This window comes from Symphodus melops (genome assembly GCF_947650265.1).
Source record: "Symphodus melops genome assembly, chromosome: 8".
In the NCBI taxonomy this organism is placed as follows: Eukaryota; Metazoa; Chordata; class Actinopteri; order Labriformes; family Labridae; genus Symphodus; species Symphodus melops.
Genome location: NC_136698.1, coordinates 9,008,508 through 9,152,018, shown reverse-complemented (window position 1 = coordinate 9,152,018; position 143,511 = coordinate 9,008,508). Strand labels below are relative to the sequence as shown.

General features: G+C 40.6%; 7 protein-coding genes across 10 annotated transcripts in view; 1 reads left to right on the top strand and 6 right to left on the bottom strand.

Annotated features, from left to right (window-relative positions):
- Window positions 1-51,578: 51,578 nt before the first annotated feature.
- On the bottom strand, window positions 51,579-94,248 carry kdm4b (lysine (K)-specific demethylase 4B). 2 transcript variants are annotated; one of them, XM_079349987.1, is made up of 22 exons: window positions 93,980-94,248; window positions 90,735-91,166; window positions 89,889-90,064; window positions 89,264-89,378; window positions 88,839-89,032; window positions 82,769-82,818; window positions 78,102-78,205; window positions 76,051-76,188; window positions 70,689-70,885; window positions 70,319-70,566; window positions 68,656-68,891; window positions 68,304-68,424; window positions 66,704-66,864; window positions 66,304-66,508; window positions 63,926-64,002; window positions 63,629-63,684; window positions 62,545-62,653; window positions 58,373-58,561; window positions 57,307-57,483; window positions 56,960-57,079; window positions 55,034-55,126; window positions 51,579-53,719 (listed from the first exon to the last, which is right to left on the bottom strand). In XM_079349987.1, exons 1-22 carry the CDS (start codon window positions 93,989-93,991, stop codon window positions 53,189-53,191), a joined length of 3,741 nt encoding a protein of 1,246 aa, XP_079206113.1. In that variant the 5' UTR covers window positions 93,992-94,248; the 3' UTR covers window positions 51,579-53,188. The 2 variants fall into 2 exon arrangements, with proteins under 2 accessions (XP_079206113.1, XP_079206114.1); XM_079349988.1 differs by lacking the exon at window positions 93,980-94,248 and adding an exon at window positions 93,508-93,880.
- A 496-nt stretch (window positions 94,249-94,744) lies between these two features.
- On the bottom strand, window positions 94,745-104,098 carry uhrf1 (ubiquitin-like with PHD and ring finger domains 1). The gene is made up of 17 exons (XM_079349989.1): window positions 103,940-104,098; window positions 102,047-102,209; window positions 101,673-101,939; window positions 100,798-100,946; window positions 100,208-100,423; window positions 99,604-99,719; window positions 99,249-99,435; window positions 98,993-99,116; window positions 98,760-98,867; window positions 98,529-98,633; window positions 98,149-98,255; window positions 97,876-98,038; window positions 97,590-97,727; window positions 97,322-97,442; window positions 96,899-97,047; window positions 96,331-96,429; window positions 94,745-96,224 (listed from the first exon to the last, which is right to left on the bottom strand). The coding sequence occupies exons 2-17, from the start codon at window positions 102,197-102,199 to the stop codon at window positions 96,078-96,080; spliced, it is 2,349 nt and encodes a 782-aa protein (XP_079206115.1). The 5' UTR covers window positions 102,200-102,209; window positions 103,940-104,098; the 3' UTR covers window positions 94,745-96,077.
- Window positions 104,099-105,967: 1,869 nt separating this feature from the next.
- On the bottom strand, window positions 105,968-111,085 carry kcnn1b (potassium intermediate/small conductance calcium-activated channel, subfamily N, member 1b). The gene is made up of 9 exons (XM_079350505.1): window positions 109,860-111,085; window positions 109,044-109,478; window positions 108,859-108,954; window positions 108,353-108,771; window positions 108,020-108,161; window positions 107,283-107,393; window positions 107,009-107,136; window positions 106,774-106,843; window positions 105,968-106,279 (listed from the first exon to the last, which is right to left on the bottom strand). Exons 1-9 carry the CDS (start codon window positions 111,021-111,023, stop codon window positions 105,992-105,994), a joined length of 2,853 nt encoding a protein of 950 aa, XP_079206631.1. The 5' UTR covers window positions 111,024-111,085; the 3' UTR covers window positions 105,968-105,991.
- A 3,021-nt stretch (window positions 111,086-114,106) lies between these two features.
- ccdc124 (coiled-coil domain containing 124) lies at window positions 114,107-116,710 on the bottom strand. The gene is made up of 5 exons (XM_079349509.1): window positions 116,582-116,710; window positions 115,829-116,006; window positions 114,988-115,186; window positions 114,730-114,835; window positions 114,107-114,649 (listed from the first exon to the last, which is right to left on the bottom strand). Exons 2-5 carry the CDS (start codon window positions 115,985-115,987, stop codon window positions 114,445-114,447), a joined length of 669 nt encoding a protein of 222 aa, XP_079205635.1. The 5' UTR covers window positions 115,988-116,006; window positions 116,582-116,710; the 3' UTR covers window positions 114,107-114,444.
- A 507-nt stretch (window positions 116,711-117,217) lies between these two features.
- Window positions 117,218-121,845, bottom strand: cluap1 (clusterin associated protein 1). 3 transcript variants are annotated; one of them, XM_079351364.1, is made up of 13 exons: window positions 121,739-121,845; window positions 121,211-121,276; window positions 120,991-121,102; window positions 120,674-120,758; window positions 120,407-120,586; window positions 120,067-120,162; window positions 119,618-119,701; window positions 119,378-119,511; window positions 119,057-119,198; window positions 118,727-118,799; window positions 118,511-118,621; window positions 118,298-118,347; window positions 117,218-117,541 (listed from the first exon to the last, which is right to left on the bottom strand). In XM_079351364.1, exons 2-13 carry the CDS (start codon window positions 121,230-121,232, stop codon window positions 117,371-117,373), a joined length of 1,260 nt encoding a protein of 419 aa, XP_079207490.1. In that variant the 5' UTR covers window positions 121,233-121,276; window positions 121,739-121,845; the 3' UTR covers window positions 117,218-117,370. The 3 variants fall into 3 exon arrangements, with proteins under 3 accessions (XP_079207490.1, XP_079207488.1, XP_079207489.1); XM_079351362.1 differs by having other exon boundaries at window positions 121,211-121,273; window positions 121,739-121,825; XM_079351363.1 differs by lacking the exon at window positions 121,739-121,845 and having other exon boundaries at window positions 121,211-121,716.
- Window positions 121,846-124,694: 2,849 nt separating this feature from the next.
- Window positions 124,695-138,658, bottom strand: slc5a5 (solute carrier family 5 member 5). Its single transcript, XM_079350676.1, has 17 exons — window positions 138,468-138,658; window positions 137,221-137,652; window positions 136,843-136,908; window positions 136,328-136,379; window positions 133,648-133,715; window positions 133,269-133,423; window positions 130,917-131,057; window positions 129,674-129,803; window positions 129,356-129,444; window positions 128,341-128,453; window positions 127,648-127,718; window positions 127,251-127,337; window positions 126,695-126,891; window positions 126,285-126,382; window positions 126,040-126,122; window positions 125,780-125,863; window positions 124,695-125,682 (listed from the first exon to the last, which is right to left on the bottom strand). Exons 2-17 carry the CDS (start codon window positions 137,584-137,586, stop codon window positions 125,566-125,568), a joined length of 1,917 nt encoding a protein of 638 aa, XP_079206802.1. The 5' UTR covers window positions 137,587-137,652; window positions 138,468-138,658; the 3' UTR covers window positions 124,695-125,565.
- Window positions 138,659-142,720: 4,062 nt separating this feature from the next.
- jak3 (Janus kinase 3 (a protein tyrosine kinase, leukocyte)) overlaps window positions 142,721-143,511 on the top strand; it is a 13,284-nt gene continuing 12,493 nt past the window's right edge. Inside the window, exon 1 of the mRNA XM_079350245.1 lies at window positions 142,721-142,811. The gene's annotated coding sequence lies outside the window, so the exon portion shown is untranslated. The remainder of the gene's footprint in view (window positions 142,812-143,511) is intronic.

Genomic DNA, 143,511 nt, shown 5'->3' with positions numbered 1-143,511 from the left:
GCACTCTGTCAGAGTTTGAGGAAAAAGGCAGTTGTTCCCCCAAATCCTGGACAGTCTGTTCTGTGTGCTGGACTCTTTATGCGGTTAATGCTCGAACAATTCCTCTTTCTCCTCTTCTTCCTCACACTCAGTCCATTGATTCCACTTGCTGACAACTGGGATTTATTCTCCCTGCTCTGTGCATCTGCCTTACCTTGCTAAAAGTCTGGAAACAAACTGGATCCCACCTAGGTTTAAGCTCTGGGTATTCAATTGAAATGTTATTTTTGGTATGATAATGTGGTCAATGTTGGTTCATGTTTATGATGGAATAAAGCTGGGGTGTAAATGTTAAAAGGCCATGTGTCTATAAGCATTACATACTTACATTTAAAGTTTTTTTCTGAAAATATTTGTCGCATCCTGAGTTATCAGCAAAAATTAAACTGTTTGGCTAATGATCCAACCAGAAGTACTAAACGTTTAGTAAATTAATCGTTGAAAGCATCAAAGCAGCACAGTCACTGTGGGTCAGCTTTTAACAATAGCTCATTTTAGCTTTCTAAAAAACACAACACAAAAACTGAACATACACAGCTGATGTTAAAACATGGAGCAACCAGCCATTAAATATGTGAGAAGTATCAAACCTTACATGGCTTTGTTGATGCCCAATAAAACAATTCAAACATCAAACTGTTAGATTCCCTCTTTCCCCAACAATCTGCATTACTAAGTACAATAAGTCTTAGCCAAGGGTGAGGCTCAAATGTTTCAGCATAAGCAGACACAAATAGAAGTTGTTGCAAAGCTCCCAAATCCAGATAAGATTAAACAAATACATGGCCTTCCTGTTGCCTGGATGATAAAAATCCTATATTGTGCACTGTTGGTGTTATATTCAGGTGTCAGCATGGTGCAGTGGTTTATTTATAGCTACTGTGAAGCAGATATTCTCCACAGCAGCTCTATGGAACGAGAAACAATTCGACCTTTGCTAGTTGAATGAATTTTAAATACCATCTGTCAATGTTCACATTCTTACCATAATTTTAATAAATAGAATTCTTGTGTGAATGTTTTACATTCATGTTGTTAAGAAGAACATTTTTAAATGGGTAGAATCCATTATGTATGCGTGAACCAGTTCACATGCCCACTTCCATTGCTGCAACACCTGTTAGTTAGTTGTTTGCCAGGGGAGGGTCATTGTAAAGGGCCGTGTAGAGGTGCCCAAAAACTGCCCACCTTACCTGTTCAAAACAAATACAAACCGTTCTCGGAATATAAGCTTAGAATGAGGACACAGACCGACTGGCAGTTGCTTTATTGTCAGAGATTGTATGAAGTCAAGAAAAAGGTGTACATACAAAACCTCAATCACGTTTTCATGTTTTGTGTCAATTTTCTAAGGCGCTCTCAAGGCCTGTGGGGGGTGTGACACCTTTGCTTTATCCCGTAATAATCCCATTCTATGACCTTTCTCCTTGCTCTGTTGCTACAAATTTCAACGCCCACGGTCCCTTGCAGGAGTCAATAACCTTTGACCATTATCTCTTTCGACGAATGGGATGTCTTGCAGTGAGTAGGCAGTAAGAGTCCCAAAGCGAAGGATTGTTGATTATTCTGATCCACAAATCATTTCAGAATTAAGCAGGAGGCAGTGATTATATCCCAGCAAGAAGAGTCGGTGTAGAGCTGCAGGTTTGACTTCTTTTGCAGAGCAATGGCTCCCCGATCAACTAATGCAAGGGTGTGGATAAGTAAAACCTATTCCTGTGCAATTCAATAGCCACCGGAATGTAAGGTGTTACTGGAAACCTACCATATATTGACTTGTGTTCATGAATTAGGAGTGTGGTTTCCATTAGGGAAATCACTCAGGCTGAGAATGTAGCTCTCCCTCCGGCCACACAGCCCACAAGGGCCCTGTTAATATAACCTCCAATATTCCTGCAATTTCCTTAAGCTCATTAAGAGCGGGTCAGAGTATGCATCCATGTATTTAACACCTTTGGATTGTAGCACTTTCATCTGTTGCGTACTGAAAACTCTTACAGGCCTAATCCAGGTCATAAACTGGGCACTGTGTTTGTGCAGTCCAGGACATTAGTTTGAATTACTATTGACTGATGAGTTTTATTTACACTGCTAAAATAAAAAATACCATCTCACACTTTTTGAAGACTTTTTTTTTATGTTTGCTGCTGTCGTCTTTAATAATAAAATTATCCTTTTAAGAACATTACACTCTCAGAATACAGGCCTGCTCGTGGTACCTACAGTACGGCCTCTAAATGTATTATGAGCTTTCATTTATCAGGCCCCTCCACTTTGGAATCATTTACTGTCAGGGTCTGGGTGGAAGACACATTCTGTACTTTTAACACTTGGCTAAAAACTTTCCTTTTTGAGAAATCTCACAGTAAGGGACTGGCTCAGGTTTAGACCAGCTCCTCGTGATGCTGCTGTGGGCTTACTCCCCCTATTGATGAGGAAACTGGTACCTTGAGCTTTTATCTTTCCCTCTCTCATTCACTCTGAGCGTTCACATCATATTACTAAACACGTTTTCCTTGGAACTCGTGAGCTCTCTTAGGTTCTTGGGGATCTTTGGTGGACAACCTGTTCTCTGTCCCTCTTCCTGCATCTTATCCCTTCTCCCCTATCCCACTTTGAGCCCCCCGTCATGATCCGGGATTTTACCAAGATTTCTGCCTCTTAAAAGAACATTTTTTCTTGCCACTCTAATTCCTGCCAAAGTGCCCATGAAGGATTAATGCTGTGCCTCATTGTATGATGAAGTCATTATTTTCATTGTTTCCCCTTGAGGATCCAGTCAATCTATTAAAATAAATAATGACGCAAACAGTTTTCTTATTGAATCTGATGTATTAAATAAGGGTACAACCATCAACTGTTGATTTGTTTTTAATCTTGTCAACCAATAGAGTCTTACATCAGGTCACAGACTGACTAAAAATGTGACCCCAGAGCTACATGTACCTTATCTGCTCATTGTTAGTTGTCATTTTTAGTAAATGGCTATCTTCAGCTTTACAAAACTTTGCAACGTTATGAACACAATCCTTTCTTTACTAATCGATGGCCATTATAACTTGTTGTAAGTGCAAAACAGCTCTTTACAACAATGCAGTTTTAGCATTGAAGGCAGATTCAGACATGACTGACTACAGCTCTTAGCAAATCAAGAAACAGCCTTGATTTGGCTTCTTTGGATAGCTGTATTAAGCTTGCACCGTAGCATATTGAAATTTGAATGTAATTCCGCGGCCCACAGTATATAAGTTTATTTATCAAAGCTGTGAAGGTGTCATATATATGAGCAGCAACTGCCTGTGCTCACAGTCTACCATGCATAACTATACAAAGTGTCTCAAAGATTGATTTAAAAAGTTCATGACACTTAGTGGATTGTATGTGTGGCATGTTAGACAGTATTTCAAGCATGGTTCAGTTTTTGCACCTACATTTGTCCTCACCATCTACACAAGGTTGATTTAATGCTTGTGCTCGTCTCTCAATGCCCCCACTACACGCACGTGCATGCACACACACACACACACCTTTCTCTCACACTAACACACACAGAACACACCTGTCTCTATAATGTACACACCTCTCACTTTCACATTCTTATTTTTACCCCTGTTATTTTGTTTGATAGAGATGCCCACACAGTTTCCATGGAAACACGTTTTAAAAAAAGGATATCTGACTGGGTGTTGCCTTATAGGAACCAAGACAGTGAGATGGGAGAAAAGGAACACAGCACAAACAACTTCTTCAAAACTAAGTCAGCATGCGATCATCCGTGTACCCGGATATTTTAAAACATTAATAAAATATTAACTTGAGGAGCTGTTGCGTGGTGAAAGAACATTATGTTTCAGCACTTAAGTGTTGGTGAAGCCAAAGATAACTGGAGTTCTATTTTAAACCGTAGCAGGTAGCAGATGGATTGCCCCAAACTGCCAAATAATATACCTAATTTAATGTATTTGTTATCTATTATGAACATGAAATCTGAAAAAAAAAAAAAAAAGAATTATACACGAGCAAAATAAATTATCTGTGCCTCAAGACTGTATTTTAATATTATTTGTATGTACTTTCTTTCCCTCTTTTAGAAACCTCTGTTTGCTCTGTTTTTGACCATTTTAACCAATCAAAGGAGGATGTGATGGTGATGTTTATCAGGCTGGATAAGTTTATGATCTCTGTGAGGCAGGTAAATAAGAAAGTCTTATAAAATGATGATGACTCAGACTGATCCAGAAATAATACCCATGTGATTATACTGTCATAATTCTTCCTATGTTTTTCTGAGAAGGACCCCCTTGTTCTGAATCTCAATAAGCCCCCACTAGGACTGTGGCTTGCATGACATCCCCTTTCTGCAATGTAGTTGCTTTTAGGGTCATCAAACAAAGGGAACAAGTATTGTTGCATGTGAAGGGTTCTAACTATAACCTTTACTGTCCTTCTCTGAGTGCACAATCATGTTGGTTTGTGTGTGTGTGTGTGTGTGTGTGTGTGCGTGTGTGTCTGTGTGTGTATTCAAGAGATCAACAGTGGTTGTGCATGTAGGTCTACCTGTTGGGCGCAGGAAGGGGAGGCATTAAAAGATTGCATCTGACCCCACTGAGTAATGACTTCTCAGTGGCTGAAAGTGTGAGTCAGGGAGAAGGACTAGTTTAATCTTTGCCTGACAGTCTTTCTTTCATCCCTCGCACTCTTTTTTTCCTTCCACTTCTTCCTTGCTTCCCTTTGTGTTGTCAACAGTTAACCCTTTATCAGGCAAGTGACTAGTTTTGGTAATTTCGGTACACATTACATATGGCCACCCTTCTGCTCCTCAGTACGGCCGAGAAGTGTGATCCTCACTCAGCCAATCAGAAGACATCACCGGAGGTCACTGATTCTACTATTGTTGGGTTTTTTTAACAGTAATAAAGTTCTGTTATGTCCCCCAATAACACTGTGAGGTTGAATTTTTGAATGTCAAAGTACCCGAGTGCCCTATCAAGGGTTAAAGAAGAACTACATTTCCCCCACAACCTCACCTTATGTCATATTGTTGATGGAGCCCAATTCTTTCAGCTTTGTTTGCCCACTCTTAATTTCTTTCTGCATTGGTATTGTCAATACGTTGGACATGTAGTTACATATTTAACATACTTAAAACTATGATTGCTTATACAAAATAGTGGAGATAATTGTCAGGATTGAATTAAAGTTTTTCAAGTATCATGTAATTCTGTACTATCTTAATTAGATAGTTCAGTAGGCCTATACAATAAAGACAGTTTCTCAATGCTATTTTTATTAGAATGGAAAAAGTGACATTAGCTTTATAGCACTTTTTTCGTTGAGCTAGAGTAGAACACTTTGTGATTTTAGGAACTTTTTTTTACCATTTTATACACCTTAGAATTTTTTTTCCAAATGTCTAAAGTGCAAAAGTTATGTCATGTAATGTATATAATGTAAACTGAAATGTCATCTGTATAGTTGACGATTTTTGAATATAGAAACTGCAAAGCATTATTGCCTTGTCACACCTTTACATTGTGTGACCTTTTGGCCAGAGACCAACTTTAAATGTTCATCTTTAAAAAGATTAATGCGTTTTATTTGGCTATCACAAAACGTTTTATGAATACTGAGGGGTTTTTTGCAATAACTTTTTACGCTCACTTAAAAACAAATGTATGAGCTAAAAGAGGTATGTCTGGGAACACACACAGTGAGGTAGCTGCTTGTGTGCGTGTCTGTTTTCCCCTTACACCTTCATTAGGATAAATGAATAGAAGCACAGATCCGCCTAAGGGGAAAGTACTGGAGGAAATTCTTCAGTACAGCAAGGTGTATGCCGTTGTGGCATGACAGTGCGTCTGTAATGATGTTTTGTTCTTTTGGAGAGCAGTGTTATTTAGCTTTCTGTTTATAATGTGTTGAAGATTTTTGGCACTTTCCATCCTGCCGTGACACACACACACACACACATACACACTTGTTGGGCAGTCACAGTGAGGATAATAGGAGCCATTTTGTCCTGTTGTGAAAGCTTCAGCTGTGTTCTCCCCCACTGTTTTACACACACACACAAGCTGTAGACACATCTGCAGATACACAAGGACACAACTTTCTGGATAACAGTTATTCATTCAACAATGCCATGGCAGCTGTAAGGTTGGTTGACTTAAAACACAATTAAAACTTCTGTACAGGTACAAAGCATTTGATGCATCTATCCTGAGTAAAGAATGTGCAGACACAGTTTCCCAGAGCACCTTTGCCTGTAACATGTGATGTAATGCAATTTAAATTCAAATGTTAATGAGGATCGTGCCTATTTTCCCAGAGTCTTATTGTATGTAGCCTTTATTAGACTTTCGTTTCAAGGTGCAGTATGTACACCCCTGGGACGTTTTGCCTTCAATCTGAGTATGGCAGCAGCATCATGGTGGGACAAAGTGATCCTCTTGTGTTGGTGCATGCCTTACTGTGTATGTGGAGCACTGTGCAGTGATTCTGCAATACCAAAATGTGAATTAACAGACAAACTTTAAGCAGCAACTCTGATTGGATTTATTTTGGATCAAGTCTGTGCATTGGATGAACTGGTTCCGTGGTAAAAAATGAGAAGATTATGGAGGACAAACCTGACAAACCTTTGGCCACTTCAAGGAGTATCTAAATGTGCTATGGAAGTCAGTGTGTGTTACTCAACGCAGTAAGAGTTATGCTGGTAATGCATATACGCAGTGTTGAATAGCTGTGCATCCTGCAGACTTCGGGGCGTCAGTGACACATGGTTGGGAATCATTGCACCATGACATCCTGCTGCACCTGGATAAATAACAGTTTATGTTCCCGTACTTGTCAGCCCACACCAGCTGATATGTAAGGGTTGCACAGGTCACTCCCTAGCTGCCATCGGCACCACATCAGCAATATTAAACAGGCAGACACTTGGCCAGCCCTTCTTTTATTTATCACCTGAGCCTTATCATCCATGAAAAGCGCTGAAAATGTTGGGATCTTGGGAGACCCCATCGAGGAAAACCCATCCATCCATCAACTACGCCCACTCTTGAACCTGTCTTCTCCTATCTCCTGCTGTTCTTTTCTGAACCTTCTACTGGATCTTAATAATGGTGAAAACACTTTCACCAGGGAGGAGGCAGCAGCTTCTCTACCCGAACTCAGTTGATAAATGGAAGATGCTAAGGATATCATATTGTGTGGAATGGGGATACTTGGGGGTGTATTTTTATGGATGCGGTACTACAGGTATGTGCCTGCATGCCAAACAATTGTATGGACACTTACCATGTACATCATTGTATTGTCATTTAAAAAAAAAAAAAAAAGTGCTTTCTTTTGCTCATTGTTTCATGATTTTAATGTTACCAGACTTACATTTTGTTAATCCTTCACATCCCACTCTGCTTTTTGGGGAATATTGAATTGTATTTTTTTTCTAAATAGTTTCTGTCTTGGTCACCTTGTCTGGTCAAGGCAGAAGGCATACAATATGCAGTAAAGGAGGTACAGTAGAAGTATCTCTACTGAGGTTTAGATTGTGAGCGTATAGTCATTCTGTATTGTAGCAAAGTGTTTTTGTATTGCTGTTTTTGTTCAGAAGTCACAATGTAACACTGTTACAGCAGGGACGCCAGTTTGAAGGCTGTCATGCAACGTCTGCAAATGCTGTAAGACCTTTGTGGTAGTGTGGCGAGTGTCCTTACTCTTTCTCTGCCTGCTTTGTGGTACTGAGTGATGATTCAAGTACTGTGATTGCCTGGTCTTCTGAGACCAATTGGATAAGTGGGCAAGGGATGATAGGTGGGAGGTAAAGAGAGATATTGACCTAACAATTTAAGACGTTGCTTTAATATCTGCATCAATATAAACAGGCAATATTGTAGAACTCAGTGTCTTGGGAAATATAATGTATTGTAATTAAATATATAATGTCAAGTCCGTTAAGTCAAAGTGCCAAGCCAACCAAGCTTCGGAATTATTTAATGATCTCTCCCCACAGCATTAAAAAACCAAGTGAGTGTGTGAACAATGACTTTAGGAGGTTTGGTCGATAGATATTGAAGAGTAACCACTTGTCTTCAAAATAGCCATCGACAGATTGTCCATGTCATTGTAAGAAATCGACAGGAAGTCTGATGGTACTTTGGCAGTACATTTTTTCATCAGTTTAGGTTATGTGACAGGTTATTGGTTAGGATGTAAGTGTCTATTGATCTGAACACAAAACCAGGGTAACAGCTTGTAATGAACAAATGGACCAAAAGTCATATGTGTCGAATTCAGTTATTATCATTTACAATTCAACCACACAATTCCAATTGACATCGCTAACCAACCATTGACCAGCTTTTAAAACATCAACATTCCTTTCAGCATTGAGCATTTAACCCTTGTGTGGTGTTCGGGTCTGTGGGACCCGTTTTCATTTTTTATTAAAAGAAAAATGATACAATTAATAAATTTTTCAAACTGAGACTCACTGACTTTGGCTCATTTTCTGTATATATATCAGAACACATATTTAATGACCACACACCATACACCACCCCTACACATTTCTATTACATATAAGATGTCCGGGTCCACTGGACCCGGGGCTAATAGAAGTGTGGAAATTGATGTTCTGTGTACCACACACAGAACATCAGAGGGTCAAATGTGCGAGAAAATTAGAACAAACAGTGTTGACAAACAATGTTGCAACTTTGTGTGGGAACCGCAGGTGCAGAAACACAAAAGAAGCAGACCTGCAAAACTGCAAAGTATGGTATAAAGATCTGGGCTGCCTGTGATGCCACTTCCTCATATGCTTGGAACTTGCAAGTCTACACAGGGAAACCTGATGGAGGAGCCCCCGAGAAAAACCAAGGAATGAGAGTTGTCCTCGACATGTCTCAGGGACTCAGTGGACACAACATCACATGCGACAATTATTTTACCTCGCATTAAAAGCCACAAAATGCAACAGGCCCATCAAACACTGGCTGAGTAACAACAATATGAACATTACACAAGGGTTAAACAATGTGTGAGGGTAGCCCTAGAGGTTGCCCATCTGCAATTTCTCTCATGGGGTACGCAGAACTTTTTGGTCAGAAATTTCAGCAGATCACATTTAAGGGCTCTCTATGTTAGCTTCTGTACTACTAGAGACTTACTGGTGTGGTTGTATGTTGAAGCCTCATTAGCTTGTCTCTTTTAAAGAGAATGCACTGCTTACTTCAAATAGCTGGATAAAATCTATGCTCCTCCTTCAAGATATTCCACCTTTAAAAAATACTTCAGTATTTTATAAAAGACATTACACCAACCAGGAGCCAGGAGTATAGTAAGTTATGCCCAAACTGGAACTATCTCAGCTAGTGCTAGTGCAATCAGAAATTATTTTCAAACTAGGCAACGACTGAGGTCAGCCTCAGTGTCTGCCAACCCTAAATACCTTTGAATAAAGAACAGTTGTGAACTTTGTGTTGTGATCACTGCTGTCATATTAAAATGAAATCTTCATATACAAAGTAGTTGTAAGCTTGTGAAGGTTTGCTCACACTACCTGCAACCATGTGTGAGAAACACAAACTGAGACTAGAACCAGTGCTCTGATATTTATTCTTGGCGCAGCAGCTGCTCACACAGTAGGAGGGATTCACAGACTTTGTAGTCCTGCCTTATACACTGTAGTTAGAAGGGGGCCACAAAAGTCCACTAAAATGGAGTGATACATTCACATTCATTCAGTAAGAACAAATATCAGTTGGATGAGTATTGTATGAAAGATCCTATTATGCCATGCTACCAATAGGATATGTATTTGTTTATTAGGCAAACTCAGTATTTATTTCATGTGGATTACATAACATCTATGAATGTTGTGGTTTCTGCACGTGTCTTCCCAGATCCATATTAGATTGTGACTGGTATTAGAACATTTTGACAGGTCTCAGGTCTGTATATAACATATGACTGACTCCTTTTTTCATACATATGAATTGGATTAAAGGCACAAATGATAGTTCAGCCAACAACAAAACAAAGTTGAGCCCTCTTTCCAGTTCTGTCACATGTAGAAAACTCACTTTAAGATCCTCTCATTAGTTTAAGAGGTTTTTCTTTGTACAGTAATAAATTATGTGACACTTTACAATTGAGATATCAGAGGTAGTATTTAGTGTGGCACTGTGCGACAGTTAAGCTATTAAAGAAGAAGAAGAAGGGGATAGAAATCCACAGATGCATGACACATAATAAAAGCTGGAACAGTGCCTCGGCCCATTAACGATAAAGGGGGAAGTGGGGGATGATAGGCATGCTAATGCATATTAAGCACAACAGTATTGCTGGCAACTACCATCACTAGTCTTTATGTGAAAGAGGCTTTAATGGATAATTGATTAAGCCATAAATTACAACACCACAAACAAGCAAATCAAAAGAGTGAAGACAGGCAATTTCTCACAGGCGCCGGATGTTTCCAGTGGAAGGGGAGGAGGCAATGTGACGGGTGTGTGAAGAGAGGCTTGATTTGTGATGTTGTGCGTGTAATGAAAACAAATACTGCTATCGAGCATTCAGCTATTTTCTTGTTGATGTCCATCTTTCCATCTATTTCTCTATTCGTCTTTTTCAGAGGTTATCTACCTTATCTCCATATAGACCCAGACTTTAAGAAGCTTGATGTAACGTTCCATCATGTATCTGCCAATCCACTTGATCCTTATTCAACCATCTATCTGTGCATTCATTAATCACATATGCTGAATCCATTTCACATTCCACTGATTCATTATCACGCTAACTACTAGTAGTGGCAGCACACACGTCCCCACATATGGAGGCTACAGTCCTCATGCGGGTGGCCAGGGTTCGACAGGGTTTCCCGCATGTCAGTCCCCTCTCTCTCTCCATAATTTCCGACCCTATCGACTGTCTCTCCCTCTCTAATAAAGGTAAAAAACATATCTTTAAAAAAAAAAAAAAAAATCCTTCCAAGCTTCTTGTCAAGTATATAAATTTTTTTTTAGGGTACAGTATGTAGAATTGCAAGCTAATGTTTACATTGAACTATGTTGACTAAACACATGTTAGGCTGTGCACAGTATACATTTTAGTTGAGTATTTACATCACCTCAAATAGTTCCAAAATGCATTCAAGCTAGAGAAATCCTTAATTTTATAGGATACATCTTCGGTACGATACAAACTTTGTCTTTCTCAGGTCGGTTTTGACCGTTCGTATTGATTCAACATGGAGTTTGTTCATTTTTACTCCCATGATACACCACAAGCCTCTGAGTCGTCTTTATTATTATTTTGACTGAGAGCCCCCTAGTGGTGGATTTAACATACTGTACATTTAAGGGAGTATACCAGATATTCCACTTTTTTAAACTTATTGAGATCCTGCTTCTGAGGCTCTAGATTCTTAAAAAAAAAAAACAATTTGTTTAAACACCAATGTAGGTAGCATTTAATAATTTAAGTTTTAACTTGTGTCCTAATTCTGGCACTGTTTTTATTGGGTTTTTCATTTATTTTATGTGGAGCACATTGTAACTGATGTCTGTGACGAATAACTTGAAAGCTTTGTTTGCTTGCAATCCTTACCCCGTCAATCTATCAATCCTTTAAGTTTCAAGACAATAATGTTAAATATTCTGTGCTTCTTTCAATCAGGCACTTATGAAGTCCTCCCAACCTCTGCATTCTCCCTCGAATTTATCTTTCCCTTAATCCATTCAAACCACATCAGTGCTTGTTTTTATCCAAGTCATCAACAAGTGTGACCTCGGACCACCACAGTCACCCTGTGCACGACCTCGGTCCCAGGAGGGAAGTTTTCCACTGGAGAAATTCAACGGTTAGAGCCAGCAGGCATTTGACATTTCTCTGACATTTCGGTTCTCCCCCTCTCAGTTCTTTGTACATTCACCTACTTGTAAACAGTATGATGGCTTTATACAAAGCTTGAGTTTTGTTTTTTGGTTTTTTAACAATGAGCGACTGAGAAGCACAGAACCTTTTGCAAGGCAGATTGCGCAAAATGTAAGACCTCAGAATCCCTCTTCCTTCAGATCTACCTCCCTGTCTGTCCCCATCTTTTACTGTGTAAAATAAAAATACTGTAAGAAAGTGTGTGTTAAAGGATTAAAACATATGCACACATTTCAAAACTGCTGCAGATTGTCCCCTGTTGAATTTAACATGTGGTTCTTTCATTCATATTTTGTTTACATTTTTAAAAGTGTTTCCTATAAAATTTGATATCCAGTGCTAAAAGACATTGAATTTGAAAAGGATGATAACAGTAAAATTATAGATGTTTAACCATACTATGCCCTCTGTCCTGCCATTCATATATACAGTAAACTGTTCTTCTCAAACTGACCAGTCTCCTTTTATGATTTACATTTTCAAAGAGTTGTCCTTTCCCAGTCTTAATTCTTGTGCTTAGTTTATCTGCTAAATACATTTCAATAAAACTTTAACACCAATTTGTTGTCAGTAATGATCCCATCAAAATCATCCTAACCTTATGACCCTCCTCATGTCTTTCGACTTCGGTCCCAAATTGATAGGAAATGCACCACAACACAGCAGTTTGATACTCTTGAAGTTCCTTTTCAGGGGACTTTAAAAAGGAAAGATGCCTCCTCCTTTCCATCATGCAGACAAGCAGATCCATGACTCTTAAACATATTATGAACACTCATGCACCACCCAAACAAAGACCTCTCAAATTAAATGCCCTGCATACTTAAATAAGCATGTGAGCTTTTTACCACATGCAGTTGCACTTAACACATTCATTCAAATGCATATACACGTACTGTTCACACTCCATTAATTAATCAACGCCTGCAAACCCTGCCGCCACGGTCATAATTATGCCATCATTCAACATTGTAGAGTAACTGAGTTTGAATGGAAATGGAGCCGTCGCTGTAGCAACGTTCAAATCGCTGTCTTCCCCGGTCCTTAAAGGTCAGCTCAGTCCTCAGTGACGATGTGATCAGAGAGCCCAAAAGACAAGCATGTTTGTGCTGATCCTTGAAAAGCCTGCCTTGAATTCCAGAAATGTTCTCTGCTACTAGACCGTGTTACTGCCTGGATCATTGTAAATTCATTATGATAATCTCTTACAGAACAGGCTGTGGTAAGAAAAGCACATCAGGCATTGAATGAGCTTGCATATAATACACAAATCCCACAGACTGTGAAAATATGGAGCAATCGATCAGTCCTTCTTCCTTCATGCGTTCATCTCTTTGTGTGCATTGAGAGTGTTAAAGCACATGCAGCTTCATACACTTATCATCTTCCATATTTAGTCAGTTTTTGCCTGTAAATTGTGTATTAAAATGTGGATTTATTATGAATAGTGGTTGTAACAATAGTTACGTTTATCAAAAAAATATGATTCGTTTTTTGTGATACTTATATTAATCTAAGTGTCGTGTTTATGCACACCTTCAAGATACAGTGCTGTTTTCCATAAACCATTTTGAAACCCTTCATATTTGAATACTGTACCTGCAGATAGTTTTTAGAGTTTCCACATTTCACGAGGAAGAAATCCAAAACATTTTCCTTTTAACAAGTTCTTGTGCCACTCTTATTTTGCCCGCGATCAACAACCCAGTTTTACAGATTTTCATTTACATATATTTTCTACTTAATATGTCTGATGAAATGTCACAAGTGCTGTGTTCATAACAATCATTTTGTCTTTCTTATCTCATGCTCACCTCCTCTTTGTTCTTCAGCCTAAAAACAGTAATAACATGTTGGAGAATTTTGACTTTGAGATTTAAAGTTGAATCTAGTATGGGTAGTATAAGTAATATTCACTCGGGGGAAGACAAATGTCACCTCCCACACTGCTGAAGGTAAGTTTGTCACAGTTACTCAGACAAAGTTTGGAAGACAGAATTATTGTTGGGCTTCCTGTGCACCAGGTGGACGTGTGTAGTTTGAGTATGGACAGCCAAGAAAAGCTGTAAGGGCCAGAGAAAGAGGATGCTTACTTCTGAAAACCAAGAAGGGATATATCTCCTGTTTTAATTGGTTTGTCATATGTGCCTTCCCTACTTGTCTTTGCCACGTTGGACCAAAGAATAATATTGTGATCAGACTAAAATGAATAGAAATATTCACTTCATATTACTTGCACATGGAAGGATTTATCATGTGTGAACATTCCCAGAAATATTTGCTTCTCCGAGTAAACAAACAAAGTCTGTCATTTATTAATTCTCACAGCCCCGATAGAAGATCTGAGTGACAGAAACAAACTACAGGTCTCCTGTTTTGGCTGAGGAGCACATGTTTATCTGTTCACAGTGAGTCTAAAATGTTTCTATAAACAGTAGGTTACACTGAGGATTCCCTCTGGTTAACGTTTGTGGTATGAGAAGACAGACTTCCTTGTGAATACACTGAAATAAAAGGGTTGAAAGAGATAATAATGTTACTAACAAAAACAACGACTACATTGATGATAACATTTTATATAGGGGCCCCTTTCAGGTCACTTAAGTTCAACATACAGGTAGAAAAATATCAAAAACAGCAGAATCATGACCTATTTAGCACAGTATGCAATAAAGAAGAATGTGGAATAATAAAGAAGCAATTCTTAAAAGATGTCTGTATTTCGAAAATATGACCAGTTGTGCTCTTCAATTCATTACCCTGAATATGACCTTGATCATAACACAAATCTTTCATTTCCTGATCACCCGTTTTTACCCTCAGTGGACAGAGCATCAGGCCTACCGTTACTGAATCCACACTGCTCATCAAACCACAGCAAATTGTCCTGATTGGGCGACAAGGAGAGGAAGTCGGGCTGCTTGGGTTCTTCCCTGATGCGATTTATTGCCCTGCACACAACAGACTAATGGCCCGTTGGCTGCAAACAGGGAGCAAAGAGAGGCTGCTGCTGCTAATGAGGGCTGTCTGTGAGGAGGAGGTGGAGAGAGGGACACCAGCAAAGAGGTGAGGACAGAGAGAGAGAGACGGAGAGAAACAACACAGACGGAGTTGGGGGTGGCAGATGGAGTAAAAGGGGTGAGAGTGGGAATGTGAGACAGAAAACATGACAATAGGCAGATGACAGTGATAGAGAAAGAAAGGTGGAAAAGAAAGGAGAGGGAAAAAAAGAGCAGAGAGGAAGATAAAGAAATAGGCTCAATCAAACAGTGTTGGTTAGTAACACTGAGTTCTAGAAAGGAAGCTTTACACAACTGCTACATTGTCTAACAGTTTCGGAGGTCTGCTGTCATACTAGCAGGAACGTCTCTGTGACCTCTGTGTCTGTGTCTACACAGGAAGAATACACCTTCTTTGAACTTCTTCAGTCATCGTGTCTCAGTTTTTATCACAGTGCATGTTGGGTCTGGGTTGCAACTTTTAAGAGAGAACTGTTTGTAGTCACCATGAACTGTATTCAAAGATTAGACATCGCGACGGCTTTGATAGTGAAGCCAAAACATTTGGAGCTCCCCCAACTTACTGGCTGCCATAACATAACAAACATTAACCTTATTGTCTGACTCTGGTATGTCTGGACATTTTAATAACTAATAACTTACTCGTTCACCTTTTTTTTTTGATGGTTTATGATGTAGGAATGCTTCGGCAAATTATAACATCAGTTTGCCAGAAACACGTTTTCTACAGTGTCCTGTGTGTGTTTTGTGTGTTCCGTGGCTCACTAAAAGGAGTACAAATGAAGTCAGACACATCACTTTGCTCCATGTGCTTTACGCCATCAAAATGGGTCCCATAGAGAGAAGGACATGGTAAAACCAGGAAAAGTGAGGCAGACAAGTGGAAAAAGGAAACACATGTCAGCATTAGCAAAGTGTGTCTTCACTTACAGTATGAGAGATCCCACTTTACATACATAGAGCACATGTGAGCCCCAGTCTACCACAAAAGCAGAAAGACATATCCAAGCTGATTCGAACGTGTACGCAATACTACTCACAAAAGCACACACATACAATTTAGCAGTAAAGTTTGTGCGCACTGTGCTAGCCATAGAAAACCAATGGCTTGCGACCAGAGGGTTTGGTTCAACATACTGGGATGAAAGTGATCTGCCGACCTGCAGCACTAAGTATTTCTTAGGCTCTTTAATTCCAACAGCTGGACAGGAAGCTGGTCAGAGGCTGTATGAGCGTCTATTCACCAGTTTGCCACCCACCCAATAAGAATTAAAATGCATGCTAAAACACAACAGCATGAATCAATGTTTAAGATGTACTTTGCAATGAGTAGGGAGTGTTTTACTATTTGTGAGTTTCACTGGTCGTGTTCACATGCTTTTAAACTCTATTGGCAGGCAGGCCTTGTCAATTCAAAATATCCTGCACACATCCTAGATGCATGTTTATCTCATTATTCATAGTTTGTAATGTATATGGAATGTATACATACTGTAAGCCTTTTAATCGGCCAGTGATCATTTCAAAAGAGAAAAGGTAAATAATTATAACAATAATAAAAGAAGTGACTATTTTAGTGATTATCATTGCATCAAGGTGAGATGCTTCACCAGCAGAGGTCAAGCTTTGAGGCAGAGCATCCTGCAGCTTTTTAGCGTAAATGCCCACATTTACTGGGCTGGGCGCACCCTTAGAGATAGGGTGAGGAGCTCGGTCACCAGGGAGGAGCTCGGAGTAGAGCCGCTACTCCTTCACGTCGAGAGGAGTCAGTTGAGGTGGTTCGGGCATCTGGTCCGGATGCCCCCTGGACGCCTCCCTAGGGAGGTGTTCCGGGCATGTCCCTCCGGAAGGAGGCCTCGGGGTAGACCCAGGACACGCTGGAGAGACTATGTCTCTCGGCTGGCTTGGGAACGCCTCGTGTCTGGGGTGAGGGAAGTCTGGGTGTCTCTGCTTAGACTGCTGCCCCCGCGACCCGGCCCAGGATAAGCGGCAGAAAATGGATGGATGGATGGATGCCCGCATTAAAGTCATCAACATAATGATCAACCTAAAGGAGTGTGTAGATCTACTTTTAAAGAGTAACTCCACTCCATTTCCTTAGCAGATGTATTACAACTCAGTGAACTTACTTTACTTTGATAAAAGGAACTTCAGCTTTCTTTTGAATGTTATCATGGTTCGTGGGATCATCTTCAAGTGCCTGACAAATTTTACAGCAGTCTTAAAACTCTAAAACCAAAAAAAAACACATGAGAACCATGGTTTGTTTTGATCAGGATCTTTTTGCCTTCCAGCATCGTCTTCTGTTGTTTTCAGCCTGGATCTGAGAGTGCCGTGCTCATCACTGCACATCACAGCATGATGCAACACAAAACTCCCACTTCCCTCTATTTTTTCCTGCTCCCCCCCCCCCCCCCCCCCCCCCCATCCTAAACCAAAACTCACACTTCCCCCTCCTAAACACCCACAACTCTGCAAGCAACAAAGTTGTTAGCAAAACCAGAAAAGTATCATATCACTCTGTCTGTAAGATAGGAGCCAAATAATCTATGTCTGCTGTATAAACAGCATCCTCCTGGCCTTCCTTCCTGAACTTAACTGGCTGTTCTGCAATGGAAGGTCTCCAGGGTCTGTACAGAGAGTTATTCCCAAAGCAGAGCTGCCGAGCGAGCTGTCACTGGCACTGCAAACAGGAGACACAGAGACTAAAAGCCTGTTCCTGCTAGGGGAACAAGGAATCATAGGAGATGGACAAGAGCAAATGAAACATTACTGCCTTCATTCAAACTCAAGAAAAAAAAAAAAGGGTTTTACGACCTTTCGCTTTAGGGGATTCTGAGAAGGTGGCCTCACTGGTCTACATGCATCCTGGGTTCCCTTAATTCTGTATCCAGTGCCACTGCAAGCTCATAATTGCATCTTTTCAAAAACCCTGCAGAAGCTTTAGCAGATATTCTGTGGAACGAAATAGCAAAGGAGAAGTGTCGTTTCTCTTTGGCCACTTCCCTCGCAAAATGAAAGAATGCAAATAATTCCTTCAAATTTTCACAGTAGAACATATCGCTTCATGGAAACAGCTGAGTCTTCTACGGTTTAACAAAACAAGAGGTCTAATGTGTGTAATAATGTGTGCAGACGGCATGCTTTACCCAAAACAGTTTAAGTTGTCAGTTAAGTGTGTTATTCATCTTATTTGCTAAATAAGCATTTACTGTTACACGTAGTCCCTCTTTGATTGGGAGTTTCCTAATGGTCTGCCTCTCAAAGCAAAGACTGAAGAGCGACACCTGGTGGCCCATTCTAAATTCTCTGCCACGACAAAGCCTCAGAGAGATCTGTGAATTTTACACCACTGTACCGGGCATCCTGCTCCTGCACAGTCACAACATACAATCCCATCAGTCAGGGAAGATCAATGGTTAGAACACGTATCAATACAAAAGAGAGATTGTTTGATCACCCAGCCAGCCCTGTGTCCTCACATGTTCAATTTTGAGTCATCTCTATCCTTTTTTGCTCGTTCCTTCGTTTGCCAGCTATTTTCATCACTACTCCTCTGACGCAAGAGCACAGCATCCATCTCGTCAGTTATTACCGTCAGAAGAAGCACATGAATCGAAACTGATGCTGTCGAAATTCTCACTTTGATCTATTATTTCTAACCTTAAGTCGAGCACACATTACTTAAGATCATTTATGCATGTTGCACGTGAGGAGAATCTTATTTAGCTCTAAGTACGAGAGTAATAGAGGAGATCAGGCTGCTGGGCTTTTTGTGTCTCTAAATGACCTTGAAAAAAACAATCACAGTTGTTCTTGCAGAGAGGAAAACAGTGTTCAGTGTGTCATGTCTGCTGCTGACACAAAGAATCAAATAAAGGCTTTGTTAAAAAGAAAAATAAATTGAGGTGAGTGCTGCACAGGGTCACAAAATAAAGAATTCAGGTACTCTTCAAGGAAAAGGGACAGATGTCAAATAGCAAATAAGGTTAAAGACTGTCTAGGTTTTTTGTTTGAGGATTTTTGTTTGTGCACTACTCCACTTTATTCTGTTTATTCTTATTTACTGCGCTATAGTTCTGCTTACTTCTTATTACTACTGCATATATGTCTGTTTACAACATGTCTGCTCGCATGCATAGATCTGTTTACGTCTGTTTATATCTTAGTCCGGTCGCTGTCCTTTGTATGTAACTTTGTAATTATGTATTTTAACATTCTACTTACATCTTGACACTTTATTCTTTTGTTGACACTTTATTCTTTTGTTGACACTTTATTCTTTTGTTGACACTTTATTCTTTTATTCTTTTGATGACACGTTATTCTTTGTTGACTCTTTATCTTTGGTTATATTTTTATAGCTGCACTGTCAATCATTTGCTGCTCTGTGTGCCTTTGAATTGCCCCCAGGGACAAATAAAGTTGTTTGAATTGAATTGAATTAAATAACCTGGACAGTCTTTTATCCGGATTGCAAAGTCTTTGATTCTTTAAAAGATTTCATAGTTTTTTTTTGTTAGTATTTGAGTTCGTTACCATTTAGTTGTGGTCTGGCATCAGAAGTCTTGACTTGCATTAAATATAATAGAAATGTTTAAGTTGCATTTGTTTCAGATTAAAAAACACGAGATATGTTTATCATATTATCTCTGATAACAATAGTGGTTTTCCTGTTCAGTTGTGTTACAAAGCTGGTGTTGTTCTTACAACAAAATAATTGATTACATCTTAAGATTACAAAGGTTGTTTTCATCGTGATGATGGGTTAATAGACTGGTGTTCATGGAAACAAAACATTACACTGGTCACTGTGGGCCAGGCCAGGATGTGCCATGCTGCTATTGCCCACTCTACTGAAGTCAGTGGGGACTGTTTTCATGGTGTTTGTGCTTTTGAAACTCTGTGGCTGAAATAAATAAATCGAAATCTTAAAGAAAACAACTGGCCATTTCTCCTTATTCCCATCTTTGATTTGTGGTGACAGGAAGAAATAAAATGTTTTGGTTTCACTTCTGTTGTTTTCCTGTTTTCCATCCCCTCGCTCTCTGACCCTCCTTCCTTGTCAGCCATACCTCCCTTCAGCCACAGTGTAAGCCATCTGACACGCTCCATTACATTGTGCTTGTTCCAATTAAAGCCGACACCATTTGCTGTCAAGAGCATGGTGATACCCTGCAGAAAGGTAACCCACCCCCCCTGCTATACCTGCAGCCCAAGGGGGCTTTAACAGTTTCTGCATGTATATTATGTTGTTAAAAGAAGATCTAAACTGTCAGATTGTGATCCAAAGGTTGGACCTCTAAAGCCTTCTCCTGCAGGAAAATATGTACCAGGCATATGTTTTTAAATACGTTTCCTGCTTTACTGTTTTTAAATGGATTTGAGTCTCAAATCAGTATCAAACATAAGAGAAACATAAAATCATCCACAAAGGAAATTATCTCCTGGTATGGGATGACAAGTTCTACTTGTGGTGATCCCTCACTGGCTTCCCACACATAAGATACAACAAAGAGGTGTAATTCTTCCAAATGAACCATAAAAAGCTCATTGTGGGAAGTCAAATATTATTGTTATTAATTTTTGAAAATACATCGAAATCCTATAAACCAATTAGCAAATATAATCCACCACATTTTATCCTATTTTACACATTTAATGACTATTGCCCAATCTCAATCTCCACTCTTGTCTCATGGTCAAACCATCAACCACTCCAAGTTAAACATTGTGTGTCAGACTTTCCTTTGGGACTTATCAAGTGTTGACTGCCAACTTGGTTTGATGTAAAAGGAGGAGATTGTCCAGCCCCCAACTACGTGTGGACATGAAGGCTATGTATATTTACTCATTTAAATTTCGGGGGGATTAATGATTTGTGTCCAACAATAGTCTTACCTATTCTTCATTCACCACCATCTTCAGCCCTGACAGACTCTCACACTCCCACACTGCATGCCCAGCGTCATTTAAGTCCGTAAGGATTCGGTTCTTGGACATTGACATTACAGTGACATTGATGGGTCGTCAAGTATGTCAATCCTTGTGATGATTATGTAAAAATTAACACCTTTTCTTTGCTTCATTGAATTTAAGCTGAAAGTCCAAAAATTGCTCAAAGTTTGATTTTATTAATAGCAATAGGAAATGAATCACTGTGACTTGTTTCTCAAAATGTGGAGGACCACTAATGTGGATGCTGCTGACTAAGAAGACTCTGTTTGGCTCTCAAAGCAAAGAAGCTGGGCAGAAGTTTATTAGCAACCTTTTCCTTTGGCTAATACAAATACAAAAACCCTGAGCCAGCAGGCCTTGTGACTCAGCCTCTGAGTGCTGTATTTAAATTTACTTCAAGATTAAACCAAATTTAAACTTTGAATTTATGATTTGCAATCCTGTCATATTACCTCGACACACTTTCAGACTTTCACTTTATTCCTGAAGCTTTCTGGTGAAGCTTTCTTTTGAAAAATTCATTGGTAATGACTGTTTACATAATTTTCTTTGACTGGAACTTCCCACTGAACGTCTCATCAGGCAGACTGATGTTAATGTACAAAAATCAGGGGACAGTGGAGCCCTTCGTAAAAACGTATCTGTTCGGCACTCAGAGCAATGAGGCTGAGAAAAAGTTAATCAGAAGGCCCCTTCTTTGATGAAATGACCCCGAGTAAAGTTGTGGAGAAGCTCAATATGTTTCCTCTGCAGCGGGCTGCAGTCCACCGACCACCCAGAACCAATCTGGGGCTTATGACGGTGGCAGGGGAGAAGATACATTAGGCCTCCCTCCAGTGGGTAATGAATGGAACTAATAGGAAGAGGCAATCCTGGTCCACACGTCTAATATATGTAGGAAATTCTACACACAGCTTCTCTTGTGTGGTACTTAGGCAAACTGTGAGGCCAGTTTCAAACGCCACTTCAAAAGAGTTTTTTGGAGCCTCGGGAAGTTAAAGAAATGTAGGAATGATATGGTCTGAAGGAAGATAGAAATATTTTAATATATATATATAATATAAAAAATATTTTTTATAATTTTTTTGCAATGAGTAAGAATGTTTTAAGCCACACGAGCATTATGGTTTAAGTGACAACAGGATTGTTCAGTAAACTTTGTGAATTAATCAAAATTCAGACCCTCAACGATGTTGTTGACTGGATTGGAAAACTATTGTGTTCCATATACTGCACTTCAGAAACTGCACAAACAAAAATTTCGATTGATTTTAATGTTGACTTTGTTGTGATTTCTATTTTTGCAATATTTCAGATGTGAAGGAGTCAAAGGACAATTTAATATACAGTCATAGAATCCATAGTTGTGAATATGTACTGTAGTTCACTTTGGGTTAACTATATTTAAAGACCTGTTTTTTTATCTACTTATGTATGGATGTAAAAATTAATATAACATGTTTTTTAATTCTACATATTGATCATCTTGTGATTTAAAATATACTGAAGCTCCGATTCTTCTGTTAGGTTCGGTGAACAAAGGTGTTTTATTGATTCCCTTTTTCTGGCGCTTGATCTTTTGTCACGTTTCAGTTTTTGATCATTATTAAGCCTTTGGGACCTTTAGTGTCTTTTATGTGTTGTAAAACTGATTATACTTTCTCAGCTTTATGCAATCTTATGCTAAGCTAACTCTCTAAGCTAATGTTTGTTATAAACTGATTCATTTACGTGTTTATTAATAAAGATCTGATATAACAATGCCGACTGGTTTGCAGGCTTGCAGTCCTCACATTTTAAGACATCTTAGTCTTTAACATTTATTAAGATCTAGACAATCTGCAGAAGTTTTCTTGTCATTTTAAATGGCCCCATTTGGTTTTGTTTTGTTTTTAATTCCCCTCAGGAACAATAAAATATCTAACTATCTATCCCTACTCTATCTTGGTTTCTCTCCTTAACACCAATCTTGTAAAAAAAAAAAAAGATGCGCAATGTAGTTTTCTACTAAAAAAGAGCACAACATCATCATCACAATATTTACATTACAGCGTAAAACGTCTATCTTAAAAGCCCAGAATGTCTAAAAGATCCATAAATTAACTGTTCTTAGGTGACAGAAGTAGATTTATCAGATTTTCCTTCAGTGAGGTATTATTAGCATTCAGCTCATTCTGACCTTTCGTAGGGGTGTTCTGAATGTGTGTAAACATTAATCATTCAATAATGATCAATAGGGGTCGCCGGTAGCGCAGCGGCAGTGCGCGCGACCCCACCTATTGAGGCTCAGTCCTCGCGCGCGGGCGGCCCGGGTTCGCGTCCGGCCTGTGGCCCATTTCCCGCATGTCTCCCCCCTTCCGACTCTATCCACCTTCCTCCATCTATAATAAAGGCATGAAAAAGCCAAAAACAAATCTTTAAAAAAAAAAATATAAAAAAAATAATGATCAATAAACGATCACAGTACTCTCAATTTGGTGTCGATATGGGACTGAACGCAACCAGAACAAACAGGATACAAAATCCATTCGCAGATCTAGTCATGAGTGATTTAATCAAGAAATAGGTCCCTATTCTTCATTTTTATACTTTTTATAACTTAAAGGAGCAATCTGAAACTTTGGCAGATTGCATAATTGTTAATGCAGGCCAAATTCAAAACATTGAAGAGAGCCGTCTCTCCGCCCCTCCTCCCTAGATCGACTATGTGCCTGCTGGTTGCCATGTTGCAGATGCAGAAGCTTCAGTGTTTAGCCAGCTCTGCATCAATCTTGAAACTTTTCTACACTCTAATCTCCTTCCCTTTCAAAAAGCATGTCCAATATTTATCCTAGTTTTACCACGTTTCTGGTCGTTGAGCTTATTAGAAAAATGTTGAGGCTTTTTAGGTCCTGTAGAATTATTTATATCCGATATAGTGTTATACTGTTTAGGACAAATTGAGGGTTGTCCAAAAACAGATGTGAGGGTGTCATGGTTTTGTTTATGTATTTCATTTTGTTTAGTTTTAATTTGTCCCTAGTGTTTCTGCGTGTTAATGTTTCCCAATGTTGTGTGTTTTTAATGTTTCCTAGTCTAGTGTTTACTTTAGTCTTTGGTGTGTTTCCCTGTATCTGGGTCTTTCTATGTTGCCCGTAAGTTTGTTTCTTGTGTTGTGTTTTTAGGTTCCTCATTTGGTGTTTCTTATTTCAGTCTTAAGTGTTTCCTGTTTTATTTTGTAATATCTTTTTTAAGTTGTGTTTTCTGTGTTCAGTGTTTTACTTTGTAGTTTGTTGAGTGTCTTGAGTCTGTGTGTAGTCTGTAGCATGCCATTTGTCTCCCTGCTCCTTTTAGATTTACTATATTTTTGCTCTGCTTGGTTTTCTGGATGTTTTAGATTTACTTTTTGAGTGAGTTTTTATTTTCACCTTTTGTTTAAATAAATCTTTGGTTTGATTTTAACCTGCAATTGGGTCGTCCACCCCTTTTTAAAGTAGCATTCCCTCCGTGCTCCATCTGTACCCACCCCCTCCCCTCTGTGCTCCCTGCCACGTCCCTCACTTACATGAACTATTGGTCCTTGAGTGGATTTCAGCTCATGCTTTGAGTGTGGGCTCATGCATGCATGGGGTAGAGATCAAGCAGGGAAACAGGGAGGTGTGATTGGTTCATAGAAATCGAACCAAGAGCAGACATTGGTCGAAATTTTTACAGACTAAACTGCTACAGATTTTCTCCAACCAAAATCTTAAAAAGTGTATCTGGAGAAAATAACCACCATCTGAATCCTAAGTACTCTAATTCACCATTAAAACATTTTTTTTCAAAATGGTGTGATTCAAACTGCAACATAAATAATATTTTATACATTCAATAAAACTGTAAAACTATTTTTAACTATTTGTGCAGATTATTATTTCCTCCAATTTACATCTCTGATGTAACATGTCTGCATATCAGGGAAATTCACATGCATCTATTTATGTAGGATAATGAAAGGGAATAGTGAATGTCAGTGACCATTTGCAGAGAATTATAGCCTGACTCAGTCTTTGATTCATTTATTAATGAAAGTGTATGTGATCTTTGGATTTCTGGAGAAATAAAAAATGTGACAGAATTGAAAATATCGTTGAGTATTTCTCTGACATTTAATAACCACAATGGAGGCTTTACTGTTCAAACATGAAGCAATGTTGCCTTGCACCATAGGTGGGAGAACAGTGGACACTGGAAACAATTGAAATGGTGACAGGAGGGAAATCAATTTCAATGACTAGACTCACAAACAAAGCCTCATCATTAGAGAAAATTGCATTTTACAACCACTGCAAATTGCAGGCTTTCATAAATTTTGCAAACAAGACAAGGGTGATGTCTGTTGTAAACATTAAGCTCAGCATTACTGCCATTAGGAAGTGTTGTTTCAGTGCTTTGTTAGTATTAAGAGTGAATGTGTTTGTGTGCGTTCACATTTTCCTGGTTGTAGCACACGTGTGTCCAGTTGACCATATTTTAAACATGTTTAATTAGAAATCATTTTGATCTTAATATTTAACAAGTGTCTCTGAATATTTCAAATGTGTTTAAATGTAATAGCAACTCCACTAAAAGTGAAAAGTATGATCTCTAAGTCAGCTGTGATCGTCTCGTCTTCCAAGTAATTTTTCAAAGCAAATAATTCCTCGGACAGCTTAAAGGAGGAGCTTCAGTAAAACATGGTCAACATCCTTAAGGCCAGCGGCTGAGCTCGGAATTATCCAAGGTTACGGCCTCTATCAAGAACCAGTTTTAATTGCATTTCCACCCCGTTCTTCTATTGTTCGGCTGTTATAGAGTTTGTACTATTCCCATTTGTTTAAATGACTTGGGGGTTTAATCAATCGTCCTTCACATACATGGAGGCGTACATGTGTGCATTCAAATGTGTAAGAATACCTGCAGGCACATGTGAAATGAGATGTTTTTACTGCCTGAACTCTGTGTGCGTGCCAATACAGTGTGTCTGATATATAACAGATAAAGTCCCCACAGCTTTTATCTGCCACCAGAAAGAAGAAACAGGAAGCTGACAGCTGAGAAGATACCCCCCCCCCCCTCCCCCCACCACACACACACACACACACACATTTCTTGCAATGCTACAAAGCAATCCCTCTGCTCCCTTTCTGCTGACTGGTGACTTCTGTAAGCAGTGGTGGATAGAAAAAGCGAGGGTGAAAAAAAGGAGAAATCAGTCCTCTGAGAAGTTTCAGCCGTCCTTTTACTCCTCTTACTCCCAGACTGCTGCCCTACATTTCCTCGCACATACAGCCTGACAGAGCTTTTGAGCTGGTGTAATTTCTGTCTTCCAAAGACAAATGATTCACAGGAGGTTGTGATTATCAAAATGTCTGCACCTGGAACAACCAACTGAGGGAGAGACCATATACAAGCAAACCAATATTTTTTGCAAAAACTATAGGAAACATGTATAGCTGCTGGATTGTTTCTTCGACATTATTCCCACTGGATATGTGGCTGAGACTTGGTAAGGCAAAGGATAGATAGAACCAAATGGAGAGTCTTTTGCTTTAGCCCCTTTGATGTATGTTACTTGTTTTATGCTTAAACAAGACACTGAGGCAATTTAGGATCGAGTTGGTGGTGATCGAATCATCATTTTGTCAAAAATGTGTGGCTTACTTCAAAGTCCGAAAAGCTTTTTGGATCAGATTGAAAAATTCAATCAACATATGGATAAAAAGACAATACTTCAGGTATATTTAATATAGTGCGGTTCCCAAGAAAATAAATCCATACCATCTTCGGAGAGACCAGGATTTCTTCCCTGTGGAGAATTGTGGGTATGTGGTTTGTGGTAAAATATATAGACGGATGGTAGTTCAGTGCATATAGCCAATGTCCAATGACGACCAATTTAATTTGAGATAGTAAATTCTCTAAAGGCATAATCGGATGGGACTTTGAGGTGTATTTATCATCACGCCTGTGTATGTGATTGTGATCAGGGGCTTAGCCTTTTCTAGGAATGCACCAATTCCTCAGTGAAATATTAGAATGGCCAATAGTGGCCATGTTGACAGACATGGACCCATCAGCAAAGAATGTGGCATGCACTCATTTTTGAGACATTGCAGTGTCATACAAAGATTTAAGTACATCCAATCTCAAAGCTCATTTGAGACACAAGCCTTTGCTACCAATCATGTGAGCATTTCAGCATTTTCACTGTGGACATTGTAGCATGTGCTCAAAGCATTGCTGTCTTTCAGTATCTATTCAGGATTCTGAAATAGGCAGAGGTACCAATCCCACGAGGCTGTCCTCCAACCTACGACTTCACTAGTTGTTTGTGCAAGCGTCAAATTACGACCCATACTTATGTTTTAGTATAAATAACCTTGATCCGTTGAATGTGTGTTCGTCATCGAATGATGTTTGACCCCTAATCTAAGTCCAACCTAGCTAACCTAATAGTTAATTAGCACTTACCTTGGTAAGCGCATCAAGCAGTGTGACGGTGCAGGGTGACAATTTACTGCCATTTCTCCGTTCGCCGGTAGGGGCACTAATTTAGGAAACACTCCTATGGGTCATATTACGTGACAGACGACCTCTACGGTTGTATAAGTTGGAGGACTTGTTGATCCCACAGATAAGCGGTATCTGGAGCTCATGTCTAACTTGAAACGTAAAGTGGATAGAGTACTGACACACTCTCAGAGAGCACCTAACACTGAGAACAGTCGAGTAATGGCATTTAAATGCATGGATGAGAAACAAGTGTTTGATTAAAAAAGTCATTTGTGCATCCTTAGCAGACACAGAGCCATAATCCTTTGGGGTTCACAGTCCTGCAGCAATGCATCACTTATAATAAAAACATGCACAATCAGCTCCCATGGTTTGCCTTCTCAGACCCTCACTTGACATCTGAAATTGAATACAGTAGAAGCAGGGATCAGCATAATGCAAAAGCTTGTAAAGAACATAATGATCCAAATAGTAAAGAGCGACCCCCACTGAGAGGAGAATTACAACCCAGTAACACAAGTACGAGCTGATCGAGCTCTCGCTTTCCACTACATTACAGCTCTCACCTCACAACAGGAGAGACACTTCAAATATGAATTGACTCCAGTGGTGTTCACTTTATTTAACCAACAGCAATCATGTTTAACTTACAAGAGGTTTGTGAGTTTATCGAGCACTGCAATCTTCTCATTAAATGTGACAATAACACAACTAGCATGGCAGAGGTAAAATCAATAAAGGGAAAATTAGAATAAAAATGTCCTTTAGCTACTCTGTTTAACTGATTTTACAACAGAGACTGGCACAGAGAAAGCAGTTATACATTAAAACCAGAAAAAACATGCAATATGTACAATTACAAGAGATTACACTGATTGAAATCGTACATTGCAGAAAATGTCCATTTTTACACAACTATTCAAATTTCTATTCAGCTTTAACTTATCAGCATCTTAAACTGAAATGTCTGTGTTCCCATATCAGCCAACAAACATCCGATGTGCTTTTTATGCAAGTGTAGATTTCAAACCTTTTCAACAGGTTTAGAACTCAAAACAAGCACTGTAGGTCAGAGTGTAGAACAAGCAGGCACAAAGCGGTAAATACAAAACAAAGAAAACTATGAGGGAGTCCTCAGCTGACAGACAAAACAAGACATGTGGGTCAAACAACAGTTGGAGATACTTTTTTAGTTTAAACCACAATAACATTAGGAAGGAAACATTTTTACTGTTGATTAAAGCAATTAAGAATATAAGCAAGACTAATATTTACATGTACTCATTTAAAGGCAGGGTCGGTAATTTCATCCAGATACACTTTTAAGTTTTTGGTTGAAACTGTCTTCATGTCCTGACAGTAATTAAGATCTTGTGTGCTCTGATAAAGGAACAAAGAAAATCTGTCATCTGTTGCAGCTAAGCCTGTAAAAACTTTGACCAATGTCGGGATGATGGTTCGTTTTTCATAAACCAATCAAACCGCTCTACCCCATGCATGCAAGAGCTCACACTCAAAGCATGAGCTGAAATCTGCTTCTGGACCAATGGTGAATCATGACGATGTGACCTGTTAGAAGATTAGTTAGTTCCCTTCCTTCCTTCCATTAGATTAGTTAGTTCCCTTCCTGCTTTCCATTAAGGAACCGTCGGCACACGCCCGATGACTCAGCTGAAGTGTAGCAAGTGGCGACCGCTTCTTCCAACTCTTAAGGAAAGGGATTAAGAAATCATCGTCGTCCTCCTCACTGTTCATGTCATGTTTTCGAAAATTACCAACCCTGCCTTTAAATGCAAAATATATATTACACAATATATCAGATAGAGTTGTTTATTTGAAAAAAGACACATCAAAGAAACCTTTGTATCCTCCCCCATCCCAAAGTCCAACTTTGTACGATCCACATTACCTGCACCTGGTCCAAAGGTGCATTCAAGTGCTCACGTTCATGAGAGCATCAACCTTAACCAGGTATTGAAATTCAGAGAACAAGCTTTTAAAATGTCTCCCCATCAGTAAACAAACAAAAATCAAAAATGTACAACCAGCTGCCCTCCTCACCTACAGAGAGAGAGAGAGAGAGAGAGAGAGAGAGAGAGAGAGAGAGAGAGAGAGAGAGAGAGAGAGAGAGAGAGGGAAGGGGGAGAGCGAGCAGATGAGCAATGCTTCCTGGACCATCAGTCAGAGCATTTCCAACTGTGACTCAACTCAGCAGTAATTGAAGAAGGTGGAGGAAAAAAACAACTTCAAAACACAAGTCAGTCAAAGCAAACTGACCACACTTGGCTTAGAAATCTGTGTACATTTACACACACAAACACACAAAAAAAACTGTTCAAAATCCATGCACAAATTGTCACTGGATTCATTTTTAAATCTCTGCATTTCTCCCTCTCCTTAACACTTGATGTCAAAAGATATTTTAAGTAAAGCCTCACAGCGGTTCCCTCCCAGTACTCTGGCTTCCTTCCACAGTCTAAGACATGCTCATTAACTTAACTGGTGACTTTAAATTGCCAATAGATGTGACTGGCAGTATGACTTCTGGTTTATTTCTGTATTTCAGCCTTGTGATTAACTGGCGATCGGTTCATGTTATACCCCACCTCTCACCCAATGGCAGACAGACGGACGGATGGACGGACGGACGGACGGATGGACGGATGGACAGACGGACGGACGGATGGATGGATGGATGGACGGACGGACGGACGGACGGATGGATGGATGGATGGACGGACGGACGGACGGATGGATGGATGGATGGATGGATGGATGGAGGGAGGGGCAGAGCCTTCTTAAGGTGTCTGCAGTGATTTGAAGCCTGACCTCTGTGTCCACCTGATAAAACATTACCACTTCCGAGTTTTGCTTACCACCATTCCATGGGGCATGTAAAAACCCTGCTGGTAGAAAATGTGATGGTGATGTAGGGCCAAGGCTGATTATTCACAGTCACACCTCACTGCCTCACCTCACTAAGTGAGAGTGATCACATCGATACCACATCCTCCCGGTTGTCGATATGCTCGTCTTCTCTGGCGCTTTGCACCTCAAGTGGAACAGAGGGGAAACCGAGTTGTTTCAACATGTAGGAATAGATACATTCAATAATTAGCTTGTTCATTAGTTAGGAAATGTAGTTGGGTTTAAATGACAAATTGGAATACAAGACAGTAGCAAGCCAAATGCCTCAAATGTGAGGGATGTGGTAAAGACTCCTCTATAGTCTCTTGATAAGTTTATCATACTTGGGGAAAAACAGTGTATGGGTAATATTTAAACTCTTTTTAGATGATCAGCCTCAGCAGATACACATACAGTATACTGTACCTGGAGGGGAAGTTTCTATTAGACAGTGCGTACGGATGACGAGTGAACACATCAACACACAATCCCACCTCTACCACTCCTATCCCATCCTACCTTGACCCTCTTAAATGCACGGCCTTGTTATTGAAAAGAGAAAAAAAATCCATGTCCCATTTTTAATTTGTTTAATATTTTTATCCATTGAAAAACTGTCTGGGGCGTTGGTGGCGCAGTGGTTAGTGTTGCGTCCCCATGTATGGAGGCAATTAGTCCTCAATGCTGGTGGCCCGGGTTCAACTCCGACCTGTGGCCTCCTTCCCACATGTCAATCCCCACTCTCTCTCCCTGATTTCAAACTCTGTCCACTGTCCTACCTCTCTAATAAAGTAATAATTATTATTAATAAAGGCACAAAAATAAATCTTAAACAAAAAAAAGTTGTCCTTCATGAGTCTGGCTATGCTATGTGAGTGCTAACTATATGTTCAACAGTCTTTTAAATGTGTTGCCATTCCCCTGTTTTGCTTTACTGTCCCTTACATCTGAACAAAAATAGAGCCTCAATGAGGCTGTGATCCCATTAACAGGTGTCAGAGCGGTAGGCTGAGATAAAGGGGGAGGAAAAAGTTCTGCGGCGTGAGCAGACAGGAGGAGCTTCTAAGACAGCAAAAAGCCTCCTGATGCCTCCAGTATACTTAAAAACAAACGAGTGCTCAGACTGCTCCACTAAATGTCTACCTGCAGCCTACCATTGACGTTTTGCTTTATATGAAATGCTTGTTTGTCAAAGTGAAATGATAATTGACCACAGCGCAAGGCAGCAAAGTGGTCAGCAAAACCCTTAACTTCATCCCCTTAAAACTTCACTGCCAATGATCTCATTAGTGTCATGGCAACTCCTGGGACAAATTGTCCAGATAAGTCGATCCCTGATGCCGAGGAGAAGCACCGCGAAGCCTCACTAGACATTTTAAAAGGCTCCCGTCTCATCCGGGTGAGTGCCTCGACAAATAGGGAGGAGAGGAGCGACAGTGGGAGAGAGATGGAGGTGAAGGCCGAGGTGCCAGACGAGGGGGAATCAGCGGGGCAGAATGGAAACCCTGTCGAAGGTTAATGAGCAGAAAGATAATGTTTTAGCTCCAAATACGACCCTGTCACTATCTGCATCCCAGGCAGGAGGGATTACTGGAGGAATAGGGTGTCAAGTGTATGAAGTGCAAATGTGTGTTTGAAAGAAAACATACCCTCTGAATGTAACGTTGTGTGCATGGAAGCCTTAACATTAAAGGTATCTCCCGTATCCAGTCATACTTGAAATGTTTGAATCCTAACTGTACCTGTAGGTGCTTGAGAAGCTGCTCTTCCAAAATACACACGGTCACAAAGCGTTATTATTTCCTCAGAAGTAAAGACAAATTTTCGCTGATCCGGAAAAGCAAAGCAAACTCAATAATGTAAAAGACACAAATGATGTGCTTCCGTCAGTAGATGTGACTGGGAGAAACCAGAACTGTCATTTTTATTTTATGTACGCAGTAAATTCTACCAGCAGGCTGGTGCTCTCCAAGATTACCAGACAGCAATAATAAAACATGTCTGCCATAATTTGTTCCCACTGCACCTGCTGTAGCAAACACAGTTGGATATCATGTTCCTAAACACTTATCCTGCTGTTGTCCTTCGTCTTACACTGTTGATTTGTCGTTTCAGAGCTTTCATTAGCTTTGTTCAGTGGAGAGAAAAAAAAGTTGGCTTTGCAGCTGCGGCACAAATCTCTGCTACATCTGATTTTTCATGCAGATGAACTGGAGAATAAACTGTGTGCAAATAAAACAAAGAAGAATAACAAATATACAAAAATACACATATACAGCTGAAGAACATATTTTATTTTGTTTAATCTGTTCATATAACCTTTAGCAGCTATGGAAGACTGGTTCAAATCTTAGAAGTTAAAGTAATACTACAACTGAACAGACAGCTGGAAAGTAACTTGTGACAACAGCTTTAGAATAAAAGGAATTGTCTAAAAAGGCCATCTATTACTTTCCTAAAGTCAGTGGATTAAAAGATTATATGAATGATAAGACAGGAGCGCTTTTTTTTCAAACTAATAATAATACAAAAAAGACAATGCTATTTTCGAGGAGTTGTCAAAAAGAGTTTGACACGCTTTTGTTAAATTGGTAACATGATATAAAAATAAAAATAAAACGTATCTTCGGCACATTTGGGCATCTAGCCTTCATCAGAAGAATGACTTGGTTTTGTCTACTGTCTGAAAATAAACAGAATTCAATAATCAAGGTAACTATAAGTATCAATGATATTGGTGAAAAACATTGGTATTGTATGGATTTGAAACTAATCATCCCACCAGTCTCCCAACGGAAACTGGTCAAAAACAATCACAGGCCTATTGATAACGTTATCAGTACATAGTCAAATTTAATATATAATTGAATTACATTTTTTACTAACATGGTGGTCCAGGTTTTACTAAGCCTGGCAAAGAAAATATCCTCATCCACAGCTTTTAACCAGGATGATTTGTAAATTGTCCCTTTTATTTACTTGTTTGGTAGCGTCATTATTGGATGAGTATATAACCAGGATGGTTATATCTATGAACGGAGGAAGATGTTGAAGAGGCCGACATTTGGTTCTTAAAACCTTATATATCATCTACCTGGGGGCCACTGTCACTTTAATGTTGTGATCTCAGAACTATCATACAGAAATAGTAACCTCCTCAAATCAGTCACCACGTTTGTTTTTATATTCTGCACATCAGGTAGTTGTGTATGACCCAAGCTCTCTGGTATATATCCTCTAGATTTATCCTCATGTGACACATAATGCAAAGTCAAGTTTTGTTTAAAATGACAGATGCAACAGCCACAAAAGCAAGTTTGCTCAGTTCGTATCTGAACTTCTTTGTTGTCTTTTGTTTGGAGATGGATGAAGGATTTCTTATCTCAAGCATTTAGATGCAAATGACATCTCATTTCAATGTTGTATCCCAATTTTCCTTCTCAGTCTTTCTTAAGCTGTCTCATTTTGAATGATTCAACTTTGCTCTTTGTGTTTCTGTTCTTACTCTGATGTTAAGTTATGGGTCTACTCAAAGTCTTGTTCTTTGATGGTTACATTACGAGTTCCTTTGGCTTAGCCATATCACAGTTACTATACTAGTTAATGTCTTACTTTGGCGTTTGATGTGATATCTGTCATCATCTTATAACTGTTCTCTCTAAATTTGGGATTTTTTTGTTGGTACATGCAAATAGTGACATATCATGACATTTTTGAAAAATACATGGAGTTGTCTTCATTTTAAAGTTCAACAAAGGTTATTAAACTAATGATTCAACAGCCACACTTTAGTCATTTATAGAGAAAGTCAATGAGAGTTGAACTTTCCTCTGACGTTTGTGCTGCAGGGTTGTTCCTGAACAACAAAAATGTGTACAGGTATTTTGAGGACAAGCCTCAAATTGTGTGCAAGAGAAGAAAATAGGGAGAAAGCTTCAGAAAGAAAAGACTGAAGCAGACTAAGCTTGGTTTTGAGCCCCTGATAGAAATGCTTACATTAGGCTTTTCTGAACGTTACAGGTAATAGCAGGAGCCAGAAGCAGCAATTTTGGGATATTTTTGTCAACCAATTTTAACCATCCACAGTGCAACAAGCTTCCGACTTCAGAAAGCACTTATCCTTCAGAGAGAGAGAGAGAGAGAGAGAGAGAGAGAGAGAGAGAAGAAAGAATTGATCATGTGTTCAGAAGGAGTCAAGGGGAGGTGATGGGGATGGATGCATGGAAAGGTAACAGAAAAGAAAGGGATGGAAAATTGGACAATCAAATGCTCAAACAAACAGAAAGCAGACAATTTCAGATGGCTGTACAGACGTACATCTAATCGATTTCATTGTCAGTGGAGAAGCGCGGGCACACACACACACACACATACAGTATACACACACATACACCCTGGGAATGACAGCAGGGAACATTATGAAAACAGTAATTGGAGGAAACATCTCAGAAGGCTCCAGCATGTTAATATTGAATAATCACTCCCTCCTCGCTCTCTCTGAGTCTTACACACACACACACACACACACACACACACACACACACACACACACGCCTACACACACAAACACATTTATGCACACACTTTCCCTGACTCTCCTATTTATTGACAGAATGAGAATCAAAGCTGCTCAAAGAACAAATTAGAGGGTTGGAGGAGGAACACTTTCACCATGGCCGAGGGGGGACTTCAATTACGATATAAAGCCGTGTTTGGCAAAAAACAAATAAATAAATAATCATAGTTTAAAAAGAATATACTATAAAAATTGTCTTGTTGATTTGCCGTTCGCCTCTCCCCAAGAATCAATTTGTCATACAGAGACGCACGTATATGAGAAGCAATCTATTTCACACTCTGAAAGAATTACTCATTTCCAATTTTCTTGTTGACATTTGAGCCGTAGTGGTGGGGGCACTGTTTGTTCGAGTTTGTGTGTGTGTGTGTGTGTGTGTGTGTACTGTAGCTGCAGTATTGAGGACCTCACATTCCCTTCACAAATCTTGCACTTTCTCGATTCCCTCCTTTTTTTATCTTCTCACAGTCATGCCCTCTGCTAAAGCCTGAAACACACACTGTCCTCGTTCTCTGCCTGATGCTGTTGTGTACGCATTACATTTAGAAACATAAATAGGTCATGAAAGGACCTTTGCAAACACATCCCTTCACCAGTTTGAGACTTCTGTAAAAAATATTGAATGTGTTTTTTACTCATGTATCTGCAGTTGGTCCAGATTTGATTGATAAATGTTTGCTTGTCTTTTTTGTACCAGTAGGCAGACTTGGATAACAGTGAGGGATTCTGCCTCCTTTTCCAAACACAATCAATAGCAAAAGACAAGACATAATAGAAAAAGTGACGACAGTGCTGTCTCCAAAATATTTGCTACTCATTTTCAGTTTAACAGACAACACAATTTCATTTTACTCTCATGTCTTGTGCCCTTTCATTTACCCCACAGATTATTCTTTTTCTTACTATTCTCCCTCCATGCTGTTCATCTCACTCTCTTTTTCTCTCTCTGTCTTTCTCTCTCTCTCCCTTTGCTTGGCTGCACCACCAACTGGGGTCAATTAATCATCAAATACTATTTGCATATTTACAGTGGGGCTAAACTAAGCTGATTACCAGTCCAATAGCTGCTGATTCAACAGGGGCTTATGCTGCAAAATAATGTGATGAGGATTTACGGAAAACAGCTTTGGAGGAATTTGATTGGCTCTCATCCCTGAAAGCCTAAACAGCAGTTGAGTGCAACATCAGTGACCTTCACGAAACACCTTTACGGAGTATAAACCCACAGGACTGCAGAAATTGACCCTGCATTTCCTCTCTTCTGGTCTTTCTCTCATTCTTTGTTTCCGGGATCATGAAAAAAAAACACATCTGGAGAGATAATGGGCAACTCTCCATACAAGGGAAGTGAAAACCAAAACTGAATGTCATTTAACTATGATTTTAAGGTCTTCCCAGATAATAATGGTTCATTTGGTTCCTACCCAAATTAAATTGAGTTTAAACCAGTATTTTGTTCCTGCCAGTTTCAGGTCTATGGTTGCAAAAAGTGGTATTGTTTGATCTAAGGTGTTAGATAAGATTAAACCTTCTTATCAGCGAAACAGACAACGTTTTGGCTTAACAGTATACCGATATATACTCCTTCCACCACACCTGACTCATTACAGTGGCACATCATGCTGCTGCCATGTTGGTGTTCTGTCTCTATTAGAGTCGAGAATATAATAGACACAACAACATTATAACTTTTTTTATTGGTCCTGTTTCTATTTTTATAGTGGAGATTGACCAGTGAACACAGTTGAAATTGAGGAGAGAGAGAGAGAGAGAGAGAGAGAGAGAGAGAGAGAATGGGGAAGGAGCCACAGTTTGATTTGAATCCTGGTTGCTTGCTTCGAGGACTACAGAGGCAGGATCATGAGGCAGGATCTAACCACTAGGCCATGGGCACATCAGTAAAAACCTTTTTTAAACCCATTTATATGAAAAATATTTACACTTATTTTTGTACATTTCTGAAAATGTAGACAAATTAGGGAGAGAGAATCTGGAAGGACATATTGGAAAAGAGCCACTGTTTAGAAGGAGAAGGGGGTATTATTCTGAGACATGCATGCATTCACACTCATGACTGAATCTTCTATTTTTACCTTTGTTTATATATATATATATATATATATATATATATATATATATATATATATATAAATATATGTGTGTGTGTGTGTGTGTGTGTGTGTGTGTGTGTGTGTGTGTGTGTGTGTGTGTGTATGACAATATTAAGCCCCTCAAAAAACTACTCACTGTTTGCAGTGAACGACACGTCTATATGGGGAAAGCGTTCGACATACATCTGAGCTTGGAAAAGAAGTATGGCCATGGTCTTAGGACAGCCCACATAACTACAGCTCTTAACTGTTTTAGATCACAACAGTATTTTAGTGTTGAAAACTGGCCGTAGATTAACAGCAATATTGCTTACAATGTATAGCTCTTGCAATCTGTTGTTTAAGCTTACAGTTTCTAAGGAGATTCTTGTACAAGAGTTCTTAACAGAAGTCACACACACCTTAACACCTTGTTCCCATGGTTTACTTTTAAACACCACACTGTGATCAAGTCCCCTGACAGTGCTCTGTTTCAATGAGGAATAGTAGAACAGCTTGGTGAATTAAGTATATTGGTTAACATTATATTGGTTATTATGTACTGGTTGACAGTTTGAAATGACACATTGCTTTGTTGGCGTTTTTTAAAACAGAAATTAAAACATTGAACAAGTGTAATTGAATTGTAATACTGTAAGGTGAAACGTTTCATGTTTGTGAGAGACAAAGAGACATGTTGTGGGTGTGGCTGTGGACACATTAAAACAATGTTATTGTGTATGAACATGTGGAGTTTCACTGCCCCCTAGTGTTAACATATGAATAAAAATGTCCAGTTATGAAGTGAGGGGGCAGCAGTTTGTGTGCGTGTGTGCGTGTGTGCATGCGTGAGGGTGTGTGACTGAGAGACAGCAACTGAGAGAGAGAGAGAGAGAGAGAGAGAGATCGATAAATGGAGACAGGAGGGGTGTTCCTGACAATTAGAGCAAGAGAAGAAAAGCAATGAGAGAAACTAGTTTTGGGAAACTGTTTAAAAAATCAGACAGACGAGGCACAGGCTCGGTCACACTTGAAAATATCTCTGCAAACATTCGCTCCCACTCTCTTTCACTCAACAAATGCAATACTGTGATTTCTCACAGCAGGAAAAATAGTGAGTCCATTCACTTTGAGCGGCAGAGTCAGACTGACCTGTTTGGGAAATACAGATTGATTTTATCGTTTCTTATGTAACTTGTTGTGAAAGAAAGCGAGCAGCATTGTAAAAGACAGGCTGTATAAGTGGATGTAGGTACATTTACACTAATGGGCAATATAGAATAAACAAAGCTAATAAATACTGTATGTATCAATAGCAAGAGAAAAAGAAATGTACAAGAGGGTAAAAGGGAAAAACAATGATGAGCAGCTTCTTGCCTTTATCTTATATAATCATCCCATTTAACCTGATGGCTTTGAGGTCAAACAGCAGGTTGTGGGAAGCTTCAAGAGAAAACTTTGATGAAGATAGAGCATTAGCAGTTGTGTCGGTCTGCACTGGAGCTTCCTGCCATCGCTCTTTGTCAGAGTGACTGTGAAAATTGTGAAACTTTTTTTTTTTCTTCGCAGAATCCCCCAAACAATGAGAGGACTGAAACTGTGCACAATCCTGCCATGTTTTGTGTCAGATGTTTCAGATTACAGGACCTTGGAATAAAAAAACAAAAATCTAAGATACATTGACTTCGATGTTATTTTCATCATTAAAACTGTTTCTTTGTTTTTGTATCTACCTGATTTTTGAATCATGTTTGAACAGTTTTGATGTTGGTGGATATTGGGAGCTGATCACAGAGGCTGACTTCTCCTTCACACCCATCGTTTGTGGTCGACGGATTTATTTTTTGATACAACCTTATCAAAGCAACTTTGATAAAGGATCAAAATTCAGCAAATCCTGAAGCCGCTCCTTACCTCCACAGTTTGTGATCAGTTTCTTTGTTTGAAGCAGCAGAATATCGCTGCTTTGTTCTTTCATGAGACTGGATTTGGGAGCTTTTGTGTTGGATTTTCCCTGAAAGTTATATGATCCTTTAAAGCAGGATGTTAAATAACATTTTATTGAACATCATTAGAGGAGAGAGGAGGGGAACTGCGAGCAGCATTTCTAAACCATCCCAAACAGTAAACAGAGCCTCTGCGGCAGCCATGTTTATGCTGGAAACTATAAAACTATGAAACGCATAAAACAATAACAGATCATTTAAAAATGAGCATTTATTTAAACCAGTAATTTAAATGCATTTTTTTCTTGTGACATACAGTATGTAATCATAAACTTTCCTCTCATCAGTCTCATTCCCAGTTAAGGGATAAACGTGAGCATTAGTTTGACCCTGTTGCTTATTTTATGATTATTTAGCAGGACTTCTGAAATTACAATTTAATTTTGACCGTACTATGACCAGTCGGAACAAACACTGCACCAATAAATCTGAGACATTTTTTTTTTCTTTTTCTTTTTAAGTATCGCCATGCAATCTTTTTCTGCATGCATACATTTTACCTGTTGGATTGGAGACTTGGCTATTCCAGTCAGGCTGTTCTGCTTAAATAAGCCATTAGCTCCTCCAGAATAAGTGGTGCCATTTCAACTTTGAGAATAAATCCAAGTTTGTTGTGTGTTTTAATGCTTGGTCCAACACCAATTGCTCTAAGGATTTATAATCACTCCATAGACGCTAGGTCAGGTCTTTAAATCCAAACAGATTTAACAGATCAATTCACTTTTCCCTTGTTGTTTTGCATTCACGTCAGCCTCACCAATGAGGCCAAACTTTTGTTATTCTTTAGTCTTAATGACACATCATTAGTGTGTTTAGTCTGAAAAAAACCCAAAAACAATTCAAGCATTTTGTAAAGCAATCCTAACAAGTAAGTCTTCAGCTTACAAGGCCAACTTAAATAGCAGCTGTTGACTGTTGATAATAAGACAAACATCCTATTTAAGGCACAAAAAAGAACTCTGCATCATTCACAACCCATGCTATGACAGATATTAAAATTATATATCCAGGCCTCTAAACGAATCAATGAACCTTTAACCCCTTCGAAAAAACCTGAAGTTACAATCTGTCATTTTGAATCAGTTTCCCCTTTTCATTATGATTGCACCACCGAAATTTTTTTTAATTAAATTTAATTAAACTTCCATCCAGATTGGCTTTGTTTGCCATCTGCCCTCAAACACCTGCAGAGGCTTTGGGGACACAGAGAGAGGTTGTGTGTGAAAATATAACATGTTATGAGGACAGTGGAAGTAATTATATATTTGTTAGCCTAATGGAGATTTAAGACCGGATTAAATGGCGTGGTTTGGTCTTAAAAGCCCATAAACGCATCTTAAAGCAGAAAGGAACAGGAAGTAGTGATTTAGTTGTAAACAAACGACCAAATTATATACTCCATACACATCCACGATAAATGACATGATCTGTGTCTGAGGTGAGCCAGAGAGCAAAGCACTGTGTACAAATACCATGTTTTAATGTTTGTATCTGACAGCTGTGGGTTTAATCTGGCCTCTGCCGAACGTCATCCCCGACATTCACCGCCCAATGTTTCCTGTCACTCTTCAGCTGTCCAATCCAGTAAAGGCTAAATTTCACCAAAAATATTTAGGAACAACATAACACAGAAATGTAATGTAGAAATGATGACAGACCCCTTACGTCCATTTAGCAACATTGTAAGCTTATTAACCAAAACGAGCCAGCTGTCTGACCAGTACTTACTCTATTCCTGTTTAGGTACATTTTGTTTTGTAATTTAAAAAAAAACCCGACTTAGTCTAAGGTAGCGGCCCTGTTGTTCCCCTAACTCTCCACACATTGAACGTTTGATGAAACAGACAACATAGTGACAAAAGCTTCATCGAACAAACAAAATGGTCAGAAAAAAATACCTAAGTTTAGAGGTCTTCTGCAATTTAATAAGCTTTTTTCTCCTGCAGACACATAGGGTCACTTCTTGCTCTGCTCGGCTCCCTGCGACAGGCGACCAGCAGTGTGCGCCTCTACAGCTGGGAGGGCCGACCAGCCAATTACATCTCCTTGCTTTCTTAAGTCCATTAATCACATCATTACAAAGGCCTCACTCCCCTTAAAGCAGAGTTCTGTCCTACTATAACACTTCATCACATTAGTGCTTAATTAAGAATTATGTCCTAGCATCTTGGTTTTAATTATGTGGATGCCCGGCTCCATTTGTAAAGTTCCTTTATGTAGCGACATGCTACAGCCACCACTGCAGGAAGGACAGGGAGGATGAGGAGACGACGGCCTTTCGATGAGGTAATGAATTTCACTTTAATTATGGAGGCGTGGAGGGTAGAGCTTCTGGGCTCATTGAGAGGAGTGAACATTGATGTACACAAAAGATAAAAAGGGGTTGTGAAAAACGTGGCACGTCACTTTACAAGGCTTTAAGCAGATGTTTGCACACAAACTGCTCACAACAGCTCCTTCATCTCTCTCACACTGTGAACTGTTTGTTTTGAAGAGGGCAGATAAGTGTTGTTACGCTCGGGGAAGCTGATGGGACCGTTGCATCTTGGTTGTCAAGAAGGCTCAGTCCTTCAACTCCACTCCTGGCTGAACTTAGTTTCTCAAGCAGCACTTGTGTTTCACATCAGAGCAAAAATAAAACCTTAAACCAAACAAAGCTAATACATTTGCTTTCATTCATAGGAACTACATTTCTGCATAGGTTTGTCCATAAAGAGCAGTTCACTTTCTTGCATAGGCGCCTCATGTTGAAAAGTAAAAATCGAACACAAAGATGTTCAGAACCTTGAAAGGAGTTAAGATTTGAAAAGTAAAACCACAGAGAAAGAAAAAATCTATCTTTTAGGACTATTTTGTTAGTGTCTCGAGATAACGCCTGTTATGAATTGACGCTATACAAATAAAGATTGATTGATTGATAAATAAAGATTGATTGATTATCAAAATGATTTTTCTAAATGTACAGTTTTTTCAATATGTTGTGTCATGTTTTATAATATTCTATCAGAATATTCAATTCAATTCAATTAATTTGCTAGCTCCAGTTAGTTTAGGGCAGTGTGACAATGCCCCAAAACATTAACACATTGTTTGCCAACCGCCAGAAAACACCCAAGAAGTGAGTATAGGTATAGGTATAGGGGCAGGTACCTTTTCATTTATGACACACACATGTTGTAAGTGCAGTTCTGTTTGATTCTCATATTTATGCTAATATGAAATGTATGCTGTTTTATTATGTTCAGGTTCTGGTTTGTGCTGTTGTTTCTCTGCTAAAAACTTAGTTGACTAATGACTGATTGACTGAATGATTCAGTGTGAATATGTTGAAGATACACACTGTATTCCCAAAGATGAGTAATTCAGAGTCTCTTGAGGTTGAAGTTTCTTCACGCCGTATTAAAGAATAAGATAGATATCTGGATAAAGTAGGAAATTTCCTTTAAAAAAAAAAGGCGTAAAGTTTGGGGTGTTAGAAGAACCCACGGGGAACTCAGAGTGCAAAGTGAGTTTGCAGTCGAGAAGAGAAAGTGGTTTTTCAATTAGCAAGAACAATTAAAGCATGAGTGTGTGGGGGTGTTGGATGTTATAATTATGGTGTACACAGAATGAGAAAGGGAGGGGGGGATGATAAGGACAAGTCAGAGAAGCGAGGGCGGGTTTCTTCTGAAGGCTTTTTCCATCAGATGTTAAAAGAGGGACAGGCGTCAGATAAGTTGAAATCTCCATTTCCAACCTCCATTCTGCCAGTTCATCTGTTGCCTCAGCTCTGCCGCTGTAGCTATCGCTGCACAAATTGATGTTCATGGCAGCTTTGATTACAGCTGGAGTCAAATCTGAAATCGTTTTGTGTTTGCATTAGATGATTCGTTTCTCAAAAGAAGATCTGCTATTTGGATGAGAGGTCACTTATACTTTAAAAATGATGGGTTTGTTCCCAATTTGATACTGTTACATCAAAGCTGTTTCAGGCTATAGGTAGGTGTGTGTGTGTGTGTGTGTGTGTGTGTGTGTGTGTGTGTGTGTGTGTGTGTGTGTGGGTGTGTGTGTAGGTGTGTGTGTGTGTGTGTGTGTGTGTGTGTGTGTGTGTGTGTGTGTGTGAGTGAATGTTAGCATGCAGAAGATGAAAAGTTATAGCTTTTCTTGCAGAAAGTCTTAAATCTTTTAAAGATACTGAATCATAAATGAAATGATAGCTGTTGTAACAGAATGTAATTGAGTGTTGAAGTTTTTCATGTGAAGTTTAAGAAGTAACTTGCATGTTTCAAAATCCAGTCTACTTCTTAATTATGTTCAGACTTTCTTATTTAGCCCTTCTGTGGATACAACATTTGTTAAGTAACTAAAAAACCTCAACAGTTGGAGACATGGAGGACCCAGAGATTTTCTCTAAAGCTGAATTGGTAGACGATTGTCATAGACATTTCTGAAGACATTGACTTTTCATAGGAATAAAAGTCCTTGTGGAACAAAAACAGGTGGAACATAATCTGCTATGCATTCCCAAACCCTATAGGTTTAAGGGTCAGTGTATGACCATCTTCAAACAGACATCTGCATACAAGAGCTGATAACAGTTTGTGCGTAGACATCATCTTAACACACACTTTAATCATTGCTTCTTAAGTTTTAAATCTAAAACAGGGCAAAGCATGAAAAAGTGGAAGTCATGGCTGCTGGCCATACCAGACGATGAAAAGTATGCGGTAAACCTAGACAGTATAGACTTTAAAGCATCACTCTATACAGACTGTATCGATCTCTCCATAGAGTCTCTATATTGTAGATGATAGCCAATGGGTTTCAGCTGTGTCCAGAACCACAAACGTATTCATTACTCCCTACTCCGTGTCTCAGGAGTTCTGTGTTTGGATCTATACAGTGAGCTCATTGTTCTCTATTGTATCAAGACTATCTCTCTGAAAGACACACATGCACACTAATGCGAAGGTTTAAATATAGAAAAGCCGAATAGGGACACACTGTACGTCCATATGCAGAAATACAAGTGCACGCTGCAGCAAACATTAAGAAAGAAAGCAGACGGTACTGTAAAAAAAATACCACAAAGACACACCTACTCAAAACATCTATTATTATCTATTCTGGGAAGCAGCAGATACTGTTTTCTTTGTCACATCGGAGTTCAGCATCGTGACGGAGACGGTGTTATAGGACTGTTAGTTTGTTCAAGAACAATTTCAGCAGGGTGTTGATTTGGCAGTGAAACAAGAAAGCAAGTTAAACAAGAATGAACCAAAAGTTACTTGAACGTATCTACACACAGTTTAAAGTTTGTTTGTTTTTTTGTTAGTGGGTCTTTACACAAAAGAAACATCTTCAATATTTTTCAGACCAACAGGTGTTTGCTCTCAGAAGAGTGTTTTTTTCATTAACTCATGACGAGTATGAAGCTGAAATACAATGACTAGTAGGTTTTTTAATTTCTTGCTGACTGATTCAATATTATACTGACTGAACGCCAGGCTGTTTAATTGTTTAATTGGCTGTTGTATCTCATTAAGAGAAATCAAAACATTAAAAGACTCGCTTTCAATCTCCCAGTTGCTGTCTTTTATTGTTAATCTCTGTCGTTGTTACAGCCTCCACACTAGCTCATTCGAACAAGATGGCTTGAGAGAAAAGGAAGGTTTAAAGGTTTAAACCCTTCCCCCTCACTTAGCACAGATTGCACTGAGGTGTGCAGCAGGTGAAGGAGGGAGAATTAAGGAGAGAGAGAACAGGGCCACTGTCATCAAAACTTCCCATCCAATCAGTAAATTCACTTTTTCATCTCCCTCCCGACAATAATAATCTGTTTCACAACTGTTTCACTGAGCGCCCCCTACAGGCTGAACATGTTCCTAATTAGAGTTGTTTTCGCAATTGTCATGCCTTTGTAAGCGAAATATGAGTAATACTATATCCTATATATCTTGTGTTTGAATTAATGTAATCTAACACATTTGCCTAAAATACACCCAACATTTTCTTATCCTAATTCTACATTCTCCAGACATATCTATCCTGCTATTCCACCATCACAGTAACAGTCAACCAACAACATTTCTTTTCTCACGTCACTCACTATTAGTTACCTTTCTTTAAGTATTTCTCTCTTTCACACCACATCCTTCTGAAGCCTTCTCTCCCTTTTCTCCTTCTTTGGTGGCTCTCTGTGCATAATTACCCTTTAGCTTTGCAACCATGCGCCTCCTGGGCTCCTCCCTGCTTGCACTGAGATGTTCTTGTCTTGTTGAACACACTGCTCCGTCGAACACAACCGGAGCTCACAGTCATTAGGCAGGTGGTGGAGGAGGTGAGACATTGTGCAGCAGATTTCAATCTGATGGGTAGCTCCAATATGATAAACGGAAGCTTTTACATGTATGGAGTTCATTTGCTTTTAACTTTAAATGTGTGTCCAAAGTAACAATTTAAAGTTCAAAAATAAGAAATGTTCCACGTCCATACATCATACCATACATCCGTACATACAAAACTAGATGCTAACAAAGCCCGAACAGTTGATTTAAACATAAATCCAGCCACGAACAAGTTAAATAGCTAATCATATTTTAGGATTTGGGCTTGGCTCCAGGGAAAATGCAACGGTATGTAAAACTAAGTGTTTGAAGGTTGACCGGTTAGTCAGACACTTTATTGGGGGACCAGGCCACCCATTCAGCCACACCCCTGCCTTGGTCACCCATGCCTTTGGAGATCTTCTTCCCCCTTAAAATGAATCATAATCTGAATAGGGATTGAAACAAACACTTTTAAGGAGGCATAATGATCTCCTTTTTGTCTACATTTTCATCGAACATGAATTTAAACTGAATACAGAACCTGGCATTTAATCTCCATGCAGAATGTAATGTACGGAGACTGTACAAAGCCTGGGTCTGTTGAAGGTAGCAAGGCTGTTTTAGTTGCAGTGGCAACCAATGGCCGTAGGGTAGGTTATGTACTTATCATTAGGATATAGGGTCATGGCTAGAGCAACGGGAGTCTTCACTGAACTCTTAAAGAAAGGATGAGGAAAAAAGAAGCTGGGTGTTTTTGCTCAACGTTCCTTCAATACAGGCTGAAATAAACGTATTATCATTGAAATAACAAAGAGATAACATAAGTAAAGAAAGAAAAAGAAGTAGATTTTTTTAAATAAAATAAGACAAAGGACAACCTGTATTCACTCAACAATTAACCCAAATTCAAGGCCCATTATGGAGAATTTAAATAAAGCTGATAAAAAAAAAAGAAATCACTTTGCTTAATGACATTCTTCACAGATACTTCCAACAAGTCTCTAAGATACAAACACAAACTTTGTGCATGCACTTAGACAAACAAAAGTAACCATGATGTGCATTTGAAAAGTAACCCCATGAAGAGACAGCTGCAAAACAGACACTAAAATTATGGTGTGACTCGCCTGCCAAGGGAAAGTGATGAGGGTTCTCATTTTGCAAACGCTGCAGTAGAGTTCCACAAAAAGTAAATAACAGGGCCGAGCTCTGTCGCACAGAAATCTCTCCCTTCAAATGTAATTAAAAAAAACTTGTGGCAAAGGAATGAATTAAAGGCTCATGATAGCATTGATAACCATGGTGTGCCATCAAATGAGGGTTTTAAAAGTCTTCTAATGGGCTTGCCAAAAGGCCCTTTAATATGTTTTCCCCTGTAAACGATCAAAACTCCTTTTCCGTAACCTCAATAATCATCTGTATCTGGGAGTGAGAAAGGGAAATACTCACAAAGGCTGCAAGACGAAGAAAACACCAGAGGCGACTGCACTTGGCTAGGCTAAAGGCTAATTGTGTCTGAAATTAGATTTTAAGCGGCTGAATTAGCAGAGGGTGCAAGAGAAATGGGAAGAAAATGGGAGGAAAATAAGCACAGGTCACAAACAGATAAGCAGGCACGCTGTCTGAGAGTCCGACTGCGAGTTTGTACAGCTCTTTAAACCACACAGGATGCTGTGTGGCGGTAAATTAGGCTGACTAAGAAGAGCACACCCTGTCATTGCTTAGCATACTCATCTTTCATTACAGTGGACGCGTTTTTTTTTCTGCAGGGGACTTCACAATAAGTCACAGTATCAGAATCAGATTCAATTCATACATCAGCTCACAAAAGTGACAACAGATGGGACAAAATCTACCCAAACATGGTTGAGGAGGGAAAAAATGTGTAAGAAAAAGTGTAACAGCAAGTCAAAAGTATTTTAAGTGCGAGCTGAGGACGTAATAAAGCTTCTCGAACGGATGAGTTTCCTGGTTGAGTGTGAAAAAGAAAGAGATGTGTGTATTTAAATGATGGAGGGAGAGAAAGGAGCCGAGTTAGAGATGCGGAGAACAGTGTTTATTGCACAAGTAAAGGTCTAAATATGATGTAGCATCTCCAGCTGTGCACTCAGATCTGTCAGAGCGTGTGGTCTGCATGCAAATACAGGCTGATGGATGAATCTTGTCTGGGCTAAAGGGAACAAGCCAAAGAGGGGTGGAAAAAAGACGAGGCTGCGGTCGCTCGAAGACTAATGGGCCGATTAAGCGCTTCAAGGGGGCGGCCATTTATTTGTTGTGTGTGACTGGATAAAGATTCACTTCATTAATAAGGCTCGGCACTTACCAACATTGTTTTTTTTCTTCCCTCCTCTTGCTCTCGCTCCTCTTCAGTTAATTGTGTTTGGAGCAAGAGAAACAAATGGAGACTTGTGAGACAGAAAAACACCTGCACAGAAAAAGAGTTGCATCTTCATATGCAGACTCTCAAGACAGAACGGTTGATATCACAATGTAGATTACCGACATTGTGAAAAAGACACACCAGATGTACTGTATAAAGTTAATGAAATCATGTAAGACATAGCCAAAACACAAATATTAAAATTCGACCAAAGGACAGCTAGCTGTAACTGAGCTTCACCGCATGGATCTAACTTTTTTTTTTTCAATCAATTTTAGGTTCAACCCCGTTGATGCAAGCTGGTATTTAGGGGCGGCTGTGGATCAGTGGTAGAGATGGTCATCACTTTACTGGATCCGACACGTCCGATGTGTCCTTGGGCAAGACACTTCCCCACAAGTTGCTCCTGCTGCTTTTGTTGGCAGCGAATAAATGTGTATGAACGGGACTAAATAATACCGATGAGCACTTTACAAAGCAGGTATGAAAGGAGATGTAAAAGCACTTTGAGGAGTCAGAAGACTAGAAAAGCCCAATTCAAGTGAATTTATCATCAGCCTTCATTGTGTTAAGATAGTCAAAACAACGTGTGCACAGTAAAATATTTCATTTCATTATTTGATTATGGTGGTTCAGTTTATCAGATCGCTTTGGTTGTTGTTGAGTTATGTAGAGTTGTACGTCCTATAGTTATGTTCCCCTCATGTCATATTAGGTTCATCTTCTCACAGACACACTTTTGTAATTGGTAATAACAGAAGGAGATAAATGAATGTGCTTCTGCTCTTTTTATATCTATTTGATAAATGAACCAATGAACAAACCAGCTGCGTCGACAACAGAGCAGAAACTGAGCTCACTAGATTTAGGGCACAGTTGCTGTAGTTGATTGTTTTGCTGGTATCCAATATGGCCCCCAGAGGAAGAGATCCTTTAGATGTACAGTTACAGCACTTGAAAGTCCTCTTTATCAGCGATATTCATAAAGATACCTCCGACTTCTTCATCCGATCCAGTTGAAACACGGGGGACAGTGTTGACTGACTGAGCTCCACAGAGTCATTATGGTAATACTGCAGCAGTGATGTGATTTACTGGGCAGAAATGTAATAAAAGCTTAAGGCTATAATGGAGTCTGTCATATCAACCAGCTTGTCAACATAATTGCCACTTCCATCTGCAATTAGATCCCACCGTAGTCGTTGATTTCCATTTCCATGTAAGCCATTCAGCTGTCTGATAGTCTACAGCAGGTTAGGGAGCTGACTGTGGTCCTCAAGGACACTTTGGAGACAAACTCTCAATGTGTGTTACGAACTTTGAACCTGATGCCACAAGGATACATGCTGTTTGTGGAAGTCCTCCTTGTTGTTTTCTTAATCATACTCTTGGAAAAGTTTCCTCTTCTTCGTTCTCCCTTACCTACAGTTGAGTCAGCCTAAACTTTTGCCTTTGAGCCCTCTTTTTCACGTTTCTCCTCAGTTTTACCCCTGGCTGGGTTCAACAGAATAAAGAAATCAACTCTGAAGTTGTTAAAGTAATTGCCAAGCTGGCACATCCCCAGTTCCTCTGCAAAGACACAGCGGGCACTTCAGAATGTTAATGGCCACCCTGATCCACGGAGGGCAATGCAGGGCTGGCATATGCACAGCTAGTTGTGTGTGTGTGTGTGTGTGTGTGTGTGTGTGTGTGTGTGTGTGTGTGTGTGCGTGTGTGTGAGAGAGAGAGAGAGAGAGAGAGAGAGAGAGAGAAAGAGAGAGAAAGCGAGGGGGCGCACATGCCCCCATTAACGATTTGTCCATGAGACAGAGATTTCTTGTTCTCTCAGTGACCTTCTCTCTCTCCTCTTCTTCCTCCTTCTTTTTGGGCAGCTTCCAAATGAAGAAGCTCTTAACACTGAAGAGTCAAAGTGAATCCTGTTAGTCTGAAGACATGGAGGAGACAGGAGGAAACACTGATGCTGTTAAGAACAGCCCCTGGAGATGATCCCATCCAGTTGGTTAGAGGGGTATTTTTGTCCCATGGCAAACGGACGATGATGTCCTTTTCTTTTCCAAGGAGGTTCACAATTAAACCTCATTGGATTAGAAGGAGTGAGGCTGTGCTGGAAATCAGCACGGCTTTGACCTTGTGTTAAAAAAAAACACATGCTGATATTCAGTACAACAGCACAATCCAGAGTGAGAAACCCATTTTATACAAAACTTTTACAAGCAGCTTTTTTTGACGAGCAGCAACAGATCTTTCCGTTGATCATTCGTTCCTCCTCACCAACACACCTAACGGGGACTAGACCACATAATTACATGACCAGCTACAATGTAGTATGTTTCCATTCAACATAAAAGCATCGAAGTAAGACTGACAACCATGTGACATTTGCCCTGATGCCCCTCCAAAATGTTACTATCATAGTGTGGTTGATGAAGATTAATTTATTTATGTACCAAACATGCTGTCGTTAAAAAAATACATACCCAATCAGATTAAAGTTTGGATACTGACATCTCACCCTGAGTCACATGAACGTTGTGTTTCCTTGAGACTAATTAGTTTAGTTTCAATCAAAACATAGATGTAAGGATTCATGTGGAGGGAGTTGATCTGAATCAGCTAAAACGGAATCTCCCTTTTCAGTGATACTAATGAGACCTTCTAAAATTAACTTCAGTAACAGGCTAAGCAAGTAAGCAAATGAAAAATCCCCCCCCCCCCCGAACCCACTGTGTGCTTAATGTGCAAATTTAAAATTCCTGCCAAACACATGCTGCAGTGAGAAATAAACAGCAGTGCTGCTGTCTGCACTGCCAATTATTGCAAATACACACACAGCATGTAAGTCTGAGGAGAAGGAGGCAGAGGATCAAGGCTTAGGAAGATGATTACACGCCACAGACCTGAGGCAGACCTGCTGGCCTTAATTAAATTTTACCATTACTAAGTAAATTAATAGAAAACTAAATGTTCTTAGTGATCTAAAAGGAAAAGCCGTTTAGCTTTGTGCAGTGTCATACTGAATCTGCTATTATTTCCTTTAAGGTGTAAATAAAACATCCCTCCTGGCATAGTGACTTCTCTCCAAACCAAAAAGCTGAGGTTTAGTTGTAAGATAAAAGGTTATAATCGAGGTAATAACTGAAGTAGATTGTTGAAATACATATACAGAAAAAAACTTTGGTTTCTTTCACTTCAGCGTGTCACATGCTTCACAGACAAGTCAAAATGAGCCTCTATGTTACATGACTCCTCTGACTTCACGACCAGGTGAAGCTATAGAAGGAGAGTCTTGCACTGTCAGGAAGTAATACTGTTCTGTTTCACAAGACCCTGTCAAAACACTTGGTGCTCAAAAATAAGATACAGTCCTTAATTTATTTTCTTGTATGTTGCAATATTCAAAAATCAATACACAGTTGTAATATTGTGACTGTATACATTAAATATGCTTCTATGCCTTTAAGAGATAGGACAGTGGATAGAGCAAGGGACCAGGGAGAGACAGAATGAGGAATAACACAGGTCAGATGCAAACCGACCACTTGGAGGACAACAGCCTCCGCACATAGGGCGCCCGCACCAACATAGCCACCAGCGCTCCTACTGTGTACAGTTTTGGCTTTGGATAGGTTTTACTAGATTGTTGTTGGTTATTTAATTCGGTGGATTAGCCTAAAACTCTCCTGTCAGGTAAATTTGTCAAGAACTTATAAGTGAGCTTCCAGAAATGTTCAAAAAAATCCTGCTGCTACGTAGTCTTGATACATTTCCTGATTACCAGATGACCATTACCTTGAACCTTTGGATCACTGAACACACAAAACACAGAAGAAGTGGCGACTAGCAACCCACTTTAATCCCTATGAAATAGGTTTTTCTTAATGGACATTATTTGGAAACAGGAACACACACGCGTTCCAATATTTTAGTTGTGTGACAAAAAAAAACAAAAACTAAGTGACATCTACAGATGTAAATCACAATACACAAGGCCTGTAGTATGTACATGGTGACAGTGTTGGAAAAAGACAGCTTATCAGTAGTTTTATAATATCTTTGTAGCACCTCTTGAGCAGTATCCTGGAAAAGAAAGATGTGTTGTCCAAACTGGGAAAAAGTTTGTTTAAAATAAGAATGATAATGTTTTGGTTCGGCCAAGTTCGTGAATTCAGGAAAGTAACAAACAGGATATAGCAACGGAAAAAAACAGATCACAATAATTCATATACAATATTTATTTATACATCTAAACCATTAATGATCCATCATTTTCAACATTTTAGGGTTCCTACATATTTTTCCCCTCTTTCAAATATCATAAATTGTCCCTAAATTTCTTTGATCCTTTAAATGGACTCGATAGTTTTGGCCAGTTCATCTTGTGAACAGGAGAGTCACCAGGACAAGAAATGTTCGTGTACCAATTCTGAAGTACAAAGAGAGCGTTTTCTGGGCTGTTCTAATCGTCCTTCAATATGTAAAGACAAAGACGTTAAAATGTGTTTTTGTTTCCCCACATGTAGGAACCCTGAGAGAGTTTTTGGGTGTGAAAAGTGGAGTCGCCAAAATGACTGAATGACATCAATACATAAAGGTCTCATCTGTTCACTAATGTGACACGATCTTCACAAAGATTCCAACGCATCCGGCAGACAAGTCTAATAGTGTTGCATTTTTTCCATAACAAATATTTCTTTCAATATTTGACTAAGACATTTAAATACTGAGTACCCCCTACAATACACTTTTTTTTTCCTTTACCCCATTCCCAAGTTTAATTCTTGCAATATGACAACAACAAAAAAACATAACACCTCGCAGAAAATGTCCTGAAGATGGACAATGTGACACTTGACTTCCACCAGTTTCAAAGCCACGCGTGGCTGCATTGAAAAATAGATATTTAGTTGCTGGTTCTTTAATTTAAGAAAAAAAAAAAAGGGAAGAAGTGAAGTCCATTGTGGCCTTGGTGCTGAGAGGCAGTCCTTGTAATTAGCTTCCTGTACAAAGAAATCGGGACTGTGCTGTTATTGATTTAACACAACGAGGTCTGGAGTTGATACCACCCATTAATAATTATATGCAGAAGAAAAGCACAGCAGCTGACTGAGAAGAAAAAAAAAAAAAAGCAAATCAAGGCCTAAAAAAACAACAACACATAAATCATAATAATGTTAAAATAAAAACCTGTGTTCTCTTTACTTGTGGCTCCAGAAGAGGCTGAAGCACCACTGCAAATACATTAAGTCAAATATAGAAAAGTAACATGCATTAAAAGAGTGCTCTTGTGTCTGTGTGTTTGCCTGCTCTGTCCTGAGCTTTCAGAGCAAGCGAACAAAATGTTTGTGTCCGTTAATACAGCACTCGTTAGAATCCATCTCTGTTAGCTTACTGAGTGGCTTCTTCCTCAGCCAGTGAGGTTGAGGAATAATATAGTGGGGTTGGTTTTTAATACAGGGGTCCGGGTCCATTGTCCTGAGGGAAATGTGAATTGAGGAGGGTCTGCATGTAGGAAACGTAGCCGCTGCTGGGCATGTAGCTTTCAGACAAGTGCTGCGGCGGCAGGGGAGGGGACGGCGCAGACAGGAGGGGGTCAGAGTTCAATGTCGACTGAAAGGGGGTCGATTGGGGAGTCAGCGTGGGGTCCGATGCCAGGGTTGACTCCGTTAAAGCGTCGGTAAGGGCGAGGCTCGTGTCCATTGGGGTCACAGTGTCCATCTGAGTACCATTGTTTAAGGTGGGGGCATCCTGCGGGGTCGGGATGGGCTGGGGCACGAGTTGTGAGGTGAGCGGTGTGTTAATACTGTGATCTTCTGCTGCTGGTGCTGCTAACGGGGCTGCTGTTTGGAGACAGGCTGGGTTATGAGCCGTCTCCATGGGGGTGTCAGCGGGCGGGGCTACATTGAGCGGAAGGCGGGGGCGCTTGGCTGCTTGAGCTTCATCTGCTGGGGGGGCAGTCTCTTGGGGGGCTGGTATGGCCTGAAAACAAACAAAACAGGTTCAGTCTGAGACCATGACGGGACAAACAGGAGTGGGTCTGACATCACTTCTCAAAGGGGACATATTGTGAAAAGCCAACTTTGACAAGGTTTTTGAACTTATATGTGGGTAACCTAAGTTTCTATCAACCCACAACATTTGAAATAAATCCATCCAGTCCTTTGTTTTTGGTCTGCATAAGTCTTACCATCCAGAGAAAATTGCACCATTTGAATTTTTCTCAGTTTGTGACATCACAAGTTGGATTCTGGTAGATAAATCCCCTCCACTCCTCTGGTATCCCCAACCACAGACTTTACCTCCAGACTAGAGTAAAACATTTGTGCAGGTCTGCCATTTTTAATGTCTCTACAGAGGAGTGATGTCTACAGTGAAAACTCACTGTATTTAAAGAGACAGACACCAAAACAGAGTGTTCTGAGAGAGCTGGTTTCTACAGGGTCACAAACCTCCTCTGCTGCTTGACTCATGTTAGATTTGGACCAAAGCTCAGTCCAGATGTCTCATTTAGAGCACAGGGGGACTGTTTGAAAAGGTGAAAAGGGGGGATAATATGTCACCTTTAAGTAAAGACCAAACTGCATGAACTGTCAACGAACGCCTAAATATGTGCAGCAAATAACTGCAGCCAATAAATATCATATGACATTTAGAACACAGCTGTTTGAGTTTCATTCCTGCTGACAATTACCACCAGGCTCAGAGTAAAAACATACTTCTGTTGTTCTTTCAGAACTCCCCTTCCAGTTAGTAATATCAGATACACATACATCAAGCAGCGTCCTGTCTCACAGGTTACCAGTGTTAACTTGACGTTTTCTTTTTTTTTTTTAAGTGGAGGATGCTTTGTTAGAACTGAGCATATTAAAATTCAGGTTGAATTCCAGAGAGATCAAAAACCTGTGAAATCTGACGCGTTTCAAAGTTTTCTCAAAACAAATGAAGATTTTGACTTTCTCCTGACACGCATTATCATGAAAAGCTTCCTTGGCATAAACAAAATGCACTCATTTTTCTCACCAGATATTTATGAAAAGCAGCGGCCTACACATTTGGTCCCACACGCAGCTCTTTATCCATTGTGGGCTGCAACACGTCGGTTGTTTGCTTGAATACATATTTATTTCATCCAAACCTGCTTTGTGGGCCTTTTATTGAACACTTGAAGCTATTGTTGGGCTCCCCTTTTTATCATTCGCCTCTGCAAACAATTCAAAAAACCTACAGAGTGCCTTTAAGTGCCCTCCTTAAATGTTGGATTATAACAAGACTGAATGTCAGCGATGAACTCACCAGTCGAGCTCGGACTCTCTTGGGCAGTTCCTGGTCCAGCAGATGGATCTCTGAGTGTTTTAACATCAGCTGAGTCTGGTCCTGAAACTCAACCTGGATACAACATTAAAAAGCTTTAGATTAATCCTTTTAACATTTCATGTTATCTGTGAGTAATTTACCCACAACTATTCCGGAAGGCTACATCAGAAGGAAACTCATCCAATCATTGAAGGTTAGTGCAAAAAAAAAAAAAAAACCCTGGATAAGCGAGCAAGAAATACTGAAAGTTTACCCAGAAAGTCACAGATGGAGTTCCAGCAACTACAAATGGTTCCATCCAGAACCATGTGTTCTGTCAAAGTGTCCTGAACCCCAAAGCTGCTCATTGACTGGATGAGAGCTTCAGTTTAGTGTTTTAAACGCACAAAGAAGAAGGGGACAAGGTCAGGTGGCGGCCCTGACACGGTGAACAGCTGGAGGTTTGTTTATAATTCATCAGAACGGAGCGCCTTGTCTCTTACTGAAGCGTTGGGAGAGAAGCTAGCAGGCTACAAGAAGAGAGCAAAGAAACACTCTTTGCTTAAGAGGAAATCATTCCAGATCATTCCAGAGGAGTCTGCAGTGTGTTATAAGATATGTCAGGGATGGTAGCGTCAACAACACATGCCTTATGCACTTACTTGAGCCAGTCAAGTATTTCAGTTAGCTCTAAAATCTGTTATGAGAAGACGCAGAGACAAGGTTTCATAGCCTCAATATTTATGTTATGATGTACAAACATTCTAGTTATGCGTGCGTGTCATCAAAACATTTCCACATGTGCTCACAAAACCAGGGTCGAGGGCAGATCCAAGTTTAACAACCTCACTTAACCCTGTCTGCTCATGCATTCCTCTATCTATGCATGTACATTACTTTCAAGATGGCTGCCCTCGACACCAGTCTCAGAGGATCATCATCTTCAATTGTGCAGGTTCTACTTGGTAACCACTCTGCATGTTTTCCCGCTGAACTCCCCCGCACGCACGAGCGACGCCGAATCTCTCCACTTTGTGATTTGAATGTGACGCTGCATACAAGGGCGGCCAACACCAGAGCAAAGAATCAAACCGGAGGAGGGCAGAGCCATCAGACGGAGGACCCCGTTACCCAAAGTTTACAGGTTTAATCACAACGGGTCCCACTACAGAAGAAAATGTGAAGCGCCATGGCTCATAAAACGCTTGTATGTGTTCTTAATCCAGCTCCTTTTTCCGCCCACTGAAGCAGGGAATTACAAATGTTGCCTGAATACTTGGAACTGGAACAGCAGTTGTTAAAGAATACAGTTTTTCCAGCTCTTTTTCTTTATCACACATTTACCTATCAAGTTCTTTCTCTTCTTTTGCCGCTCTGTCTGAACAAAAGATGCAACTTTCCAGCCAAAATTTTTTATTTTTTTTTTAACCTCTACTCGTCCATCCTATGTTGAGCACACAGATTTATTTTGGCGGAGCTGTTTTCACTCATTTCAGGAGGACGGCCTCGGAGATTCTCCTGACCATAATGTACCTCACAGTGGGAGACTATCCCTGTCAAAAAGAAGAGGTAAGGAAGTAGCAGATGGAGCTACAGAGTCAGAGAATGTTTGCCTTAATAGTAATGCTACGTGCAGTTTGGTGGAATCAAGTGTCGGCAAAAGAGGGGACACCAAGATACTGACGGACAGAAATCGTTCTGCAGCCTTATTGCACAGAGATGCTGCTGCGTTCTTACATCAGCCCACTTGGACATTCTGCAGAAAAAAGACGAGGGGTCTGGCAGGAGAAACTGGGTGAAGTCAGAGGGGGGACAAAAAGTGTCCGTTTGCTCCTTTTGGATTTATCAGCAGTTTGTCTGAAAGCTGCAGGTTTAACAGGAAAAGATGGTGATATGTAAGCGTGTGCTTTTTGTTTTTTTCCTCACCTGGTAAAACTTGTGGATGTGCTGCCTGACAAAGGAAGCGTTGAGGGCCTGACCGTCAGGCATGCTGACCACAATTAACTCTCCCACCTCGGGAGGACCGCTGCGTAGGCAGTCATGACTCTGGAGGAGGAGGTGGGAAGGAGAGAGCGAAGATGCAGACAAGGAGTTAGAAGACAGAGAGATAAGACACTCCGCTGAAAAGAAATGTTAACTGAATTCAAAGTCTGGTTGGCAGGACTCGAAGTTCCCCGACGAGACGATAATTTAACTCCTTCCATCATTCTTCTGGTCAACCTTCATTTCCCATCTCAGTCTTTCAAAAAAAAAGGATCTATAGACTCGCTCACCATTATGTTTTCAGGGTGCAGGTTGTCGCAGTATGAGCCGTCGTCGAAGTTCACCTCGTAGTACGTCTGTGCTGCCACGCCGATGATGTCACAGTGGTAGTACCAGCCGTCAACATTACGACCAATCACCCTCTGACCCACTTTTGGACCTTGTGGGCTTTTTGGTGCTGGCCGAGGCTGGACGGAAGAAAGACGTGCAAAAAAGATTAAAGCATGGGACAAATTCAAACATCATTAACAGTTTAGGTCTTTACGGTACTCATTTTGAGTGAACAGAAACTCAGTTGGTTTAAACACATACCAACACATTCATCGGCTTTAAGAAGGTCATAAAACTGTAAGGTGTAAAGCTCCGTTTCCACCAAGCGGTCCGGTATGGATCAGTACAGTTATGTACGGTTTGGTTCGCGTGCCCTATTTGGTAGGCGCCGTCTAAGCCGGATGCCGATAGCCGCGTCAGCTACGTAATAGCGTGACATTACAGAGCTCCAGCTTATCTCTTTAGAAGCTAATATTATATGTCGAAAGGATCAAATGTGACCACTGCTCACTTGTTTTGTATCTAAGAGAGAGGAGAAATAACTTCATAGTGTTTTGCGCTGCGGACGCTTGATATCTGAACAATGAACAAACCCCTGAGGGAGACACTGTACATTGGCATGCGGCTCTTTGTTACGAGACGCAATCAAGCTTGGTTTCAGAGAAGGCGGTGAGCTGCAGGGAGAAATAAAGACGAATAAACAATCGACTGTGTATTTAAATACGGCCGGGTTGTGTTCGTCTTTTAACGCCGCACACCAACGGCCTGCAGTGTTTAGCTCCACATTTTAGGGTGGGATCGATATACTTGGCACCCCAACAGAAGCGTCCCAATAAATAGGAAGGCACGGGTTGGTGATTTGGAACTCTTTCTCGGCTTTAATCGATGGAAACGCCATAAAATGCGTGCCGTACCGAGAGGAACTGAACTTAACGACTTGTGGTGGAAACGGGGCTTGAGTTGGAAATTCTGATTGACGACCTCTCGCCGACTCTCTCCAAAGCATGACTCTTTGTTTGCTCTTACCTTGGGCGGGACCCTTTTATGCCGGTGGCAGGTGACGGAGACCACGTAGGGCCAATCTGCGGGTTTCATGACGACTCCGGCGATTTGGGCGCAGGTTACGTGGAAGGAGGTGGCACAGTTCCCGTACGAACACTGGATACAGGCGCCGCGGTTCTGACTGGAGTTCTTGCTGTGACAGAACACACACTTCTACAATGAAGAGAGAAAATAAAGATTCCAGTTAGTTTTACAACGATTCCGGCTCACCTCCTCTGCTGTGCGGTTTTTCTTTGTCATAAATATTCAACGGTTATGGGAGATCTCTTGAAGCTTCCAGGAGGAACGTTCAGGTTTGTTGTTTTTGGCGACCTCTCCCACTGGGAATCTTTGCCGTAGAAAATTTGTAAAAGAATGGCTGTTTCTTTAAAAGGACAAAAACAGCCTCGTGTGACACCATTAGAGGGCATGAAGGGGAAAGCCATTTCTGCGGGTGGGCCTGGTTACAGGAATAGAAAATGTATACATCTTGTTGCTGATGGCCGCGTTTTCTTTAGAGCGTCAAAAAGGCATCAGTATACCATTCATCCATCCATCCATTTTCTGCCGCTTATTCGAGGCCGGGTTGCGGGGGCAGCAGTCTAAGCAGAGACGCTCAGACTTGCCTCGCCTCAGACACTTCCTCCAGCTCTCTAAGGGTGCGCCCAGCCACCCTACGGGGGAAGCCCATTTCGGCCGCTTGTATCTGTCGATCTAAAGCTCCATCCTACCCCCACTTATGAACAAGAACCCGACGCACACTAAAGTCCTCAACCTGAGGCAAGGACTCCCCACTGACCTGGAGAGGGCAAGCCACATCGTATTTCAGTTCCTTTCATAACCAGTTAAAGACTCATCACAGGAGCTTTAAGGTTTCAGAGTGCTGAAACTGCTCGAGTTCATTTCAGGGAATCTTCTGGGATGACGGATGGTAGCCTGACAACTTCTGGGGGTGATCACAATCACAGATCCTCTTCCACGACACATATCTCAAGTGTTTCAGTGAACTTGCTGTTGACACAGACTTTTCACCAAAGTCCTGACAAGATTCCACATCCTATTTGCTGTCAATGTCGATAACATCCCCAACGAGGAGCGATGTCCCGAAGTGATGATGCTTCACAAGGGGTGGACGAGAGACACCTTTTTGATTCTGTTTGGTACTGTAACAATTTAAAAAAAATAATAATAATAAAAGAAGAGGTGTTTGTGAAAGCATTAAGTGCTAGTAGCCTGGTGAGACACTCCTCCATTCCCTGAAAATGTCAACACTTATACTCTTCGTTAACAGCTTTCTATGTGTTAATAACAGCAGCCTAACTGTCACTGTCGCGTCACAAACATCTGTTTTCTTCTTCCTTTGTCTTGCATCACTTCTTTAACTTCTGCTCTTGCACAATAAAACAGGGACTTTACTGTTCTCCCTCACAGGACTTTTTCCATCCCTACATTTGCAGTGTGAAATTACAACCAGCCAACCAAATCTTTGCCTTGGGCCGGGCTCCTGGTCGACTCGGAGACTCTTTGACATGTACAACCCTGCGTGAAAACCCATCGTCATTCCTTTCCATGTTGAATCCTTTCCCTCCATGTCTGCCCTGCCCTTATCTTCACACTTGCCTTGCCCATCGCTTCATTTAGAAAACACAGACGGAACAAGAGAGACGGGCTTGAAGAAGAGATGAAATAAAGAGAGAGAATCGCAGCATGTAAGGGAATTTGTTCTGTCAAACTGAGTGATCTTATCGCTACACCGGGGTAGGTGTGTTTAAAGAAAATCTCCCTTTCAAATAATGATGAAAACATCTATCTTTGAAGAAATCACCTGCCATTGGAGAAGAAAAGAGTGTTGGATCGCCTCCTCGTGACAACAGGGTTCGATCTGCCAGACAGACTGGAGCTATTACCTAAACAGCTTTGACAGCTCGCTCATCATGTGCTCCTGGTATCTTATTGTGCACTTTTTTTATTGTTTATTATCTATCATCACACACTCCCTCTCTCACCCGTCCGTCTCCATCCTCCTTCTATTGACAAATCACACCGTGAGCAGCTGTAGCCTGGAAGATCAATAACAAATATATATTCTTTATTAAAGTGCCAATAGTTCATTTTTGTACCAGAGTTGAGGGGGGATGTTCTACAGCTCATAACAGAGCTGTGTGATATATTTCACCAGCTGGCATAGTTTGTAGTTTCAGCAAGTAGGCGTTTCCACTGCTAGAATCAGAGGCTGACGACATGACAAGAGAGCAGCATGAGAAAAACTCAGGAATCAGGGATCCAGTGTCCACCGGGTGTTTTATATTTAAACGTACAACAATGCAGAATTGTATTTGAGTGTTTACACTACAATGTCTGTATGAATGATGGTGGCTGCCATGGCAGACAACATGTCTACTGTTGCCGTGGGGTGGGGAGGGGCGTAGCAGAGAGAACAGCTTTCATGATTCCGTGCCAGCCTCGATGTCATCTTTTGTTTTTGAATGAGAGCCCCCTGGTGGCTGAATCTACATCCTGTGCAAAATCTGTTTTTTAGACTGTTTTTATTACCTCTGTGCAAAAACTTGCACAGAGGTAATAAAACTTACTTTCTTATTGTGTATACTAGATAATTTATATTTGCTGCTTGTATATTACATTCATTATTGTCATTTCTTTATTTATACTACGTTGTACATTATTAATTGTAATTATTCTTTCGGTCCAATTTTTCACCTCGGGGTTTCTGGAGTTTTTATGATTTACATTTCCCTCTAATGATTTGTAATCCTCAGTTGTATATCATTATAACATTTGAGTTGATTCTTAAAAATATAGACTAACACTGCAAACTTAAAGGCAGGGTTGGTCATTTTTTCAGATACAGTTTTTGTGATCAATTATTTATTTTGTACTTAACACACAAATGTAAATACATTTTTTACAAGGAAAAAAAATAATTTTAAAAAGTTAAAAAAATAAATAAAAAAAAAACAATTCTGATACACCTTTTAATATGTTGGTTGGAATTGTCTTTATGTCCTGATATAAACCAATCAAGCCTCTCTACCTCATGCATGCACGAGCCAAGGCACTAGTAGAGCATGTAAGTGAGGGGCGTGGCTTTTGAGGGAGCACTGAGGGGAGGGGTTGAGAACGGAGAGGATGCTACTTTCAATATTATGCTAGTTTTCAAACATTACCCATCCTCCCTTTAAAGAGAAACCAGTAGTTCCGTTAAAAACCCTTCAATATGTTTCTGCATGTTACAGGTGAGTGGACTGGAGGTGACAACCAGTTATAAAGGTTGAGTGATGATTTATTGAAGTGGCTTGCTCGTCCAAGATTGAGGCGGTGTTCTCAGAAGAAAAGGCACTGCAGCTCTTTTAGGTGCAAGACACGACCTTTGGGAGAGGTATGTCTGCAGAGGATTCTGGCAGTGTTACTGTGCCTGAGAAATCCTGAGAAAAACTAAGACAAAAGCTGCTGGTGTGAAATCTCTCTTTGTCTGAAAAAAACAAATGTTCAAAGACAGAAGGGAAAACACACAGATTGCTGAACACGGGGAAATTGTTTCACTTGTTTCAGGAGTTCGTGTTCACAGCCTAGTCATTCCGATCATTACACCGCAGAGTTTCTTTGCGTGGCGTTTCAAAGAAGGATGGAGGAATCCTGCTCTGACAGCACTTTGATGCAAATGTCACCCAGCTTGTCTTTGATAGATTATTCAGAGAGGTGACAATATTTGATTAGATTTGTCATATTGCACCAGCAAGCACTGCTGTTCCCTGTGAAGTGGGATCATGTGAAAGGAAGAAGGAGACTGAGAGAAAAAGGGAAGAGAGGAGGACGAGTTGTGTTCAAAGACGTGGACAAAATGAGAAAATTGCCTTTCGCCCACGGGATCGATTCACTTCATTTGGCGCGGTGAGTAACGACGGCTGATTATTCAGCTACTCCCCTCAGTACATGTCCCCCCCCCCGCCCTCCCCATGTCCTCCAGTTGTCTTAAAAGGAGGAAAAATCCATCCAGCAGGGTAGGATGGCTCCAAACAGAGAGTGACAGATACAGATGCAGTGAGCAGGAAAGATAGAGAGACTTTCAGACTAAGACATAATAAGAATGAGGTGAAATACGAATGTCGCTAGCCGTCCTCGAGGAGAGACAAACTCACCAGATTTTTGCGTGATTCTGGGACGGCGGTGACGTCCACCGGCTCCCTCTCGACGGCGTTGACGAAGCGAGCTTCAGCCACAGCTATGGCGCAGATGACATGGACCCAACTGGTTTCAACAAGAGACACGCAATAAAACATCAAGCTTTGGATGATGCAGAAACAAGGGCAGAAATGTGAATAACTTCTGGCGTGTGTCCTGCATTTTCAAGCAGTGATCAAACTGATATCTAATTTTGAAATCATAATCTTGGAAAACTTCTATCAAGCATTCCTCTGTTTTATTCATGTGATAATGTTGGTAAAGGTCTCATAACAAGTGGTTTTAAAACTACGCTTTTTATCACCATCTCTAAAGCTTGGCTTACACGACAGAATAATGGAGTTGATTTGGGGTTCGATTCCCCCTCCTGAAAGACGCTCGGGGTGTTTCTGACTCACAGCTGCTCGGAACACATTATCTTTTAGAGTGACGAGTATGAAGATACAATGTTAACGTTGCTGATCTGCACAGAGATCGTCGAGGACGCCTTGATTTATCTTGACGATCATATCATGAAATGTCCTGGCGGAAGTTGTGTGCGACTACAAAAACCGTGAGAGGTGAGGAAGGACACTTTCAAGTGGACAGTAGTGGCGACCGGTGGCAAGGTGCACAGAGAGTGACAATGTACCCTCAAGCAGTCAGTGAAGAAAAAATAATCCATGTTGTCGGCTCCACCCAGACCTCTCTTGATCCAAAACAGTCTTTTTTTTTTTTTTTTGAAGGTATTTACCTCTCTGCACAAAGCATTCAAATCACATGTACTCATGGTCAAGTGAGGTGGTGCATTCCTCCGCCCTAATTTTCACATCTTGAAGTGTGTGCATGCTTAAGATTATGGAGAAGAATACCAGTAAAGATTCTCCGTGTGTGTGTGTGTGTGTGTGTGTGTGTTGGCGGCTTCTTGGACTAAAGAGAGAAACCAAAGCTCTTCTCACTGACTCGTGGAGACTTGTTGCTCCCTCCTGAGTCGATCTCAGGAGGGAATTCTAGTCTGTGTTTTATTCTTAGAAAATTAAAACTCAAAGCTATGCCACTAACCGCTTGTCAGTTGTAGTCTTCAGCGCTCCTCCCCGCAGGTTACAAAGACAACACTCCTGAAAACACACACAGCACATGAGGATCGAGTTTAGGCAGTGAGCTGACACAGACACATACTGTGGATCTCCTGAGCTTTTTGTAGGCAGTATCCTGGTGTGTCACCGTTGTAGCTGCTCGGGAACAGAATCAATCCTTTTTTTAAACACTGCAGATTTTTACTCCACATGAGTAACTGCACTCTGAGGGACGATGATCATGTTTTAATAGACTATGTTGTTTAATTAAGCTGCTGCTCACCACTGTCCAGGCTCCTGCTGCACACCTGGAGCACATCCAGGGATCACTCACATGGTCTGGCTTCACACCGTAACAACCTGCAAGAGAGGAAAGACCGGCTTCAAACCCTTTTCTTTTAACATTTCGTATATGTGCAGTTTCAATCACAACTCTCAGATTTGTATTCATATATTCAACAATGACGGGCTCTTTATGTAGGCCAATATGCTGAATGATTTAAATGGACTGAGCACATGGGATGCATAGGTCCATGTTTTAATTGAACGGGTTGTATGTGCTGCTTGCCAAAAAAATACATCTTCATGAGCCAAATATTGTGGTAAACGTATCCTCAACAGTTGATTGTGTTCACACATAACTGAAGTAGGCTGGACGTAGGATAAGAAAGCAAGTGCATGGTGTGCAAATAGGCCTTTGTGTATATCTAGCAGGCTCTTAGCTAGTTTGACCCAAGTCAAGAAGCATTTCAGCTAAGAGGGCTCACTCCGGGCTACCACAGGTGAATTGAGCCGACAAGTTGTTGCACTGTTGTAGCAGAAACTCATCTCCCGGGCTTTCTATGTTTCCAACTAGAGCTGAAACGATTCCTCGAATAACTCGATTACAAAAATTCATCGAGGAATTTTCACTGCCTCTAGGCTTCGTTAAGTTTTTTTTTTTTTGCGTCATCAAAACTTTGGTATGAGTATAAAACACGTTTAATGTAGCTGCAGCTACCTGCTCCTCTCTCTGACACACAGACACTTTAGCGCTGACACCCGCACACGAGCGCGGCGCGCCCCTTTTAACTTTTAGTCAGCACACAGTTGATCCGTGATCCATACGACCCAGTCGGGAACACGTGATCCGGTCAAACGGTCGGCTTTTCTCCGTTCACTCTCTCCGTGTTTGCAGCTAACATAACGATAGCAACGTCCTCTCACAGTCTCTGTCATAGACGCGTCTCTGGTCTCTGTAGTCTCAGCTAACATAACGATAGCAACGTCCTCTCATAGTCTCTGTCATAGACGCGTCTCTGGTCTCTGTAGTCTGTGAGCGCGCTGAATGTACGTGCTGCAGAAGCAGACAGAGATACACTTTTAACAATATACAGGCTGATTATATGAAATGTCTAATGTCTTCAAAGCTAAATCAAGACAGAACTTGTTTGTGTGATAATAATTTAGCAAATATATATTTAAAGTTTCTCAATTTCCTTATCTGACATAATGATTGATTCTGTGATTGATTCAACAGAACATAATGCTTTCTCAATTAAATGTACTGTAACAGATGTGTAGGCTACACAAAACACTATCTGTTATTTCAGCCATTAAAACATGTTTGACCTGTATTTTTCATCTACCTGCCGCCTTGACCAGTGAATCAGAAAGTGAATTTGGGACCCTGTCAGTAATATGGTGAGCATCATCAGCAGCTGTAGAGCAGAGGTGGTTGGCTGTAACGAGCAGGCGTTTCCATGGTAACTGCAAAGAAGCAGGTTTGTAGGGATGACCCAAGACGAGTTAAACCTTAATTAAGCAAAAGTATGATTTATTCGATTAATCGACGGGATATTCGATAGAATACTCGATTACTAAAATATTTGATAGCTGCAGCTCTATTTCCAACACTTTCAGGTTAAAAAACAAACAAACAAACAAAAGAAAACAAAAATGTGAACAGAGAGGGACAGTGGAATGCAGTTGAGTGTGTCTGTAAAGCTTGGTGATCTGTGTCTGCGCTCACAGCCAGCTGAGAATGAGTACACAGCAGAGTACCAAACACTGGACGACAGACAGGTGGACAAAAAAAACAAGAAAATATATATACACACACACACAAGTACATGTATATAAAAAATGTATGTACTATATATACAGTATATATATACACACACTTTAATATATATATTAATGTTAAATTTCAAAAAGTTGCATTGTTGTTGTTTGCAGCTACAATCACTTTTATATTTGATGCTAAATTGACTAAATTTCTCAAAATGCCAAATTTAAAAAAGGCAGATTTAGAAGACCTCCTAATAACTTGGAGTTAACACAAAGCTGCTCTCAGTGACTGGAGCTTCTTCAATGTAAAAAGACAGAATTCAATTCTGTTTGCTAGGAAGTTTTCCTGCAGCTACAGACGTGTTGACTTTTTCCATGAACAGCACATAAACTCTGTGGAAAGCTCGGATTTATTTTTATTTAGCTTCTTTAAAAAAAAATTTGTTTTAAAAAAGCCCACCAACATTTTGATATGCTGGGAAACACCCACCTTCTTAACTCGTACAGCTGTCCTCAGGGAGTTTTCACTGCGTTGACACACTTTGACACACTGTTTTTTCCCCCCTCTCCCCTCAATGTTACTCGTGGCTGGATTTAGAGTTGTATACTTACTGGCATGAACCTGCATGTGGCAGGACGAGCAGCAGAGCAGAGGACTGGTTCCATCCTCTCCAGTGTGATAGTTGGTGGGTGAAGGCTCAGTGTTTCCTGCACCCACACTGAAGCACATCTCCGAAACTAGTGGACGAGTGCGGCTGCCAGGACGGGGGATGAGGGTGCGCTGGGTGTCATTGGGAAACATGAAGTCTTTTTGTGGCTAAAATAAACAGAGGACAGAAAAGTCAGACTATTACTATAAATACACCCTAATACACACTAATATAACACCACAATATCACAACTACTACCCTGCAACAACAGATGTTTAAACTGTCACTGCTATCACTATGAAGACTTCTTCTCTGGCTACAGCTGACAGAGATGAGCTCCTTCATGCAGTGTGCGGCTGTACCTTTGTGTACGGACAGAAAAGGGAGCAGATAGAACAGTGTGGTTGAAGGGCTGCCACGGCATTATTGAAGGCCTTCTCTGCCAGGAAGTTGGGTGAGTGATTCTGCCACAGATGCTCTTGTTTCTTCATGTCGCTGTCCAGTGGCATGGGGGAGGACAGTTCTGTGGGGAAAGAAAACAAAGTTGGGATTCTCTAAAGCAAAACATTCACAATCAGATGAAGGTGAAACATACTGGAGGAGAGGTTGGAAGATTTGTTGTTGGTTATGATTTATTTTTTCTCTGAAATGCATGTGAAGCATTTTTTTTGGGATCGTTTTTTAAAAAGGGAGCCCTCGCAAAGACTTTAATCCAGACAATAACAACAACACTCCTCATATAATTGGTCGAGCACAAATAGCACAGGCATCAACAACTTGCTGTTGAAGGTCTGGAATCAATTTAGCAGAGAAGCTCCCTGAAGCTACTGATCCAGATTGTTTGTTAAAACCTGGACAGAAGGCAGCAGGCGCGTTTCTCTAGCTTGGCATTTAACCCTTTCTTCACTCCCTCCACCATCTGCCCCTTCTGAAGGAACGGCGTCAAGTCTGGTCCCTTGCTCCAGACTTTAAGTGACTTTGAAAGCAGGTAATTGGAAGTCATGATCCCCGGATCAATAAGTGTCAGTCAGAAAATAAAAAGAAAAAAAAAAGAAAAAAGAGCTGGAACGGGGGGAGTAAAAAGAAGCCTAGGCGTGTTGATTTCATTATTCCCACAGGGAGCTTTAGTCCTGCCTGTTTTTCTCTCTGTGGATCAATAATCAAAAGAAAAGAAAGTCTCTTGTTCATTTTAAGTTTGGTGACAGAGAAGATGAGGAGTGGGATGAATAACGGAGGGGACAGAGGGGAATAATAATGGCTATTGATGACTAATCGTGAGAGAGTTATTGTTCATGTTTTTACATGTATTCATTTTACATCCCTTAACCTTGTGAAAGCTTAGTTACTAACAAACATCCAGTTATCCAGTTGTACATTGGCTTACCAATAAAAAAGGGGACTCCCGTTTAACAGTACATACATTTAAAATGTGTATTTAAACAAATCCAAAATTAAAGGTTACATATAATTCCCCTTCAACACATTTTAATAAGTCTCAGAGCCCCCCTAAAACATGTCCGTGAAGTTTCTTCTCAAAAGTCAACTCTATTTCAGCCCTGCTCAGAACAGGCTGTTTCCGTGTCTGTAGCTTTAAATGCAAATGAGCTGTGTGTTGACCACGCCCCTCTATGAAAGAGATTAGGCGGGCATGGTTTTCTTGCATCAGGTCCAGATGTTTGCGGTGAGAAGGCAGACTCAGAGGGCAGAACAAACACCTATAGCTGTGGGAGTGTCAACCACCTCGGGGAGGGGTTACTGCCCTTTGTGATGTCACAAAGGGAAAATCTCCAAACAGCCTGTTAGAGCACACACTTTCTGAAAGGCGGAGGAGGCTAATGATAAGGATGGACTTATTCATAATTAGGGTGTTTGTCGACAGAATAGAGAAACATACTAGTGTTGCATAAACAGGGTAAAGTGTATTTTGCACAATATGAGACCTTTCAATGAACGCACACAAACCTTTGTCGCCTGTTGGTTCTTTCTTGACGAGGGACAACGGAGAGCGCATGGGGGGCTTACTGAGGGGATGACGGCGACTCTTTTTGACTTCTGTTGGCATCTTCATCTTCGAGTAACATGCCTGATCAAAAGACAAAATAAGGATTGTGTCAGATTCTGATCTTTTAACCTTTGAATTAGCAGAACTAGATTTTCTGCTCTGCTAGCAAACAATGTAAATCTTTAACTGTGTTTCCAGACCAGCCTGCTGAATGTCTCTCCTGTTAATAAGTGTGTCTTGAGATTGGCATGTTGATCGAAAAGGACAAATCAAATTGACTTGACAGAAGAACGAAACCTTGCTGACACTCACATCTGGCTTGATGTCTGCGGGTATGTCATTCTCTTTGGGGGTTAAAAGATTCGCCGTCTCTGGATGTTCAACCACGGGGTTAATTGTATTCCTAATGCCAGATGTAGCAAACTGCTCAAATGCTTCCTGAAACCCAGTGGTGGATTCGATAGCGTTTAACATCTTCTTTCCCTTTTTCTGCTTCTTCCTCTCAATGTCGTCCATCAAGTTCTGTGGCTTGGTCTCGAATTCAGCTGCTGGCAAAAAGAAACGGAAGGAAAAAATTAGTCAAGGTAGAGGAACTGACTTTAAAAACTCTAAGGAGCTGTACTTGTACGACGTAATGCAAGAAAAAGTCCTGTTTATCCAGCCAGATCAAGGTGGGATATTTACACCCCTGTAACCCCTCCTCTTAAATGTCAGTGTCACAGAGGCGTAGGTGAGACAAAGCCGTCCCACTGCTGTGCCGGCATCAGTGGAAAGGCGATACAGGGGCAAGATTGCTTTGAGCGGGCAAAGACACACAGTACTCCTCTGGCACTGTGTGTGTGTGTGTTGTAGTGGAAAAATACAATTTGATACTGTCTGCACAAAATGTAACCATTTCACAGGTGCTTCATGTTGAGATACATCAGATGCGCAAACTTTGACGTCATGTTCTCAACATACCTCGACTCCCTGTTTTCAACAACCTTGACTCCTTTTTCTTCAAACAACTGCATTTCCGATTCAGATAACTCATGGAGTCATTGTTGCAGGGCAGACTAGACAGGAATGGTATCTCAGAATATTATAGAAGACCAACCACAGAGATGCAATGAAATATTTTATACAAATGTACAACTCTAGTTTAAGACTATAAAGCTTCAGCGCAAACGGGACTGTCTAGGATTCTGTGAGGCTCTCACTTGATACCTTGACTTTGTATGATACCCCTTTCTGCAGAAAGTTATTCTACGCAATAAAATACCCAGAGACAAAAGACTTTGTCGTGGAATTTCTGTTTAAATGAAGATCTGAAAGCAGTGTGTGTGTGTGTGTGTGTGTGTGTGTGTGTGTGTGTGTGTGTGTGTGTGTGTGTGTGTGTGTGTAGTATGTGAGGCTCCAGCTGCTCATTTACAAGCCAAGCGTCCTCTCTCCACGATGCAGCAACACAAAGTCAAACGACACGCTGGGACACCAGTATCAGGTCTTGTGGAATCAATATAAAAATACAACAGCAGAATGAAAGCGGAGCTTCATCCTTAAAGGAGCTTAAAAAGCATAACAACGGTTGCTAAGTAAAGACTCTTAGAATGTTAAGGAGAGTGTCATGGCAGGCTCGCACAGGGTGAGGAGAAATGCAAATAGTCGACGGGAGTTTTGCGAGAGCCTACATTCAGCATCGTAACTGTACACAACATGCTTCTGCTTGTTATGAGAAGGTGGAAAAGATTTTTAAACAACTGCTGAATGTCGAGGCTCCATGTTGTTTATTTCACGTTGAGTTGAACTCTCATTATTTGATGCTGCGGCTGCAGAAGGTTAAAGAGGATGGGAGACGCAGCTTGAATTCTAGAAAGAAAATGTGTTGCTTTTGATCATGTCCAAATAAGACCAGTGGAGGAAAAAAAACTACTTTCCTGTTCTCTGTCTTTTCATGCAGAAATAATCAGCAATTCCTTACTGCTTATATCATTCTCACCCTCGAGAGCTGGAGTCTCAGCAGCCCTAGCAGCAGCCTCAGCAGCCTCCTGCTCCTCGCGCTCCATGGCCTCCAGGGTCACCATGGCCTCCCGGGCTAAACGCTCCTCTCTCTCCTTCCTTCTCTGGGCCTCGCGCTCCTCGACATGACGCTGGTAATCAGCTGCATTCAGCTCAATGCCTTCCTCTGCCAGCACCTTCACCTCCTCCAGTTTGAGACGGCGGAACTGCTTCATCTTCTGCATGGCCCTAGGGTGGTGCGCGACAAAATAATCTTAGAACATGCACAGTGTGAAGACGAGCTTGTGCGCATTTAAATTGTGCGTGAAGCGTAACCCGTGCATCAAACTCAGGTGCTTTCTGTCAATCACCTTCGCAAGAGGTTGGCGCGCTGGGTGACACGATCCTGCCTCCAGCGCTCTAGTTCAGGGCTGCTGAGCACCGTTGCCTTCAGGTGATCCAAGATTGTCGTGTCCTTGCCCTGCTTCCAAAGCTCATAGCGATCTGGCTGCAGGCAGCGCACAAAAACATCCATGGAGATCTTCACCATGTCCTTCCGGCAGGAACACTGGAGAAAACACAAACAGAGAGGGAGCAGGTGACTGTGGAGCTGCAGAGAGCACTACCACAAGATTCAATATTCAACGGTAAACAAACTTGACAGAGGAAGAATGCCGGTGTGCGTCTATAAATAAAGCAGACGCTACAGATGACTCTTTGAGCTCAGATTTTTTTTTGACTGGAAGTCGGCAGTGAGCAGTGAGAAGAAGAGGTAACGGTCTGTGGCAGAAGAATGAAGAAAACGCTGAAAAAAAAAAAAAAACATCACAGAAAAGGAGCAGCAGATGTCAAACTTTAAGGAGAGACTGCTCCAGAAATGAGATTCAGTGTATTCATTAACAAAATTGAAGACTTGTACTCATGTGCCCAACAAGTGGGTCTTTTTTTGTTTTTTTAATGTGTGGTCACATTCACTGCTGAAGAGGTTTGACTCTGCAGTGACATGTTTTTATCTGTAACACACACTCAAGTATGATCGTACACTTCCTCTGAATCTGAAAACTGTAGAGTGACAAGGATTCTTCAAAACGGTCGCTGTCATGTGCGGGAGCTCACAGGTAATCAATTAAAACAAACCGTGACTAAGTCAATCTGCTGAATAGTGAAGGGGGAATGTGTCGAGTCAGAGATGTAAAAATGAAACCAAAGTGCTGAATATAAGTGAGAGGGAAATGACAGGCTCAGCGGGAAGAAGTTTGAGAATGCAGGAAACTGAAAAAAAAAAAAACAACACTGATTGGAAGGGAAAAAAACGAGGGACAAGAAGGGGAGATGAAAATATTTTCTTTGTGCCTCGCTTGCTGTATTACATCCTGGCCCTATTATTTCCTGAGCTGTGCAGAAAGCCTTATGTTCAATTACTAGGAACACAGCAGCTCTCCTTTCCCCCCAGACCCGAAAAAAATAAATACAAATAAACAATATCCAGCCCATAACTCACATGGACACCGCTTGACAGACAGAAACATTTAAATAATCTCTGTTGGAGCAAACGTGAGCGTGGCTTCAGCTGATTGGTACAATTCACGAAACCTTCAGTAAGACAGACACATACCAGGACATTTCAAACCGCGAGATGAAAAGTGATTGATTTGTTACTTCAACGTCCGGCTGTCATGTGTTGTAGGAGTTGATCCCTCGGGTTGTTTTTAAGAGGTTATGGGGATTTCTGCCAACCTTCAGGGCTCAGACAAGTTACACTTTATAATCACATGAAAACGTAATTAGAGACGGGAAACAGATCTGGCGATGCACAAGATGTGGGAAAACAAAACTCACCCTGAGGCATGCAGTCAATGAGCCCTGAAGTATACTTGAGCTCCTAATGAAGTTATAGTGATTGAGCCTAAGAACACAGAGAGCTGGGGGACACTGAGGAGGAACGGTGGACTTAGTGGATGTAACAAGCGCCCACAACAACACAACGTTTTGACTGGCAGTATTTTTGAGATATTGCCCTTTCAAAATTCTTGATGTTTTTTCGTCGTTCAAAGTGCAGTGACGAGCGCAGGAATCAGCAGGACGAGAACTCACCGAATGATACACGATTGGGGAGGTAATTAAAAATTGTAGATGTGCGAAGCCCGTTCTATTGTGCACAGCAGGGCTGTGAATCATCCAGCTGCTCACACTGTTTAAACTGTGAAATGAGACTCAACTTATCTGCAGACTCATTTGCTTGTGTCTGTTCCACAAAGGGTTTTTTTTTTTTTTTTTTATTGCTGCAGAAGAGAGCTGACCAAGATTAATTCATTCGTAAACTAAATGCATTTTTTTTTTTCGTTTTTTTTCCTCCCCCACACGCCTACTTATTTCTAGCCACCATTCTTAATCTGTTAATATACACACCACTTTCACAAAAAAGCTACTTTGAAATGCAAACAAAGCAGACGCTCAAAAGTCACTGACGTAGAAAAGTTCAGCAGTGAGTCGGGGTTTTTTTCTGCACAGCTACAGGACGGGCTGTGTGCATAATAAACAAGATAAAACTGAAGTTAATCGCTGCAGCAGTCTCCTTTATGTTGCTTTCAATTTTGGAGGTAAATGCCAACAACACTTTAACGGTGATCAACACTCACTGCACTGTGTGGCCAGAAGTCTCTGATCTACTTCCCCCTAAAGGGTGTCAATCATTTCAATATGGCCGCCCTCACTACGGCCCGGCTGAAGCGGAGCGGTCTGAAGGCAACGGGTGCAGTGGTCGGTGGCTTCGTTAGGGAGACGGGACAGTGGATGGAGTCAGAAACATGGAGAGACAGAGTGTAGGAGCAATAAACACTAGGCTACCAGCGCCCCATGACAAATCTCATCACATATGCTGTAATTGCCTTCCTGACACATTGACTAACTTCATCAGTGGGGAAAAAAAAAAGGTGTTGCTTGGATGTTTTAATAAAAGCAATTAAGTGAGAATGATGCCATCAGAAGTGAGAGTTCTGGCGGCTGCGTCTTTCTGCTGTCTGCTGGGGTTCAGTGTGGGCTGACTTTAGGTAGTTTCACGTCTTTCAAGCGCCTCAAGTGTGACATGACAGGTTTTCTGAAGCGATAATGAAAGGTTCGTAAATGTTCAGGATTTTATTTAAAGCTACTGGATCTGGAAAACGCTTCGTATTTCACCCTGTGGAAAGGCTAAATGCAATGAGTGTTGCCAAAACAAGCACACCCTTACATCTGCACACGGCGCGCAAAGACAATCACAGACGAGAAGAATGTATTATGTTTGTCGGTTATAGATTATCTATGGCATCATCCGGAAGTTTTCAGGAGCCACAGCATAGGACAACTGAGCACTAAACAGAGAGAGAGAGAGAGAGAGAGAGAGAGAGAGAGAGAGAGAGAGAGAGAGAGAGAGAGAGAGAGAGAGAGAGAGAGAGAGAGAGAGAGAGAGAGAGAGAGAGAGAGAGAGAGAGAGAGAGAGAGAGAGAGAGAGAGAGAGAGAGAGAGAGAGAGAGAGAGAGAGAGAGAGAATTTAAATTCAGCCCCATGTTGATGTTAAATGTTGTTCAGGGAGCTTGTTGCTCGAGCTTGAATCAGGGCGCCTATTACATCCCTCCAAAAGACGACGGAACTTTGGAGGGATGACAACGAAACGTTAAACCCCTCGAATGACTCACGCTTACACGGCATGCACCTCACGAATAGTCAGAGGGGTTGGCGAAAAGGTTAATTAAGACGGGAGAGTCTGAAATAACGTGTAGCGTCAGAACAAACCCACACGGCACATAAGGACTGCAGACAGTCAGCCTGTGATGACCGCGCTGCTGTGTGTGCGCTTAGTTAGTCAGACAGATGGGTCAGCAGTTGGGGAGCTTGTATTTAAGAAGACTGAGAGACATAAAGCTCGCTCGCTCTCTCGCTCTCTCTCTCCTCCTCTCTGTCGAGAGCTGGCAGCCCCTGAGCAGTGACAAATTCGATCGGGAGCCCCGTCGCTCACTGTCCTGTTTGCTGCCGACAGGAATATCGCTCGCCGTGGAGTGGGAGGGAAAGAGAGATAGCCAAACGAGTTAACAGGTGACTGCTTAGGCGAAAGACAGAGAGAGTGAAGTTAAAGATCTGGAGCCGGTGAAAGACTTCATTCTTGCCCATCAGGTGGCTTTCGCAGGGAAGCTGTGCAGATGTAGTTTTTGTGGTGACAAAAAAGGACTCCAATGAAATGAAGTGTGATCACTGGCTGATTTCTAACAGCGACCCAAAAAAAAAAAAGGTAAGGACACATTCGAGAATACTGGTGTCATGTGCGGAAATAAAAGTGAGTCCGAAAGCCAGAATCTCCACTGTATTCCTCCAGACTTATTGAATAAAGAAAGGCTAATATCGGTTCTTAAAGAGAAGGAGAAGAAAGAGGGCTCAGAGAACGTGAATCCTAGAAATCGTTTGCAACATGTAAGGCGGCTGTGAGGGGGGGGGGGGGGGGTTTCCAGTGACCTCCTTACTCGGAACGATTCCCAGGAAAGGAGCGTGAATCCTGCTGTGTGATAGATTTTTTGACAGAATCTAAGCTCTATGGGGAAACGACAACGTTGCAAGACGTCACCAGGACAATGAAAACAATGTGTGTGTGTGTGTGTGTGTGTGTGTGTGTGGCCCCGGATTAACAGTACGGACCACTCCTTTTTTTTTTTTTTTTCTTCCCGTCAGACTGAAACAAGTGTAGAGGAGATGCTCTCGTGAGCGCTCGGCTGGGAGGAGGGAAGAGTGCTGCAGACTGGATTACTGCTTCTTAAATTACAAGTGGCCACATGGGGAGAGGAAGAAGGCAAAAAAAAAAAAAAAAAGAGACAGAGAGAGACGTCGGGGAGGGAGATGTACTTGTGCAAACTGAGCTACTCATAAATCTGACATGCAGCCAAGTGGAGAGGAAGCAGGAATAAAAAAAAAAAAAAGGGAACACACACACACACACACCCACACATGAGAGGAAGTGGGGGAGGAAGCAAACAGGAAAATGAAGTGGAAGACGAGCGGGGAGGGTTCTTCCAGAGGACGTCGTGGCTGTGCTCCCGTCCACGACCCGACCCGTGCACCCGTCAATTTCACGCTCAGCAGCCCACAGGCACGCAGCAGTTTGTGTCCAAAAGGAGGATGTGAGGGTACGGTTACTCCGTGTGGGTAACAGATGGCGCGCAGCACACAGACCATCACTTCCTTTATATCGTCCATTACTTTTATCTTATCAGAGAAGCAAAGAGCTACGGCAGGCTCTTTGCAAGTGTCTACAATGACCGGCGTGACTTTAAAGAATTATTTTCAGGTATCCTTATTTACACTACTGAAGCTAATAGGGCGCCACTTACATTAACAAAGAAAAAGCCGAGGTCACGGTGAGGTCACAAAAATATTCAGACTTGTAGATCATCACAGGAAATTAAAATTACATAGTGAGGTGCAGAATGGACCTCTGGGAAATGGAGTTAGAAGGGATGTCAGAAACATAAGTTATCCTCAAAAAAAGGTCTGGTTTCTTTGTAGTCGACGGCGTTGACCTTTACTGTGACCTCAGGAAGTACGTGAAGCAGTGAAGACAGACAAAAAAACCCAACAACAAACAAACAGGAAATCCTGAACGGTTACCGAGGAAGAAAACAGATCTGCTTGAACACTTGTTCAATCCGTATCGACCCGCCAGCTCCACATTTAGGCCGGCAACAATAATACAGGTCGGGCTTATCTTACCTGTGTGGCCATCTTGCCGTAGTCCACCCAGCGCAGGGTGGCAAAGTTTGTGGACTCTGCACAGTTGAAGCCGTGGTTGAAGCCGGCGTGGTAGCCATAAGGAAAGGTGATCATAAACTCCCCTTCATTCTGAGTGATCTGTTCACAAAGGCAGACAGAGAATGAAACAGGTGTGTATTTAGAATGTGGAGTATGTACATCATGGTACAAAGGGGGGGGAACACATTGCTGAAATTGTCAGTTCTGAAAAAGCATGTTTTTTAACAAAACTGCATCTATTATTTAGGACCAATGAACTGTTTTGTTTTTTTTCAAGATTTATTTCTGGGGCTTTTTAAACCTTTATTTCAGGGACAGGACCGTGGACGGTCAAGGACAAGGACAGAGAGAGAAATCCAGGAGACAAGAGAGACCACTGTGCCAGCAGCACCCCATGAACTTCTTTTTCTTTTTCAGTCATTTCATTCATTAGTTTGTTCTGTGGCAGCGTCTTGCCATGCTTGATATTCTTTATTGTGCCGTTTTGTTTTTGTTCATCAGACTCAGACGTTAAACTTCCTTTTTGTCTTTGTAGACATGAAATGGTCATTGACATCCAAGGTTCATGACGTATGTAGACTTGACTTTCCAGTGGTGTCTGGCTTTAGTTTGATGTCATTCTATTATTGTCAACATCTTAAAGCTGAACTCACCAGTCCCCCATCTGTGAGCAACAGCCACGGTTTTCCTCATTCCTGGCCTAACTGCACCCGCGACTTGACAATTGCGAAGACGAAAAAGCCCGTCTCATTTCATTCTTTAGGCACAACTCGTCAAAATCAAACTCAGAAGCAATCAAGGTTTTCGGAGTTCATCGCCTCGGTATCAACTTTTTTTTGCTAAACTTTTCTGACTCGCGAGCAAAAAGTGAATTCATCCGTACATGAGTCATGACTGCTGAGTGTCTTCCCATGAGCTCAGTGTTATTCTGAGAGTGTTTAAAATTGTGAGGACAAGTTAAGCACGTTCTTTTTTTTTTTTTTTTTTGAATGCCATGCCCCAAAACCTAAGCCCTCTGCCTGGCTGAGGATCTCAAGATGTCTGTGAAGCCTGGATCCAGGCAATCAAGAGACACATCAAGCTAGATAAGGTGACAAGACATGAGAGCAGAGAGAAGTGGGGGGAGGGGGGGGGAGGGGGAGGGTTTGAGGCTGAGAGCGCGAGATAAACTTCCTCAACTAAAGGCAGCCGTACAGATATCAAACACGCTTTTTGCTCTTGCAAGAACGCAAGAAGGCGGTTTTATTTTTAAACATGAAACGCGAGTCGTACTGTAGGTGTGTAACAAGTTATATGTTCGCTGTGATAATGACGTCCTGAGGGTGGGTGGGGGGGAGCAAAGAGACAAATGTGTGTGTGTGGGGGGGTGAACTTTGAAGGGGGAAAAAAATGGGACAGAGCAGGCACGCAGCCTTTCATTAATTTTGCACAGTGAGGATTTCGATTACCTACTGAATCGAGCAGATGCGGAGAAAGCCAATTAATGAGACGGATAGACACAACAGAGGAATCCGTTGCTACGCCGTATCGTTAGCACGGTAGCGTAGCGGTCTTGATGTTCGCCTTGAAGCCACTAACCCACAACATTTAAGATAAGCTACCCTCCCGTCGAAAACACAAAAACCTCAAATAGCCTTTCACAGTTCTGCATTTCAAGCTCTGTCTAATAGTTTAATAGCAAAGCCTTAGTTAGACGTCTGTGTAACAGAGGAGATGTGTGCAGGTGTTTAAGTGTTGAGGAAGGACTCTGCACGTCAAGATGCGCTGCTTAGCCACCAACCCTTTCTGCTCAAATGATTTGGTAGAGATATCCAAAGGTCCTGTGAGCTAAGAGCCAACATGGTATGATGAGCGATGTCATTTCGACCGATTTTTTAAAAAGTCTGAAAGCGGCTCCGCTTCTTTACATTAGATGTGACTGTCGTGATTGTCGTTCACGTCGTCTCGTCAACAACGCGGAGACGAGACGTTTTTCAGGGAACAAAAGGAGCGCGTGCTGTGACTTCACTCACCCTGTCGAAGGGAATGCCGTATTTCTTCAGGATGGACGGAGAGATCAGCGTCATCTTGTGGCGGAGGAAGGCGTCGCAGCCTTGGCAGCTTCCAGGGAAGAAGCCTGCGGCGGGGCGACGACAAAGACAGAGAAGCATTTAGAAAAGAATCCACTGATAAAACACAGGAACTACACTAAGTGTCAAGATAGAAGAAGAACCCACAAGAACAAACACTGCTGTTCACATAAAGTATGACCTGTTTATGTTCCCTTTATCTAATCTAGCTGATGTTCATCTGGACTCTTTTTGTTTTTTTTACTGAGGAAATTTGGTCTTTATGTTCAGACTGGTAACACGTGGATTGTTGTCTGAATTTGGAGTTTTTCTTTGGAACAACTCGGTCGCAGATATCTCAGATTTTCCTCCCAGATCAGGAGGATGACTGTCGAAATCTGAAATTAAAAGCCAAATTCAGATGAATGTTCAAAGTGACATCATTTCTCCGAAGAGGAACAATTGTGGATGGAAGGAAAGTCATAAATCTGAAATGCACAGTTTGACATGGGACAAATCCATATCGCAGATCTGTGACGTATGATCAGTCTTTTGAACGTTTTAAGCCACTTTCTGAACACAGTGAAATGAACCGTGAATTTCTCTAATTACACAACAGCTTGATTGTATAATTCGATTGAAAAATGTTTGTAACCGTGGGGAACAGGGCCAGACAGACAGACCGACAGACCGACAGAGGAAAATGAGATTTTTCATTTTAGCAGCAAACAGTCTGACAATAAATGTGACTGTTAAAAGAATGCAAAAGGACTTTTAATTTTCCTTGCCAGTGAGAGTACTTCCTGTGCTCGTAAAAGGACAAGACGACAAAACGTGCAGGACATCACCTTGGTCTACAGAGGGCGCCATAATCGACACTAACTGAATTAAAAATGTGAAAATAAAATCAATAAAATGGTTTTCTTTGGAGACGACACTTTGACTGTGTTTTATCACTTTAGGGCGGAATAATCAGTTAACCTGTGAATGTGTACCAGCAGTCTGACACTCTGGAAGCTTCTTTTAGACGCTGAACTATCTATTATAAAATATCTCAACTACCAACATGTTTCTGCCAAACACGTTACATGAGGGGATATTTTTAAACATCCTTTACTGCTTCTTCTGTTTAGTGATGGAAGCTGCTGTCGGAGACTTTTTCTGCAAGTTTTCAGAAGACGGACGATTTGGCAGGTAAGTATTGAGCGACGACGTATGAACTGCACTAATTCAAAAGATCCCTCCAGCTGTAAATTTGTTTACTGTTTTCATTGTTGACCCAGAACAAAAGGGAAATCCGGTTCCCAGTTGACATGGGCGTGAATTCATTTCTTGTCAGAAGTTTGGAATAATCTCATTACCACAGTGAGTGTGAATGTGTTTAGTTTGCGTGCCTCCAGGTTGGATTACGGGAGTAACAGCTGGATTGTGTGATGGCACAAATAATACAATAAGAGCACAGCCAAAAACAAAAAACAAAAAAAAACAGGGATGGCTGCCGCCACCTCTGAATAAAATAATCAACAGAAGGAAAATGTTTGCTTAGATATTAAATCATTTTAAGAAGCTGGATCAAGCAGGATTGGAAGACAGAAGCTATAGACCGACTCAAGCTTGGTCTGAATTATTTCAGGAGTCGTAATTATTCCCCCACAAATACAAAGATGTCTGTAAAGTCGTTTACTATAATTCTCAAACGCGCGTGAAACATCTGTAATCTGTGCTTTTGTAATGTTTGCGACTAGTACTACTTGTAAATCCAAAGCACACTCGCGTATCTGCTGTAAACTTTTGCAACGTCCTCGCTTTGTTGCAAAGCAAGCAACCCGCTTCCTCAATAATACACAGACGTGCTTTGAGATCACGATATACTCCTCTGACATTTGGGGTTTTTCAAAAACTCAAACTCTCCCTCTCGCTCGCTAAAACAAAGGCTCACTTTTTCTCTGGGAGACAGAGAAGGCTCAGGCGGCCTCTGCATAATCAAAAGTCGGAATTTCTCTTCCATCCCTTTTCTCTCCCACTCCGTACCCGCCGGTGCCTCAAAGGGGGGTCCATCCAAGCCTCCACTGAGTTAAACTTTAATGTGACTGACAGTATAATCGGCGCCCATTTCATCCTTCATTTTCCCCGCATTGTTTCAGCCTCTGTTCAACCCTACAAAGCAAGAGAGGGATAGAAGGCTTCTATTCTCTCATCGCCGGCCTGCTTGTTGGAGCTGATAAAGGTGAATAATGTGCCGGCAGAGCCCGGGTATTAATCCCCATTAAAATGCAGCTGGCTCTCTGAGCTCTCCGTGGGGTAATATTAACTTAAAGGCTTCGCTCTGTCCTTTCTTGAGTTTGAAAATTAACTTCCTGCCTCCAACTGTGCACGCTCCCGTCCCCGTCCCCGTCCCCGTCCCAGTCCCCGTCCCCTGCCAACCAAGTCTGCAGGTGAAGCTGTGCCAAATGTTTAGAGGGGAGTTTTTTAAGTAACAAGACCGTCGTCCCAGCCCCATAACGTCTTCCCCCTAAGCCCATGACTTTTTTTTTTAGGGACGTTGTAAACAGTTGGCTACCTGTGCAGACGATGGTTTTGATAGGTCAGTGGGTGCTTGTTAAATAACGTTGGCATCGCTTTCCTCCCACTGCCAGCTGCTTAGATAAGGGGAGAGAGGAAGGCTGTAATCCGGCTGTGACTGAAAGCTCAATGCCAACATAGAGAGTGAGAAGAAATGTTGTCGAATGTGCATCTGGGCTCTCTGGGGCTGGACCGCATTTCATCAAATAAATGAACGCTCGATCTATTCGGGACTCTTTTCAAGCTGTTTTCACAGACTTAAAGGCTTATTTAACAGTCTTATTTAAATCAAAGTAGAACAATGTTGTTGATCAATCAGCTGGAGAACATTAACACACCTCTCTTTTGTTTTCACTTTAAATACTGTTAAGAGTACTAACAGGACATGCAAGCAAAGACTAAATCTGCTCCGATCAGTGGACAACTTTCATATTTATGGTCTTTTAATAACTACAGCAACGCGAGTATCATCAGCCAGCACATCACAAGTCACACCAAGTTTGGCTCTGTGACATTCACAGCTTTAAATACGGCCAAATGACCAACTTGGAGGTTGCAAAGCTTAAACTATTCAAAAGAGAACATCTGTTTAACCATCGAATTCAGAGCAGGTGGAGCCGTTGTTTACGTCCAGTTAGGTTTCCCCGGTGTCATATAAAGTTCACTCACGCAGTTTAAGCCTCGTGTCTTTATCATCCTACAGCATCTTTATGACGGGATTCACAGAGACGATTAGAGCTGCAGTGACGAGCGTGTGTGCAGGAGCTGTGAGGTTCACTACAGGACTGGTAAATATGAAACGTGTCCTAGCTTCACCCCAGATCTGGGTGTGGATCTTATTAGAAACGGGAAGACTTGGTAATATTATTGTTATTTCTATAAATGAAAACACGTCACATGTCTGGTAGATTTGTCTGTATCTTTGAAAACGGACATGTACATTGCAAAAAAAAAAAATACTATACTGCAATGTTAGCTGTTCGAACATGAAGCAGACATACTGAAAATAAAGTGGGATAGCCTGGACAGTGCTTGTCAGTCGCACGTCGTTCGTCAAATAGGTGAGCCTCTACAGCACAAGAAAAGGACAGCAGGTGACAGAGGCTGCTCATTGGTGCTTATTGATTTGTTCTCTGCTCTTCACAACAACAAGGACGAACAGTGCGTCTATTAAATGTTCTCTGGACTGGGCACCTCTCCATCATCATCATCATCATCATCATCATCAACATCATCATCCCTGCATTTTAGACCTCGGGCCCGAGGAACATGCAATACACGAGTTAAACCTTTATTGATCAAAAGAGAAGACAGAGGGAACAGAAAAAGGAAAGGTGCAAGGAGAAACGATGGGTCAAGAAAAACAACGTGGTGAAAGACTATTTAAGGTGGACTTCTCAGAGTTTTAATAAGAATGGGAATTTGCTTAACCAGAGTGTCTGTAGATGTATCTTTGGATATAATATTTAGTAATGCATGTTGAATGTAGGTATAGTACAACTTAAGATATAATGTGTGTGTGTGTGTCAAAGTAAGGATTTGCATTTGGCAGCAGAATAATCCACTGACACACAGCCGAGGCTTTTACTGGACTTCTGTGTGGGCTTTGAATGGTTCCTCAAACTCCTCCTCTTGCCTTTTTATTGAAACAGCATCTTTTTCATTATTTAGCACCCACGGGCCCTCCTGATCTACATGTTTCCTTTGTCAGCACACAGTGTTTCCAGCTGCTCTTCCATCTCCAGCTCTGTTCGAGCACAGCCAGGTGACATGTAAAATATACGTTTTCACATGTGCTGTAGGAGTGGGATGTTGAGGTTTGCGTACACTCAGCGCGTGATCCGCAGGGTATAGCACACTGTTGACTGTGAGGAGAAAGACTGGGTGTTTGTTGCGGGGTGTTAATGACTCTTAACAGTGCTGTGCATGCTGTGCTTCAGAGAATGAAAGCAGAATGTCGCTGAGGAACGCTTTGCTTTCTAATCTCCTGCACAAGAGTGAACAAGTAAGTGCAGTAAATCTATTTTGTGCAATAAAATTTTTAATTGAAGACCACTTTAGAACCTCACCTTGTGCCAACCTCTCCAGCCTTTTGCCGTGCTCAGGCGGGATGGCGTACCTGCAGACAGAGAAGAAGAAAAACACAATGATCAGAGAAGGATTGAATGTTTCATTTCTCCGGTTCCCTCCATCAGGACCTCACAGCAGGGATTGGTCAGAGTTCTTACAGGATTCAACAGCTGGAGGTGCAGGGTCTTTTTTCCTTGCACAGGATTTATGGATTGCTGTCGGGTTGTGCAGAACATTTTAAAGAACAAATCAAATAGTGTACAAAGGGTGAAATTACAAACCCCCCCACATTTAAATGCAGTCCTACATGGAGAGTTGTCTGACTCTGAATACTTAAAAAGTGGTCATTTGACTGGGACACAAAGGGAAAAGAGGGAGCATGGTTTAAAAGAGCAAGTTTACGGGCGGTGAAGGTCAGGACGGGGAGAAAAGACCGTTTTGGGACTCCTGCGTTATTGTACCCTCAGCACCGAGCATTGAAAGGAATTCAAATATCCATGACATCCATCTCACCCCTGATGTCTTACGTTCCTCTTTCACACGTGCTCTCCGTTTCAAAATATGTTGGAAGAACGTTACATTAACCTTAACTGCCATGTAGCTTCCCTCTTGTATTCTTTGAAGCGATTGCATGTTTCTGCTCGGTTCTGTTTGAGCACTGATTTAGCGTTTCATCCTCTTTAAGTGCTTCTGATCATACGAATACAGAAAGCCTGTTAGCACTGGTTCGGTGTGCAGCTTACATGAGGTAAGCGCCCGTCTGTACCATTACACCAAATGTCGGATGCTTCATTCTAGGACGTGAGTTTTGTTTTTGTGAAGCAGAGTGGGAGGCAGCCAGCCACGCTTGAATCTGATCCGTTTGTTTGTGGAGTCACGCGAAGCTCTTCATTACTGAAGTCATTCCCTCTGCGGTGTTTAAATCCCTAAAGAGCACCGAGTGAACTGAAGGTGGGCTGAAGTTAAAGCTTTCATCACTTCCTCCCGCCTCAACAAAAAAAAAACCAAAAAAATCCATATGAATACACAACAAAGATGGGAGCGAGACGGAGAAGTGGAAGCATGAGAGAAAGAAGACGACGGATGTGAGAGGCGATAACACGGGAGGAGAGGACAAAAAAAAAAAAACGAGAGCGTGTGACAAAGTGAGACAGAGAAATGATACAGTGAAAGAAAGCAGAAGATTTCAATGTGAGGCTTCCGACACGTGGTGCCACACTGCCACCTTTAGACCGAAGCTCCCAGCTTCAGAGAGGTGCAGCCTCTGAGGCCAGAGCCAGCGTGAGGAGCGAGTATACTGAAGCACATCTTTAACCTCTGCCTTTCAAACTCCAGTGTTCTGTGAATGAACATGTCAGTATGTGCCCTGTCTGAGCTCTGCAGGTGTTCACAATTTAGTTTCATATGACAATAAAACATGTTCTGTTAGACCATCTACCTTACCTACCCGTCTTTCGGTTTTAAGATCATTTAAGAGCACAATCATTCTCTTCACTTTTTTTCCTCTTTGAGGGTCGGTCCTGACACAAGTATTCACCAGGTTGTTATACCGGAGGTGAACATTGGGTTCTTTCACTTCACAGAGGTCTGAACGTTGAAGAGTAGTTTAAGAGAAGCCACACACACACGCACACACACACACAGTCCAGAATCATTCATTTCCTGATATCCCCTACTTTTAGTCTAGGTGTGTTTGTTTTTTATGCACCACCTGTGAAGCACTTTCTTCAGCTGAAGCTGTTTTTAAACGTCCTACACAAACAAACTCCACTTGACTGCCTGTTCTGTTGCTTGCTTACACCGGCTGATCAGAGTTTGTGCTTGAAAGGAGCGAGACAACACGTCCACAGCTAGAACTCGCACCGCACTGGAACCCTGGTGTACTGAAGTCCCACCAGGGTTCCTGATGACGTGTTTGACTTGTAACTCCGGATTTCTGACTTCCTGGATCAAATTGGGAAGTAAAAAGCAGGCCGATGAAATGTGCCGAGTCTAAGTATGTCAGGGAGTGTCTCTGCTCTGGAGATGACATTAATATTCATCTTCTTATCGGCCTCTGATTAAGGCAGGGAAAAATGAGATTTCCTCAAATGAGTATTCCTTTGAAGGTGTTTATATTTTTTTTTTCTCCCCTCCCTGGTATCAGCGCTGTCGGAAAAACCACAGAGCATCCCCCTCGATCCCAGCATCAAACTAAACAAATCAGCCGTTCAGCGAGTCTTCCCCCTGTTCCCTCCCTGTCACGGCCGCCACAGTTGCCATGGCAGCAACACGTCCGTCACTCCGGCAGCAGAGAGAGAGAGAGAGAGAGAGAGAGAAACTCACAAATAAAACAACACACATGGCAAATGAAGGCTTGAACTTTTCCACCTCTCCGAGGAAGAGTTTGATTTCTCGGTGGTGGGAAGGCGGAGCAGGCAGGTGGAATGAAGCCGTCATGACAGAATGAGAAGTGGCTCAGCGTGTTTGTCATGCTGCCCCCCCCCCCCCCCCCCCCCCCCCCCCCACTGTGGATGTGCATTATTCCAATCAAGCCGTTTAAGGCATCAAAAGACATTTACGTCTGTTTTCAGTCCATGTGTATAAAGTGGAACAACCATGATTCACAATTTCATGATTTCCCTTAATATTCACGTCATCAATCAACCAATCAACCTGTGTCAAATTTAAAATCGGCATAAACTCTGCTAGAAAAACAGACCTTTTTGTCCTGCGCAACTCCAGTCAGCTGTCGATGTGAAAACCTTCAGAGGTTTCGTCACTGCAACGGACTTATTATTTGACTGAAATAAAAGTATTTTAAATGTGCAGGGCTTCCCACACGCAGGAATGTGTAAAGGACTGCCACTTTGTTCTACGGCTATTTTTAAAGCAGAAAAAAAAAGTAAAGACCTCACCCAGGGTCAAAATGCAGAACAAGCACACACACACACATGCTCCAAACACATCTTCAGCTCAGCCCTCTGCTCGCTTAAAAAAAAAAAAAACCTCAGTGTCACACCAGAAGCTTTTTGGCTACAAAGAGAGTTGTAGACTGATAGATTCATAATGAACTCCTCCCTCACTGGGAACTTGCAGCCTGGATATGCTTCCAAATGTCCTTTTAATTCTCTTTTGTCAACCTTTCCCCCTCCCTGCACCCTCCCAAGTTGTAAGGCTAATGTTTTATCTGACAGCACATCAGCTGCTGTGTGCAGGGGCCGAGGGGCCGAGGCTATGAAAATATAAAAGGGAGTAAAAAAGGAGAATAAAGAACGATTCATGGATAAATGCAAGGAGAAAGTAGGTGGACAGCTAAGGTTGAGATCTGTAACGCTGTGTGTGTGTGTGTGTGTGTGTGTGTGTGTGTGTGTGTGTGTGTGTGTGGCAGTCTTTATGGAGGGGGTCTGACTTTGATGGGAGCAGAGTTGCAGGGGGAATGGACTTAATTTCACATACGGCTGCACTATGAGAGAGAAGGTGGTGTGTGTGTGTGTGTGTGTGTGTGTGTGTGTGTTTTAAGGGGGCATGCTCTGTTTAACAGCCTGTAATTACCCCCCCACTCACGAGTGTGAACGTGAAAATGATTCAATTTCAGAAAAAGGAAAGCGCCGAGGACTGGAGAGTGGAAAGAGAGAGAACTAAAGCGAGGGCGACGCCTGAAAGAAAGCACAGTGAAGGGAGGAAACAGGAAGTGAACGGTGTGCATGCCTCCATCCAGGGTACCAAAGAAGTCTGAACACCTGACAGGGAGGATGGACGGGGGCAGAGAAAGAGGGAAGAGGATGGAGACGCGTTCAGATGCAGGAGACTTGAAACGAGTCAAACTGCAGATGAAGGCACATTTAGACACAGACACACACACACACACACACACACACACACACACACACACACACACACACACACACACACACACACACACACACAGAGTTATCATTGATATATTTAAAACACACTACCACTGTTGATACTCCACAAGGCCTCGTGTAGCATTTTTTCTTTCCACTGTTTTCAATGAGTATGCACAGCAGAACGCAGCAGCCTGGAGAACAAGCGCAGCGCTCAGCTTCTTTTTTTTTCCCGCCTTTATTGCACGCGGCTGCTCAGGTTGAAAAATTCTTCAACTTTACAGGAAGCTGCTACTGACGTCACCGCCGCTCTTTTTCCAAAAGGTATCGTCTCTAACATCCCACATCCTCTCTGCTCCGTATGACACTGTTTTGTGCGAGTCAGCCTTCAGTGAAAGAAAAGTAAACGTTTGGTGGGTTAGACTCGCCGTCATCCTTCACTGCGATTTATGAAGCCCAACAATCAAATGCTTCTGTTAAGGCTCTGCTGTTACAAAGAGAGAGAGAAAAAAACAGCTTTTCTTTCATTTCTTCACAAAAGGTAAGATGTGGATTCTGGTACTGAATGGAAAATCTTTTGCAACCTTCCGTCCTTTTTCAGTCAGTGATTCAAACATAACTGATGTGTCCCTGAACGAGATAATGACAGCCTACCTATAAGTGGAACAGTGTGAGAGTTAAAACATCAGCACAGATTGGGCCTGTGAATGTGTGCTCGCTCTCGCTCGCTCTCTCTCTCTCTCTCTCTGGCACAAAAAAAACGCCTACATTGGAACTGAGGAGGAAGAAGCAGACACATGGGACAAACCTGCATGAAGCCTAATAGGCATGGCGCTGACAACACTCGACTCAGCCCGTCGAACGCACACAAATCACAGCTTCATGACTTACATTTTTACATACACACACACACGCACGCACGCACGCACGCACGCACACACGCACACAGTAGTTTGTAATGATATCTTCCCGCTCCTAGTGAGAGGTGTGAAACAGGAGACAGAGAGATGATTTTAATTTGATCACATCACAGAGAGGAGGAACTGATAATGGAAGCACACGCCACACACACACACACACACATGTTGCAAACCACAGCAGAAGGCTGACAGGACAGGGGGAAGGGTGGAGGAGAAGCATACTGTGACAAAGGGGAAGACAGGTGAGAGAACAAATGGAAAAATGAACACACACACACACTCTCTCTCTCTCTCTCTCTCTCTCTAAGTTAACTTGTCCAGAATGTTCGGCTAAGAAGCAGGGTTGGAAATGAACGCCTGTCACCTGCCAAAACAGCTGACTTTTTTTTCTTTTTTACAGTCAAGCATGAATTTGCTCAACCTGCCTGCTACCATGACGAGTAATTAAAAGCCACTTGACAGATTTGTGACAACAAACAACAGAAATTGACCCTCGGTGACTGAAACATCGTTCTAAATCAAACACACAGAAACCTTTATGAGCTCACACACCTTTAAAACAATCAAACCATTATCTTGCCTCTCAGTCAACTTCGCTGCAGCTAAAACCAGATCTCGAGGCAAAAGCTTGTATCAGTCTCAAAATAGTAAAAGAAAGGCAACACTGACAACAATGATACTGCAAAGGACACGGTGCACATGCAATACATACACCACGCCTACTTTGAAACACTAGTGGAATAGTTGTTGTTGGTGCAACATTTGACAAAGTAAATCCTGAGGGCCATTTTGAACTGGTTAACTCGTTACCCGCTCTGTCTGATCTCAACACATGCTCTGGTGATTTTGTTGAAATTGGTTCGACTTGACTGACTCAGTGTTTCTGAATAAGACCTGCTTTTATGAAAATCACATCTTAGAGTTTTTAACACGTTACGAGGGATGCAAAATATCCTTATCCACAAAATCCGCCAACAATATCCAGATATTAGTTTTTACACCCCGAACCTGAATACTATAAGCCTTGATTATAATATTATTCCCTTTTTATTTATCCACCAGTCACTGTGGCGAAAAAATTTCCATATCCAACAAGTGCTGGCTGATGCTTCCGAAGGTCTAAAAGAACATCAGGCACAAGCCCTCCAATAATCGATAGAAGACATTCAACTCAATCAGAGTTCAGAAAGAAACACGAAGATCTGCAGAGTACAACCCTGACATGGCTTTGGGTTCTTCTTTAACATCCACTGTGTGGAGCTTAAAAAGGACGCAGAAATAACAAGTGATTCGTTCAACAACCAGAAACAGTGACTGACCAGGACTTGGACTGCCCAAAGTGCAGGTAGTTGATGCTGTAGAGGTCCATGTCCTCGGTGTGCCAGGCAAAAGTCGTCTTCCACATGCCGAAGTAGAGGTAGGGAGTGTTGACGCCCTCGATGACGATGCCACACTCCTGCTCCACCATGTCCAGGAGCGTGTTGAGGTGGCCGATGTTCCACTCGTGAACGTCCTGACCGAGACAACGGGCATCTTTTAAATCAGGAAGTGGACAGGAATACTCTACTAACCACAAAGTGGACCACCAGATGGTGCTGTAGTCAAACAACTTAATGCATTACAATCGTCTATCTGCAGCAGGGCATTCAAACAAACATAAAGAGTGGAGAAATGACACAGCAACTCAAATAATACGTCAGTGGCACGAGCGCCTTCAAAAGTTCAGAAACACTCAAGTCATTACCTCGTCATAGATGGAGCCACTGACATCCGCACCGTAGATGGGGGACACGAATGTCAGGTTCTTCCAGTACTTCCTCTCCAGGTCATCAAAGTCTTTGTGCCGGGGCGTGCAGTACCTGAAACGAGCGGCGGATCGGTCAGACGCTCAGCGGTGTTCAGGGAGATGGTGATTTAAATAAACAAGCATGTTAGAAAGAATCCAGCATGAGGAGCAGAACCACAGGAAACGGAAAACAGATAAAAACACATGTTCTCTTATTTTGAAATATCTATATGTCTATTCCTTATTGAAGTAGTCATATTTAAAAAGGCCCAGTCCTAGATTATCTGTTTATACATCTATCCTCTAGAAATATGATATGATGCTCGTATAGTGATGACTCTTATTTCATTTAAGACATTTACCACAAGAGGGCAGAAAATACAGTGTTCAACAAATGGACAGCATCAGGTTCATTTAGCTCCTGTAGAGATTAACTCCTTCCCCTCGGTCCTGCTTTCAAACTTTCGACATGTATATTTAAAATGTTGATCAACAGAAAGCTGCTTTCAGTCACATGAAACAAGAACAATCACAGCACACACATCAGTCTCAATTCCTCTTATACACACACACACACACTTACTTCTTGCTGTTGGCCAGCTTGCGGTACTCTCCCACTGTCATAGACTTCTTCTGGATGTTGTACTGAGTGAACAGACCCGACTGTCCGGTCACGACCTGTGTGATCGGAGCTGGAATCACCATGTCTTCGATGCTGTCGTAGGATTTCCGAGGCTTCCAGCCCTCAGGAGGAATCACCTGGTGGACGATACGACAGAGTCTGAAAATGCTTCTTCATCTCTTTTAGTGAAAGCTGAAGCAGCATCTCACGCTGCTCAAGCTTTAAGAACCCTATTTCTTCTTTTCCTGTTTGGTCTGAAAAGACAGACTCAGCAAACCAAAGACTTCTCATGTTATATGTAAGGCTGCTATTTATGTTGATTATTTGACTGACGTTTCATTTTCAACAACAATAACAGCAAATCCTCAACCGTTTCTGATTACATCTAAAATATCAATAAAGGCTTTTTTTTTTTTTTTTTTTTTAACATGACGTCAGTAAGGCGGATTTCCTTCAGTCAGTCGGTTGATTGGTCGATGCTCTCTCGTCTCGCACGTGTCACTTTCATAGTGAAGGTGAACTTAGTCCATCAGGAATATTTGCAGGGGTGCGAGGGAGACCACATGATTCACATTTTTGAGTGTTTGGGAGAAGAAGAAAAAAACTGTAAATATGAACTTGGGTCTGGAGCTGTTATGCCGAGGATGCACAGATTTTTCCCTCCATAGTTGCTTATAACTGCAGCATCATTTCTTTGACATTATAATGTATGAGACTGCCAGACAGAGGGCTCTGACGGCCCTGTCACTTCTAAGGGTTGACTTATAGACGGGATAACACACACACGTGCACGTGTCATTTCCTCACCTTCGCCAGGCCAGCCCGGTGAGCTCCTTGATTCTCCATGTAGACGATGTATTTGGCGAAGTCTTTGAACTCCTCCATGGTGGGCCTAAAGGTCATGATCTTGCAGCTGGGGTTCTTGGCGCTGACTGGTGGCTGAGGCGTCGAGGGCAGGTCAGAGCCCGGAACAAGGCCGGGGGCCAGGTGTGGGTCAGCAGGCTGAGCCGGCGTATGATCCGGAGCTGCTGCATCGTGTTCTGAGGTCACCGCTGTGTCGGGGGTTTCGGCGGCTGCTGGCTCCTTGGCGGATATTTGATCTTGAGTCGAATCAGAGCTGAGAGCAGGAGGAGAGGCGGGGGTAGGTTCAGTGGGGGAGCCTGGTGCAGGGTGAGGAGCCGGCACCGTGTCCATGGGCATGTCGGTTGCCATCGGGTCTTTTAAGGGTTGCAGGTAAACCTGGAAGGTGGAGAAGAGACAGTCAGGAAATATTATTATTATTAATAAAATCTTTGAACAGCTTGATGTTCAATATGAGATTGTAATAAACGCTCTTCTGAAACATACATCTGTTATAACACTTAGGCTAATTTATTAAGTGTGATTGCCCGATGATGGGTAAATGAGATAAACATGTGACCACAGACCAGCAGACTTCTGCCCTGAAGCGAAAACAACATGACAATCCAGACACAACATGTCCACAACAACAGATCTGCTGTTAGGATGTGTCATAAAGTTGGTAGTAACCGGGTTAGCTTGAGTCTTTTACAATCTGTTTAATGTCGTTGATGTTTGGTTTTGGCAGCATTATGTCATTTACTTCACGTCCTTACACTGTTGACAATGTAAACGTCGACCATCTTCTCATCTAAGATTTAAAATCGATTTATGACATCCAAAAATCTTTTCTTTTTCAAAGAGGGGGGGGGTAAATAAGTCTCCCCCTGCTAAGTGCTAAAGACAGCTCTCTAACTCAGGAGAATGCTAAATAGAGCAAGAGGAAACCAGTACTCATTCATAATTAGACTTTGAATCCATGGATTGTTTTAAACTGCTGACTGGCTATAAAACACCATCACTGGGTTTTACAAACATTTTCGCAGCTCTCGAGTCTCAGTACACTAAGTTTAGGAAACGGCACCAGGACACATCAGAAACAGCTACTTCTACAGGTCAAACTACTTTTCCGCTTTGCAGATCGTTATGGTAATACGATGATTGTATTTGTTGTTTCTTCAGTAAAAACTACATCCAATCTCTGACCCTGGAGGCACCAAACACACGATGTTCATCCTCCCGGTTTCACTGCAGACTGAATCCCTTTCAGGTTTATGACTGCTGCTCAGACCCAACGTCTGTGAAAGAGGTCCCAACCTGTCTCAGGTGTTTTCATTGACATTGCCGAATACATTGAGAGTTACTTGTTAGAAGCAGGTTGTAAAACAGGTCTGAGGAGGGTTCCTGCTAAGGAAACTGAGGCTGACAGGTAGCAGAGCGAGAGAAGTCCTTATAAACAGAAAGATGTGTGTGAATACATCAATATGACGAGCGACGCTATTGGAGAAGAGGCGTCACTATTCTTGGAATGCAGCTGGTAAAAAAAATTATTTTGGACCGAACAATAATCAACTGAGCAAACTATGAGATGTCTTTGTTTGCTAAAGGATGTTCCTGTGAAAATCAGTCTGTTCCTTTTGAATAGGTTTTTGCAGCACATATCACCTCAAAATATGAATCCATATCAAAATTATATTTAAACCCTATGACCCAGCTCTATTGATGCAGCAACTCTGAGAAAGTACAAGCTAAATTACAGCAGACTTAAAGTTTAATTCTTTAAAGTAACACAAGAGATTGGTTTTTTTTCTGTAACTAAAAATGTTGTATTGACTTCTCAAACTCTGTGAAAACAGGGACAGGCAGAAAAGTGTTTGTCAGCACTGTCTACTGAGCTCTTGTCTGCCTTGACAACAGTACAGCGGAAACTGACTTTTTATACGTTTTAATGATTTATTTCTGCTGTTCTCAAAATAAGGTTGATGAAAAAGTGGTCTACCATTTAATCCAAACAGAGCGCAAATACAGTGTCTTCAGGGTAAGACACTATCATCAGTGTCCTGCAAAAACAGGAGACAATATTGTATTTTCATTGAAGAAATAACAGAAATCAAATTCTACATCTGCTCTGCAACACTCGATTCGCAAAGTCCAGTTGTGAATGAAATGATTACAAAAAACACCGGATTCCTTAATATAGGATGCATGCAACTTCACGCATTTATGACAGCCACAAAGTCTGTCAAACAGCACGAACTGAAGTCTCCTATCTATGCTTTGACTTCCTACTACAACATAATACAAACTGAGACAGCAAACAACCAGTCATTTGCATAACACACCAACACCCTACTCTGCAGGAAACTACACATTCTGGTAGTGTCTGAAAGAAGAGTGGAAATGTTTATTTATTTTTTTGTTTTTTAATGAATCTATATAATAATAATAATATATAATTAAAAAGGTAAAAACAGTCAAACATGATCTTGTTAAGTGTCTGAGAGGCATGTCGTCTCACAAATAGACCCATTGAGAGCTCACAGTTCAATGTCCTTAATCCAGAAATGTATTTTAATTATTTCACAAGTTACGACCCTCTTTCGGACCCATCGAGATGATAGAAGGCCACATGACCCCCAGCTGTCTAACCACAACAAAAAGAGGCCTACGCTTTAACTCCGTCTGGGCCTGAGACTTACTTCACACCTGCAGCGCTCGACCCTCCTAATTAAGTACTAACCTACTGACGCACACGTCCATTATTGTTGAACATTATTGTTGATGCACACCTCTGGATTCATAAAAGGTAAACGTAGTTGCTTAGGAACAGGCTGCTGCTGCTGCTAAGGGTGACGGTGGTTCTGCACAACCTACATTCACAGTTAGCATTTATTCCCAACACGAAGGGTCGCTGAAGCACTTCAAACACCGACACCATGTGCAACCTATAAACACCTACGAACCTATGTGACACACGTGTACGTTTTTACTAGCGCAAAAAAACAGCCGTAACAATACAGCAGAACTACACTTCATCGATAAGCGTTGGTGTCCTAAGCTAAAAGCTAGCTTGGTCCTAGCACGGCTGCTTCCATATCTGCATTCAGAGGAAAAACAAAACACCGCGACGACACACAGTTTACACATCAAGATTATACGAGAATACGTTCCTCGACACTGAATTAAAATTAATCCCGTTTGGGAAATATTACCTCCTGCTGCATTAAATTCTCCTCTCCCTGTTTTGCTCAATGGATTTGGTTTCGCTTTGAAAAAAGAACTACCTTGATCGATTTTCGTTTAGCATTAGCTTGCTGAGGATAATCGGAGTCACGCCCCCCTCTGAAACTGGGCATTGTGATTGGTTAGAAAAGGAATTCGTTGTCACGTATCCGACGATTGGATTGGTTTATGCTGCTATTGACATACCAATCTGCCATTTACACTAGACGTTGCCCCTCGTATAGCTCGTACTCAGCCGACGTGCACACCAAGCACGTAGACACCGCCGGTTAAATTAAAGGTTGAGGTTTACCTTTAACCACGGGACGATCAAATAACCCCAGTAGAAATAAAAACGCATTTGAATGACCCCTGAAAGATCTCAAAATTCTACCTGAAAAAACATGCAAGTCCTCTGGAGAATGAAAACTCCACCAAAGTTAAATAAAGACACATTCCTACCAGATTAAAGACATTACAACTTCTCAATTTTACTTTTTTTATTGAATGACACTGAAAATGTATTGACACATTTGCACTCAACGTACGTGCAAGCAATCCTAAAACTACATATCAAAACTAAATGGACTAAAAAAATTATACAATTTATGAAAATATACATTTACCAGTCTATGCAAATCTCCGTCTCGCCATCTCAAAAACTTGACCCGTTTGCATGGGAATAGGCATCGTCACTGGCTTTGAAATTACGAACCCAGTTTTCAAAGACAAGAGGAACGGCAAAAGCAATACACAACAGATTCAAATAATTACCTTTATTCTACATCAGATTTCAGGAGCAGTGTGTGGAACCTGCTTCAAGTTTTAAACTTGGTGCAAGCATTTCCTGTTTTTGAAAGGTCAGGTATAACGAAGAGACAAAAATCTGACTGAAGACCCCCGGCACAGATGGCAGTAATGGATTATAAAAATGAAAAAGTACAAATTTTAGTTTTAGAAAAAATTAAAATAGATTTTTTTTTAGATTCAACTGAGAGTCAGAGACAAAGTCTAAAGATCTAGATACATGGGAGTTCTACATTATACATTCTTGGTTGAGCACTTGTGTTTCTTTGGACTTAATAAAACAAAGGGAAGCTTTTAAAAAGAGGAGTAATCAAATCGATCGCTTTTTTTAAGATTATGTTAAGCTTTAAAGGGTTATCAAAATTTTGTTAACTTTTATCCAAAGTTCACAAACAGCACATACAAATATAGAACACTTTAACGAACCTTTAAACAGGATAGAAAACATTAAACCATGCTAAAAATGACATTCCTCCCCAATAAGACACTTTCTGTTACATTGCTTTAGAGGCCAAATAAAAGCAGAAATTGGTTCAGTAAAGGCCAGTATGTTAGTTACACTATGTTATAAGGACTTCTGAAGTCCCCCTTGAGGGGCCTAGCTCACGGCTCACGTTAATGCCATATCAGTCATATCACCTGCTAGCACGAGATGCCACGCTCAAGAAGACTGATCCAGTCACCCTAGTTTGTCTTCAATTTCTTAAGTTGAAGCCAAGCTTGTGTTCGCACACATTAAAATACAGACGTTGAAAAGAAAGACTACAGAAAATGACATCTCTAAAGGCAACAAAGCCTTCCAGGTCAGCTTTGACTTCAGACCAAATTTCTAAATCATTCTTTCAAAATGACCAACAACAGCCGAACTAACGGCAGTTCACATGACACCCAGAATCATAAAAGCCTTTTTCTAAAGAGACACTTTTTGCCAACCACCCAGGTGACTCGGAAGTAAAGTTCTCTTAAATAGTGCCAAACACTGAGGGGTTAGGTAAAAGTAGGAAACATTTGACTTCATGAATAGCATTAGCGTTAGTTAAGGAACGGAACAGCTTGGTTCTGGGTATTAACGGGGTTATTACAAAAGGAAATTTCAATTTATCATTGCCAACACATGACAGATGCGAGGTGAAAATGGTAACACTGAAGTCCTCAAAAAGTCTGGTTTTATAATCATTAAAAATATATTAAGAGAAACTGATTCTTTATTGCCTCTACTGAAAAATTCCCCTTACAGTTTGTATCGCATTTCCTCAAGGGCTGAGTAGGTACAACCAATGATCATCGGCCGTTGCTGTAGCCTGGGAAAAACTGATTAAGAATATCTTGCAGGGGTTTGTTGACGGCCATGGAGTAGTTTTTGCCCAGGTCGTGCCTGCAGGCCGGGCAGGTGTACACCTCTGCTTTGAAGGAGCGCTGAAGGCATTCCTGGGAGGAAAAAAAACAAACAGCTTTTAGATCTCAGAGGCCCCACCATTGTTTGATGATCATTTGGTTTGGATTGAGAGCAGTGATTGTGAGGATCAACTCTTACCCTACAGACGTTGTGTTGGCACTCTGTGGTGATGGGCTGAAAGACCACTTCTTGGCAGCAAATGCAGAGGAACATTTCTTCCACTTTGTTTAGGAATTTCTGCAGAAACAGAATCATTGAGTGTGAAAAGACATTTCAAACTGTTCCATTGCTACATGTGTGGGGCATGAGGACTTACAAGTCTTTTACCCTTTACTGTCTTTTGATCACTACAAAGTTATTAAAAGAAAAGCATTTCTTTAGTCTCCTAGTACCAACAGCAGAGCTTTATCAAACATACGTTTTCATTTTCATTCATGAACACTTTATGTGTGAGAATTTTTTAATTCTAGCTTCGACCATCCAAATAGACCAATATTACTCTTGATTTCCAAAAACTAAAATGACGGAAACAGTCTGCTACAGAAGTGTTTCATAGTGTTTGGCTTGTATAAACGCCAACACTTTGAATCAATGCACCTCCATCATCAGTGGCGAACACATGTAATTGATTCAGAAAAATCTGACTTAACGCTTTGTTGCTTTAATCTGCATGCAGCGTAAACAAGTAAACAAAAGCCGCCCTCACCGGCCCGAGTGACAGTGACTCCATGGCTTCATCCCACAGCTTCTTGTTTGGCTCGTCATTCTTGATGAAGCCTTTCTGCTCCTTGGTAAGCTTGAACACCTCTACCTTAATTTTCTTCGGGGTCTTTGAGGGCGAGCTTTTTGTGGATTCTGAGAGAAAGAAACACATTGAAAGTGAGTTGGAGGAGTTCTGGGATAACATGCTTGTGAATAATGTTTCGACAGAGTAAACGCTGATATACGTGTCGACTTTCTCTTATGAATGAATCTTTCTCTTGGAATACTGTGTTCACGCCTAAAAGCTGTACGACAGTCTTAATCACAATAGCATGCCCTGTGTGTAGCTGCCTTGTGAAAATGGAAGTGCCAGTAAATATCAAGTAAAAGTAACATCTCAACAACCACATACATGCAGAGAACTTACCACTACCCTGAGATTTCCTCTTCCTCTTTGCCTTGCTGGGTGTTGCTGCTGCAGCTTCTGTGTTCTCCACTTCCTCAACTTCATTTTTGTTCTCCTTCTCTTTCTGATAACCAGCAGGATACTGGAACAAGACAGAACATATGGAAGTCTGAATACACTCAATTTTAGATTCTTGTAGACTGACATCGGCACTATTATATTAAGCTAAATATACAAGAGCATACGATGTCAGGGCGACATGTCGTTTCATCTGAATGCTCGTCTCTACCTGCATGGTGAGGCCGAGCTTCTTGATGCGGTCTTTGCCGTCTCTGGTCCACGGTGCCGGCTCATCATCGTCACGCTTCAGCAGATACCTCCAAACGAGGAAGCCAGACTTGCCCTTGGCTGGCCAGTACTTCACCACCTGAATGAAGTCAAACACGCGTATAGATAAAGAACTACAAAGTTACAGGATCATTAACTAAACAAGAGTTTCGAAAATTGAACCACACATTGTTGTCACACTGCGTGGTGCATGCGTTGCTTCACACACAAAAACAATTTGGGGTTACCTTATATATGCCATCATATCGGTTGCCTTCCTCAGGGGAGTATTTGCTGTGCTTGCGACCCTTGCAGCTGCGTACAACTCGAACCGGTTTGCCTTCCTTCCAGTTCTTGGCCTCCGCTCCATTTTTGTCGTTGACGTGGACGTTGCAGTTGAGAGCCAGCGCCCTGGTGCAAAAAAATTTTAAATTTTTTTTTTACATTGGCAAATTCAAGTCAAGCAAAAAGCTGGCCATCGTGTTGATTTAAAGTCATTTGTGATTTTATAGCCAAATTACCGATTCATGTGAGTGAGTGTCTGGTCACATGACTGCTCTGCCGTCCTCTTGTTGCCAGAAAGATCTCGCCCTCCGGAGCCAGTGTAAGTGAACTCGTTGCCATCATCCTGCAGTGTTAAGCACATGAGATAAATTACACACAAAAAATACAAAGGCAGTTCGGCCACAGATGGTTTGATACCATCGGTACCACAGAGAAACGGACACTAAATTATTCTTTTTTTTTTTTTTTTTTAAACAGTTTGTTGTATTAATGTGCAACTTTTCCAAAAGAAATGGACAATCAACAGTCTAATGCTACAGGTTCTCCATTAATCGATTTGTGAAGTTATTTAAGCACAATAACAGTCATCTCTTAGAATAAAAAAAGAGAAGCGTACCACATCATCCTCGTAGCCTCCAGCCAGGACCAAAGAGAAGGCCCCGTCATTGCTCCTGCCATGAATCCCAGCAACATGTGGCCTGTGGACACCAGACTCACTAACCTAGAAAAGCCACACAATGTATAGAGTAACATTATATATAAAAACCCTGTTATCAATAATGCAATTCATATGGTGCAACAGTTTCTGTTTAAATGTGTATTCCTCTCTCCAGCTGAGTAAACTGACCTGCACTCTGAACTTCCAGAGGGAACCAACAGGGATGCCAGGGATCGGGCCGTAGTGATTGGACGGGACGATGGTGCACTGCTTGGTTCGACCGACACACGCCATTCCCTGGACGAGTTAAAAAATAATGACATTTGAAAACATAGATATTTGCCTGACAGGGTAATGAGCCTGTAGGCTGTAAGAGTGTTTCTGACCACAAACATCATTTTCTGTAAATCGTCAGCACTCACCTTGCCCCAGTCCCTCTGGCTGGTGGAGCTCGCTGAAGCCATCTTTGATTTCTTCTTGCTATCCTTCAGCTTCTCTCCAGCCAACACGACCTCACTGGCGTCATTTCGACAACCTGGGCAATACCTGGCCAACAAACAAACTCACGGTTTAGGTCACAATTCACCTCAAAATGTCAAGTCTGCCCTTTTATTTTCAGCTTTTTAGTTTCTATGTTTTAACTTTACAGAACAGAGATCTACGACTGATTGGACTGACCAGTCCTCGTCGTCTGGGATGGAGGTGAGCGGAGGGTTCAGGCAGTAGGTGTGAAAGGCCATGTCGCATTCATCACAAAGCAGTTGTTTGTCAGGATCCTGCTTGATGCCACAGACGTGGCAGTTACACCACTGACAGTTTTTGTTGGGATTATCCTTGCAGTGCTTGCACTCAGGTCCATTTGATCCTGGAAAATGAAGACACATTTAGTAAGCTGGGCAAGAGTTGCACTACGAGGTGCATAAGTTTCATTTGATTGAAATCTACACTTAAGTTTAATCAGCAGGAATCTAACTTATCAGTCAACTTTTTTTTTTTTATAAATGTAAACCGCAAATTTCATTCATAAACATACTTTTTAGTGGGCTCTCAGATCCAGCAGGGGTGTCAGCTAAAGAACCAGGCTCCTCGATTTTGTAGATTTCAGTCAAGAACATGATCCGGCAGTCATTCAGAGAGTCACCAGCATCGCTGCAAACAAACAAGTCAGTCAGTCCATATCGTATCTGTTCATCATCCTCTGCGTCTATTTGTGCGTTTCTGTATCTTGAAATAATTGTTATTGGGGGAAACCTCAATGACTTTTAAGGCTTAAATAAAAGGTTTAAAATTAAATCGCAATGTATGCAGGGTTAATAGAAAAGTGCGCCAAAGAAATATGCAGTTTGTATTTCATTTGCATGTAAAGCGGAGCCAACAGATGAGCTTTTGAGCCCGTTTAAAAAGTTTCCAGTACAGAGCACTCATGTCTGGAAACTACGATGACAACAGCAGGAAATCCACCCCTCCCTACCTGCTGCTTCAAAACAACCTAAAACTGACGTGCAGACAAAAAAGGGGAAACAAGACGATCATCTTCCACCGCAGCAGGTTCAAGTCTCAGATGTTTGACTTGGCAGTTGCTCCCATTACTTGAGATATGATCAAATAAAGTCATGTACGTGCAGAAAATCTCTTACCCAAGGATTATTTTGGCATGGATCTCTCGCATGGTGCGCGTCTCCCTTTTCTTTTGGATCTCTGCATCATACCAGTAGCCACGCTCCTTGGGGTCGTCTGGGTTGTAGTTGACCATGACAACCATCCCATTTTCCAGCTGGTGCCACTGGTACACTGTACGGGCCCGTGGTCGAACATCCTTCGCCAGCAGCTGTATCACCCCATTCTCTGGGTAACTGTGGTAGTGTAAGTGATAACCTATTAGAAGGCAGCTCAAAACAAAGCCACCAAACACAGGTGTCTCCTAAACAGCATCTGAGTGTCTGTTTGAGTGCCTGGTCGAAAAAGCGTCTGTTTTTTTTTTTTTTTAATCTTTATTTTACCAGGAAGTTTCATTGAAATTTAAAAAAATGTATTTTATAAGGGTCAACATTTTAACATGTTCTGGAACACATTGATATTTATATAAATCTACAGCTGCAAGTGATTATTTCATCAGGATCATCTCCTTCGCTCTACTGAATCAGCATCACGTGACAACTTTTTTTTACATAATTGTGAGACAATGTTTTGACAGTAAAATAAATGAGAACAGCAAAATGAGTCTTACTCCTCATATTTAACATGGTACAGTATCTCCTCTTCCTCAGCGTCCGTGGCCTCCTCTTTGGGCATCTTTGTTGTCTTCGTCACATTTAAAACCTGGGCCTCAAACCACGCCCCCATGTTCAAGTCTCTGGCGTCCACCAGCTCATTGACCTTTAGAAACACAGGAGGAAAAAAACCAAAACGCATTTTTAAAGGATGGAATGTTTTTTGTTTTTTTTGGGGGGGGGGGGGGGGGGGTTTAATGTTTAATATGTGATTGTGAATAAGTATGTATGTTGGTGAGAATTCATGACCTAACACTTACTTAACACTATATACATTTAAAGGCTAAACTTAATATATACACAGTAGTTTAAACATCCCAAATACAATGTGCACATGTACAATAGTCTTATCCCAGGTAATGTGATGTCTCTGAAGCATGTCATGCTGCCAATTTGTTGTTGTTTGATCCAAACCTAAAGCACTCGGTTTACTGTTTGAATAATCTACAATAAACGTTCGTCTGATGTCATGATAAGAAATCTGGGAAGTAAACACTGCATGCTGAGTCAGTGTCCCATGTATGTAAAAATTAATAGGCTACATGCAACGAAGGTGCCATCAGATACCACAGCAGCACTTAACGACAACACAATCAGGTGTGTGTGCGTGCGTGCGAGTTAGAGGTTTGGCCCCGGTGCAATTGTTTATATAGGCTGACACATCCTATATAGAACTGATTCTGCTACAACTAGTTGTCCGTTCAATGTGCTCTGGTTAGTAAAGCATATTGGCAGGTGGCTGTATCTGCACCCTAAAAAGCAAGTCTCATAATGCAAAATGTTATTTTTACCAACGTATACATCACAGAAATGAGAAAAATGTTCAACGCACCTTATAAAACCCAAAGCCTGGATCAACGAGCTCCGGGGTGTTTGTCTGGGCAGAGGTGCCGGCTGTCTGAGACTCTACCTCTCCATGAGTTGAATTTTTGTCAGACTCACTCTGGGTTGAGCCACAACCCGAGTCAGAGTCAGAGAGCTCAGCTTCTTTGTCCTTGCTTTTGACGACATCAACGGGGGCCATTTTCTGTCTAACAAGCAGCTGCACTATGTCATTCAGACCCACGTTGTAGTCAAATATGGTATGGCCATCCTCCATCTGATGTACAAGAATAAATGACATGGTTAAATGAAGAAAGGTAGACTTACGACTGCTTGTTTACCAAACCTGAACAAAGTGACAGGATCATAAGAAAGTTGCCTCACCTGCTTGCCGCGGTAAAACAGCCTCTGCCTCTCTGGCTCGATTTTGAAGAGCTCGAAGATTTTAACACGCAGCTCATCCACCTTGGTGAGTTTGGAAAGGGAATCCACCCGGTGGGTTTCCTTCCCATCCATTGTGCGAACTTGAATCCACATTGCAGCGGCCCTGTGACAACCACCAAATAATGATAACCCATTAGAGGCACATTATGCAATCGTTTTTAAGAGGCACTGTGAGTAATGTGGTTAATTTATCTTAGATATTCACCCATTTAATTATTTGCAAATTTAGTCATTTCAATTTCAGATTTTTGATGCCAGGAAATTGCGTTTATATTAAAATGAAAGATGCGTTTGCTTCTCATCCATATATTTTTGACGTGAGTCCAGTTCTATCAAGTGGAAAAAATAGATGTTAATATATAGCACTTAAATACATAAAACTGTTTTTGTCTAATAAAAGTTAGTTAGTTCGCTTCTAAAGAACAAGGTGTTGTCTACTAAACGCGAAACATTAAGGTTTTTTTTCCAAAGGATTAGATTACACCTTCAAACGTGTGATTGCTTCCCCGTTAATGTGCCTTTATTTTATTATTACAAAACTACCTACTCAAGATCTATGCCAATTTACACAATATTGAATGTGATTTAAAAAATTTCATTTATCAGTCATCAGGGTTTACAATTTATGCACCTACAACCTCTTACTTGCAAGCTCTTTTTAAAATAAGATTTCAAATTATTTCCCTTCTCTTTTGTGCTAAAATTCAAGCAAAGCAAGAATGTTAACCTGAATGTTTGTCTTTCTAAAAAGGTACTGTATAAAGTTGTGAAAGCCTTTAATGTCTGCCAAATCAACTGATTCAGAGTTAATGCTGCTTTACTCCACACCAGCATAAACTATTAACTTAAGTCAAGGAACAAAATTCATGTTCCTTAGATGTAAAGATGCGTTTTTTGTCCGTGTATTGTCCTGCTGTCAGCACTGGGATGTCACTCAGACCAAATATTAGAAAGGGAGGGAACGGGCTGATTTAAATACAGTGCGGGAAACTGAGCTGTAAGCCACGCCCAGCTCTTTTAAAAGCAGGCACATCCGGACGGAAGGGAGCGCTGGCAAACAATGTGCCTCCGCTCTGTGACAATGAAACACACCGAAACACTGGCTTATTTTGGGGTTTTTAAAATGAAATACAACGCGAAAAAAAGCCGAAAGTTCACAGAGACGGTGCCTAATGTTACCAAGCGTTGAGAAACGAGCTGTGGGGCTCTTAGTTTCGCGCTTTACACTCAGGTCTCGTTTCTTTGCTGGCTAGAAATAAAACACCAGCGATGAAAACACAAACGAAAACATAGGGGAAAAAACTTACTTTCTCAGATATGAAATTTTAAATCAGTCACTTATTCACTATACAGATGTAAACATGACCTTAACAACCTTAAGTCAATTAAGAAAACAAAATCCTTTTAAGGTTGGCGTATTTGTTTTGCTTCAGGAGAGACATTAAACCGTAGGAGCTGCCTGGAAATTAAATGTGTTGCACATTATTGTGCTAAAGATAAACAACACAAGATAAGAGCCATCTCCCACTCTTCAATGCGAAGCCACAGCAAACCACGTTACTTATTGTTTGCAGGGCTTAGTGGCGCTATATTGCCAATAACAAATAAAAACTACACTCAAACACAGTAAAATAATTATGTGAAGCAGTTATTAGCTACTTTTTGAACAGTGTGTATACGGTTGGCAGTGAAACTTAATGTAGGACGTCAAGCCAAACAGAAACGAGGCAGGACTTTGTCAAGTTAGCTAACCTTAGTAAGCTAGCAAGAGAATGAAGAAATCAATGAGTCCAATTCTGAAAGTTATAATAACATAAGGAAATGTTGCTTTACCTGTTTGTTCGTCAAAGTGAAAACAAGAAATTGACGTATTAGAATTAACGTGCACGTTTTCCCCAAATAACTTCTATGCAAGATTTGCACGACCAACTCTATGGCTTGTTGGAGATTTGATCAATGAGTTATTCTTCAAGACTTAGATGCCACGCCTGCCCTGGAAATCGAGCAACACCATTGGCTAATTTCCTCGCAGCAAAACGAGTTCATTGGGCAGAAGAGCTGTCACTCCTAAATGTGACTGGAGCTTAGCTTCAGCGCGCGAAACGACATTCTCGTGGGTGCAGCTTGCCTTCTGCTGTTTATCGCGAGATGTGGAACCCAGCAAACAGCGGTAACCCAGAGAGACAGATGGTGAATCTTGTAAACAACCTCACTGATAGATCTCGTTTTCATCTCTGGAGTATGACTGCTTCTTCATTTGTTTCTGAGTGCTTTCCCTTTTAAAAACCTTTCGTGTTATATGTGAAACTTACTTGTGGATACCCCAGAGTAACAAACACTCTGGTATTAATCGTGTAATTTGTCAACCTCTCCTTTATTTTGAAGCTGAAGAAGATGAACGAGGAAAGCTCCGTTTTTTTGAGAAGAAGAAGTCGCCCAAAACAAAGACAAATATATGAGGCCTATTCCCCATTTTGCTAAGGACAATCGACTGTGTGAACTAAAAACTTCTGAGGCCTCTCTTTTCTATTATAAAAGCCACCAGACTTAATAAGAGAGCCAGATATATACATAGCATAAGCACACTCGCATAACCAATACAACTCTTTATCACTTAGCCCAGAAGAGCCTCGCTCAAAATCAACACATCTATCAATTTAAGATCTCTCTGAGTGTAACTTATTCAATATTAGGCCTATATGATCACAACTGATGTCGTAGTAGTTTCATAAATCATGTTGTGTTTTTTTATTCATGTCATGCAATTTTAGTTTCAAGAAGTAATCCACTATTTAAAAAAAATCTATAGCCAATAGATATATTTTAATAAAATTGGCTTAGATAATCAGACATTTTGGGAGTTTCAATGGAGGGGCAGCAGTTATTCCCATTGCATATTTGTGGATATCAATCTCTGTTTTAATACTCTGTATTCTGGGAACCTTATATTTAAAATCTACATTTTCATCATTAAAAACTATGCTGTTAGTAAGTATTTAATGACATGTTTTGGAGAACAAGTTCAGTGCATTCCTGCAAAATATAACTTATTGCAATATTTTTACAAACACGTTTTCAGAAGGTCTACATTCAGTGCAGTGAAGAGTAAGCACCATTAAGGCTATATCTCACATCTGTCGCATAGTGAGCAGGGCAAAGGGAAAGTGACCAGGAAGTTGACAATCTGGCAGTAGGTTTACATTTTACATTATATTTCAGAATGAATCAAAATGTGTGGGCTCATGCCAGCCCCCCCTAGGAGGGGGGAATTCTGGGCAACTATACTGCCTTTAGGCCCCTTGGGGCACAAGGCCCCAGGCAATTGACTACCTTTACCTAATGGTAAAACTGCCAATGACAAGACATAGCTTCCCACTTTAAAGTCATAAAGAGACAAATACAAAGAAACCTAAAACTAAACTCTTCATGTATCTTGAGTGAGAAATAATAGAGTCCAAGAAAGAAAACATATATTTTGAATTAAAAGTTAGGTCACATTTATTTATAAACATTTGAAACAACTCACATTGAACAAAGGGCTGTATACAACAAAGGGAAACAACACAGTTAAACCAAAAGCAATCATAGACAAAGATACTGCATGAGACGAGGCATGTGTTAAAACAAATTTAAGAAAATGAAACAAAAGCAAAGATTTAAAACTACAAACAAAATAATTATAACAGACAAGCTTTACAAAAAACATTAATATCGTTCAGACAGTTCAGCAAATGCTGCATTGAATCCTTACATTTAAAAGGAAGATAGATTTGGATTTTATCAGCAAAGAAGTAAATGGGATATTGTGTTTTTAACAACTGATCCCAAGGGGACCGAATGCAGGACTGAATTATGTATAACAGTGAGTAAAGCTGTGAGTGTGGTCTAGGTGCTGTATGGTGTCTCTGGTGTGGTGGGTCCAGGACAGAGCTGCCTGGCAGGGACAGGGCAGCATTCAGAGCTCAGAGAGGAAGAGAGGAAGTGGACACGACAGGCCAGGTCGTCCAGGAAATCCTTCTGTAGCTTTGTTATTGCTTGAGAGAGCACGGCGGGCAGCGATTGCACACTGAGAAGGATGGAGTCTAGTTTGTCTTCCAGAGCTACAATCCTCCTGTCAAGCTCATCGCTTTTGTGCTGCAGATCTAACACAAGATCATACATCATGTTCTGAGTCTGCAAAAAAGACAGTAAGGAGGTCAGGCTAGGCATCTATTGTTATAATATTTTCTGTAGGAAGGAAAATGTTAAAAAAAAAACATAAAATGAAAGTCCTCTATAATTTAAATAATGAAAACAAATAAAGGGATTAATGTACTTTTGACTAATCATACCTTAGATGTAACATGTATTTTATAAAATGTAGACATGAATACAATCTAAAAACTCTGAAATACACTGATGTTTCTTTATGAAATTGCTTCTTATTTATCTGATGAGGAATATATTTCAAACTCAATGAGATTTAAAAAAACAAATGTCATGAATTAAGGGAAGTAAATAATCATATTCTTCCCTCTGTAGCTGAATTATCATCATTGTTTTTTTATCAAACTGTTCACATGTGGAAGGGAAATAACAATGAAGAAATGTCATGTTGAATTGGGAAGGCTTCCTTTTTTCCTTTTGCAAATATGTTTTAAATAGTGAAAGATACTGCTCAAACAAACCTTAGCAAGGTCAGCGACTGTATTAGCCTGATCAGTCAACTTCCGTTGCTCCATTTTTACTGTTCGTAGTCTAAAAATGAAAAAGATGTCATTTTTGTGGCTTGTGAATCAGTTTTTGCTTATTAAAAACAAGTATGCTAATAAACATTCCAACAAACCCACCCACTTTATTTAAAAAAGACTTTTCTCTTTATTTCTGCTTAATGCTCCCCTGGGGATATTTTTTTATACCCACTGGTGGATGGCTTGCAGGAATTTACGTTGATGGTGGCGCACTCTGGCATGGTCGACCTTTTTGACGAGCTTGGTGTTTTTGTAGATGAGCCACGTCTCCCTTAACACATTGGCTGCTGTGTTTTTTATCTGTGACAGAGCATTGTGCATATGATACAGCAGAATAGCAGTGTTTTGAAATGTATTTAATAGTCAGCAATATTTGTATCGTACTCCATACTCTGGAAATTCACATTTGTTATCAAAAATATGTGCATATGTGATTGGTATAAGACCTTTTTGTAGAGCTGAGTATCCATCATGAAGTTATGGACGTGCTTCTCGGCTCTGGTGAGTTCTGACTTTCTTGCAACAACAGCGACCACTAAGGCTGTACAGCCTGCTCCCTGTTGAGGAGGGCAGTGGTTAGTCACATTTTGGCAAGTATAATACTGTTATCTTCTCATGCAGGATTTTTTTAAAAGTAGCCTTAACCGTTGATAAAATGATTAAAGTAAATACAATACGATTTTACAAAAGTACACTTTTCACGCTTCATTCAGATGTTGTATGTAGGAGTGGTATATATTTAAGGACGTCATGTGTTATATATTATCAGGGTGAATGTGAATTTAAGGCTAAATAGTGTTGTGGGTGCGCGTGTCCCATGTAAGGAGGCTGTAGTACCCTGAGTAGTAGTCCCTTAAACTCTCTCTCTCTCTCTCTCTCTCTCTCTCTCTCTCTCTCTCTCTCTCTCTCTCTCTCTCTCTCTCTCTCTCTCTCTCTCTCTCTCTCTCTCTCTCTCTCTCTCTCTCTCTCTCTCTCTCTCTCTCTCTCTCTCTCTCTCTCTCTTTCCCTGATTTCCGACTTTATCCACTGTCCTATCTCTTATAATAAAAGCACAAAAAGTCAAAAAATAAATCTTTAAAACAAATAGAGAGTGGATATATTGTGTTCTACTGTGGAGGGTAAGCTGAGTTTGGTATTACATTCAGCTATAGTATGTCTGGTTTCTTGTCTTTAGAAACCTTACCATGATTCCCGTCAATAGGCAAACACCTTTCCCACAGTAGGTGTGAGGGACCATGTCGCCGTAGCCAATAGATAGGAAGGTGATGGATATCAACCACATGGCTCCAAGAAAAGTACTGGTCACTTCTTGTGCATCATGATACCTGTGGAAACATGACAACTGGCTGTATCAGCGATTGATTTAAATAGCTTTGTTCAGATGCAAAAAGTTTGACGTTCAAAAAGTGCACAATTCTGATTTAGATCATAAACTGCTTTTAAATAATGGAATATACACATATCTGTAATATTAAGAACTGACTGAAAGGAGAGTGAGACGTTCTGAAGCTGATACCTCTCACAGACACGCACAGTCCACGCTGCAATGATCCAACAGGTCACACTGAAGACCAGCAGGACTGTTCCAGGGCAGATGGTCATCAGAGTCTTCATGACAAAACGAGTGTCAAAGCTGATCTTATTAAGCGCCCCAATGCTGCGGGAGGAAGCGTCGGTGAACAGCTTGCTGTGAAGTAGCATGACCCGGCCAATCAAGTAGAGGCGCAGGAACATGGGAACAGAGAGGATTATGTCGATATCAGCATCTGCTACAGATGCTGTGTAGCTGAAGGCCAGCCTGGTGGTCCAGGTGAACACATATTGGCCTGGGATTGGATGGATAGCACAGACAAGGAGCTCCAACACGACAAACAGAACACGCTCAAGGGTCATAGCAATCCTCCAATCGTCGGCTCCATTGTCCACCATGAAGAGCTGTAAAAAGAAGAAAAGATGAAATTAGGTTAACCAGATAACTAAGAACCAACAGTAGTCAAGAGTTCTCTTACTTTATCCACACACCTGGATTTCCCTTGCATGGTACATCACAATGAGTCCAAGAAGAAGAGCAGTCGAGAGGCTGATCAGTCCTTTCAATATGTAGGAATATATAGATTCCTGTAAATAATGGAGTCAGATACATCATCAAAAATCTACATTTAAATAATTAAACTTGATGAATAATGGGCTTGGGAGGAGGAAGGTACCTTGCTGTAAAATCCTCTTGAAAGCTCTGTCTCAATCACCATGACAATGATGCCAAACATCCCACAGACCAACGCGTAGTCGCTTAACTGTTTGCGCTTCCCAAAGAGAGCTCTTCTCTGACCCAGTCGGTAGCTAATGTCCTTGGACTTCTTCTGTGGTACATTGCCTTCTTCCCTGGTCAGGTTCTCACTATTGGCCTTGCTGGAGTCTTCTCTGATTACTTTGGAAAAGGCGTCCTCCAGGATGGTGCTGTGAAGAAGCTGAAGAGGCTGCTGACTAGAGTTGAGTTCTGAAAGACTGGATCTCAAAGTGCCATGGCTGCTCAGTGGATGCACTGCATCCCCGTTGACTAGGTCACTTTCAAAGGTGTCAGAGGGTGGAGATGTATGTTTAGGGAGGGGTGGTTTTGATCCACTGTGGTGCTGAGAGATCATCTACATAAGAAGTATGACAGTCAGAACAGGGTATGAAATTATTAAACCGAAATATTGTATTCTAAAAAGATGAACATTGTAACAAAAAAAAAAACCTCCTTTATAATCAGAAACCATGCTTAATTAAAAAAGGCATTCAAACCAAAGTACTTTAAAAAGAAAATCAATGCTGCACAAGAAGAGATCTTGACGCAACAAGCTATCATACTGGGGATCTGCCCATTTTAACTTTAATTGGCCAACTAAATAAGGTGTGCACTATTAGTTTGACATACACATTTTTTCAGTGACATTGTCATAGTTGTTGCCAATCAAATGCATGATTGGATTTTCTCTTTATAGAAATTGTTATTATCTATGGTACAAATAGCATTTATGTACCTGTCTAGCTCTCTCCTCCACTAAATCCTGGTTCCCCGGTGAACTAAACTGACTTGCCGAGAAGGACTGCAGACTCTTGTTACTTGCAGGAGTAGACAACCTCTTCATCCGCGGAGTGCTGGTCAAAGGGTTATAAGGGAGGTGCCGGCACTTGAGGATGATCGAGGGCTCTCGTGACGACTTACAGGTTTTATCGCCACTTGTCCCGCATTGAGAATCTTTCTTCTGACATTGCTGAACTAACAACGGTTCTTTACCAAAAATCTCCCTCCAGTTGAGCTCTGCAGCAACAGAAGACTCAGGATGTTGGTGTGGTTTCGGATTCACCTCAGCACACTCAAAGGAGTTCAAAGGGATGTTGAATAAATTTGGATGCACTGCTTGGCCGTTGTCTTTAAGTTTTAAATGATTGCAAGGCTGTTGCTGCAATGAATCTTTTCGACGTTCTGGGTCATTGCACTGAGGCATGAAATTATCCTGTGAATGGTTTGTTGCAGATTTCAAAAGATCCCTCTGGTGTGTTGGTTGTGGTAAAACCTGCCAAGAGGTCCGATTTGGGGTGCTTTGTGAGAAATGTTGGGTTTGTGGTAAAGTTGAAAGACTTTTGTTGTTTGAAACAAAGTGGCAGTCTTGGATTGTCCCCTGATTTGATGGCAGAAGAAAACTCGAAGCCTCTAAGTGTTGATGTGCATCAGGACAAGAACAACCACATCTGTCATTGTGGTTTGGATGTCCTACACTGGTCCCTGCTCTCTCTGCTGATGTTGATCCATCTCCAGCACTGCTAACCTGACCACACAGCAGCAGCCAGTCCTGATCACTCAGCTGTGATAAGGTTAAGTTTCGGGTTTTCTCTGGAGACTTCTGAGCTGAAACCCTTGTTGGACTGATTCCATTCGATCTTTCACAGGGTGACGACGAAACACAGCGCAGACTCGTCTCTTGTGGGGAAAAAGACGATTCCAAAGAGGCACCTGAGTACCGATCATGCAGCCCCTCAGGAGTTTTTGTTGGACGTGATGGACCTCCTGAGGTACAATGCTCATTCTCTCCGTCATGGAAGACTTCACCTGTTGAGTCAAGACGTCGAGTGGCATTGGTGGGTTTAACAAGGATCAACCTCATGGCATCACTGGAGAGCTGAAATAAGATAGCAGATAACATATGAACATTTGGATTACCATAGTGGAATTATAAAGAGAAAAGATGAGGACAATATGCAACAAAGATCCTACTAATGATTGAAATTCAGGATATTACTGTTCAAATGTGCATACGATAAACATCAGTTTTCCCCCTGTGTTTTAAACACAGACCTTAAATCAAGTTTAGGGCTGAAGTAGGATTCTGAAATGACAGCAGAATAAAAAAAGTTCCCAGGTTATCCAGGAAAAGTATGTTTGCTTTATCATTTTGCCTTTCCCTTGACCTCAAAAAATGGCCTATGTGCCAAAAAAATGTGGAGGAAAGTTGATTACACCTGTCAGTAATAGTCCACACTCCTGTTGTTATGCAGGGAGAATATTAATGAAGTGTATAACTCTCACTTATGTAATAGAAGCAACAATTTTCTTAACCTCAAACTGTGTTCAGCTGGTTATGAATGTGAAGCAGTCTGTCAGAATCAGATGTGCCCCCCCCCCCCACCCCCCCTTCACGTTATTCTACTCTGAAATCACAAGATAATTTTATAAATCAGTTCCACACATTATTTAACTATATTGATGAACCCAGTCCTGCTCTAATGACTTTTAGCAGTCAGATGGCATCTTGTGTTACTATTTCATAATTTCCTTTTTTACAAAACTGTATAAAAAATAGATCATTACACAGAAAACCTATGATTGATTTCACCAATAAACCACAGTAAATTGACATTTTTATGAAAATGTATTCCTTAAAAAAAATATTAGCCTCTAACAAACACCCTGAGTGTTAAGTCTGTAACGATCACAAATTTAAGCACTTGAACTCTGTAATAATAATGTCTTAAGAAGGCAAACCATATCATTACTCTTAACCTTATACTCACTTATTTTGTTCTTAAATCTTTGAACTGCAATTCAACATCTCTATTCTAATAACTTTTCATCTAAATAAAAAAGAATTCATGAAAAAAAATCATGACTGCTTCTTATTGTACTCACCTTCTTCTTCCATGTGTCCTTTTCCTCCAAACATGAAGAAGCAGGTTACTTATAACAAATGTTCCTGGTTTAAGAGGAGGACGAGCAGCTTGAGTTGGTGCCTCCTCAGTACGAACACTTGAAAAAGGAGCTTTGGAGACGCTTTCCTTTGAAAGTAATGATTAGAATTCAACATCAAGAAAGAAAAGGGCAGCAGCAGCTGGCCTGTTAAAGGGTTGCCATGCAAATAGACAGGGAGTGGGAGGGTGCAGCCACAGGTTAGGATGAAGAAAAACAAAAACCTTGAACATCAGACCGGCATGTTTAGTCGGGACATCACACGCAGAAGCTCAAAGAAATCCAGATGAAATGAAAGTGAACTGATTAGGTTGCTAGGGAAAGGAAAATAAAGTGGTTGTTTCCAATGCATAAAAGGAAATAAAAGGTCAGTTGAACTTGTCATTGAAGCTTTGTTGTTCAAAGGCCTTCCCACAGTCTCTTATCTCCTCTGCCACAAGAGCCTGGACAGACAAAGGCAGCCATTTTTAAATGTTGCTCTGAATGTATCTGTAAGTCCTCTTCAGTTCTGTGCTTTTTGACATAACAAATGCAACAAAGTCCTTACCTTAAACCTTTTTATGAGAAGATATACTTGGAAAAAATAATACTAAAACTTAAACATAGGGTGTGAAAAAAATGGACTTCACAATGTTTACACAGACAACTGTTCTACCCTAAAAGTTGGATTGTGTGATGTTAGATGATGTTTACTTTATGGATGGTGATTATATTATCTCTTTTCTTACAGTGAATAAATAAAACACTAAGATATATTATGTTGACTATGTGTTATTGTATTGATTTTTATTTAAAGATACAAACTATTTCCCCAAAATATATTATTTTCTGCACTTTCCAAGCATTGACTGGATGGACCTACTTTACTCCCCTTATTGAAAATCTTTCACATTTGCTTAACCCTCTGTTCTGAAATTACAAATTCTAATTTTGTGGTTAATCTTATACAACTTCTGTTTTTAGCAGTTAAGCTGCTAATGCTAATTTTTTATGGCTGCTGTCTATCTCTCCATCTGGCCTCAGACAAAAAGCCTGCAGCCTCAGCAGCTCAGTATACAAATGTTGCTGCGCTGTAGAAAACCTTTGTGAGTGACTGCAGCACTGGACACTGACGCTGGATCTATAAATGAATACCAAACAGATTCAAAAGTTCTTTCTGTGGCAGAGGGAAACCCAAATCTTACATTAACATGATAAACATGCATGAATTTAAACAGAAAGGTGTTCATTTAGAAATGTATTTGGATGTTGCTTTCAAACTAAGTTGTTGAATTTCACTAAAAAAACAGGCAACACTTTATACGACATTTCAAATATTTGACAAGTCACTAAATAGGAAATAGATAAAACTTTTGACCATGAACGCATGAGCCAGTGATTTAAACACAGCACTGAAAATGCTGAGTGTTTGGATCAGGACTTGATTCCCCTTTGTTTGAAAATCAATGCACTTTCATTTCATAATAAAAGAAAAGATAGCAGCACCCTGAAGCGATAGCTGACTAAAACCCAAAAGATTTGAATGGATTTCAGTGACAGTTTGAGGTGTGGAGATGACCAAGAAAGAGGAAATGCCTCTTGAAGGGTCTTTAAGAAGTTTGTTTCTGTAAAACTAAAATATCATAGAACATTTGTTAGTTTAAACAAATAGCTGAATTCATCGTCTATTTTCGTTGAGTGATGAGTCCATAAAGTGACATGTTTTTCATTGGTTCCTACCAGGCCTCTGCTGAGGGGCGGCACAGGCTAAGCATTTGGATTTATCTGACTCAAGTAAATTCTTAAGCCTCTGTGCTCGACGCACAGGCTCCGTCGGCTCCTTGATCACTTGCAAGTAACTCAGAAGACAGAAAAAAAGAAGATTCCAGCTGCAGTCATTTCCATTTACTTGAATTTTTGCGAGTTAGCATTAGTCAAAAAAAAAATAAAAAATCACAATCAAGCAGCTGTAATCAGGGAAAATTCAACTTCAGTGTGTGACTTGATGTGTGTGCTTCTTGGCAACAGAAGGGAATATCTGGCATTTAAAAGCAACAAGAGAAATTGATGATTGAGTGGTGAAATTTAATGAATTACTCTGAAACATCAGGCTTCCCACCTCCCGAGAAGTGCGAGAAAGAAAAATCATTGTTACTTTTTTTTTAATTTGCCTTATTTATGGCAAAGTGCACAAACATGGGTATCAGTTTTGACCTTGATAGGGGAAAATGATCTTCTCCCTGCAAAGCCAAGCCCTCTGGTATTGAAGAGATCGTTTCTCGGCAGTTGGTGGTAAAGCAACAACACTCGTTTTTCAATGGAATTACTCAATTTTCAATGAAAGTCTCAAATGCGCATAGGCAGCCAGTTTTCATGTGGAGTTATTGGGAAGAAGAGTGCGTTCACTTTGAGTTGTACCCAGCAAATCGTTGGTTTAAGGGGTTCTCCGGCGACTTCATCCATTCCTTCTTCAGCTGCTGTTTGAGCTGTGACAATCTCATGTTGGGATTTTCTTTTTTCAGGCGGGGCATGTTGGCCTCCTCAAAGGCAGCAAAAGCTGCTTTCATCCTCCTCTCTGGGTGGTGGTCCAAGTCCTCAGGGCCAATGCTGGTAACAGAGAGACTCTTTAGAACACTTTAAACATCAGTAAAATCACAAAGACAACAGACTGTCAGTAAAAATGTTACCTGAGCACTGAGATGGCATCTTCTATTGTTCTGGCTTCCACACTTCCTTCTTCAGGAATAATTCTGTTCACGTTTTCCTCCAATGGAGTCTCCAAGTGGCTCTTTTCTGTAGGAAGAATTGTATTTTGTGACATCACAAAGATAGTGTCACGGTAAATACAGTTAATTTAGAAATTCTTAAAACAGCCAAAGATGTTTTTCTGTGACTTTTGTCCTTTAACCAACTGATTTTGTCATACATTTCAACGTGAACTGTACCTTTTGGCTGTTGCTGCTCCTGCTCCGCTTGCAGCTGCTCATTCTGAATCGCCTCCTCAATCTGGGCTCGGGTTAACTTTCCTCCAGCTGCAGCCTCCTTCTGGAGTTTGCCTTTCAGCCTGGCACTCTCCTCATCCAGAAGTCGCTGGTTTTCTTTTTTTCTTTCCAGAAGCTCAAGCCTCTTTTTCTCCTTGTCATCCTGCAACAACAGAATGTTCACGAGTCAGACTGTGTGATTAAGAAACTAAAGCTGAACTTAAACGAACACAAGCAATCACTCTCAGTACTATTCCACCTTTCATCCATGAGAGTTAAGAATCCTCGATTAAAAAAAAAAGGAAAAGACAATAAAAAGAATCATTGAGTAAGAAACCAAACAGTTACAGGATTCTGTAACAAATAATAACAATTTAACAATGAAGTTGAAAAAATTCCCTGTTGACTTCAAACTACACCATCCAACATAACCATAATTTAATTCCTGTGTTTAAGAGAGAAAATCCACTAACAGGTTATCTTAAACTGGGGATACTTTAAGATATTCATCATGTTCATGAATCAAGTCAAATTTTAAAAAAGGCAGAATGCAATATAATTTCCTCTTGAGAAGCAAACCTACATTTGTTATTTGGCACATATCTACTAAGGCTAAGCTCAATTATTAAGTTCTTGCTAAGAAACCACAAAGGTATTACACTGGGGATGGTTCACAGCTGATCTCACCAGGTCTTCAGTCCTGTCATCGAGTTATTGAACCAAAACAGCAACTTCTCCAAGCCAAAATCACAGCTATGAAAATACAGAAATGTGAGCATTGCACCACATCGGTGAGTCAGCTCACCTTTCTCTGCTCCTTTTTCAGTACATGTTTGTCAGTTTCTTGCCACAGAGCGTCCTCTTCCTGTTGCTTTTTGCGGGCGTCTGCCACTGCCTTGGCCTCGGCCTTGCGGGCTTTGGCTGTGGCCGCCTTCGAGTTCTCACCCTGGAACTTCTTTGGCATCCCAACAGCTGCTCTTCAGCTGACAGACACGGATCAATAAGAACCAGAAATCAGTTTGACAGTGAAAGGATTAGTCAAGTATGATCTAAGACTGATACTTACACTTCTGATGTCATTTATTTTATCCAACACAAAACCTTATTCACAAGCTGTATTGTAGTTTTATTCTGTTTGTACTGAACTCACCTGCCTGTTAAACACCATGTGTTTATACTATGGTTATGAGAACAGATCTACCTGCATGATCAGTGTATAATGTGTTCATTAAGAAATGCATGACAACTTCATTAAGATGGAAACCATAACTAAATGTTATTGGAAATGTGGGTAAGTGAACAAGCAGGTTAAAAATAGATGTTTTCTCAAAGAGGAGGAAACATTAATAAACATAAAAGTGTTGTAAAATGAAACATGCCAATTCAGCTGTGTTAGTCAGTGTTAGGTGTTTAGCTATAGCTAGCTAATGTTAGCCTGGTAAACAAGCCTCTAAGCTTTAAAAGCGACTCAGTCATTCCCGAGATCACTTCGCCGAAATGTAACTAAGAGGATACTTATCCCAGTTTATATATATGTAAGCACAAAGCGGTTTCATACCAGTATGAGAGGAAAAACGGGCAGTAGGTAGACAACAGCTCAGTGTTGTTTCGAAGAGGCATCTGCCACCTCCTCTCTGCAACCAGCGCGCACGCTGATGACGTAGGTTCTCCTCTCTCCTCACCGATAAAACCAAAACCTTCATCCTCTTCTACATTTGAAAGTTAAATGTCTTTCACTGTATGGCAGTTCCCCTTTAGCTGTTTTCTGTTGAAATATTTAAGAAACCATTAACGCCACATTTATTGACATATTGTACCTCATTGTCATTAGACTGTAAATATTAAGTTAAGAAGTCAAATCACCCCAGAATAATTTTTCGATTTAACATGACTCCTACTTTAAAGAAAAATGTGGCAAATACTCGTAAATCAAAATTAAAATGACATGACAATCTTTAAATAAGAAATAAAAGAAAAAACATCGATAAGAACATTCACATGTAATTTAAAGATATGTAAATGTAGATATAAAGGTATGTAGATATATAATGGAATATGTTATAGTTTGTTTTTCAGTGGATGAGAAAAACTATATGCTATTTATATATAGGTTAATTTTTAAAAATGTATACACAGGTCATTGTTTAATGTCAATAACACATGCATCTGTCAGACTTCAGTCAAGAGACACAGACACTAACGTAGTTTAGATTTTATTCATATAAACAGTTTACACATATTTAAAACCAAGAACTGTGCTTATGCTTAAATATGCATCAATAACAACATGGTTGAAGTTTATGATTAATGAGAGTTCATGGAGCCTGTTTTTGTGTGTATTCGACACTCAGAAGTCATTGTCACTCTCCTCCATAATAGGAGGTCTCATAGCACCCTTGGAAGGGCGAGCACCCCCGGACACTGGTCCCTCCAGACTGTCATCCTCCAAATCCTTGCTCTCCTCTTCTTCCTCATCTTCCTCGTCATCCTCATCCACATCAATCTCACTGTCTTCAGTCTGAAACAGGGGGTAGCAAGCAGGTATCGACTTTATTCACTCATGTAATTACTGACCACACAATGTGCGATACAACATGGACGCACACGTTTTTTATTCTAACTTAGAGGCATCTAATGTCTCACATTAACATCAGACAGAAGGATCTAATTACCAAACCATCTCTTTGGCCGTAATGGAAACAAGCCCAGTCCAGACCTCGTTTCACAGTAAATCACTAAACTGGGACACTTCAACTAAAGGGACCACTTTAACCTAATTTAAAGGAAAAATCCAGTTCAAACACTTCAACATAAGGATGTTCTTACATCTACACAGGCCCAAATGCAATATTATTTACACCCACAGATGTATCAGTGGAGCAGAATGGAGTTTCAGAACACAGGGTTTACATTGAGGGTCTGCTCCTCGTCCTGTGTGAACAACCCTCTCTCTGTCAAATATTTGGAGAATGGATTTTTCCTTTAAATACATTCAGTAGATGAATAGTTTTAGGAGTTTTAGGAGAGTGGATTCCTTAACAAACCTTTCCCTTCCGTTGCCTTTTGAGAAAAGGGATCGACCGTCTGGAAACAGCTAAAGCGGACTTTCAAAACACAAGTGTGTGACAGAGAAAGTCAAATATGGAACAGAAGCAAAGTGAAAAGGAAATCTGATCATAAAATTAAACAGGTGCACTGTTAACAGCATGTCATTCTGTAGTGAGAGAGACGGGACAGAAGAAGGAGAATCTTGACTCGCTCTTGCAGTACTAACCTCTTCGCTATCAGCACCCTGCATGTTCCCAATGAATCTGCCTCCTCGACCTATGGTGCAAATAGAGGCAACATTTACATTTATATGAAATCCTGCGGATACGTTTAGTGTTGATTTATTTTTGCTGACCACATAAAAATAATCAGAACCACAGAAAACTGTTTTGTTTTTTTTCTGTAATAAGAAAAATGGTTAAAGACATGGACTGTGTACCTGCCATGATTCCGTTTCGTGTTGGCCTCGGCTTGGAAGGTCGATTCACTTCCATGTCGCTGTCTGAACCTTCATCCTCTGGAACATCCATGTCGGAGTCCTCGTCCTTCACTGCGGAACACATTGTTTAAAAATAAAAAGCATCTGCTATCACAAACTGGGGTTATGATTTGTGATTGTTGCTTTGCTTGCTCAGTTTGTAATTTGGTGTCTCACAAGAACTCCTCATTTGATCCCTCTCCTCCTCCCTCAGTTTGTTTTGCATCATCCTCATTGTGTTTTCAGCCTCCTGCAACAAAAAGAAGCAGACAAACACTTTCATCCCATCTGAATTTTAATTACCGAGCCGTTATCTTTTTTACAAGAACGGAAGAGGGACGCTAATGTTTCACACATCTTCAGTGTGGCCATTTTATTCCCATTGTCTTCTGGATTTATACAGAAATATGACAACAGGCACCACAACATGTGCTTAACAAGCACTTCCATTATAGACACATAATAAAACATCAGACGCTGACTGGTGTCCGTGACATATACACACACCTCAAACCTCTCCTGGTCCAGCCTACGGTATTCATCCAGCTGAGACTCCAGGAAGCAGAGGTTCCTGAACTTCTCCACATATGTTTCATATTGTTTCTGCAAATCTTCTTCTATCTTTTCATATTCATCCATGAAGGCTGGCCTAAAACATTAAAAGAGAAACAAAAGACAAGCACTTCAGAGGAAAGGACACATACGGCAAAGATTTGTTCGCAGATGCCCAATTTAAAATTTGGGAGGAACAAAAAACTTTGTTGTTGTTTTTACTTTACTCATCACATAATATGCCTTTTTTTGGTACTCGTCAGGTTGTGAACTGACCTGACACTTTGTAGTGTCTGAAGCCTCTTCCGATTCCTCTCCAGCTCCTGCTTCTTCTTTTCAATCTTAGCATCCAGACTTGTTTCATCAGAAACAACGTTACTAAGCATGTCTTTGGTCTTCTCCACACTCTCCTTTGTCATAAACACAAAGGCACGCGAGTAGATTAAGCACCACTGCATCGGTAAAAACAGGTCACGTGTGAATATATAGGTGAAGGTTAAAAGAGTTAATACTAACCAAAACCTCCTTGATGGCAGCTCTCAGGGCTTTTTCAGTTTCATTGATCTCCAAAGGTCTGGCGATAGCTGCAGTTCTCATTTCCTAGAAAAGACATTGAAACCTCAGATAGAGAAACCTTCTGCACTACCGTCACTGATATCTTTTCACAATGACTGCACTTGTGTAATACGGCTGTTATCATCTGAGACTAGCAGCTTTGTTTTACTATGCATAAATGAAATCACAGCACAAAGTCTTAAATGTTTAGGGTTACATCATTTTCTATTTGGTTTGGGTCTAACTAAAAGACCATGAGAAATTATTTTTTGTATTATTTGAAAATTTTGAATCTAGAAAAACCTTTAACTTTTTTTTGTTTTCAAACTGTGTGTGTGTGTGTGTGTGTGTGTGTGTGTGTGTGTGTGTGTGTGTGTGTGTGTGTGTGAGTATTCAATGTTTTCCCTCACTCTTAGTTCCACTTCTTTTCCCAATAAGTCGTACAGAGACGCTCCTTTGGAGGTGACCTCAGATGCCAGCTGCCGAGCTGCTTTAAGATCTGAAATCTAAAGAGAAGACAGAGTGAAAGCTAATATGAGCAGTAAATAAAAATATTTCGTCAGCTGCACATTCACATCTATGTGGAATTTGCCTCAACGTATCTGTTGTACTTTCGAACAATGACTCAGTCTAAATGTTACTTGGTGTAACTTTTCTGTCGCAGACTCCTCTTTTATTATAGAGTTGTTTTGAACTTAAAACACCAACCCAGACATTAGATTATAGTGTAAACCAAACAGAGCATCTCACCCGTGATCCGAGGTCGAACTTGAACTTGCTGTTATCCTCCTCGATTTGATCCCCCAGTGTCATCTGCTTGGTCTTCATTGCGGTGTACAGTACTGAGGTGATCTTCAGCATCTCTTTCACTGCATAGCCATCAGCCTGGTAGAGACGCTTGGTGTTTAACTTGATGTGAGCCTTAGTGGCCTGCATCCACAAGAGACACCAGTTAAGACAGGCAACTCTTCTGAAGGTTATTTGTACATTCAGCACAACTTTAAAAACAGACATCACCATAAACTGGGCAACAGCCTTGATGAAGAATATTCTGTCGGACTCTGTGTCAACATCAGTGGGGATATCCATGTGAGGTTCATATCTGTATGCAGTGGAGAAAGAGATTAAAGTAAACATAGACTTCTTCTTATCCAAAGGGGACAGGCCAAGATCGGCATATGAAGCAACAACATGTTGTGAAACACATTTTCAGTTTAACAACCAAAGAAATGTATGCAAAAAATGTTTAGAGACTATACATACATTAAAAAAACAATCTTTTATCAGATAGTTTAGCTTTAATAAAAAGAAGTTTGTGGGAAGTACTGACAAACCTTTTTACGAGCCATATTAGGATTTCTGCAACTAAAGTGAAGTTTGGAGTTCTGAAGTTCTCCATGGAAATCAACCGCGGATAGCCCAACGCCCTCATCATTTCTGTGAAATCTGACAAATACATGGATGCAATCCTGATCACTGTTCCGTATAGACACAAGCACCAGGTCTCTGTGAGCTGATATCATGGGTATTGATCAAGTGCGAGCAAACACTTACTTCTTAAGTCTCTGAAGGACATTTTCACGGATGAAGACTGGAAAGAAAGACATCCACTGATTCCTCCTCTAACAGCAAAACAAAGACAGTATATTAAAAGACAACCGAACACATTAATCTGCATAATAGTATGTAATAATGGGAAGACATTGGAAGATAAAGTCAGAATAATTCTGGTCTGTAATCATACATTTTAACACCATCGACTGTAGGTAATCCCAAGTAGCCCGGTAAAAACATCAAGCTTTTAAACACAGATTCCTTCGTTTAACATTAAATTGAATATCAGTAGTATGTTGTACTATCAGCCGACAGGATAAAAGTAATATCAGTATAACTGGAGTTTACACTGACGTTGCAGCGGTGACTAGCTAGCTTGTGGCTACATTGAAATGATCGAAATAACAGCTAACGCTGGAGAAAATAAGCTTTCTAGCAGAGCAAACTTTCCTTGCTACTCGATAGACAGTGGGCAAACATGGTAATATATTGTTATTAGTTTGAGATTGAGGTTTGTTTGTTTTTTACCTTTCGTTGTAGTATCTGAACTAGCTAGATGTTCGTTCACCTCCGCCTCTTCCCATGGATCGTCTCCATGGTAACCAATACCTATGTTTCCTCTACGGAAGCTCGGCCAAGCCAAAAGGATTAGCAAAATTACTTACAAATAGTGACATCATCTGCAATTTATTTATTTATTTATTTTCTATTATTGTCGAAATATAAAATAAAGCAACCTTGCCGTAAGGGTCTAATGAGGATGTTTATGTGAGCTTCTCTGCAATGTCTTACTTTTCCAATATAAAGTATTGACAGTTGGAGGAAATATTTTCATGCATGACTGGAAAATTTGGAAACTGGGCTATCGCTACGTTGTCTTCACCTAATAAATGAGTTGTGAACACATGGAACTTGTTGGACAGGAAAGAGCATCCGTTGCTGCAGTGTGTCGGCTACTTTTATCAAATAATGGCGCAGTAACACATGTGGCCACAGGGAGGGGACACTTCACAATCTGCGCCACAGACGTCTTTCTTTTCTATGGGAAACTCTCCTGACGCAGAACATGATGGAGCAAACTGGTGAGTCTCCTCACAACAACAGCCCGACTGGAAATGAACCGCCCGCCTGTGGCCTCCACAGTAAACGCTTGAAGGAGCTGGAAAATGCTGCTCTGCAAACCACTTTGATATCACAAATGGAGACGGAAGAATCTGGGGCGGACGCCGGGAGCTGGACGGAACAGCAGACCGGGGAGGGCGAGCACTCGAGCGGCATGTCCTTGAACAAGCAGTCGGCCCCTCCGCAGCTCGGCGCGGACACCGAGGCGGAAGAAGTGGAGTCGGGAGAGCATGTCGTCAAGGAACGGGTCGAAGAGGAAAGGACCCTGACGGACCATTTAAACAAAAGGCTGCTCTCCTCCTTTCTGGAGAAACTTAATGAAAGGGACCTGGCGCTTCCCGGTGTGCAGCGCTTGGACTGTGCTGTAGCGGACGAGGACTCAAACAGGGCCGCAGAGGAGTGGTGAAGCAGCGGGTGAAAGAACGGGCAAGAGAGGGAGCAGACAATGTGCACGGACAGTGCAATCACATTTGAAAGACAGGCCTTCCGCTTGGCCTACGACTTTGTTCTGGATGGTAACGTGTGAAGAAATGTAATGCTTACTTTTGTATAGTGAGAATGGGTGAGATATTGAACAAAACATGCAATAAATGATCATCATTTAACATGAGGTCTTTCTGGTACATATTTGTTTCTTGTATCTGGCGGCCATGATGCATGGATATCGGCCATGTGTGAATACTTGGAGTGACATTTAATCATCAGCAGGTGTCAGTATTCGCCTATATGCATCGATAAGCTTTACACAACCCCATAGCGCAGTAGGTTATTTCAACTGTGAAATGAGAATTGATGTGGAAAAGTTGGCAGGACCTAAGTAAAAAAAAAAAAAAATCTATAAACCTTTATACAGATGTTATAATACAAGACAAATCTATGTTCAATTCTATGTACTTTTAATCCCCAAGAGGGTAATTCTGGTTCTGGTTATTTTACCGCATGTTCCCAATATTATTTTTAACTTTATGTATTCACATTACACAACTCGATTTCTCTGAAAAATAAGTGGTGTATTTGGCAGTATAATAGCTCTGGGACATAAATATTGCTCAGTATTATGGAGCGTTCACCAATATGCAGGTTATCCATGTAGACCAATGTAACCCCATTATCCTTCAAGGATGCTGAATGTTCTAACTGTGCACTGAAAACAAGCCAGATTGCCCAGAAAATGGGCATCCAGGATTTCCTATCAGAAAGTCAGATTCTGACTTTTCTGACCTTAAGAAAGTTTTCATCTTCACAGTGGCCCCTGTTCAATGAGCCTGGACCCAGAGAAGTTGGAGGCCTCCCTGTATATGTTTTACAGTTTCCTCCTTTAAATGGTAGTTTCAGCTCAAATGTGTGATAGCAGCAATGAACTGTTTGCACACAATAGTTCTTGAACGTGTTCCTGAGTCTATGCAGTGATTTTCCCTTCAGAATAGCATCTGTTTTTTCATGCAGGTCCATCTGAGAGCCTGAAGACGTTGTAATCCCAAGAGTCTATGCAATATTTTAAAGTAAATTATTGTTCTTAAATTGTTGCACTATTTTGCAGACACAGTCTTTTGCTAAGGGGCAAACCCTTCTCCAGACTCTATCTTCATGTTATTTGCCTGCTGCCAGTTAGGCTAACCTAAACTGAGGTACCTTCAGGTGTTGTTTAAACAAATGTACAACTTTTACTTTCTTTTGTAGCCACTGTCCCAATTTTCTGCCTCAAATTCAAATTGGGCACAGCATTTTCTCAAAGCATTTCCATTTTTCAGTTTTAGCATTTGATTTGCTATATGAGCTATTTTCAATCAAAAATCCTTTCTCAGTGTTTTGCCATTTTACACACTGCTCCAGCTTTTGAGGAACTTGGTTGGTTAGTATGTTATTTTTGTTAGTATAATTTAGTTTAAAATCTTAAGGGAAATACACGGAAGCAATTGTCAGACTTAAACCAATCATTGTAGACTTGGCTGCAGTGAACTGTTTAAGCAGCTTTCTGCAGCTTTACCCAGGAAACAGGAAATGTAATGTGATTATAACTCTAATACAGATTCTTATAACAGGAAGCCCTCCCAGTGATAACAATCCTGAAACAACCAAGGGTTGTAATGAAATGTCCTCCTGCAGCTGTGTTTCTGAAAGCCTTCTCGCTAAGTTTAGACTTGCCATTATTATTACGATGTCCACCACTAGCTTTCGAACAGCAAAGGCCAAATTACTTATCAGGAAATGATTAATGACCTTGTAAATTCCTATAATAAACAGTTTTAGCTTATCCCATCAATAATATAATGGGGTTTTAATGATATTGTAGTCTCAGACAAAGGAAAAACGTGTATTGTGGAAAACGTGTTTTTGTTAAACTGTTGGTCAACCTCAAAGAAACATTTAAATTATATTTAATACACTTTAGAAATAGAAAGATGCACTCCACACCACGTCAATTACCAAAATAATACAATCGATTTACAGATAATGATGAATTAGGTCAAACGATGTGCTGTAACAATGCATCTTATTCATATTCGTGCGACAGGTGCTTAGACTGGATGAGCAACAACCAAGGAGCTAGTTTGCCTTTCGTCACATAAGGGTTAAAAGGCATCTGATAGCTTGATAGTGTTTTCTTACATCCACAGGAATATGTCACATTTATTTATATAAGTCCTATTTAGACAAGTCTTATTGGCACAAGTTACTCCCAGCCATAACTTATGAAAGCACACTTCCATTACTTTCCACTTGAAAGGAAGTGTTGTTCACAGAACACAAAACTATGTCACTGTTCATGCAGTTCACCTTAGACTGTCATTCTCATATCTGTTGAGGCTGGCAGAAGTACAGGTGTGCATTACTGCAGATATAGGTCACGATAGCATGAAAGTTCTGATGAAAGAGCCATTCACCTGTGAAGAATTATAGTTACTGAAAGTATTTCATAACGCTCCCTGGCACCGTTCTTAATCCCTTAATTATCTTATGAAACTCTGAACAATAGATTCTCGAAATAGATTTTAATGACCTAGATTTTGCTCCAAATGTGGTTCACACTTTTTTAAAGGAAGAGTTGAATTAAGGAAAAAGCCACTGACACATGCTGCCAAAGGGGAAAGGTGGCTCTCATTCTACAAAGGTATTCAGGAAAAAAGTTGTGTTTTAAAGAATATAAAAATATGAATCACAGTGGGCAACAAGGAAAGAAGGGTTTAGTTACTGTTAAAGCAGTTCACCTAAAGGTTTCTTTATTTAGACTCCTACACTGTGAGGGGAAATCTAACAACGTCATCTGTTGTTCCTTCTTCGTCTCGTCTGTCTTCTTTATGCAGCTCTCTCAAAGGCACACGTTGTGGTTTATCTCTCAGACTGTCTCCCTGCAAGAGATTTAGGTTTCAAAATTAAGTTTGAGTTTACACACTTTACACACTGAAGTGTTTGTTCAAGTTATCACAGATTTATTTCATTCTTTACCTGGTCATTCTTGCTATTCTGGCTAAGAGTATCCCAGCATGCATAGCGCAAAGGACAGGGACACCTCTTGGACACTGTTTCAGTCTTAAAAACAAACAACATTGCACAACATATCACGTTTATGTTGAAAGCTGTACATAAGCTGCATGAGACACGTTTATTTCATCTTGTAGATCCTTCTCTACCACTTTCTTATAAATCTACTTTATGTTTGTAATAAAAGAAAAGACAAGGTCATAAACCTTTGAGACAGTACTCACTCTGCGCTCTGATGGAACCTCTATCTTTTTTTTCAGATCCCACCATAGCAAGCCCTCTTTTATATTAGCCCTTTTGGTTGGTCCTGTGTGTAATAATGCAATAAGTCCAACAGACCATTGGAGTTCAATCACATCTCTTTGTTTTATAATAACAAAATGAAACTGTATGTGCGTTAACTGTACTGTAGGAGTGTCAGAGAACACTTGTGTCAGCACTTTTCTTGTCTTCTTCTTCATCGTCTTACCTGTTGCATAGCTCACAATCACCCCCACGATCACAACAGAACTAGTCGCCATTGCACCGAAGTAGAGGTAGGACATGGAATAAAAGTTTTGCAGGCCCCTGGTTTTGGAAAAGAGAGGGTTTGATTATCTTTTTTTAAATCTTAATTGCTCCAAGGTGTGTTATTCTATGTTAAGGCTGATTTATCAGACGTTGTAAGTGTAAAAGGTAAGAGCAATTATAAAAGGCATGCCTAATTAATCACATTTCTGTGCAAACAAACATTAATATAGCAATTTATTAATCTTATTTAATTTTTGTTTCTGTTTGTTTTAATCCAAATAAATTACGACTATCAGGACTGATCTCTGTAACCACTGCAGACAACTTAAACAGTTTGATCTCAGTGAAGGGCTTTTTGAACTCACTGACCCCAGATTGTTGGGATGAAGCGGGATGGAGATGGAAGGTAACTCAGGGATCTTGCTCTCAGTGATGTTGCTGACTCCACACTCCCCTGAGTAACTGGGCAGCACACCCATGGTCTGCTCACTGGGAGGGTAAATGGTTGATCCGACAGCCAGCCACAGAGAGACACAGAAACCCACAAATATTCCAGAGAATGCCCCCTGAAAAACCGAGCACAGCTTTTTGCAGAAGACAAGGACGTTTGACTGAATCAGGCTTTTGCTCTAAAGAGTGAGGACTACATATTATGTGTGTGTCTGGAAAAGTCAACTACATTAAGATCAATATTGACCAAAAAGCAAAAGACATCTCTAACTTTAGAGGTTGTTTTTTTCACGTTGGTTTTCTGGTTTTCCAGAAAAAGAAATACAGATTTCCAAAAGTTTAGAAGTCCTGTGAAAGTCCTTGTGGCTTCTACTTGTAGGATTTACAGTCCATTATGTACAATTGTTACAGAGTAATCTGAAAAAGGGACTAAACAAACTGCTGAGTAAAACACAGGACAGGTCAAATCACTTACAAGTTTGTTTGTTGCTGGGATAAACATCCCCAAAATGAAGACACCTAGTAATGGACCGCTGACCACGCCCATGACAGTGAACGATCCCTAAACAGAGCACATATGGCCAGTTACAGAAAAGCAAAATAAATACTGTTTGCGTTAAAGCCTTGCTGCTCGGAAATCAGCTAAATACGACTGGATAGATAGATAGACTTTATTAATGCTTTGCAGGAAATTACACCGTCACAGCAGCAACTGCAATCACAATCAAGACACTACATGACAAACTGGAGCTCCAGAGTTAGACATTTCTTGGTTGGTCGACACAAGATTGAGACAGTGTTCATATTAAGGTCATTAGCGTGAATACATTTAAGTAAAAGTTGAAATAAATATTATGTCATAAACATTATACCTGAAGTACTCCCCAGTCCAGAAAGGAAGCAAGTGCAGCCACAGTGATACAACCAGCTCCACACAGGAATGCTTTAACACAAAATGAAAATAACTGCAAGCGTTGTTACATAAAAGTAGTTGAGTCATCGTCTCACTATTTTATTAACTCAATGAATTAATATACCGTTTAAAGGTTACAACATTGTTAAAATAGGTATGCGTCTATGAGGAACTAAAGTTCTGTGGGTTCAGCGAGGCGTGAATTCAGGGGCTGATTTTATTTTACATATTATATTATTCTCTGATGGGGAATTCAGGCTTTACACTCTGGCTGCTGCACAGTGCATGTCAGGGGGGGACTTAAGAACCTCTATTTTGAAAGGGTTACTTTGTAACGTGTCCGAGAGGATTACTCTGTATCTTTATACAGTTTATTCTTGATGTCTTGATACAAATGACAGTTCTTACTATGTGTGGGCACGTTGTGTTACTAAGATGAAGATGTTTCACAAGAGTGCTCCTGCAATAACAACCATGTTGTTTCAAAATCTCACAAGGTGCTGTGATAGGATTTTCAGGAGGATTGATCAAACATAAATGAAGCAGTCATTATTTGTTTTCATATAGTATTACGTTGATGTTTAAGTTGACATGCAATAAAAACAACTTAACTAAGTAGGCTAACAAGTTATTTTATTATAGAAAAACTTACATAGTCCTTTGGAAATGAGGACTAATTTCTTCTGGGTAACACCAACCAGGTGAGGTCGCAGCAGATCCTCCATCGTCACTGCAGCCATCGCATTAATACTTGTGGAGGCTGTGCTGTGGAAAAACACACACATGGTCAACAGCTTTCCTACATTGCATACTACAAATGCAGATTTATACACCATCCATATTCTATCACTTTCAAATACTTCTGTGACTTCCTGTCAGAAAGCCCCTCTAGAAGGCAATCTTTGAAAATAATCTAAGTATTACTTCAAAAGTTCCAGAGATTCAATGTTTATCTTAATAAACACAGTTTCTAATGATCCCGTTTTAAAATGTGGATCCTATAAACTGAACACACCTAGCGCCGTAATGAAAAATAACTTTAAAAACATTGTGAGATACTATGTGTGGAGTAAAAGTTACTACCCTCTGTGATGTCACAAAGGGAAAATCTCAAAATGGCCTGTTTGAGCACAATGGGAGCAGGCAAAAGACGGAGAGAATTGACTCTTCTCATAATTAGGGGGTTTATAGATATACTGTAGGTGTAGTATCATCATCAGAATATCATGGCAAAGTGTATTTTGCATAGCTGGTAAAAGGATCCAAATTGTTTAGACTTAGACTTAGACTTAGGACTTAGACTAAACTTTATTGATCCTTTGGGATGACTCCCTCAGGAAATTTAGGACAGGAATAGTTTGACAGGAATATACAGTATGTCTTTGTATAAATTCTTGTCATCGAAAATTAAATGAGGAGCTTGCATCAAATTCAGCTTTTTGTTGCAAGATATCAGACTTTTGTTTTTATTGAAAAGTTATTTTCAACCACAGCTTTTAGATCAATTAGTGGAAGAGGAAGTCCAGTATTTCCCTCTGGAAAGTAGTGGGGAATACATGGCAAACATTTCTAACAAAAGTTAAAAGAATACTTAAAGCTATATAAGAGAGATCTTAATTACTTGTAACTTCTTGCTTCCTGTCTCAATAAAACAAAAGCTGAAATACCTCAGAGTTCCACTGTATGCACAGGCAAGGAAAAGTCCTGGGAAGCCAGGATGACTTCTGAATATGTCCAACACGAAGAACGGCATATACTACACGATAATAAAGAGGGGGGGATCAAATGCCTTTGTTAGAAAAACAACTTCTTTTTCTTTCTTTTACAATTTTACTTCATTTAAAAGGAACATTTTTATCCCGTTGACAATCTATAAAATACACTGAATAAAGATTTGAGGTATAGGTTAACATATTGAACAATCGATAAAAATGTAGACTTTAATTGATGGATAAAGTATTTAAAAAAAGGATTTTTTTCTATACCAGATCAGGGGCCGAAATCTTCCCAGACTTCAATGGATCACAGTTGATGTAATAAGCATACATGACGATGCCACATGTTGCTGCACTGCCCACAATGAGACACAGGCCCACTTGGTTCACAAACAACGCCCTGCGATCATTAAAAAAATACGTTCTTAGGGTAATACGATTATGTTTATAGGAACAAGACAATGCAAACACATCTAAAAACAAGTGTCTGATAGCAGAGAATACATGTTTCTTCTCATTATTCTCAATGTTAAACAAGAAACAAATCAAGTTCATATCAAAATGTGTCTTAATTACATTATATGTAAAGCAGATGACTAAGAGACGTAATATATACATAATATTGTGTTCCTAAAACAAATAACTTGTGTATGCAATGATATATTGGACTCTGCCTTTAATCATGTTCGCCGCCTGACTTCATGATGCTATCATGCTGACATTTGCTAATTATCACATTAAACAAAGTACAGCTGAGACATATTTACACTTTTTGAGTTTAGTCATAACTTGTTTCCATCTATTATGATTAGGAGTCATTCCTTTAAACGAGATCAGCAGAGAAGGGGAAGAAGAGGCCAGGCACAAAACGCACAAAACGCACCAGAAGATGCCTTAGAAATAGAAATACAATTATTAGCACAACCTGCTTCAATACCTTCTGTTTGTCCACTTTGATTGTTGTTGTTTTTTTAGTGAGAGCATGCTTAAGCAGATTCATTTCGTTGTGGAGGGCAGTGCATGCTTGATTGATCAGTGTATTGAATCCAATATATACCAAATTGAAGACATTCTAATCAATCATATAGTATATCCAGTCAATGAATTCTAATTCAATGCACTTGTCATTGACTTAAAATCCAACAAGCACATTTAAAAGTTCAAAGAGGATGGCTATGGACAAATGTTACCTGCACTTACGGTACATTACGACATTTGTTTAGACTTTAGTGAGATGATTGAAGACTTTCCCAGGTACAAACATTCTCCTCTTACGCCAGTAAGCAGTGGGTATTAACTTGTATTAAAAAGTGGATTGGCTTAACGACACAGGTTTTCTTTGTAAGTAAGGCTAGAGCAGACTCTGTATTTGTCTTTTCAGAAACATGTACTTTAGGTGAAATTAAAGCTTTACTACATGCTATATACTCCATACTTTTATATTTCTGTGTTTAGTGTCATTCATATTCAAGAACAAGAGCCTTTTGGAATGATACATAGATCAGCCACTCACCACTGGGCCGCTTTTTCTGTTCTGCAGGAGATGTAGCGCTGGACTTGGGCTTGGTTTACCCCGTACATGGACAGCCAAACCAGTGCGCCCCCGACAGACAAGCTCCAGAAGGTATACCGCTTACGCGGGTCAACGTCAAAACTAATGAGAATGAGAAATGAGAACATTTTTAAACAAGTGTAAACACAACTTTTAAAACCAGAACAGAAACAAATGAAATGAACAGGTAGAAGGTTATATGTTGCATGTGATACGCTGTACATGACAGTGTGATCAAATTCATAACCTAAAGTCTAACTTACTATTTTATTTTCTATGTCTATATAAACCATCTTGCAGGATCAACTGGAGTCAACTCTGAACATTAAAACCGCAAGCAGTGATGAAGGAGCACCCTAGGCACCCTGTGCATGTCTCAGTGACACTGAGTTGGTAATGATTGCATGAACAGTCTCAAAGTATGTTAAAATAGGAAGCCTGAGAATGCAAAAATGTGTCATTATTAGGAGCGCCGGTGGCGCAGCGGCAGCGCGCATCTGCTCCCATGTATTGTCCCAGGCCGTCCTCGTGCAGGCGGCCTGGGTTCGCGTCCGACCTGTGGTAATTTTACCGCATGTCTCTCTCCACTTTCCAACTCTATCCATTGTCCTATCATTAAAGGCTTAAAAAAGCCCAAAAATAAACCTTTTAAATATTTTTTAAAAAGTGTCATTATTTATACATTCAAAAAATGTTGACGGACTTCCTGTTGGGTTTTGACAATGGGTGCCAGAAGATTCTTTGTAGGTCCTGACATGGTTAACATAGCTAAAATGTTCATGCATGTAGAAAAAAAAACCCTAATGGGGAGGCATTTTGGATAAGTTAAAAAGGGGTGTGCCGTAATTTTGAGTTTAAACAAGCTAAGATAACACTTTGAGTGAACTTAAGTACATGAGTAGATCTGAATAGTAATTTTGAGTTTAAACAACATACGTTCAACATGTCTACAGCAATGCTGAGTTTGCGCCAAACACATGAACGCTTTCAGACAAGTTCCATCAAATGAGTATCGTGTAAACTGTGTTTTTTGTAACAGAAATTGTAACAGATTTCCTGTCGACACTACAGCAAGGCAGTCAGGGTTTTTTTTTTTTATTTCTTGGCTTGATTAATATGTAAAAAAAAGTCATGTGTGTAGTCAAAAAAACAATTGAAACTCTACCACATGATAGAACAAGGGCTGAGTTATGATGTTTCACATAGAGAGAGTTTCTCTGCATTACACTTTACTGCTCTCCACACGTACATCAATAGTGTGAGTGTGTAAGTTGTGTTTGTCTTTCACAAACATCCTTATTCATTTTGCTGTGGTATTTACACAGACAAAGTTACCATTATGGATGACTATTCTTCCTCCTGCACATGCTAACCAACAAGGGAGTACTCACACTAGGACCAACTGGTCCTAGTAGTGCCAAAGCATGATTGCTCCCCACCTCCCCAGTCCCTCATTGGCCTGCACCATACACTGTAAATATTAATGGGCAAAGCCGGAGAGACGTCAGCCATCTGACTCCGGAGGCTCATTGGCAGCAGCCGCCTTGCTTGTAATGCTGTCTTAGCCTAACTTTCAGTCACTCTACTGACTAGCTGGAAGCTGGACTTTAAACCATTACATTGCACCCACCTCAAGCATGTCAGTTATGTTTGGCAGTGACACATGAGGGTTTACACCATTATGAAGCGCCCTTTGGGTAACTATTAACATGACCTCAGAATAAGCACAGAGAACATGACTGCAGCTTTACTGACTTTGTGGCTTATGTTGAGTTGTTTTGGTCAGATATGGCTCTCGAACACTTCTGGTCTTGAATATGAAATGCAATGAAATTGAACATAATGTCCAGATGTTACAGTGTGAACTATGCAAGGGGAGTAAAGAAGAAGAGTAAAGAGCACTGACTTTAGTAAAACAAACTTCAGGGGTCAAACATGATTGGACACAGTATGGATTGCCTGACATGAGTGTTTAACACTCTCATACTCTCTACTCTCATTTTCTGGGATACATACATTGTACAAGCAATATTCTGAAAAAATCAAGATCTGAATGTTTTCAAATTGTGCAGAAAATATCAGGAGTGTGAACAAAGGCTGAAAAAGGGACCTTGACCTATAATTTCAAAATAAGAACTGTTATTTTGTTTACTGCCTGAAATTATGTTTTTGATTAACTATAAGCATCACCATCATAGTACTTGATAACATAAAGTGTGAGTTGTTGTTGCAATAAGATTAGATTACAGAATTTGAAGCACTTGGGCCCATTTATTATGTGTGGATTTACAGATCAAGAAAAGTATTTTTTACTCATCAAAGTTGATGCGTGATCCATTCTTGGCGATCTCCAGTACAAGTGCAGGACCCCCAACCAGAACTGTTCCACGTATGAAAATGGCTACAAAGCCTGAGAACATGATGATAATCTGGAATACATCAGTCCATATCACAGCTTTCATGCCCCCCTGTAACAGATGGATGAAGAAACAGACACATGGGAAAACATACAAGTATTGGAGTTTGTTAAAAACTTGAGAAAGTCATTCTAACACAAGGTTGAAGTTTCATTGTGGCTTGTTGCATTGTGATTGTAAAGGGGGTTTCTGACAATGTCCTATCTCTAGGACTGGTGTTGCGCCATGTGAATAATGTCTTAACAGAAACTAGTCCTGCCTGTTTAGTTCCTTACCAGTGTGGTGTATAGAGTGCAAACGATCCCGGTAGAAAACAGAGATACCCACATATTGAGTCCAATAGCTGAAATGAAAGAAAAAAGTACTGAAAAAGAGTATGAACAGCATTATCCAAACTCAAACTTTACAGTGATGAAAGCCTTGAGCATCCATCCACCCATCCTTTTTCTTCCCCTCATCCAAGGTCGGGTCGCGTGGCAGCAAGTGCAGTAAGTCAACCCAGACTTCCTTCTCCCCAGCAGCATTTTCCAGGGGGATTCTGAGGCATTCCCAGGTCAGAGGGGATATATGCACATGCAAACTATTTGGTGCCTTCCAGCTAAGCTCCCTCTTTACCACAACAGTCCAGCACAAGGCCTTCATACCTGCAGACGATGAGCCAATCCGCTCAATCCCCCACTACTTAAACTCCTTCACTTGAAGCAAGAACTCACTCCCTCCACGGAGAGAGCAATATCCACTATTTTTTGGCAGAGAACTATGGCCTCCGACTTGGAGGTGCTGACCCTGACCCCAGCCGCTTCATAGACAAGGAAAGGCAAACCACCACTATACTCACGATACGCCACATCATCTGCAAAAAGCTGGAAGAGATCTTTAGGCCCCCAAACTGGAAACCCTCCTCCACCTCCACCTGGCTGCGCCTTGAGATCCTTCCCCCCATGAAAATTACAAGCAGAATCTGTGACAAAGGGCCACCCTGGCCAACACGCTCCAGGAATGGGTCTGCACTACCAAGGATTAGCATGCCTAGACATCCACCTTTGCCTGCCACACAGCTTGGCATTCACCCACCCCCGATGTGGGCGAAGACTTGAGCAGGCAAATACTAAGCTTTATCCATTGTGCATCAATTTGTTATGTAAACCAAGATTATTAAATACATTTATTAGCAGGATGCAGTAATGAATTCAAGAATGCAACGTTTGAAAACCTAGCATTGCAAGCTAACTAAACTCGCAAATGCTGTTTTCAAAATGTTATTCAAAACTTTGAATATGCACATGGTCGATAGAGCGTGATTTTTAAATACTTATATAATGATTATGGATTTTACTTTTTGGCTGCCAAGTAGTCACAGGTGGGGTGTGATTTTTTCTTTATAGCTGTGATCTTGTGAAATTATGTTCAAATGAACCTAGTACTAAATGCTAACATGGGTGTGTGTTTAAAAGTAATTACCATTCATCCAAACAAACTCTGCTGATGTATGCTACATCGTAACACAGATGACTAAAGCTAGTGTTGCTGAGTGTGGGAAAACTGAAGCCCAGGGGACCTCCAAAAACTGAACATTATCTGCTCCCCCATCAAATCTGTCTCAAAGTCACAATGATAAAATGCTAATGATGTCCTGATGCAAACATCCCCATTAAGTTATTCTGGTTTGTACAGTTTTCTCATGATTTGGGTCTAGAAGGAAAGAAAAAAACTGTTTGCAACATGACTATGTGCAACGCTTTGCTTTCGTGCTGAAAAAGCTTTTTTGTCCACATAAAATGAATGAATTGGGGGAAACTTATTCAGGATTTATTTTTGTGCCAGACTCGAAAAATGATCATAATATAATAATAATGCATTTTATTTATGGGTGTCTTTCATGTCACTCAAGGTCATCTTACAGTACATTAAAATCAACACAATCAAACGTGAACACAATCAACTACATAACGAAACAGCATCAGTAAGGAGTGCATGGTCAGACCTAAACAGGTGTGTTTTCCGCTGTGATTTGAAGGTGGGGAAAGAGATAATGTCACGGATGGATTGTGAGAGAGAGTTTCAGAGAGGGGGGCTGTACGGCTGAAGGCTCAAGACCCCTTGTCAGGATGTCAAATTAGTCTCACCATTTCAACAAAACTTCTTTGTTGAATGGAGCTATCAAGGTCAAACTTGGGAATAAAAATGCCCTTGTGTGGCTACAAACCATCTCCACAGAGGTGGATTAAGTGTTGATATGTCTACAGCCCTAGATGTCCCTGGTTATATAAATATATACAGTATACATCATAAAAAGTAGTTTTTACTGATGTGACCTTTTATGAATACTGCTGCACAGTTACAACAGCTCTCAGCAGTTTTGTTTAGGCTCTTCTCCAACTGTGTGTGGTTGTTTTAACCAGTTTATGAATAAGACAGTAAAAGGCAATGATTCTTATGTTCATAGTAAGAGGACAGCAATTAACCCACCACGAGGGGTTTGTTACTAAGACAGTGTCTTTATGATTCCGTTTCCCAGGTGTAGCCGGCACAAAAGCAGCACAATCCTTTTGTGAATCAGGCCCTCAGTGTTTTATCCATGTTCAGTCTGTCTGAATATCTGGTAAACTCTTCTACATACTTTAACAGGTGTCAGAAAGACATTTCATATCACTTTCACAGTTTCTTATCTACATAGAATAAACCTTGCCGAAAGAGTTATTTGTTGCATCCTGATCTCAGTAAGCTTTTCTCTTGTTTTTGCTTGACCTTGGATGAGATGTTACCTGTTTATGCTCAAAATGTCTGATACACAGTTCACAATTAGAATTGACGCCGAAGGCCAATTATTATTTGATGTGTGGATCAAATATTGAAGAATTCAGATTTTCTTTTTTTAATACAAAAATGTGAAAAAGAATGAAAACATCTTATTAATGTAGACAGACAGGTTGGGTATCAGGTGATCAATCCTACCTTGGTTGAGAATCAAGGCAGGTGCGTAGATGACAACTCCTGTGTAAAGCAGCTAAGATGAAGGAAGGAAGGAAAGAAAGCAAGGAAACAAAATAAGCAAAACAGAAAACATAAGTCATGACATTTAATCCTCCTGTTATCTACACATTTTACTAACACCTTTGACCTTTGGGGTCATTTTGACCCCAGCAATTTAAACCTCCAGAAAATGATAAGAATGAAAAATGTAAAGTTTATGTACCAGATAGTGTGTTTGTTGACTACCTAAAAAATCTCTTTAAATGAGATTAAAAACCCACCCACCGATGGGTACAATATGTGAACAGGACAATGAAAACATAGGGTTACTGTAAGTGAGACTTCATACTAAGTTTGGAGAAGAGTCTGTCTTTATTTAACCCTCAAAATAAACTGTGAGTCCGGGCCAAAGCAAATATTAACACGAAAAACAAGAACTGTGACATTAATGAGCATGTGGTGTTTAACCATACAGAGAACCATAACACCCGTCTTACCGTCGCAACAAGAAACTGGACACTCCCCAACAGCTGCATCCCTCTGCCAAATCTCAACTTCAGATACTGTGACAGACAGATGGCTGGAGTTATAAGACATCCCTCATCATTCTTCAAATCTTACACTCAACGTGTTTCATAACCCACAGGTGCATTTCAAGTCAGACCTCCATTTTTTTACCATGAGGGGTTGGAGTTACTTTTACTGAAGTTATATCATTGATAAATCATCTCATGTCTTTTTTCGCTAAGGAATCAAATCAAATTCTTCTCTATTACAAAGTATACTCTATTGTATCTCTCAAATCCTAGGAGTTATTCTAAAGACTGTATAGTGTATATTGTGTTTGGGTGTATTAATTGAAAGTTTAATATGACCTGATTGGTGCTGGTGATGCCGAGTCGAAAGAAAACAGGCAGGAAAAGGTATGCTGTCAGCAGAGAGTTGATGCTCTGCCCGAGGCACATGTAGAGGAATTTAAATCCGTAACGAGAAGCTTCAGAGGGAACACCCAAAACTTGGACTGCTGACATAAAGCTGGCACAGAGCGACAGCCCCACCGGCACTGCCGGCAGACTCCTACCCCCTGTGAAGAAGTCATCTGCTGTGGTTTCCCTTTGGCTCTTCTTCAAGGCCTGAAAGAGTCCGATGGCCATCGAGACTAACAGCATGGCAGCAAAGACTGCATAGTCGGCCACGACGAAGCCTACCGTGGATGGTTCTCGTACTGTCAGCTCCTCCATTATTTCACTTGAGTGTCCTCCTCCTTTTGGATTGTTTGATCTGAATGATGTTTTTTTTCTTTTTATCTGTCAGAGTGAAGACAAATATACAATTCATGACCTGACCACAAATGATCTAGAAAAAAATGTGTGTTTACTTTTGTAGGTAGCTGTATAGGATGTCCTTCTCTTCAGTGGGATAACAGGTGTCTACATTAAATAAACACACTTAGGAAAAAACATAATATGAACCGATAATAGCTGATGTGCTGCTGAACCTGAACAGCAAGATGGTCATGCTGGCTTGTGAAATATATTGTGTATAGAGTTATTAGGAGTGGTCTATTGACTGTTTTAACTTTGTCATCAGGAAGACTGTTTTTTAAAATATGCTCAATGATTAATACATGTAATATTACATGTATCAAAGCATTCATTTCAAATTTTATTTTAAAATTGTAATCGTTGTTATAAACACATTTTTATTTTGACATTTCGGTTTGAAAACTTTCTAAAAAGCCCCCTGTTGTTTTCTTCTTCTTTGTCACAAGACTGTAAATAATATATATTTTAAAATAGTTTATTACCTTCTGTAGGCTATATTTTGTTTCTGCTGTCAGTATTTTAAAACAAAGGGCCTTTATTTTTTTAAATGTTTTTAAGTAGCGTAACTTATTCGAGTACTTTGCAGGTTTTACCTAAAAAAAAAACCTAAACTTTAAACAAAAAGTTCTCTGCCCTCCATAACTTATTAATAAAACGCTACGCATCACGTTTTTATCTTTTTAGATAATAAATTATGAAGCGAGACTATGTGTAAGAAACAGAATAGTGATTCCACAGGACGAATGCAAAGCAGATAACTGCAGAAAAAAAGTGTAAAAAAACATGAAAAGACTCACCCTCGTTCTTCCATTCAATCCAGTGGTCTGCTCTTAGTGTTAGAGGAATGCGCTGACTAACCTTTTTATACCTGAGCAGCTACGAAGTCTCAGCAGAATGCGCGGGCAGGATTTGCGCGTCTCCTGCAAATAATAACCTGTACCTTATGCATTTTGTGATTCTTCACCGGAGGTGTCACAAGGCGTGTGAGAGTGAGAGCTGAGCGTGGAACTGGCGCAGGTGGATGGTGAGACAGGAAGTTGGATCGGCTGCAGTGCAGGGAATTAAAGAACATGTTTGAGAATGAGAGTGGCTAAATCTGCAATCCTCAACTAGCCTACATATAGGCTAAGATATTTCCCTTGGATGTCATAATAAAATCATTAGTGATGCAACTCCATAACATTTGCATTTTATAGCCTATGTTTTCAAAATGAGTAGACAAATAAGTAGAAAAATGTGCAATAACAACAATTTCAAATGTAACAAAACATTCACCAACGAGAGAGCGAAAAAGTGTAACTCGGTGTCACTTTATGGTGCTCCGCATCTAAAGTGTTTGTGATGTGCAGTTGTGTTTTTGAAGTGTTTAAACCTCTTGCTAAAACCCTTGTTTCACCAAACAACATCTATCTATCTATCTATCTATCTATCTATCTATCTATCTATCTATCTATCTATCTATCTATCTATCTATCTATCTATTGAAGCATATTAAGAAGCATGTACTAAGGGCACAGTTGTGGGAGGTCACAGAAAGATGAGGTTTCGGTTCAACATTCCAGGTGTAGATGAGACAGCTAGAAGATAGAAGAGGAAAATCACAGTGTTCAGGTCAATCCCAAAGAAGGTCATAGTTATCTTAAAGGGAGTAAAACAAAATCCATAAATGGTAACAGGAAGAGACAGGGTGGGATAGACAAAAAGGTACAAAGGTAGATAGAGAAACTGTGAGAGGCAGATCTCTCTGGGATTTGTGCTGAACAGATGTATTCTCTGTAAGAGTGATCTCCGCAAACTGCGACATTAAAGCTTGTGTATCTACGCTGTTGTCTCCGGAGTCTTCTTATCTGCATCAACCAACTCGGGGAGTTGAACTGCTGGCATAGAGTTTAACTCAACAATTTCTATCTATCTATCTATCTATCTATCTATCTATCTATCTATCTATCTATCTATCTATCTATCTATCTATCTATCTATCTATCTATCTATCTACCTATCTATCTATCTATCTATCTATCTATCTATCTAGACAGACAGACAGACAGACAGACAGACAGACAGACAGACAGACAAAATTGCTAGCACAAAAAAATGCTCTGACAAAAGTTGGTCTGACAACATTAGGCATTTATTAAAACTAAGCATTTTTAGTATCCATAAAAAAAGGGAGATTGGCCACATGAGGATTCAGTGTTGTTGCCTTTTGGTAGACCAGCTTCCCCCTCTTCTTTGATACCAACTTCCCCTGGCTGGTCTTCCATCCCTCTCTGGATTAATACCGACAAAGATAAAATAAGATAATCCTTTATTCATCTCGCGAGCTGAGAAATTTACAGTGTTACAGCAGCAAAAGCAGGATAGCAGAAGAAAATCAAAGCTGTAAGTCTGTATAAACAGTATGAACACTATCATGCACAGTGCATATAAGGATGGAATGTTATTGCACAAACCGTCCCATCTTCAATCTATTACATCCGTTATTCAATCTATTACATCCATTATTACATCTTCAATGTAATTACATCTTCAATGTAATAACAGAGCAAGTATATAAGACGTTAGGTGTGGTAATTAAAGATGCTTTGCATTGAAAATACAAACTCCCAAAACAGCACAATAGGCTAACCCGGCAGAGATTATTTAGAGGAATACGAACAGAGTTCTGTGTCCATAAACTGTGTGTGTGTTTTTCTGAAAATTCATGTTCTGTCCCAAAGAATCAGTCAGTGAAAGTGACTGTTAAACTTCAACAGTAGTTGGCTCTCAAGGTTCTTGCAGTGAAGCTGTGATCTTTCAGCAGTGAACAGGAGACCTGCATGACTGAAGAGTCTCTCACAGGCTGCAGATGCTGGAAGACTTGTGTTGACTTTCAGTGACAGTTTCTTGATTTGAGTGAAGACATTTATACCTCCGTTGGACGGACATGAAAGGCGCCTCTCCAGCTCTCCCGCTTCTGATTTTCCTGCCCTCATGGATGCAAAAAGTCATCTTTATCAGACTGACTGCTGTTTGTTTGGGCATCATCATCATCATCCAATGTCAAGTCAGGGTTAGTTAGGGATACCTGTACAGCATAATGCAATACACTACAAAAAGTCTGTCATGAATTCTATCTTACCAAAGCTCACAATTTTCCTGTGTTTGTTGACACTGCCAGAAAGTTAACACTTCTACTTTATGTTTATTATTGAAGTGGTAGTGGGTGGTGCTGTTGTACTAGAGTACTGTATGTTGACTGGTGTTTCTAATATTCCGGCCCTCTCGGGTGGCCAAAATATTAGAAACATCTCAAAACAATACAGTCTGTTTCAACACTACTGTGCAACCTCAACAATATACTGCACATGGTCAAATCAATCCTTCTCTGACAGTGTCGATCAAAAATTTACTTTTTTATCTTTGTAAAGACAGAAATCATGGCAGAGTTTTTGTAATGGATTGTACAAGTGCACCGAATGAAGTGGCAGGTAAGTCTATGTCAAGGTCTACAGATTCACATTTAAATTGATACATAAGTATATTTACCAGCTTTTAAGACGGTCTCTTCAGAGATCCATGATGTCCTGAATTTTGGAACGAGTATAGCTGCAGGAATCAGCTCAGGTTCTTTCATGATGTCTCCAAAACATTTCTGGATCCCATCCTGCAGGGCGTCAATGAGAGGTCCACACACTTTGCAAGCCGACTCCAGCTTCTTCAACTTGTCTTGCAACTGGTGAAGTGTTGGCAGCAGGAAGCCCATATGCACAGATGATTCCTCTTGGAGGATGTTAAGGGACATGGCTACAGGCTTCATTACAGCAGTGTACTCAGGCAAAAATCCCATTTCAGCTGGATTGAGTCTATAAAAGAAGTGAAGAGGAAAATTAGCTATTTCTAGTACAAACATTTATTGCACTTTATCCATGTTAAATAAACAAAAATACAAAATAAAAAGTTAATAAACTAATTCATCCAAATCAACAACAATATCACACAACCATGTAAAGAGCACTAAATCATATTACAATATATTAAACTTAAGACAGGTGGATTCACCCACCTTAATCAGCAATGCTGACATCTGTTTCATTACTCTTTAACAATGTGAGTTCAGCCAACTTACATCTTTATCTTCCATGATGTGCATACATTGTGGATTGCTTTTTCTCCTTGCTCCCTCTGAATGCGCACAACCCTTTCTACAGCGAGGAACAGGGAGCTCCAACGTGTCTGATTGGGTCACAGGAACTGCAATTTGCATTCACGTTCCACTGTTTCAAATGTAAACAGCCCTGAGTATAGGGTAGCTTGTGTTAGCTCACTCAATCAGGTACTGTACATGTACTCAAGTTTATGTTGATTGATATACACTGTCCCTATTTTAAATAATCCAAGACATAGATCAAATGTTTTAGCCAGCAGAAATGCTTTTTGGTCTCTTTGTAGTTTGTAGAAGCTTAAACAGGAAACTACTAACCTTTCTGCTGAACAGGGAAACCACAGTTGTCAGCTCGTTCTCTGTTCCTGTAATGTCAGATATAGATTCCTGCATAGAGCTGAATTGACATCACTAGAGACAAACCTTTTCAAGTGGATCAATCAGTATTTTTTTCTCGCACAAATAATGACAACCTCAAACAATTGCAGGACATGCAGGTCCTAACATTTAGTCATGTCATGTTCCTTACCCAGTATCTGGAATAAAGTAATGTAAACAAATGAAAGGCATGTATCATGTCACAAGTCCAGCTACGATCTTATACAGGTTATACTTCCTACCAAGTTCATATGTAGCATTTAATGACAAAGCTTTTTTTCTTCACAGAAACAGGCACATTTGTTTGTAGCACAATGTTTAACCAAATATCAAGATTGCAATTACAACTCAAGTTTAGTTTTTAGGTTTAAACCATAATTTGTTGATATACAGTAAACATAACTGTTTCAGTTTAGTGAGAGCGATGAAAATTGTTTGAGAATAACAGTTGATGGTGTTGCATCTGTTTCTTGAAATCAGGAAGCTCTATCAGACTTCCTGTCACATACACAAACACACACAGCACACAGACAGACAGCGCAGACTCAGAAGTCTTGAAGAAAAAACACCTAAATGAGCTGACGTTTGAGATGAGGATTTACGCTGTCTAAATATAAAGGTAAAACTTCAACAAACTCCTCAAATTTCTATTTTTTATGAATCTGAAGCTCACAGGTTCAGTTGTAGTAAAGCAGTTTTGTTGAATTGAGATATTTCAGTTTTATTTGACGTGGAAACGTGTTTCTCCATTTCACTTGTAGTTAGGTTTCATAGGTCACTTCCTGTGACTTCCTGTGGGGACCAAGTATAGTTATATTACTTTTCTACTTGTTGTAATGAATAATCCATTACAAGGTGGAAGTTAGCAGCTCCTGTTTTTATCTGTTGGTGAACAAAAACCTTGATGGAAAAATGCTAACATTTCATGTGTGATTACCCACCATGAAGTACTGTATTATACTCATTGTGTTCCTGATTCATGTTCAGCAGAACATGGAGGGCATTTTATTGAAGATAACAGGAATTCCCCATGCCTTAATTCGACATTTCAAAACATCACTCAGAATCATGGAGGGGAATGACATGACACTGATCTACTGTTCAGGTTGTAAAACCCAGCCTGAACACTTTTGGGTGGAGTTTGAGTCTGTGACATGCAGGAAAGGAGCCACAGGTCAGCTTTGAACCCTGGCCACCTGCTTGGAGTACATAAGGCATGCATACTAACCATTAGGCCACCAGCTCTCCACCTAACTTTATATTATTCTATTAATGTTGTGAAATATATAATATACAGTTAAATAATAGAGGGGTTTATT

Excerpts from the sequence above, each read along its gene's own strand:
- kdm4b (XM_079349987.1), bottom strand. Across the intron at positions 70,886-76,050 it reads ACGGCAAGATGGCCACACAG|TGTTCCTGCCGGAAGGACAT; the intron begins GTAAGATAAGCC and ends TGTTTTCTCCAG. Across the intron at positions 53,720-55,033 it reads AGAGAGTCCGAGCTCGACTG|GCCATACCAGCCCCCCAAGA; the intron begins GTGAGTTCATCG and ends GTTTGTTTTCAG.
- uhrf1 (XM_079349989.1), bottom strand. The coding sequence starts at position 102,199 with ATGTGGATTCAAGTTCGCACAATGGATGGGAAGGAAACCCACCGGGTG. Across the intron at positions 100,947-101,672 it reads CAGGCTTTGGGTTTTATAAG|GTCAATGAGCTGGTGGACGC; the intron begins GTGCGTTGAACA and ends GTGTTTCTAAAG. Across the intron at positions 98,868-98,992 it reads GCCAGAGGGACTGGGGCAAG|GGAATGGCGTGTGTCGGTCG; the intron begins GTGAGTGCTGAC and ends TAACTCGTCCAG.
- kcnn1b (XM_079350505.1), bottom strand. The coding sequence starts at position 111,023 with ATGTTATCTGCTATCTTATTTCAGCTCTCCAGTGATGCCATGAGGTTG. Across the intron at positions 109,479-109,859 it reads TGGAGGAGAGAGCTAGACAG|ATGATCTCTCAGCACCACAG; the intron begins GTACATAAATGC and ends CTTCTTATGTAG. Across the intron at positions 106,280-106,773 it reads CAGTCGCTGACCTTGCTAAG|ACTCAGAACATGATGTATGA; the intron begins GTTTGTTTGAGC and ends TCTTTTTTGCAG.
- ccdc124 (XM_079349509.1), bottom strand. The coding sequence starts at position 115,987 with ATGCCAAAGAAGTTCCAGGGTGAGAACTCGAAGGCGGCCACAGCCAAA. Across the intron at positions 115,187-115,828 it reads TGAAAAAGGAGCAGAGAAAG|GATGACAAGGAGAAAAAGAG; the intron begins GTGAGCTGACTC and ends CTGTTGTTGCAG. Across the intron at positions 114,836-114,987 it reads GGAGCAGCAACAGCCAAAAG|AAAAGAGCCACTTGGAGACT; the intron begins GTACAGTTCACG and ends TTCTTCCTACAG.
- cluap1 (XM_079351363.1), bottom strand. The coding sequence starts at position 121,334 with ATGCAGATTAATGTGTTCGGTTGTCTTTTAATATACTGTCTTTGTTTT. Across the intron at positions 118,622-118,726 it reads GGATCAAATGAGGAGTTCTT|TGAAGGACGAGGACTCCGAC; the intron begins GTGAGACACCAA and ends TGTGTTCCGCAG. Across the intron at positions 118,348-118,510 it reads ACGAAACGGAATCATGGCAG|GTCGAGGAGGCAGATTCATT; the intron begins GTACACAGTCCA and ends TTTGCACCATAG.
- slc5a5 (XM_079350676.1), bottom strand. The coding sequence starts at position 137,586 with ATGGAGGAGCTGACAGTACGAGAACCATCCACGGTAGGCTTCGTCGTG. Across the intron at positions 133,424-133,647 it reads GCACTCTATACACCACACTG|GGGGGCATGAAAGCTGTGAT; the intron begins GTAAGGAACTAA and ends CATCTGTTACAG. Across the intron at positions 127,719-128,340 it reads CCTCATTTCCAAAGGACTAT|CATTCCTGTGTGGAGCTGGT; the intron begins GTAAGTTTTTCT and ends TTTGTGTTAAAG.